We start from the raw sequence: 125,096 nt of genomic DNA on the forward strand, positions 1-125,096 counted from the left end.
TTTTATCCTGGATAAACCTCTGCTTGCAAAAATCATTGAACAAATTCACATTGTTTTCAAACCCCTGTTGAACTTTTAACTGCTCTGCCTCAGTGTTAGAGTATTAATTACACTGTTCATTATCACCATTTATTTATTCCATAAATAATATTTTTTATATTTTATGATTTTTTTATAGTTCTGTCAATTTTGAAATTGATTTGGTATGACTAGAAGATTATGGGTTCAGAGGTTTGTCTAGAATTCTGCCAGATAACTGCAATGTCCAGTAAATATAAATATTGCTATTTTATTACTTCATGTTAGTTCTATCATTATGGGACTTGAAGGATTTAATTCTGAAATATTATTATTCACACAGGCTGAGGCAAATTGTCTTCAATGACTGATCAAAATGGGAAGAAGGCAGAAATGCCATCTCCTCTGAATTAATTATGAACCACACAGCTCTTGCTATTATCTGTTTACACATTATTGGCCTTGTGATGTGCTGGTGAGAGATTTTCTTTCACTGTCTGGTCCAAACGTACATGAAGTCCAATTTCATTAAGAAGGCTGCTCGCCTGCCCTGTTGAAAGGGTCATTGTGTTAGTTATTACAGTGTTTTCTTTGTGCTGCCTTCCCCCAAATTCCAGTAACTATTTTGTAGAAAAGTTTGAAAGTGAACTTTTGATGCCTGTGAAAGCTGCTTCATTGACTTTATTGACTCCAGAGCCTGAAGTTCTTTATCCACAGAGATCTTTTAAAGGACACTAAAAAGTTTCAGCCAAAGCTTATAGAATTTGGTACTTATAGTATAGTTAAGTTTAATAGACCCAATGCTGTTCCCATAGAGACCTAAAGGAATTTCTCCATTGAATTAAGTGGTGGCAAAGCATCCCCTTTATTGGGTGGGAAAAGGACTGGACTGGAGAACTCCATTTGTTGTTCCCAGTTTTGTTTGTGTGCTCTCTCTTCTGCACAAAGAAATAGCAAAATTAAATTTTAGGTATTTTCAGTGAAATTTAAAGTATTTTCATTGTGATTCATCTGCTTCAAGCTTGTGTTTGGGGGTAAAGGAGTATGTTGTTGTAGGGTGATAACCCACGGCAGGCAAAGGCAGAGCTCTCACTCACTGCTGGTGCCTTTCCCTGCAGTCTGGGATGTGATGAGAGTTTCAGTCTCCCACTCTCCTGCTTGGGAGAGGTCAGAGGTACAGCTGGTGGTGTCAGTGCATCTTTCTTGGGTTCTGTGCCACTATTCTTGAGGACACTTCATGTCAATTTGTGGAAACACCAACTTGTTAGTGCTGGAATTCCAATTCTTTGCTTAATACTCAAAGAAATCTCAGCTAGACTCATAATTAGGAAGAGTTTCCCCATGCTGGAAGTTTGGGATATTGCTCAAAGTGTTGTTCAAAGTCCCTGCTGCAGCCATGGCTTCAAGTGGGAGCTCAGCTGCAGGCACATGGCCAGATCCTGCAGCTCTGGGGTACAAACTTACAGGAAAAAATAAAATTGAGCCCTCAGATTGTACAATACGGTGCTAAAAAGTGGTTTTGGTTGAAGCTGTGTCATTAAATCCTTGGCTACTGAAGTCAGCAGATTTATGATTGATTTAGCCAGAGTGAGGGTCTTGTCTATAATGAAGTCCTTTCATTTTGTCTCACTGAGATTCCTCTTGTTCTTTCTTAGTGCCTTATGACACATTGACTCCATCCTTGCCTCAAACAAAGAGAAATTATACTATCATGATAGCCCTTTAAATATTTTCTATTTGAGGACCTACTGAAAAGGCTCCAGAGGCAAATTCTTGGTTTAGAAGTTGCTATTTATGTCTAGACACATCTGAATGTTGTTACTCTTTGAATGTCCTGGATTGCTTGCTCCTTTCTCTGTAGAGATGGATGAGTCAAGAGAGAGAATGCATTATTTTAAATTAACTTGAAATAAGCTTTAACCAGCTCGGGGTTCTACTTGTTGCAACTGGCTCCCTTGATAAAAATACATAACAGAATAAGTGACACCAGAAGGAAAATCCTTATTTATTGATGTTTTAAAGCAGAGCAGAAACAGGTTCTCAATACATGACATTGGATTCTGTTTGCATATTATGATTTGTATTATTATAGTGTCTCAGACTCCTGGATATGGCAGGGAGCCCACATGGGCTCTACAGAAACAAATCCAGTGCCTTGTCTTTGCTCAGCACAGGTGTGAGGCAGGTGATGACAGGGAATAGTCAGGTACAGAAGGGAAGAAAATAACAAAACCACAATTAGTGCCAAGAGAACTACTGGTCTCTTTTTGCTAACCAATTATCAAACATCATAAAAAATCAATAGTTAAGCTTGGCAATTTATATATTTCATTAAAAATATGCACACCTGAAGTAGAAAGCCAGATTGTCCTCAGTGTGTGTATTTCAGCTCCACAAGCAGGTTACACAATACAATCCTCACCGACCAGCTGATCTCCACCTCTGTTTTTCTGCAGTTCTGCATTTTTAAAAGTCTTGTAAAGCACCACAAGTTAAATTGCTGCTTGTTTCTGTTCCTTCCTGCAAACTGCATTTGCTTACCAAGCAGGTGAGAGTTATGAGGGTCAGCATGAAGAGCAGCCTGGCTCTCCAGCTGTCCTGGTGCACATCCATCTGAAAAAGGATGGACTCACAGCTCTGAAATTACACCTTCCTTGCTGTTTTTTAGGTGTTTATCTCACAGCATCCCTGGGTGGGTTATATTAACAAGTACACAGTTCTCTAGGATTTTTATTTCATGAGAAACAGTTGTTCTGGGTCAATCACAAGACTTCTTGTTTCTGAATTTGGTACAGGCAGGGCAGGACTCACTAAAATATTAGGAGGTAAAATGTTCAGTGTGTACAGGTACAGACACAGAACAGAACCATGGAATCATTGAGGTTGGAAAACACCTTTTAAATCATTGAGTCAAAGTGTTAAAATCTCCATATCTGCCCTGGACCTCAGGGGTGGAGCTGCACAGACACTGAGGGTCTGTCCTGGCTCTGGCATCCGCACTCAGCTCAAATGGGAGCTTGGGCAGCATCTCCAGCAACATTTCATCCTTAAACCCAGCAAGATAGAGGCCAGATGTATGCAGGAGAAGTGAAACTCTGGGTTTACATCACTTGAAAGACCACAAAATGTCATTAAATCTCTGCATATTAATTTATCCAGCTAAATTGTCTCACTGCTGACTGCATGCTGGGTTACATTCATTTTCAAAGGATGAAGCAAATATTTCAAATGAATGATCAAAAGAATATTTTCCTCTTTTTGCATTCTGAGTATGGAGTCTATGAAACATTTATTCAGGAAATGAAGAATTAGGGCCTGACAGATATCTCTAGTGTCACAGAGCAAGCAGGTTATCTGGAGATTTCTAGTGCAAACAATCCTGCACTTTGATGAATACACGAGTAATTGCCATTACAAGGGGTTGAAAGCAATATTAGATTGAAGTTACAGTCATTTCAGCAATTATAAATAAAGTCTCAAAATTAAGTCGATTAAAATGAGAAATAGCTTTTTTCATCTGTGCATCTCTTAAGCAAAAAATAACAGAGAATTGTGGTTTAGAGTGTAAATAATAATATTTTTGTTGAGCAGGGGGCTGGATGTAAGGGAAATAGATTGATGCCTGGTGTCTTAGGGAATTCTGCAGGAGGATCTGTGAAATGCTGCAGTCCTACATGGTCACAGCTTGTTTGTCCTTGATTTTGTGTCTGACATTCGTCTGGGATTCTCACACTTTATTTTCACTCAGTGTTGTCGTCAAAATGATGCAGACCTTCTCTGTTAACTTGAGTGTTTAGGAGCTCTGAGACCTTAAATTGTAATTACTTTGCTTCAAATGTCAGGTTCTTCAACATCATATCACTGCTGGTGATAGAAACCTAAGCAGCTTAGGTGATATAAACCTAAGGAGCTTAAATGGCTTCAGGATGCCATTTAATGTATGGGGAATCTCCCTGCCCAGGGAACCTGATAGGGGACATCTGAGTCACGGTGACAGCCTCAACAAGCAGGCAGGAGGGTGTGATGAGCTCAGAGGAGGTGAGCTGATGACGGTTTGCTATTTATAGATGCACAAAGAGGCTCGGAGACAGGAGCTCCAGGCAGGGCCACTCTGCGCTCGCTACGTAAACGATTCCTCGTCAGAGCTGCGAGCAAAACACAATTTGTAGCTGGCAGAGTCTCGGGGTGCCCTCCTTGTATGAGCACATGGGCATGCCACAGCAGCAGCAGCTTTTGATGAGAGCCTGAAATGCGCACGTTTTAGCAATTCACTGCTGAATTTCATCTCTCTGTTCCTTGGTGTGTTTTGGTTTTTACAGGGAAGGAATGAAATGATGCTGTGTATCCTCTACACTAAAAGCAGCCTCCTCTCATTATTTTAAGCTGAAGGAGTGCCAATTTAGATCAGATATAAAGAAGGGTTTTTTTACAATGATGGTGGTAAAATACTAGCACAGATTGCCTGGAGAGGTGATGGGTCCAGTGAAACACTTAAGGCCAGGCTGGACAGGGCTCTGAGCAACCAACACCATGGCATTGATGTCCCTGCTCATTGCAGGGGGTTGGACTGGAAGACCTTGAACAGGTCTTTTCCAACTCAAACTGTTCTGTGATTATGATAGGATAATATTCAGGAATTAATTATTCCAGTTTATTTACTGGAAGACTCTTCTCAGCCAGTTCTGGAAACTAGAGTTGTAGCACTTAAATCCAGTAACCTTCTCTTCAAAAAAACACTGATGATTACAAAAACCAGTTGTAGCTAGCATCCCCATCACCTTCAATCAAAACCAAAGAGATTGTGTTTGTTTCAGTCACTTGGTAAAAAGGTGCAATGGTTTAGTGATTTCCTTAAAAAAAATAAGGGCAGAAAGAGCAGACTGAGCTCAGAGTTCCAGCTAGAAGCCTCACAATCATTGCTTGGAGACCATGAGCAGTAGCTGTGGCACTTTCCTAGACCATTTGTGTCCTAGGTAGGGCTAAAGAGTAGTTTGGGCCATTTTCAAGCCACGGTTTGGCCATGCCCCTCTGCACCAGGGAGGGATGGCTTTAATACTAAAGGTGACAGCGACCCTGTCCCAGCTACTCCCGGTTCCAGAGAGGAGTCCAGCACCTTCTGTGCAGCCAGGGAGACACCCCCTTTTTACTTGAGAAAGGAAAACATTCAATTAGGTGAAGCTGTAAACCAACAGACACGATAATCTTACAAGCAGGTTGGAAGTTTTGTCATAAGTTATTTTCTCAATACTCATAGAATCATAAAATAATTTGGTTTGGCAGGGCTCTTACAGATTATCTCATTGTGATCCCCCTGCCATGGGCAGGGACACCTTCCTCTATCCCAGGTTGGTCCAGCCCTATCCAGCCTGGCTTTGAACATTTCCAGGGATGGGACAGCCACAGTTTCTCTGGGCAACCTGTGCCAGGGCCCCACCACCCTCACAGGGAAGAATTTCTTCCTAACATCAAGCCTAAATCTCTCCTCTTTTGGTTTAAAACCATTCCCTCTTGTTCCATCACTGTCTGCCAGTATAAAAATCCCTTTCCCTCCTTTTTATAAGCTCCTTTAGGTACTGGGAGGTGCTGTAAGGTCTCCCTGGAGCCTTCTCTTCTCCAGGCTGAACAACCCCAATTCTCTCAACCTGTTCTCACAGGAGAGGTGCTCCAGCCCTCGGAGCCTCTCCATGGCCCTCCTTTGGAGCTGCTCTAATAAGATCTTTCCTGCCTTTCTGCTGCAAGAAAAAAATAAGATCTTTTGTGCCCCCACCCCACCCCTGCATGCCTGAATGCAGCTCTGCTTCTGCTGTGGCTCAGACCCATCCCAGCCCAGGATCAATGTCATGGCTGTTTCCCAGATGCTGAGCCCAGAGCCTGCACACTGTTAAACCCCATGAGATGAGCTGGGAGGGAGCTCATCAGAGGGAGCTCATCAGAGGGAGCTCATCACCTCGGATCAGGCGACACTGAAGCCCCTGTCACAAGCTTAGAAAGGTCAGCCCCATATTTACAAAAGCCCATCAGAGCTGAATTGTGCCCTGATTGGGATTATACTGGAAGGAAGACCTGGCTGTGCTGATGTTGACATGATTTCCTGAGAAAGTGAAATTGAGGCATTTATTTCTGATGGTTTTGCACAGCGCAGAGCTCTCAGCCTGATTTGTATTCAGCTGCTGCATATTAAGACTGGTCATTGCTCTTGTAAATGGTAGATAGGAAGAATTGCTATACAGAGAAATATTTCCTCTGTTTTAGGGTAGATTTTAGCTATAGCCCTTCAAGTCCTGATAACCAAAGCCAGAGTGATGTGTCTGGCATTCTCTGCCCTGCACTCCCAGTTATTTATTCTGTGATGTGCAGGAAGGAAGGAGACGTGTGCAATCTCCATTCTTGTTACCAGGAATTGTGCACTTAATTCTCTGTGCATTGTACTGAAAATGAACTAGTAAGATGTGTTCTGCATCAGCAAAAAGGCTCCCTTATTCAGCTGGAATGAGAACATGCACACTTTAACTCGGGAGTAAAGAAAATCGCTGTAAACGATTTCTTTAAACAGAATCTGTTGGGTTTTGCCTTCAATTTTTGCTGAGAGCGAAGATTCTGCAGAGTTTTTTTCTCCTTTTTCCTACCCAATTGCTAACCTTGCTGTTGCATGTGTTTTTGCTGCTTCTAGCACTTTTCATTCTGATGGCAGTTTTTCATCTCCTCACTAGCTTATGGCTAAAACAGTCCTGGTAACAGGAATTCCAGTTACTCACTCTCCAGAATAATTATTTCCATTTGTTCCCGCTCTGGTCCTGGGGCAAAGGGCTTCCTCGTGTCTTGCCTTCACGGATCTGTCCTCCCAATTCCTCTGCTCTGTACAAATGTCTTTTCTGCAGGTGTTAACACCAGGTGACAGCACATCCCTGAGATGTATTTTAAGTCATTCCTAGCTAATATGTGATCTGTACATATTAGGACTTATTACTAGGACTGGAATTTCCCAGCTGGCTACTCAATTAATAAAAATGCATCAGCATCCACATGCATAATTATGGAAATGTGTGTAATTCTGTGACTTATTCAGTCTGAAAACTTTGCAGAATGCTTCACAGACGGGCTGTGAAGTACCACTAATCACAGCACAAACTCCAGACACACACAGGGAATGGAGTGGGTTTTCCTCACACTGTTACTCAACAAGTCCCTAAAATAACCAGGGAAACACATTCAAATCAGGATCTCCTCACCCACTGTTCTTTGTGTTAGCTACTACCTAGATCCAAGGTGTTGTTTCTGTAGCAAAAGTTAGAACAGAAAATTGCAACTCAGAGATTTTTACTGAAGCAAAGTCATTGGTGCAGTGTGGTTGTTTAACAGTTCAGACCCACAGCTTTATATGGTGCCTAGAGCTTTGAAAATTACATGTCTTGATGAATCTGGAGCATCTTAAGCTGATAGATATCAATTAATGAAAGAATCACTAAAATTAGAGGGAAAAGTATCTTCTTACCTGCTCCCTCCAACTAACAGCTGAGCACTGCTCTGTACAATCTTTTCCCCATCAAGGTGTGTAGGGTGAAGGTAAAACCACTGCAGTTCTGTAAAGGCAGATGTTGGGGTACAGCATGAGCACCTCCACACCAACCAAACATGCACCAGGGAAAGGACCAACGTTGGGAGCACAGGACAAGGCACTGCAGAGGGAATTCTGGCAGAGAATCCCTCTGGGGACAGAAAATCCCTTTGGGGACAGAGCCCCCTGTGCTGGCACTCACTGAGTGTCCTCAGCCTCACAGCTCAGAGATCACCTGCAGGACAAAGCCACCTGCTACACCTCATCTCTAAATTTCAATCAAAACAAATTAATATCAATTTTTCCTGGTTTGGTTGGGCCCACATTTGACTAACCTATAATCAGCCACTTTATATGGAAATCAGTGTCAGTGCAGTCCTGCTCCAGTCGGGCTGTATCAGTTTATGGATTCACATTAAGTTCTGCAGCAATACAACTTTCTTCTGCAGCAAAGCCCTCAGAGAGTCATCAGCTTCCTGTAGCATCAAGGCATGGAAATATGAAGTGAAGGCTTAGGACATTTCAGCTGTATCAAAGTTATGAATTCTGCCTGAATTCATGAGGCTGCTGTATTATTTAATGCCTCGCTGTATAAAGACTCAGAGCTTTGTTTCAAAATTTATGTTGTCTGCTTCAGGTCTGAGCTTAAAGAGTTTTGAGAGGAGCAGCCCAGTGTCACTTACTGCAATGATCTACTGGAGGGAGCTGAGGTTGCTGACCTGGGTGAAAAGCAGAGCAAATCTGGGCTCTGGCAGCAGTGGAAAAGCCCCAGCAGAAAGGAGTAAAAGCAGATGTGTATTTAAGGGCTGTGAAGAGGGGATCTGTCTGGTGATGGGAGGAGTGGTTACAAACACATTGAGGGCAGGAATCATGAAGCAGCCCATGCCCACGGAGGCCAGGAGGCAAATGACAAAATTAAAGCAGAAACCAAGTGATGATGTGGGTTCTGAAGGGCTCAGAATCGCCTGGAGACATTTAATATGCCACTTAAATCTGTGTGCACGCTCAGCCTGTGAGTGAGTAAATGCCTTGTGAGCCCGTCTGCCTTCCCCTGAGAGCCCTGAGCACAGCGAGCTGGCTCGGGCTTTATTCCTCAAGGGTTAAACTAGAAACTGAAGTACCCTTGACTCTGAGCTTAAGTGAGGCTGGTTTTGAGCATCCAGCAGTCTGGAATGTGGAGGCTCATTCCTGAGCAGTAATGCCTGTGCACAGAAACTGTGTCTGCAGAGACACACGGACAGCAGACACACGGACAGCAGACACACGGACAGCAGGACACACGGACAGCAGGACACACAGGCAGCAGGACACACGGACAGCAGGACACACAGGCAGCAGGGACACACGGACAGCAGGACACACTGACAGCAGGGACACACGGACAGCAGGACACACTGACAGCAGGGACACACGGACAGCAGGACACATGGACAGCAGGACACATGGACAGCAGGACACATGGACAGCAGGACACACAGGCAGCAGGGACACACTGACAGCAGGACACACTGACAGCAGGACACATGGACAGCAGGACACATGGACAGCAGGACACACAGGCAGCAGGACACGCTGACAGCAGGGACACACTGACAGCAGGACACACTGACAGCAGGGACACACGGACAGCAGGACACACGGACAGCACGGGCACACGGACAGCAAGGACACACTGACAGCAGGGACACACTGACAGCAGGACACATGGGCAGCAGGGACACACTGACAGCAGGGACACACTGACAGCAGGACACACTGACAGCAGGGACACACGGACAGCAGGACACACACAGCAGAGACAGACACACTGACAGCAGGACACACTGACAGCAGAGACACACTGACAGCAGTTCCCAGGTTGATGTTGGTCCTAAGCCTCCCAGTATTGATCAGAGGGGTTTCAAGGGTGCTAACCTGCATAAAAGCGGTCTTTAAATACTAAATAAAATAGCCATTTAGAGTTTCACCACTTTGAGGATCTTTTGCTTGCTGGGAGCAATGTCTTGGCACTCATGGACTGTAGAGCTGCTTGAGGAATGAACCACGATGGATAAGCTCTGACCCCAGCTCAGAGCTTCTAAATTTTACCCAAATCCCTTTGTTTCACACTGGCCAGGCTTTGCTGGCAATGGGCACAGGGACCAGAGCAGACACTTCACACTTTATGATAAGTAAGAAGAAGGTTGAAAGACTTCATCCTTTCTGAGAAGTAACCATGTGAAGTCAGAACATTCCAAGAGCAGAGGCCTCCTTTGGCTGTTTCCAGCTAATTAACATCATAAAAGTTAGTGCAAGCATTTTGGGCAGGAGATCTTCCTGGGATGTGGGGCTGGGACACTGACCCCTGCACACCCACCAGGAGCCAGGGCTGCCCACAGCCTCAGAGCTGGTTTTGTGTCTGGCCTCCATTAGACCCCAGTGCAGAGGTACCCAAAACTGCCTTTCAGGGTATATCCAGCAAAAGGATGGCTTCCCTTCACCCTCCAGGGTTTGCACACCTAGGCTGGAGAACAGCAGGCTGTGTGACCCTGTTCACCAACACATCCACACACAGGGCCAGATTTCTGTATTTTTGGCTGCCTTGTGGTGCTTTATTTGTCTTCAGTCTGGTGACTCTGTCCTGCAAAGGAAGTGTATTTAGGGAGGCACATCTATAGTTGCAGCCTTTTCATCATGTTCACTTTCCCCTGTAGAGAATATTTAACTGCTACTGCTGGAATGATTCTCCAGTGGTTCACTTACTAATTATTGAACACCCATTACAATTAAAGTACTCTCTTCTTTCAACCCTGGGGATAAATTTTAGAGTATTAAGATTTATTTTCTTTTTTTCAAAACCAGTGCAAAGCCGAATTTTCTGTGTTGCCCCTGGGTTTCACACTGCAAACTTGGTCAGTCAAGCATGCAAAAATCTGGTAAAATAAACCCTGGAGACCAGGTTTTAAATGTCCCTTTAACCATCCAGAATTCTCTTCTGCTGAAAGCAGTTGCCCAAACCCAGCACATAAGGTTTAATAATAATTAATTACTCTATGCCAGATAATGAAAAAAGTGGTGAGGACCGACTCCATGTACATGTACCAGTTGAAAGCATTAAATTTATTTTCTTCTGGTGCAAACCATCAGTAATCAAATTTCCATTACCCAGTGATGGGTGTGAATGGTCAAGAAAAATACTTAGTCAACAGAATTCCAATTAGAGATCTGTGAGTGTCCTGCTTTAAATATAGCAAAGTAAGGAAATATTTTCCCAGGAGGATGGTCCTCTGATGAGTAAGTGTGGTTCTGGGTATTTCACTGTAGCAAGTATTTGGCAGGAGCAAGACCAGTGAAACAAGCCTCTCTAAGTGCCTGAAGAGAGAAGGAGAAGTGGTTTCCTTTGTAAATGAATCAGTCCTGCTTTGAAATTGTTCTATAAAACATGGAGAAGCTTAAAAGTATGGTGAGACTGTCTCCCAGGCATGACTTTACATGCTGTATTTACAGCATGGTACTATTTATTCAATTTCTTCTGATTTGGAGGTACTGCTCCGATTTGGATGGTTGTTCGTGCCAGGTGAAGGATGCTATGAGAGGCTACAGAATATAATCATTGCTTGGAAAACATGAGCAGCCATCCTTGCAGCTGGGGAGGAGGCAGGGTTGGGTTTGGTCCCAAAGACGAGGGCGTCAGGAGAGGGGTGCGCTGACTTCACTGCAATCCTCACGCCTTTCACAGTCATGTAACTGGGGTTTGCCTCAAAACTCTGTCTTAGCTGCATCACACATGAGTTTGAGACATAATTAATATTAATAAAGCCCATTATGTAAAATTAGCCATAGCCAGGAGATTCTTTAAAAGGTGAAATGATAATAGTCATGATCGGAGTGTCTGTGTTGCTGGGAAACTGGGAGCTGTCCTGGGCTGCTCCTCAATATCTGCCTTTCATTGCAGATCTTTCCTCCCTACTTGTAGAAAATGGGGTTTTAAAGGAGAGAAACAACAATTTTCTTTCTACAAAGAAAATTCTTTCTCTGAGTTTTGGTATTTTTTGCAGTTGGGTCTCAGGTCTGGCAGCTAAAAGACATGTGGAGATTCCTTAGCAATGCTGCCCTGCAAGGAAAACCAGCAGCAGCACAGGTGGGCGTAGGGCATGATCCTTGTTTGTTTGGGAGTATTTCTGGGGGATCCTCATTACTCATTCCTCCATTTTGTCTTCAGAAATTGTGGGGCAGGTTCCCAATCAGGTGTTGTACCTGCAAATCCCTCAATTTCCCAGGACAGACCTTGGCCACTGACCTGCAAACATCTCCTTCAGCCACTCCAGTATCTGTAGATCTGCCACGAGCATTTAGGTGCAGCCTTCAAACAGAGCAGCTACACACTCTTGAAAAACCTGCAGCAAAACAACCTAAGCTTAAAAATAATCCCACAAGTGGAGCATTTAGCTAATCAGGAGTTCCAATTGTCTTGTGTTCCTGTGCACAAATCAGTTGTATTTCAGAGGCTGGAGCAGGGAGTCACCACTGGAGCCTGATTACAGATTTTAAGTGCTGCCTGATTAAATTAAACTTGGTGCTGTTTAAGGCTGATTTTGAGCAAATGGGAAAAATCAGAGATGCAATCCAGGCACTCTAAGCTGATCCAGATTTTGAGAGTGAAAAATTCAGGACTCAGACCTAGATCCAAGTTTCATCCTGAGGCCCCTGTCTTCAGAGTGGGCTGATTCAAAATCTTGCAAGGAAAGTCTCTGGGCTATTCCCCTGTAGTAAACTTATATTTGCTTAGGAATAAGTGATTTCATTCTTAAGGGCTCTGGAAGGCTCATGTCCTCAGTACTGAGTTCACCAGAACAAAATGCTAAACCACTGAGTGGTTTACGCAGACACAGAAATAGGCATCAGAAGGTATTTCATCAGTTCCTACAGTACAATCCAACCTTTGCAGGTTGGCACATGTATTCTCTTTCAGCCTTTTGATTAAATGCATAGTACCAAAACCATACGTATTTATAGCTTGCAGAATTAGATAAATTCTCCAGATGTGGCTTCCTTTTAGTTATGCTGAGATGAGTGGAGATCAAAGCCTTTGATCTGCAGCCTGACTGAAACCTGCTGCTGACACAAGTCTAGAAAATGATGCAGTGAGGGAAACTGGCCACTCTCAACTTGCCCCAGAAGCATCTCAAACAAAATGGATGGGATGAAACTTTGTGAAGGGTATTTCTATACACACCATTGAGTCTTTACTCCAGAAAGTACAAGGCAGTTTTCAATGAACCTTTTACTCTTAACAACACATTTAAATAGATTGATTTTCTGTTCCAGCTCAGAAATTATTTAAGACTTTTCAGTGCATGCATATCCTCTGTGACACACAGAACTGGCAGGAAATGTCATCATGAGCTAGTTTATAACCTCAATTAAGGCCATTTCCATTGCTCCAGATGTGTAAAGCAGACTTATAGCTGAGTTCCTGGTATAGGGAACTCCCTGATGCATCCTAGGCTCAGCACTGCCAGCTCCATGATATCTTCTTCATGACCCTTGGTAAAAATGATGAACAGCCAGGGAATTGCAAATTCAGGCTGAATTCTGACAACATGAGCACTCTGTACAAGTCTTACTGGTTAGGCAGATAGCACAGGCTGAAAACCCTTATCTGGCACCACAGGCTGGTCCAGCAGCCCCAGTGCAAAGTTCTGTGTGGCCACTCCTGCCTTCTCTATCTCTGCATCTTCCCAAGCCCCACAGCAAGGCCATGAACCCTCAGCTCTTTGGGTGATGCTGCCCAGAGAGTTCTGACTCCCATGGCCACTTTCATGAGCTGTTTGCTGTGAAAGAAGCTGATAACAAAACACAACACACAAACCAAACAAAAATAAAAATAAGCAAAATAAATAAAATATACAATATATTAAAAATATATAATATATAAATATACAAATATATATACTATATATAAAATATACAAAATAAACAAAATAACTAAAAACAAACAAAATAAAACCCAACCAACCAACTACAACCAAAAAAAAACCCACTCAAAAACCTTATATTCAAACTTCAGTAAAATCACAGAATGGACAGATGTTCATTGGAGAGAATACAGAAATGTACTACCCTAGAGAGAGCACAAGAAATGCAATTTATTTACTAAATCATAAATCCTTTATCAACATCAGAAGGAAGAACTATAATTTTAATATTACTGAAAATTATCATAAAATATTAGCTCAAATATATAAGGGAAAATTCAAAAGGTAGAAAACCAAATCAAAAAGGTAGAAAAACAAATGAAAAAGGTATAAAACCAAATGCAGTCAGGAAGAGACATCAGGGTCAACAAGTCCTTAAATCCATTAATAATGTGAGGAAAAGCAAATGAAAGGTTTGTCCTCCTGAGGGGTTTGGACTAAGTGATCCTTGGACCTTATTTTGGACCAAATAGACCTCAAGGTTCATTCCAACCCATTCTATGCTTCTATGAATTAATGCCTATTTTACAATATTCAGTACAAAGTAAATAGTGAATAAGAGTTTACTAAATTAATACTAAGGAAAAGAAAATTCAGCACAGATTAGGGTAAAATCAGGTTAAAGGATACTTAGATAAATTAGAGATTTTGAAATTGGCTGGGGCTGACTTAATCCTGCAGTCCTTGAAGAGCTGTAATCTCAGAACTATTAATGGTATCTCTGAATTCCTGGATGGGCTGGGGTGATAGCAGAGAACTGATGTATTGCCCATCTTTAAAAGGTGGGAGAGGTGAGAGAAAAAAGAACAGGAGAATTGTACAACAGCCAGCTTACCCTCAAAATCTGGAAAAATGCTGCAGCAAATAGACACATATCTGGAAAATAAGAAGATGAGCAACATCCAATACAGATTTGCCAAGCACGAGTCATGTCACAGTGCTCTAATTTAATTTTAAAGAATAAAAGGCCATGGGGATAGAAGAAAAAGAGGAAATATCAAATATATTGACTTCAGTAAGGTTTTTGACACACTGAGGGTGTTCTGCTTTTTGTCCCGTGCAGAATTTCTATTTCTTATATAATTTCTTTAAAAAATAATCTAGAGGAAAATTAAAATCTAATATTAACCAAATTAAAAGACTCTTTTAAGTTTAACAATTCAATATAATGCATAAAACAGAGGATAAAGCTTACAATTTGTGAAGGGTGCCAGGACATACTTCCCCCCACCTTTCAAGAACCCTTATGGGGGTTCACACCCCTCTTAGGTGATGAGATTTTGTGTCTGTGAAATGCACGAACACAAGGAAATGTGTGAGGAAGGAGATCTTCCCATTGCTGGCTCACCTGAGACAAGGACACCCTGTTTGCTCTTTTTTATGGTGTGGGTGTTTGGTTGTTGGTTTTTGTTGTTGTTATTGTTTGGGGGGAGGTTGTTTTGTTTGTGGGTTTTTTGTTTGTTTGCTCGCTTACTTGTTTTGGGGGTTTGTTTGTTTTTTTCTTCTTCTTTTTTTCTGTAAGTCTGCTGTTCTCTGTTACAACCTTACCTAATGGAGACCACTAGGGAAATAGGGAATGGAAAAGGGTGAGACTGTGGAGAATGAACAATGGTCTTGTTTTTGAAATAAGCACAGTGCAGTAGTGTAGGGGGAGCAGAGATGAGCACAGCAGAAAGTCAGCAGTGAGCAGAAAGATAAATGACAAGTGCAGAGCTCACAAGCCGAAATACGGCCCTCTGGAGCTGTGCAGAGTGAGTAATGGGCCCTTGCACAGGCACAATGTGTGGCCTGAGCCCTCCAGCCTCTCTGGGCTGCCCAGCCGAGCTGAAGGCAGGAGCAGGAGAGCTCTGTTGTGTCCTGCAGAGCCCAGGCATTGCCCTCAGCTGATATTCTGACACACTGTGCTCTCAGTGGGGCAGACTTTGCCCTCCAGCCTTTATGGGATGTCCTGCCGTCACGCCAGACCCAGCAGCCTGCAATCACCTTCTGCAATTTTATCTCTCTCTCTGTTTTTATGGCATCACCCTCCATCCCACTCCACCTGTGTGTCCTCATTGCTCTTGGCTTGCAGCTCTGGGGCACACAGCTGTCCCATCAGTACCTCTGTCTGTAATGAAAAGAGTTTACAGCCTCCAAAAGCCCCAAACCCATATGGTTCAACATCTGATTTGCTTCAAGTCACTTAAGTCACAAGTTAAAAGCCCTGCCTTGTGCACATGCCTGGGAGTCAGGGTGTGGATTTCTCCAGGGAAAGGTCTCCTGTCTGCCTTTAAAGGGAGCAGCTTTGCTTTGATGTATCCATAGGTGAGGATCTGGCCTTGTCTCACCGTGTGCTCCCTCCACAGAGCCCTGGGCTGCTGGGCATTATTACAGCTCATACAGAAAACCAGAAGCAGAACAGCACCCTGCTAACCCTGCCCAGGCTGGATTTACAGACACCTGAAGCCCAGTACAGATGCAGGTTTGGGTATTGTCACATGTAAAGTATAGACATTGTCGCATATTTGAAGGGAAGTGAATGTTCTCACAGCTCCAGGGTCAGGTGTGGGCACTGACAGACATTAATGACCTGGAGCAGCTGCTCCCTCTCAGCTGGGGCACCCTCACCCTGTGCCCAGGAGCCCATTTCAGCTCAGCCCAGGAGCCTCCACCTCTCCCTGGGCTGTGCCAGGGGGTGCTGGATCCAGCTCAGCCCCAGCCTGTGCTCCCTGTCCATCCCTGCCTCACCCCAGCCTGTGCTCCCTGTCCATCCCCTCCCTCACCCCAGCCTGTGCTGCCTGTCCATCCCTGCCTCAGCCCAGCCTGTGCTGCCTGTCCATCCCTGCCTCACCCCAGCCTGTGCTCCCTGTCCATCCCTGCCTCACCCCAGCCTGTGCTCCCTGTCCATCCCTGCCTCACCCCAGCCTGTGCTCCCTGTCCATCCCTGCCTCACCCCAGCCTGTGCTCCCTGTCCATCCCTGCCTCACCCCAGCCTGTGCTCCCTGTCCATCCCCTGCCTCACCCCAGCCTGTGCTCCCTGTCCATCCCTCCCTCACCCCAGCCTGTGCTCCCTGTCCATCCCCTGCCTCGCCCCAGCCTGTGCTCCCTGTCCATCCCCTGCCTCACCCCAGCCTGTGCTCCCTGTCCATCCCCTGCCTCACCCCAGCCTGTGCTGCCTGTCCATCCCCTCCCTCGCCCCAGCCTGTGCTCCCTGTCCATCCCTGCCTCGCCCCAGCCTGTGCTCCCTGTCCATCCTCTCCCTCACCCCAGCCTGTGCTCCCTGTCCATCCCCTGCCTCACCCCAGCCTGTGCTGCCTGTCCATCCCCTCCCTCACCCCAGCCTGTGCTCCCTGTCCATCCCTGCCTCACCCCAGCCTGTGCTCCCTGTCCATCCCCTGCCTCACCCCAGCCTGTGCTCCCTGTCCATCCCCTGCCTCAGCCCCAGCCTGTGCTCCCTGTCCATCCCTGCCTCGCCCCAGCCTGTGCTCCCTGTCCATCCTCTCCCTCACCCCAGCCTGTGCACCTCCTGCCGTGATGGACCTGCCTGGGAGCTGCTGGATGCTGTCTGACCTGGATCACCTTCCCTGGGTCTCACCTTGGCCTGTGGGTGTCCTTTGGGCTGCCCCATCTCCTGATGGTGTGGGCTCCTGGCTGTGACCCGTGGGGCTGCTCTACCCCTTGCTCAGGTACTGGGGGCTTTGCTGGGTGTGTTACCAGGCTGGGCTCCTGCCTTCCATCCCTACAAGCATTTTTAAACCTTAAATCTCTTTGTTTGAAGTTAAGTTTAATAAAATGACTCGTGGCAGAGGCTGAAGAACTCAGTAAAATATGAGCCTTCCCCAGGACTACAGGGCTGGTGCTGGGGAGATGATGCTGTCCAGGGCCACCTTCTAGCTGGTAAATGAAAGTTCTGGTTTTGGGTGTAGGTGGATTAGGCTTACTACTGCAGTGTGGGGTATGACAGGCCCTTTTTGGGGTGCAGGAGGGCAATGGGAAGTTCAAAGGGATGTGGAGTGTTCAGATGCACCCACAGACTCCAGCTGACACAGGCCCACCCCATGCTCCCAGAGCCCTGCACTCCTGAAGTATTATGAACTTAAAAAAAGAGAAAAATTATATTTATAGGCAATATGAATGGTTGAAAACACAGGTACTGTGTGTCTAGGTTGTCAGTGTGGAAGATGTTGCCTGATCCCCTGGCATCCCAGCCAAGACTGAAACCCAGGGATGTTGGTGTCACCAGGAAGGGCGGCAGGCAGTGACATCTGTGATGCACTCTTCAAATGTCTGACATTTTCCTAAAGAAGCCTACATGATATCAAAACAATGCATTTTATTCTGCTGCATACTGGAACTGATCAACCCAAATAACTGAGGGTTTATCCCAAACTGGGGCTGAATCTAAATTCTGACAGTTACTGCTGCCCACAGCTTGTTTTATACTTTGAACCATTTCTGCTGCCTTTGCTCCCTCCCAAGCAGAGGCTTTCCCTGTGAGCCCTGCAGACCTGCACAGCTGAGCACTGCTCCCATCTTTCTGCACCTGGTGCACATCCACTATTTTGCCTGGATTAATCACTGGCTGCAAGTTACAGTCTTCTGCATCCCAACATTGGCACTGAGCTCTGTCAGAGGGGGAAAAAACTCTTTTCTGATTATTAAATTGTCTGTCCAAAGTTGAAGAGTGTGTTGCAGCTGAAATGCTGATAAAAGCCCTAAATGTGGAGCTTGCTAATACAAAGCTCTAGCAGCAATTTAGCTGGTTATCAGGCAGTAAATAAGACTTACCTGCTATTCTTTGATCAACCTTTTTTCTGTTACGAACTGCGTGTGTTGACAAATTATGTCACCCAAAAGAAATCCAAGTCTTTGATGAAATAACAGGAAACATGCATGTGCTGGAAGGCTAAAAATTTAAATAAGGCTGCTTTAGGATTTTGGGTAGCAGTGGTGGATTTGCTTAAGGTGCATGAGGAAGGGCTGGGCTGGACATTGGGGGCCAGGAGAAGCTGGAGTGGCCTCAAAGTCACCCTGAGCCCAACACAGGCTTTGAGCAGTGTTTCCAGGACAGTGGAACTGCAGCTACCAGATGTGACTGATTCTCTTTGGGTTTGTAACAATCAACTGGCAGTTTCTGTGAATGGATGCCTCTTTGGAGGACGGGTGCCTCAAAGAGAGCTGTACTGTGCAGTACCCCACTGTGATAAGCAGCTCTTTAATGGTGAGATTTGGATCCAGGGCTCTGACACATGAAACATTATTATTATTAGAATGCTAACAGCGGTGCTTGAAGGGTCCAGTGGAGCTTAGACATGAGTCTTGGTCAAATTCCAGCTTTCTGAGCCATTTCCCAGAATATCAGACAGAACTGAGACCAATAGGTTTCCACGGCTGCCTCTTGAAAAACACGGCCAGAGAGCCAAGTGAAAGGAGATACCACAACAAGGGAGAAGTGTGAAGCTGGAAAGCACAGATTTGGCCCTGAATTCCCCCAGAGTCTGGAGGCTTTTAGATCCAAATTCCTCATTTGCTCCATCTCAGAGTGTGAGGCTGCCCCTTGCAAACTCCCTGCCTTGAACTCTTCCCAAGAGCAGGAGGGAGGCTGGGACTCTTCCTGAGGTCAGTTTTTTCTGCTGTAACTGAGCTCTGCAGTCAAAATCCCCAAAAGCTGGTTCCTCCCTGACTGCAGGCATGTGACTGAGCTCAGCTTCTGTCAAGTGTGAGAGGTCTCAGACTGTGCCATGCTGGGGTCCAGCTGGCTCAGCCTCTCCCTGTCTCAGAGGCTGCAGAGAGCATCCTGGAGCTGTGGTGGTGGGGTGTGCACAAAAATCTGTTCCCTGGAGTATTTTCTCCCCGTAGATATGCTAGTCTAATACTTAGGGGGACTGGCTAAAAACTTGATCTCTGGATATACAGACATATTTACCCACACAGGACGTGGGGCTCTCCTTGGTTGTTGCTGATTTATGAGCATAGGATTTCTTCCAGCAGATCCAACAGTGCACTTTATCACTTTTGAGTTCATCTCTTCACCTTAATGAACATTAATTGACCACTAGATCAGGTATTAGGAAGAAATTCTTCCCCATGAGGGTTGTAAGGTGCTGGAAGAGGTTTCCCAGGGAAGCTGTGGCTGCTCCATCCCTGGAAGTGTTCAAGGCCAGGCTGGAGCAACCTGGTCTTGAAGAAAGTGTGGCAGAGGGATTGGGATAAGATGGGCTCTAAGGTCCTTTCTAGCCTAACCATTCTATAATGATTAATTAAACAATATTACAGTTAAATTATCCTTTATGTAGTAATATATTCAAATTAATAAAAATTAAGCCCAGAGGAATTAAACAGGAATCTTTCACATATTTTTCCAGTGGCTCCAGCACTCATTGATCTGAGTCCTCATCCCCTTTTGCTGAACATTTCCCATGTGAATGGGAGCTACCCTGCCAGAGCAGCACTTCAAATTGACCTTGTCCAGCACATTTTAACCATGGCTGCTCTAGGAGTAAATTCATTTCTCCTTCCCCACTGGCTGGCACATGCAGGATGGTCAGGAAGACCCTGCAATTAACAGGGAGAGACTCACAATTCATCTTCATCCCTCTCACATGTGGTGCTCAATAAATGCATTTGATTGCAGCTTTGATGGAGCTGCTGGAGCTCCAGAGGGCTCATGAAATCAGTGTGTTCAGTCAATTTTTAACCTGCAGAAGCAACCAGTGAAAGGTGCAGATCCATTTGTTGGGAAAACAGCTGAATTGGAGAAATGAAACATCTCACCAGGAACAAATATTGTTTGACAAGGTCGGGGGTAGCAAAATACTTTTCACGGTGTTTTTCTGCCTGAGGCACCTCCCTTTTGCTGCCAGTGTAACATCCAGGAGGGGTGATGGGAACAGTGCTGAGATGGGGACAGCTTTCCCCTCTCCTTTGCCTCTCATCACAGCCACCAGCACAGCATGGGGAAAAATTCTCAATGGGAAGCTCCTTTGCTGCCTTTTTGCTAAATTAACCTGCACAGGGGTGATAGCCATGGAGGAAAAAGGGGATTAGCCTTTCTAAATCCCTCTGATCCTCAGTTCTGCACGATTCCTCTGGAGACATTTTTCCCTTGCAGTAAGTGCAGAGGCATCCATGGGCTCCTCCCAAAGGTCTGGGAAGGGTTACTGAGAAAAGCCAACCTACTGCAGCCCCTTAGGGGAAATACTGGGGGTTTCTAAGGTGGAGAGGCTGCTGACCACCCCTTGGGAGCGGAGGCACAACCAGGTGGAGCTGTGCCCCTGCCCGAGCCTGCTCGCTCCTGGGCTGTGCTGCACAGACTTGCCAGCTGTGGCTGCCCACAGAAACAGGCTCCATAACCTGAAGGGAGCTTTGTGATTCCAGACAAGCCTTGCTGCACCACCTGTGCTGGGGCAGGTCTTTCTCCTCCCCTCTCCTTAGAATTCACCCATTTGTTTTGTCTGCATCTGCTGGATCTGGCAGGAGAGTCTCTGTAAGCCCAAGGAGTAGGAGGTCACAGCTGTGCAGGAATCAAGGACCTTTTTAATTTAGGAAAGGGCCAGAACTGCCGTGGGAAGCCTGGGATGGATTTCTTCTAAAGCTTTTTTGTACTATTTGAGTGATGTGAAGAGGACTTGACATAACCTGACTCCATGAGAAAGCCAAGAGACCAGCCCAGCTGTGGTAAAATGTCTGTGGTCTCCAGATCTGCCCTAATTTGAACTTGAAAGTGAGCTCCAAAGCCCTGCTGCTCACTTTTGAAACTACAGCCTTCTCCTTGAGCAAGTGAAGTTCAAGCAGCTTGAAGGCTCTTAGATCCCCATCCCTGCAAAGAAGAAGCTCTGCCTTCCCACCACCCCTCTCTGCAGGGGAACATCAGTGCCCGTGGATGAAGCTCTGGGAGGATTTTTTTGAGCTTCCTGTAGTTATCTCAAACCTTCATCTCTCAAATGCAAAGGCTTTTATAGCCTTTGTATTCTATTAGTGTAACACTGAATGCCCTCGTTCTTCAGGTATTTATAGCAACTTCTGCAGCTCCCATAATAACTCTTGGTGGCTCAGCACCTCACAACATGATGTCTTGTTATCCCCATTTCACAGATGTGGAAATAGGGCACAGGGAAATTAAGTGATTTCTGCAGGATCTCCTGTAACCCACTGCAGTGCCTTGGCTGTGCCACCACCTTCAGCTGAGTCTCAGCTCAGGTAGGATATTGTGGGCTTCTGCTATTCTCTTCATTTAAGATTATATAAAGAGACATAAATGCTAATTCTAGAGCAATGCCCTGATTTTCAGCAGCTCTGAGGAACCTCAGATGTCTCTGGACTCAATGCAGACATCCAGGAACTCAGAAAATTAGGCTGAGCTTTACTTGCCTAAATACTAAAGTGGTGAACTTGCTGGTAGAGCAGGGGAAGAGCAGGAGGTGGAGGGTTTGGTGAATTCCTGCAGCTCCCCTTGGTCTCAATGAGGAACTGAGCTGAGGGGAGCCAGGGCCAGGCCCTGTGAAGCAGGGCAGGGGTGCAGGGCTGCCAGGAGCTGTGTGGGCATACAGGGGATCAGGGCATGGAGCAGCAAGGCTCTCGCCCTGGCCTGATGAGGGTCCCAAGCACACTGCTCTCCCTCCATGCCTCAGTCTCCCCACCCACACTTCATGCATGGTAATAGTTAACCACCACACTGAAGTGACAAACAGCTGGGTTATTTTCCAGCTTGGGTTTCAGGTCTTTGACTATGTGACAAGAGTGTGATGCAGGGGCTGGCCTATTTGGACACTTGATAAGCATGATGTTGTTTTGCAAGGCGATGCCACGTTATGGATTAAGTTCTTTGTTCCCTAACGATGGAGCAGCTTTGGAATGCTCTGTGCACGCAGGCAGTGAGGGATGACTGCTGGGCAAAGGGCTGGTGTTGGTACAGGAATCTTTCCCTAAGCTGATGGATAAACTGCTGCTGTGGGATGGTTTCATGCATCCAGAGATGTCTCTTCTTTTTCTGCACAGCAGACCATCACAAAGCTTGTGCATCACCAAAGTCCCTGCTTTGTTTGTGCCATCAGGAACAACTCTGGCTAATCACAGAATCACAGAATAGTTTGGGTGGGAGGGATCTTAAAGATCATCTAGTTCCACCCCCCTGCAGTGGGCAGGGAGACTTACACTAGACCAGGTGAAAGGTCTAAAGAATGGCACTGGACAGAGCTGGATCAGCAGGTGCTCACCATCAGTCCCCATCCTCAAAAAAACATCCAAAGCTGAACCTTCCATTTTTTTGAGGAGAGCTAGCCTTGTCCTGAGCCACACTGCTCTTGAGACTATGTGGGGAAATTCCAGGAAAATGGCTTCTCCCAATAAAAAACTGTATGAAGACAGCTGTTGGTAAGGTTTTCATTAACCTTGCTCTGGGAATGTCTATTATTTCCAGCCACAGTGTCTGGCACTGCTTGGTACTGAGCACACGTGGGACAAACCCCTCCTGCCCCAAAAGAGCAGCAGAGCAAAGCTGTGCCTGCTCTGGGGCCGTTTGCACGGACATCAAAGGTCTGCAAACCCCTCTGTGTCAGTGCCACACAGATGGAGTCCTGGAAAACTGGCAGGTACCAGCACAGGACATTTTTGGAAGGATTACATTTGGTGCAGCACAATAGTTCCTTTATAGCCAGGGCTTGATGTGCTGCTGGTTCACGATGGCAATTAGCTGGATTAAGTTGCACCAATCTAAACAAAGTATTAATGAGACAGTTCCAGTAAATGGAACAGGCAGCACTCGGCCTGCGCCAGCTGCAGGGGCACTGTCAGGCATTTGGGATGCAATGTTTGTGGCACTGGGGAGGACATTCACAGCCAAGCCATGAACATCCACCTGCTGTGGTGGCCTCTGCTGCTAAACAGAGCAGGATGGGGAGCAGCAGCACTGCTGGCATCCCAATCCCAGCAGGCAGGATGGATCCAGCCCCCAGACAGGCAATGACAAACACTTCATCCCGGGCTCAGAGGAAAAGGTGAAGCAGCAAGGCTAAAAGTAGGACATAAAATCAGATTACAGCTTTGCTGTGTTTGAATTGCATTGTTCAATTCCAGTTTCTGCTGCTCTAAGACTAGACATCAAATAGAATGTTAAAATTATTTGAAACCAAGCTACAAGTCTCAACATCAGAATGCCTATTATACTTATCTGTGACCTTCTCACCATTAAAACCACCATATTATCATTATTGTACATTTTCAGATTATTATTAGGCTTCTGAACTCTGCTGCAGCTTGATTTATAGAAACTGCTTAGTCACTGGCAGCAGTGCTGTGCTGGGAGAGGCAGAGATGCTCACTGGTGTTTCAGCACAGGCTCCTGCCAAGAAGCAGACACTGCCCTTGACAGATCATTGAGAGCTGGTGAGCATTTCCCTCTCATGTAAAACTCCTGGAATAGCTGCAAACCAAACCAACCTTCTTCCCTACCAACAGCAGGGGTGAAAAGACTCAAGGCTCAATTAAGGCATCCCCTCCAATTGTTTTGGTAGATTCATGTCACCCTTTGCATGGAAAACGACCTTCTGGTTTGCTGTGTGCCCTGCTGGGAGCACTGCTGTGGCCTTTGGGGAGGCAGAGCTCCTGTGAAATTGGGATTTAGGCTTTGGAAGGAGCAGTCTGATGGGACAGGAGCTGTCAGCAATGTGGAAAGGAGCCGGGCTGGGATGGGAGTGGGGGGCTCAGCAGGTCCAGGCACTGAGGAGCACATCCAAAATGAAATGTGGAGGAAGCACCTGCTGCTTCAGGACATTAATGATGTTTCTGTGACCCCATGCAGGGAGCAAATGCTCTGAGCAGAAGCTGCAGACAGGCCCTTACATGAAGGGTGTTTTCCCTGGCTTGTACACGCACCAGGGCACAGTAAATGCTAATAACTCACAACCCTCTGAACAAACCAAATTACAAACCTGTTTCTTTTATTTACTTGCTGAGTAGTGACTATGCTGAGCTCTTTATAAAGTGTAGACAAAATCAGAGCCCTCAGCCCTGTATGCCCTGAACAGGTAGGGAGTGATGTGCACCACTGCTTCAGTCAAACTTGCATCATCCCCAGGGCTGGTGCTCCAGAGCCCTCTGAAACCTGCAACTGAATTGAGCTGAAAATAAAACAATGGGTATCAAACACTTCCATCCTGATTTGAGGAAATGTTTCAGCAGCATTAATGAACTGTGCCTGTTTGCAACATGCTGGTATCCTGGAGATTCAAATCCAGCACTTCAAAGAACACACATTGGTTAAGTAGCTTACTCTTTAGTTTTATTCATGCTGGAGTAAACCACTGCCAGATATTTTCAGGGAGCTAGCAGGAGAGAAACAATGGCTCTATTTGGCAGAGTCCAGTGGATGAAAAATATAAAAGTATAGAGTCCTAAACTGCTGAAAATAGTGAAAAATAATGGATTGGTTCTTCTCTCCTCACTCAATACCTTCATTCTTTTTGACATTTATTTTTTTATTGCCTTTTCTCCTCTAATGCACTGTGGTGACTCATGTGAAAGGTCTGTGATAATGTTCCATGGCTGTGAAGTCACCAGATAACCACCACTCCTGCTCAGGCCCTGCACACATGTATGTTTAGAATATAGCCAGAAATGGGCTGACATTGATAGAACAGGGTAAAATAAGAGGTGGAAAGAGCATTTAAAAGCAGGTGCTGAGGAGTCCCACGCCTAGAAGACAATGATTTCTATATCTGTTGGAAATCAGAAAGGGCATGCAATAATCTGATACACAGAGATATTTCATGGGATAGCTGGTGCCACAGCAGCTCACTTTCTCCTGTTCAAATAATTGCACTTGCTCACAGACACAATGCTTGAGTCAATATTTTCAGGAACTTTGCAGCTCAGGTCCAGACAATATCTGGCACTTTTTGCTGTCTCAAAGAGCAAACCCCATTCCATGTAGATCCTGCAGATGTCCTGGGATGAGGCTCTGGAGAAGGGACCCACTGCTTGGTTCAGCCTTGGATTTGGTGCTCAGGAGGGAGGTGCCACCTCCCTTGAAGTCTCTGTGCCCAGTTCTGAGTTTTCCAGCTGGTTCAGATGCCTGGGTGTTGCTGTAAAAAGCAGAGAGCCTGTTCCCAGGAACTGAACTTTGCTCTCTTAGCAGGGACATCCGAGGGCCATGTTCCAAGTAGAGACATCATGGCTTTGCCTAATAATAAACCTATTGACTTAGAGCATTTGGGGGCATGCATTCAATAAATTTGTGTTTTACTGAACATAATGTCAGCCAAGTCCCTTCTAGCCAAAGGCCATCTCTTCTGAAGCAATCAGGGCCTTAAATGCAGCAAAATAGAAAATTTATAACTAAAAATGGAGTGAGGAGTGCTGGCTTGACAATATTGCACAGGCCTGCCCCAGTCTGCATTCAGTTCTCAGCTATTCTCTGCCTGCAGTCCAATAGTAAAGTCATATTTATTTTCTTGGCTCTGCTGTGTTAATGAAAAAGCCACTTAACAAAACAAATAGAAGGAAGGACATTTGCAACCAATTATGGTATTGCTGATCAGTCACATAGTGCTGGAAATTACACACTGAAGTACAGCCCAGGCAGCTGATCAATGACCTGGTAGCTTGGCACCGGTGCACGCCATCAACTTAATAAATCAATGTAATTCCAGTCCCTGTGCCAGCATATATATGTGGAGTCAATATGACATCAATATTATATAATGATGGTTAAAACTAATTGCCCAAACACTGAGGTTGAGGTCTCTTATCTGCTGTGCAACCCCACCAGAGCTGCTCCAGCGGGCAGGGTGGAATCTGGCTGTTCCTTAAACATACCCCTGGGCATCACTGAAAATCATGGGTTTAAGGCTTTTTTTTTTTTTTTTTTCTGGAAACCACAAGGGAAGTCAGCACTCCAGCATGTCATTCAGGGCTGCCCAAGCTGCCAGCCAGCCCTCAGCCTCTGGGAGGACGTGGTGTGCACGCCGGGGCCTGGCACGCGCGGCAGGAACGGGCTTCTCCTTGGTGGCAGATGCACATCTTGGCTGCTTTATGCATGGCTTCCTCTTCTTAATTAGCTCTGACATTTTAGCTGTTGGAATATGGGTTTGGTTTAGGAGCTAAGGCTGAAAACTCTGGGAGTTTTCTGTTGGAAATGAAGTTTGGTTTAAGTGCAGGGAATCTGGGATGCTTCTAACTGAGTTTGAGCTTTGTGGGCCAGGGAGCTACAGGAGCTTCTGAGAGTGCTGGGGTCACTTCCTCCCACACCTGTACCCCCAGCTCCAGGGCTCTCTGCTCTTGTCGTTCACTCTTGTCACAGGAGCTACATAGTTTGTATGTATAAGAAACCTGCAATTTATAGTAACTATTTAGAAACAGCTTTTTTTAAGGGTACCTGGACGCTGAAGACATCATAATAGGATTTTTGTAAGTGCCAATCCTCTCCAGCCAAGTGATTCACTCATTTTCCCACCTCCAATGATTTATACACAATATTTTACCTGGAACCATAGCAACATCCATTCTGGCACATACACCAAGCCTCTTACCTGGCCATGGCTTCAGCTCTTCTGGGAACACACCTGGCCCTGTGTTATGTGGGACCTGCTGTTTGTCCCATGTCATGACAACAGGAAAAGGGACATTTGGGCAGTACACACCCACCTGGACACAGTAACTCTGGTTGTGTCCTCACACCTCAGCTGCATTTCTCAGATTCATCATGTCCTGGAGCCACTGGAAAGGTATGTGAGACATTTCTACCTCATTCCTCTGTGCTTAATTCTTATTAATTCAAGTGTTTTACTATATGAAGGATATTTTAACTGTAATATTGATTAATCAGTCATCAATGAATCATGATAAAATGGTTTGGGTTGGCAGAGACCTTAAAGTACATCTTGTTCCAACCCCTGCCATGGGCAGGGACACCTTCCTCTATCCCAGGTTGCTCCAAGCCCCATCCAACCTGGCTTTGAACCCTTCCAGGGATGGGGCAGCCACAGCTTCTCTGAGCAACCTCTGAGGCCTCAGTGCCAGGGCCTCACTACTATCACAGAGAAGAACTTCTTGCAATAACCAACCTCTGTCAGTTTGAATCCATTTCCCCTCATCCTGACACTCCAGGCCCTTGTCTGGTCACTCTGATCTCCTGTCCCCCTCTGCTCTGTGCCAGTGCCAGCTGCAGCTCAGTGGTGGCTCCCAGTTCTGCTGCACCTTTCCCCCAGGGAATGCTCTGTTATCAGCACATGTTCATATTCTGGGAGCCTGTACAGGAACTGAGCCATGGCTCTGCAAGGTGCTCTGAAAAGTGGAGGGGAAAAGGCAATCCCTGCCCTGAGTGTCTTCTGTTCTGTTCTGCAGGCACTTGGAGCCAAGGGGATACACAGCTCATGCACACACACAAAATATATGTGTGTATATATATACACACACACATATATGTATATGTGTGTATATATATATATATATATATATATATATATATATATATGTCAATGACCTTTCTTTGGTACCATAATTTGATTTGCCTAATGCTTAGCTGAGAGCAGAGACAGGGAGCAAGGAAAGGAAAGGAGGAAAGAAAACCCTGATTCACGTTGCCCAACCACAGCTGAAGCCAGGTTTGGCTGGGATTTTGGCAGAAGTGAGCTGTGAGGATAGTTCTGAAGGAGGAGAAAGGAGTGGCTGCTCAGATTTTATCAGGATGGTTTTCCCAGGCTTAAAAGAAAGCTGGGCAGAATGTGAGTGTGAGCTTTGGGAAGGAGCTGACAGCAGCATTACAGAGCCTGGTGGGGCAAAGGTTGTGGGCTGGCCATATGTGGGTAGGTGGTTGGTTCAGCCAGGTAAGAGGAGATGTGCAAAGGTAACAGGAATAAAGACTAGAAGGCAAGAAGCTCGTAAATTATGTAACTGAAGGGCTGGTATGGCTGTGGAGTGAATTGGGTAGCTGCTAAAGCTGAAGTGTGTAATAACTGATGGAAGAAGAGTGAGGTATGGAGGAGATTATTTTAAAAAATAAAGTTTCAGATATGATAAAAAGAGCGAATTTCAGACACAGTTCCAAGAAATCCAGCCTGGTATCACTTCAGTGAGAAGGAAATGGAGAAAAGAAGGAGGATGGCAGAAAACAATTCCTGACTGACTGGGGGGTGGAAAACACTGTCTGGGCTGCTCTATAGAGCTCTTGCAGTCTTTTTGAGTTATTTGGGTATTTCCCCAATTTATCTTTTGATTTATGGATTTTTTTTAATATCGTAGCTGATTCTGGTAACTCACCCAGAGTCACAAAACATTGCTGACTGTGGGTGTGCCCAGGCTGGTTCTTCCTCATGGGACACCAGCTCCACACCAGCTTGGTTTCTTTTGATATTTCCAGAAGTTCATAGCAGAAAAATACTCTGAGAAAATTTTGTCTTGTGGTGGTTTATGCTTTATAACTCTGGCCATCACTCAAATAAAAAATGGCAGCGGTCTGTGGAAAAAAAGAAAAATAATTGAAAAATTGATTCTTACTTATGTTTTTCCAAACCACCAGAGCAGTTTACCATTTCTGGGAAAAGATGCAATCAGGCACCATTTCCCTTAATGTCAGAATGCAGAATAATGCTCAGATGAATTTTTCAAAGAAGGCACTTTTATATTTGTGCTGTCAAATGGAGAAGCTGATTATCAGCTTTTTCTTTCTCTTACCTTAAATATTTACATCTAGAAATGTTAAGTGAATTTGTTTTCCTTCCTTAGTGTGCTTGGTTTTGGCAAAAAAAATGGGATTTTACATTGATTTTTCTGGTTTGTTTGTGTTGGAGTATAAAACCAGAATGTAGAGCAGCTGGAATTGGTTTGGGGGATTTGTCAGTTACACTTGGAGGGCACCATATCTCAGTATGGAACAATGGGTGTGAAATTCTGGATCCAGCAGCATCAGCAGCAATACTTCCTTCAGTTTTCATTACCTTTATTAGATAAGAATAACAGAATAACTTGTACTCTTTCAAGGTTTCTCCAAAATAAGTGACTTCTTTGTGATCATCTCCAAACTGGAAGCTGCCTGACTCTGTTTGAGCTCCCAGCCACAGCAGCAACACCTGTGTTGGTGTGTGGAGACCCCTTCATCACAGCCTGGGCTCAGGGTTTGCACAGGAGACCCCAAACCCCTCCTGCAGGTGGGGTGGGATGGGATGGGATGGGATGGGATGGGATGGGATGGGATGGGATGGGATGGGATGGGATGGGATGGGATGGGATGGGATGGGATGGGATGGGATGGGATGGGATGGGATGGGATGGGATGGGATGGGATGGGGTGGGATGGGATGGGATGCGATGGGATGCGATGGAGGAGCAGGGATGCTCCTGATCCCTGGCAGGAGATGTGGATCACACCTGGGCCGTGCTGAGGAGAGAGCAGCTCTGTGTGCTCCAGCATCATCAGCTCCTGAGAGCTCTCCTGAGGCTCCTGTGCAGCCAGGAGCTCTCTGAGGCTGCCAGGAGCCTCTGGACCTGCCCCCACATGCTGTGACAGACATTTCCTCTCCACAGATGGTGATGAGAAAGGTGAAGTGATGCATCCCAGGCTCTGTCCCCACCAAAAGATGCAGCTCCCGAGGCTCCAATTTGACCAGTGGACCCACAGCTCTGCAGGAGCACTGTCTGCTGACACACACAGCCCCAGAGGAGCCCTGTGCCTGTCCCTGTGTGTGGCACACACACGTGGGCATCTCCAGCAGCCTGAATTCCAGCTCCTGCCTCTGCCATCCCGGTGACAGCAGCACATTTGCATCTGGAGCCTCTGGGTGAGTAATCCCTGCCTCTGCAGCAGCAAATCCTGCAAACTCCCTGTGGCAAACCTGCTGCTGCTCTGGGCAGGGAGGATGCACTTTACTCCCAAAGCAGAGGATGAAAGACTCTGTGGCAAGGGCTCCTCTTTGAACGGGCTGAGCCCAATGCTCTGCACTGTTTATTATCAGAATCACTGATCTCCAGAGCATTAATGCCCCTGCCTGCACACACTGCAGCCTGGCTGCCTTCTGCTGAGCATCTCAGCCTTACTTCAGCAATGCTGCTGCTAACTGCAATGAAACACTGGATTGAAGGGATTCACCTGTTTCAGCCACTTGTCAGGATGGTGCACAGTGACAGGAATGGCCTGAAATGGCTGCATTTGCCCAATTCCTGAGCTACAGGTGTGCAGCCAGGCAGACCTGTGCCTGTCAGCACAGACCTGTCTAAAAATTAACCAGATTTGCACCTTCCCTATCTGTCTGCAGATAAGAGTGTTACCCCAGAGACAGGCAGGGGATATTGCTGATAGACTGAACCTGGGTGCTGGGGAACTCCTGACTTTGACCTTGGCACTTCTATCACTGGAGCAAAATTCTGCATGCTTCTGTTTGCTTACATGGAGATAAGGATGCTGGTCTCTGGATTAAAAGTGTCATTAAGGAGGCACATTATGATTATAATTATTATTTTACAAGCTGGCAGGGCTGCTGCTGAGGTTCTTCAAGGAGTGTGTGCCTTTGCAAAAAGCTGGAAGAAGCTGCACAGGAGGATTTTCTCATACATAAGCTGAGGAAAAGGATTATCTGTGAAACAGCTAACAGTTTTTATTTACTGTGAAAATCTGAGTCTCACTCTCAATTTCCCATCAAGATAAAATGCAGGCATTTGGTTAAAATGGTAACTTAATGCTCCAGAGGTTTAATTACCACCACTCTATAATCAAAATCAACACAGAGTGCAAGCTGTAGCTCCCAACTCCTACAAGAAATGCAGCTTCCCACAAAGCAGTCAATAAAAAGAAGATATATAGCATGTGCTTGGATTTTGTGGTCCTTCCCACAGCTGAACTTGCAAATCTGTTATTGCTAATGGTTTTCTTTCAAACCTCAGGTTCTCCCTTAGCTTTTATCAAGATCCAGAGCTCCTTATTTCTATATTTTAACTTTCTCTGGGTATAATATCTATATACAAGGTAATGAATTAAGGGGATTTGCAGTGCTGGAAGCTAAATTTCAATATTTTTTTCCTGTACCAACAGAAAGCACTGAACTAATCTCCATAGTGGTTATTATTGAAACTTTATAAAGGCCTTGGTTGGAAAAAGTGTCATGAAAGCAGGGATGTCTTCTGGGCTGAGGCTGGTGTGATCCCTGGCATGGATCTCCATGGATCAAATGATCCATCCTCCTCCACTGCAGTTCCTGGTGCTTTTCTTTAAGGACTTCACAACTTCTGGGTCACAGGACCAGCTTGGGTCTTGCTTAGGACAGATTTCCCTCTGCAAGTTGAGATTTCTTTTCTCCAGCACATTTTCTGAATGGGGCTGTGGTGCTGTGCCAAGTGATGATCCCTGTGAAAATTGCACATGCTCTGTATTTTTCTGTTTCCTTGCAGGTCAGGTTCCTTGTGAGCAAAGCTTTTGCCTGTCCTGCCAGGCAGAGGGCAAGGTGTCCAGCACAGGTGCTGTTAACAAGGCAATCCTCTGCCCTCTGCCAGGGGCTGAGCCCTGGATTTACATCCTGGGATGCTCCCAGATGCTCCACTAGCAAGCACAGAAGTTGCTCTCCAAAAAAAAATTTTCTATGATTTCTGCCCTCTAAGCAAGGGTTAATTTTCCTCCTCATCAGCCCCCCATAAAAATCAGCACATTTTGTGACCTGCTCCTACCGACTTGTGGGAATAAGAGATACCCTATTAGCAATCCCTGTCCAAACAGTGCTGCACTGGTTAGTGCCAGCACTTTCCATCCAGCACTAGTATTTGTTTTTCCATGCTCTTAATCTTAGAAATTGAATTGAGTCTGATAAAAGTGACTTCCTGAATATTGCATAACAGTTTACGTCTGTCAGGAGCGAAGACAAACAGACCTGACCTTGAACTGGAAAAGTTTCCTCCCAGCAGGTAAAGGCTTCCAAAAGTCTGAGCAGGGGCTCCTTGTCTCCCCACTGTCCTGGGGCAGCAGTGAGGCTTCCCTGGCAGCCATTCCCTCCATAAAAAAGCTCAGTAAAATGCTGTGGATCCTCCTCTGGGACCTGAGAATCCCCCGGAAAGAGCCGCAGCAGGAAGGCAGCTCCGTGTTCTTGCTCCGAAAAGGAGGCAGAGGAGAAATCCTGTCCATATCTGGCAGGGTTTGGCCTCCAGGGATTAATTAAAGGCTTTTTCAGTTTTTCTTTCAAACCTCACAACATTCATCCCCGCCTCACTGAATAGGGAAAAGGGAGAGGCATTTTCTCTGGTGAAGCACCAGCCTGTTTCAATTTTCAGTTTTACATGGCAGTAATGTGCTTTTCCTAAGGGAATACCACAGGAAGGGCAAACTTTGGCTTCTCACCATTGGAGCATTACGTCATTAAAACGAGCTGGAAATCTGAGCAGCGGGCAAAACAAATTCCCTAAACTCAATAATTCCCCCTTTCCTTGGTGCTCCTGTCCCTCTGCCCTGCCCACGGCAAGGCAGGTGGAGGTGTTGAGATGGGGACCAGTGAATGAGGAGTGGGTGATGATGCCACAGGAGCAGGGAGGTGTCCTGCAGCTTCTGAGCTGCTGGCACTGCCAGGGCTGGGACCAACAGAGCTCTGGGGAAGCCAAATCCTTTTTTCTTTGACTCAGGCTTTTGGTGGTGGCTGCAGTGGGAGGAGAAGGTGGCTCTCAGGACTCCCTGTGAAACATTTGGGGTCTTATGGACAGCTTTCCCACTGCCAGAAAAGTGCAGGGTTTGGGAGACTCTGGGTTTTGGGCAGCATCCTGAGGAAGCAGCACAGCTCCCAGCTCAGCCCACCCTGAGTGTGTGTGTGCCCTGCAGGGTTTGTTTGCTGACCCCATTACCTATTCCAGTTTGGTTTTCAGCTGCTTAGGCTTGATTATTTTAAACCCCTCTATCTGATTATCAGCAGCCCAGCCAGGCCAGATATGGGGATTCTGGGGGATCCCCAGCAGTGTCACAGAAGGATCATTTGCCTCATTCATGCTTCTGAGGGCACTGGGCAGCTGAGAGGGCAGGGGCAAGAGCCACAGGGATATTCCAAACAGGGAAGGCAGATCCCCATGAAGCCCCTGTGCCACAGCCTGAGGAATCCCAAACTGTGCTGCAGGATGCAGGACCTTGCTGAATCCCAAACTGTGCTGCAGCATGCAGGACCTTGCTGAATCCCAAACTCTGCTGCAGGATGCAGGACCTTGCTGCCATGGACATGTGGGAGTTCCTGTCACTGTGCCCAGCACCCCCAGGAGATCTCAGCGCTGGGCACCACAGCACACACCAACCCACACTGGCACCACAGGATGCTTCTGGAAGCAGAGCAGCCCAGGGACACGCTGGCATGGCAGAGCGCAGCAGACTGGTACCCAAACCGGGCATCCCCGTGCAACCTTTCCAGAGCTGCCTTGCTCCTGCTTTTCAGCTTCCTATTGTTGTCCTAGAGCTGTTTTTTCCTCCTCCTCCCCCCAGCAGGATGAAGAAGCCTCCAGCTGGCCTAGGAGGCTTATCAGCTCTGTCTGGCTGGGTGTTAACAGTTTATTTGCATAAGTACCTGTCCCCGTCATATGCCGCCTGCCTTTGTGACTCACTGGAGCTGTTTATTTTTCCTCCAGCAGCGAGGCTCGGGCTGCTGCTCCCTGAGGTATGCCAGGGCAGATGCCACCACCCCAGGGCATGTGGGATGCCTGGCACGCTTGGGGCAGGAGCTCACCCTCGCTGCCTCACCCGCTCCTCCTGCCCTGCGGGACCAGCTTGGAAATTAAATGTAAAATTGGTCGGGTCCTGATTTCTCCTGGCTGTCAAGATAAAATTAAACTGAACCCCCCCCCCATTTCACACCTCAGCAGCTGTCCCTGGCTGGGGAGAGCAAGGCTTCACCTGGGACCACAGTCTCACCTTGAAGGGAAGGTGATGGCAGCTGCCTCCTCCCTGCTGACAGCACTCATTGGAAGGGACCCACACAGATCATCCAGTCAACTCCTGGCCCTGCACGGACAATCCCAGAAATCCCACCATGTGCCTGAGGGTGTCGTCCTAAAGGAATCTGGACATTGTCCAAATGCTCCTCAGCTCTGTCAGGCTTGGTGCTGTGACCATTCCCTGGGGAGCCTGTTCCTGTTCTCAACCTTCCCCCAGGGGAACAACCTTTTCCTGATATCTTTATTTTAAGGAGCTGAGACCATTAAAGCATTTTCTGACCCCAGGTCTCAGCTCCAAAGGCAGAGGCAGTGTAACCTGCCAGACAAACCCTTGGGGCTGTGCTAAAGCGAGCACTGTGGAGCTCTGCTCCAAGTGTTGGTGCTGACCTGACCGCGGAGTCACCTCCTCAGCCAGGAGCCAAGCGATCTTGTTTCTGCTCATTAGCTCTGAAAGGTTTTTCCATCCATAATAAGAAAGTCATTAATGTTAAACTTCCACTGCCAGGTAGGATTGATTTGAAGATTACAAGCACTATAAAGGGGGGATGCATTGCAAATACAATGTGTTAAAGTCCTGGCGTGCAGGAATTGTTGCTTCAATGGTTGCCTGTCATCTGTGGAGCTCACCAAAGCCCATCTATAGAGCTCAGGCAGATGTGGGGCTTCTCAGCAGCCTGGAAGAGGTAGCAATGAGTGGCTACTTTCAAAGGGAAAAGGTAAATTCAAATCAGTAGCATCCTCTGCAGAAGGGCTGTAATCCTGTCCCAGGAGATGACAGAATTGGTGATTTAACAAGTCTCCATGCTCTTCTTCCTATGATATGTTATTAATATGGTGCAAAGCCCAGATGTCCTCAGTGTTTACAGATGGGAAATGCTCAATATGAGACCCCCCTCTCAAAGGATCTACCACGACTGACTTATCTTCTCCTGAACGTGGCCCAGACACCTGGGTGCTGTTGTGTGGTGTGTTCTGCTGATGTGTTCTGCTTCCCCTCCATGGCTGATGTGTCAGTGGATCAGCTGTCCCTCCCTCCATCCATCCATCCATCCATCCATCCATCCATCCATCCATCCATCCATCCATCCATCCATCCATCCATCCATCCATCCACTCTTGGATGTAAAAGTTATTTCAGACATATATCATTCATCATATAAAATGCTTTTGACAATGAGCAGTGCGGGTGTGCGTTGCTCCTCTGACTGGGAGATTGGATGGATGGATGGATGGATGGATGGATGGATGGATGGATGGATGGATGGATGGATGGATGGATGGATGATGGATGGATGGATGGATGGATGGATGGATGATGGATGGATGGATGGATGGATGGATGGATGGATGGATGGATGGATGGATGGATGGATGGATGGATGGATGGATGGAGGGATGGATGGATGGATGGATGGATGGATGGATGGATGGATGGATGGATGGATGGATGGAGGAACTTGGTGAGCAGAAAGAGGGATTTGGCTCCGCTCAGCACATCCAGCCTCAGCTCTGCTTGTGTGATGTTACAGGGCAGACCAAAGTGTGTGAGGAAGAAGTGAGCATGGCAAGGCAGGTAACCAGTAATTTCCTACGAGTATGATCATGGAAGAAGATCAGTGGATTCAGTTTGTCCAAAGAAAAATGCAGAGAGAGAAAAGAGAGAGAGAAAGAAGCAAGCAATACCCCATGTGAACCATTCAAAAAGTGGTTAAAGGAGCAGAACCACAGAAAGATAAATTCATGAAGCCAGGAGAGTGCTGCAGGAATCTCATTATAAATATCATGTTCAGTTGTAGATCAAGAGATCCTCGACTTTCAATCTTTATCTCTTCTCCTCAAATGCATTAGCAGCTGATTTGTCCTTCTGGCTACTCTCAGGTCTTTCTGAGATGTTGTTTCCCATTCCATGTGCTTCCCTCATCCAGGCTGGGTTTGCTGCATGGGAACACTGATGGAGTGTCCATGTCAGCCCCCCTATGGTTAAAACTAACCCTGTAAGCAAAGCTTCATAATTTTATTTATGACTTTTGGATGAGATAATGGTTTTCCACTTTGAAAAGAAAGCTCACTACTTCAACATTTATTTTCTATAAATGCCATGGCATTTATATTGCAACAGGAGACTATTCAGTGACATTATCTGATAAATATCTTGTTATACAGCTGCAATTTACAATGCATATATTTTTAACGGTGCTTCTAAGCTAAATTAAATGCTTCTAAAACATGGTACTTAAGAAAAATAAATGTCTGTTCTAGCAATTTTGTTTTTCAGGGTGCACTATTTTTTTAAAACCAGATACCATCTTCATCCTGTCAGGCAGTAAATTATGCACTTGCACTTTCATAAACTCTCCCCTTGGGAACTTAGTCAATGAAATGGAAATGTCTTTTTCACACCCTCCAACTCCAGAGAAATACAGGGAAATAGCCAACTTGGTTATAAACTGAATGTCTAGAGGGAATCCATATGAAATGTGGATTAATGCAGTCCTGATGCATGTATTGTTTAGCATATGTACCATTCACTCAAATGGTGCATTGAGTTGTGACTGGGATCATTAATGTCTCCTTTTTTTTCTGAATTGGGAGAGTAATTGCATGTTCCATGGTGGGATGTGCAGGTACAAAGACTCTCCCTGGCACTGGACTGTGAGCCTCCCTCCCAAGCCAGGACACTGCAGGAGGAGGAAGGCTCTGCTGGCCTGCTCAGGGAGTGAAGCACAACAGCATTTACACCTCAGCTGGTCTTTCCTGTGTTGAGGGGTGGGATTGGGCAGGACAGGGGCTTGCAATGGCATGTCCTGCCTTGTGGGACAGTTTTCACAAGGGAGAGCAGAGCTACTGAGGCAGCTGAATTTGCTGTTCCTTGTACATCCCTTCTAAGTGAATTATTAAAATCTACTTCTGTTTTCACCATCCATCACCCAGAACCACAGAGTTTTGCCTGTAGCAGTCAAATATCCTCACATGAAGCCCTGTGTGGTCCAAGGAGTTGTGTTATCCCCTCACCACATCATGCATAGAAAGTGTGAGAAGCAGCAAAAAGGCAGCAAAGGAAAGGAAGGCAGGAAGGGATTTGCAGGGAACTCTGCTGAGATGCCCAAGGACCCCTCAGAAGCAGGAGGAGCTACAGCAGCTCTCCTGAGCCAGGAAGGGCACTGAAGCTGTTCACCTGACCACTGATGGTCCTCATTTTCCCTTTGAGAGCCCTCTAAAAGCCCCAGCTCATCCACTCTGGGGAATGCAGGAAATGTGAGGTGTATTAGATGCATTCAGCAATAGCAGCAAACTTAGAGAAAACAGGAAAATCAACAGCAACAACAACAAGAAGAAAGGAATCTTGAAATTTGGCAGGAAAAAATGCAGTGCAAACCCCACAAGAGCGTGAGTATCTTTGCACAAAGCCACTTATGGATGCATTCCTTAAAGGTAATCCCTTCAGACACTGTGAGGCTGCCATTTCTTTGAAAGATATTAAAGCAGCTGTTGCTAGAACACAGAGAATTACTGAGCTATCTGTCAAGGGATGGACATTTGTAATGCTATATCATCTACTTTTTTTTTTTTAATTTACAGTTTGTTTTCATACCAAATTTCCAGCTAGTGAAGGTAATTGAGACTGCAAACAAAATCTCACTATCCACTGATCTGCCAAATCAAATTTTTTCTCCTGTAAGTATAGTGTATTTCCTTAGCTTCAGAGAGGAAAAGAATTATGCAGAATGAATGAGAAAGAAAAGGGGTTAGTTTGGAAAAGGATTAGTTTATATAATGACCATAGCAGCCATCTCTCTGTTGATCTGTCATAGTTCATTCCCAAAGATGTGAATTATTATCATTGTCATTTAGAACAGAGCTTGTCATTTTCCTTCTGCTGCATCTGCTTACCACTGTCCAAATTAACACAGATTTTAATAAAAACCAAATATCTTGACTATAGCTGGGATATTGGATGGCCCCATCTGGGACATGGATGCAGCAAGATTCTTTATCATCTTTGTGTTGCCCTCCTGGAATGACTGTGCACTGCCCTGGTCCTCCAAAGGAATTAAAGTAGCCATGAGGTGTTTTGATGACTCTTGGCTACCAGAGGCCCCAAAAGAGGGCATCTAAGGCAGTGAATTAGTAGCTGTGCGTCTCCTGTGCTGTTTTCAAGCTGTGTGGTGTTCCTGAGGGGTCTCCAGGAGCTCTCTGTCCCTGGAGCATCTCCCTGCTCCATGATGTCCTCCCTAACCCAGCACTGGGGCTGGGTGGGTGTCACAGCAGGAATGAGCTGAGCTCCCCTCGTGGCCTTTTCCCTAGCCAATGTCAGAAAACAGAATAGTTCTAAAGATCTTCAAAATGACATATGATTTTTGCTCTCTTTGGGGACTACATGCATTCCCATGGACCAGTCCCATCCACCTGGTTCTCCTGGGCTATGGCAATCACATTTGATGCCAACATGGCAACTGGGCTTTCCTCCTTCTCTCTCCTGTCTGCACTGAGATTTTCACTGGTCTCAACTCTTACTGAGAGGTGTATTTCAATCAAAGTCTTGAAGAGTAACTATTTCATATGCTTGTTCTCCTGAAGTTGCTTTAACAATTTTGTAGCTCTAAGGTGAGCTAATTCACCCCTAAAATTCAGGTACTCACACCTCATCACTCCAGCAGGATGCTCCTCCAAGGTGGGAAAGCAGCCCTGAGGTGACAGCTCTGCAGCATTTTGGGGGACTCGGGGTAAGTGATGGGATAACTCTCCAGAACTCACAGAAAACTCACAGAGAGTCTGTCCTTCACTTCAAAACATCTGTTAATTCTACTTGTGTGCTCATCATCGAAAGGCTGCCTATATTTTTCCTTTCAGGTTTGTGAAAATAAGCACCGGTGAATGAAGATGAAAGAGAAATGTTGCTGGTTTCTTCCCTGGAGATCGTATTTCTTACTTGTTGCATAACTGCTTATTTTAGCATCAATCAGCCAAGCCTTTGTTGTGCAGACAATTCTGTCCTTTTAAAGGATTTGTGCAGTATTGTTTCTTCCAAAATGCTTTTTTTTTGTTGTTTTTATTATTAGATTTATTTCCTCTCTTAGCAAATGCCAGCTGACAACACCCTGCAACACCCTGTCAGAGCTCTTCATAAGTGTTACATAAATGTCATACTATGTAAACTGAGTGTTGTATGTAACATACACATGACCTTTCTGGAGAACCATCCATCAGGTGCTGCGTGTGCCACGTTTATGCATTTGTACACAAACTGTGTTTAAGTGTGCATATATGGTAGCCAAAAATCTCTTAATGAGAGTACTCAAAAAGTAGAAATGTCTGAACTTTGTCGGTGCAACTTCATCTACACCCTTTTGCTGAAGCAGAACAAGACTTCAGTTGCACGTGCAGATACTCTTTTCCCTCTGCATGGCTGTGTGCAGTGAGATGGTCAGTGAGGGGCTCAGCAATGCCTATTGTTTAGCACATGAGCCCAGGCAGAGCACATTATCCAGAGCATTATTCACATGTCTGACCACTTTTGGATTTCACAGCAATAGAAAATGCAGCTCCAATACTTCTCCGTGCAGTTTTCAAAGCAGAGCAAGGTGCTCAAGTTCTGGATGGTAAAAATCTACTGAGGTTGTAACCAGGCATGCTGTGGACCTGCCTTGTCCTGCCATGACCTTGTGCAGAGATGTACCCCAGAAATCCTGGAGAAATGGCCCAGAGGGTGGTAAGGCTGTAGCATGCAGCACAGGAGGAGAGCAGGGACCTGCAGGTTCCTCAAAAGACAGAATTATTAATTTCCTCATGGCTTTTTCTACAGCACTTTCCACTAGACTGCCTCAGTGCTTCAGCACCTTCATTAATCCTCCCCAAACACTCATTCTGAAGATGGGTCAGAGTGACACATGGATGGATTAAGGTCAGTTTTGACTAATTCAGGGTACTCCATCTGAAAAGCATAACGTCTGCGTTTTCAGAGCATTTAACATGATACAGCACTTCATACATGCAAGCACAGCACCCACTGCTTCCAGCTGCACAAAGATGGATGTCAGCAATTCAGGCTAAAGGCTTCCAGCCACGCACCACAGTGTGGGCAACACAGCCATCAGCAGCCAAAAGTTTGGGTTAATGACTTGGAGTGTTACACAGCCTGTGGCAAGGGCATGGAAGGAATCTTTGGGAGAGTTTTATCCTTTTGTCACAGTCTGCCTGTGTCCTGCAGCCCTTGCATCATCATCAAAGACTCCCTGGGCAGTCTTTAGTGATGCAGGTAAGATGAGAACATGGCCACAATTTGTTTCCTTTTTGGCTTACAGAGCAGATCCGTGCTGCACAGGTGTCACAGAGAAATCAGATTGTGACAGTGTAACTAAGAACTGCATTAGAGTATGTGTGCACAAGAAAATCTCCAGAAATTGGTATGGAATGCCTCACTTTGGACACCTCTCATGTCCCAGCCAGGTAACACAGTGACCATCACAATATCCCTTAAGGCAGACTGTGCTGTAGGTGAGGTGGGATCTGCAGGTGAAGTCCTGTCAGGGGCTGTGCTCATGAATCCCACTGCTCTTGTAATCCAAGGAAATGCTTTTTAGTCAGTAGCTGGTGTTTCCTGCTCCCTGGGGGGCTGCTGAGAGAGCTCCGAGCACCTGAAGCAGCAGGTGCCCCAAGAGCAGCATTTTGAGAGATTTCAGCTGCCAGAACTGAGCATGTTTATTGCTGTGTGGTGAACTGCTCTTCAAAACCCAGTAACACAACTAATTTGGGTGGATTTATCTAAAAGACCATAAAAGGCTGCTCCGTGCCAAATTTCAAGACCTTATTTCCAGTGTTAGTCCTAAGATCCACAGCAAGCTCAAGAATGACCAAAGTGATGCTCTTCCCCTACTCCGCTTTCATCCTTGGAAGCGCCAAAGGACTTGGAACCTTTGGAAAACACCCAACACAGACTGCCAAGGCAGAAAGTTACAGCCTAATTCATTCAAGTTTGGTAATTTATAACAAGCCACAACAGGGATGTAAGTTGGGGAGCATCTGGCTATTGTAGCTCTGGTTCCTAATGGTTTATAATTGGTAAATCACAGTTTTAGGGCTGACCAGCTTAATGAATCGAAAGAGATGATGGCAGATTGTCACTGAAAGAGGGTCTTTAACTCGAATTTTAATCTTCTACAGCATTGGTTTAAAACAGTACAAGCCAACTTCTGTAGGGCCCCTGGGAGTTGGGGCAGATATATGCTCTACATCCAATTATTATTACTATTATTTTAATTTAAGAAGCCGTTTCTATCCCGAAAGCACTGCTGTCGTTGTTTTTAATCCTGTGCAAAACAGCTGGCAACAGGCAGCCCTGAGCCACCCAGAGCCCGGAGCGCTCGCGTGGGGCGCGCACGGCAGGGTCACCCCGCGCGGAGCCGCCGCGCCGCTCCGCACCTCTGCGCGGAAACTCTGCCAAGTTTTCTGGGCGGAACACGCACACGCACACACAGCACGGCCCGGGGGGGCTCCTGTGCTGCGGCGCATCCCCAGCCCCGCCGCTCCTCGCCCCTCCGGAGCGGCCGCGGTGCCGGCGCGGAGCCTCCGCGTCCCCCCCCCCCCCGCCCCCCGCGGTTCCCACGCCCCGCGGCCGCGGAACTTCGCTGCGCGGGTGCGGGAGGGAGGCGGCAGCTCCGCGCCGCGGCCCCCGCCCGCCCCGCGATGGGCAAGAGCCGTCTTTTTGACGCAGGAGAAATGGCAAATTTTAAGTACGTCATTAATATGGCGCCAAAACCCTTCTTTTTTTTTTTTTTTTTTTTTTTTTAAGTATAAGCTTATTTTTTATTTATTTATTTATTTTTTCAAAGGTTGGCGAAGCCGCCCCGTGTACGCGTGTGCACAGCGCGCAGAGGGGGAGCGGGCGGGCGCGGGGGGTGGGGGGGGGGCGGAGAGCGTGAGTGTGTGCGGGTGTGAGTGTGAGTGCGTGTGCAGGGCCGGGCTGCGGGGCGCCGGGGCTGCGGGCGAGCGGCGCTGGGGCTCCGGGCAGCGCCATGGGGCCCCGGCGGCCGGCGGGGGGGTGACGCGGGGCGGGCGGCGGCGGCGGCGGCGCGGCCCGCGATGGGACCCGCGCTGCCCGCACCTGGCCCTGCCGCGGCGCCCGGGGAGGGGAAAAGGCGAAGAAATTGAAGATTTGGGGCGGCCGAGGCGGGGGGGGGGGTGGGTGGGGGGGTGGAAGCACCGCCACCATTATCCGTCCCCGCTCCGAAAGTCGCTTCCCCGCCTCCCTGCCGGAGCCGGAGCCCGGGCGGCGGCGGGGCGCGGAGCGCCGGAGGAAGTGCGGGGTGAAAAAGAAAGAGAAACAGGCGGGCAGGGCTCGCCCCGGCCGCGGCGGAGCGGCCATCTCGGCTGGGAGCGGGACCGCATCCATGGAGTTACCGGGCGGGCGCTCCTAAGGAGGGCCCGGGCGGCGCGGCCCTGGCAATGACACCGGATTGAGCCGCCGAGGGGGCTCTCCCGGCCGGGGACTGCGGGAGCATCCCCCGCCCCCGCCTCCTCCCGCCTGTCACCCCAGAGACCGGCGCAACTCCGGGCGGACACTCCTGGCCAAGGTAAAGGCTCGGCGGGGTGGCGGCGGGAGCGGGCTGGCTTTGCAGCGGATGGTTATTTTGCAGCTCCCCCTGCTTTTGCTGTATATATGTCCTTTTTTTTTTTTTATTATTTATTTTTTTCCCCTCCCTCCCCCGGCTGCCGGGCGGGGGATGTGCAGCATTCCCGGGGCGGATGGCGCACGGTGGGCACTCTCCTTTGGAAGTGCGGGAGGGAGGGAGGCGGCGGGGACGTAAACAAGAACTTTTCAAGGCTCGGTTCGCCGCTTCGCCCCTTTATTCCCCGAATTAATGACTGCGGCAGCGGCCCCGCGCCCTGCCCTGCCCGCCGGGGGAGCGGGGGACGCCCCGCGGGGCCGGGGCGGGCGGCGGGGGCTCGGCGGGCGCAGCGCGGGGCGGGCGGCGCGCTCGGAGCGCAGGGGCCGCGGGCGCGGAGCGCTGCGCGGGGCCGGGATGGCGGTGCCCGGGGGCGTGGCGGCTGCCGGCTCCCGCCTGCCCTCCCCTTCCTCCCCCCTTCCCTCCCCACCGCGGGGCTTTCCCCGCCGCCTTCCCCCGCCGCACCGCGCCGCGCCGCGGGGTCCCGGGGCTGCCGGGCGCGGACGCTCCGCCGCTTTCCCCCCATGGCATCACCCGCGCTCGGAATCATCCCGCGTCCCCCCGCGCCGTTGTCCCCCCGGGCCGCCCCTCCTTCTCTCCCCGGCCACCTGCCCCCTCCTCGCCGGGCTCCCTGCTGCACCCTCCGTGCCCCCGCCGTGCTCCTGCCCCTTCCCCACCTGCCGAGCCGCTCCCAGCCGGGATGCGGGGCTGGGAGCGCCCCCCCGGCTGCCCCGCGCCCGGGGTGGGAGCGGCGAGCTGGAAGTTGGGAAGCGCTGGAAAGGCGGGAGGCTGCTGGATTGTCAACCTCGATCGCAATTAGGGGGAAATAAATTTCTCTCTCTGTCTCTCCATACCTATACGTTTTGAGCGCTTTTTGAGTGGGAAGAGAAGGATGGCATGGCATTCGCAGGGAGAATTCTCAGTGCCTTTCTCAGCCCTCACAGTGAAAATTGTTTTGAAGGGCTGAAGCCAGGACCCTCCGACCGCTTGGACAGTTCTATGAGGAGGTTTTGCTTGGGGGGAAAAAAAACCAATTATCTGATCTCAGCCTTCTCCCCAGGGGTACGGAGCCCAGCTTTTAGGAATGGTGTTTGACCTTTAAGCACTTATTGGCTACTGGGGTTAAAATAAGCTTGAGATAGGAGTAAAAATAGCTTGCAGAAAGGTTAAATCGAAGGTTAAATTTGTTTTTCTTAAGAAAATTGAGGCTGATGTTCAAAAATGTAGGCTTGGAGCAGAGGATGGAGGGTACACGTTAGGGGGTCTGTAGGCAAGGAGATGCAATTCCTTTAAAGTATTGATGGCTGCTGATAGGGCTTGACACCCAAGTTCTGAAAGTTGGTGGGTGAGTGGTCCTTCAGACCAGCTCTGGTCTTTACCTTTCTGTGGGTTTTCATGATTCACAAAGGTTGCAGTGTCTGTAGCTCCTGTTGATTTCCTCTGAGTTCTTGATGCTCAAGAGATCTGCAGGATGGGGCAGCTGGCTGTGGGCATGGAGCTTTGCTGGTGTCCCTTCTCATGCCCTGTGTCACTGCCTGCACCTTCCCCAGGAAGGCAGGGGTGGCCCCAGTGCCCTCAGTAACCTTTCTGATCACCTATGCTCTGTCTGGGCTTGATAAAGAAAAAATAGATAATTATAAGGTAACAAGTCAGAAGAGGCAAGCAAAGTTATAAACGTGAGTAGTAAAGGAAAAAAAGCCCCTTGTAGGTGTGGAGAAAGGCAAAGCACAGGAAGTAAACGAGCGCTTGTTTTGTTTTAAATTGAAATGAGATTAGATTTTGCCCTGGGGAGCCAAGACAGCAGCGCTGGTATGGAGGAGAGGAGGGATGGCTTGCTCCTCACCTGGGGACCTGAGCTTTTGCTGGAAAGCTGGGGCTGGCAGCAGCCTGTGGAGGAGGCGAGGGACAGACGAGCCCCAGCAGGCAGAGGCAGGCTCTGCTGCCCAGAAAATGGTTGTTGTAGGTACCAGGATCCTGCTCCTCAGCATTTGCACTTCTCAGGGTTACCAGGGAGGTCAGGAAATGCTCCTCCCAGATGGAGGGGCTGAGCACCACGGTTTGCTGCGGGTCTTGTTGGCCCCGCTGCCGTGCATCCTTAGGTCCAAAAGTTTGTCCCGTTACTATGAAATTGGGGCTGTGCCAATTTGGGGGATGCTGCTGCTCTCTCGGAGCCTCCCGTAGCAGCGCTTGGCTCCGGAATTTGCTCATGGGAAAAGGCAATGGGACGAGGACAACCCTCCCACGGCGTACCGGCTGGGATGTTCCAGCCCTCCACCCTTTTTATTGCACTTTCTAACAACTGGCTGGAGTTCCTAGACAGAGGATAAAAAGCACATTAGGGCAGAGGGGGAGCGCTGGGGGGATGCTCGGGAGCAGCCCCAGGCTCGGTGCCAGCCGCGGGCACAGGTGGCTCCGGGACGGGGTCCCCGAGCGGGGTCGGTGGCCGGAGCCGTGTGCGTGCCGCTGGGGGCACTATGTTCTGTTTGTGTTCCTATTTCTGGGCTGGAAGAACAAACAGGGAAGTGGTTTTTCTGCAGTCTCATTGCAGCTCACAAACAGAGCACATCATTGAGCCGGTGTTGCTCTCAGCGTCAGAGGTGACGGCGCATCGGGACCGAGCGCGGCGCATCCCTCACTCAACCTGCGGGAGCTGGGAGGAGGTGATGACCAAACCCTTTCCTTTTTTTTTTTTTTTTTTTTTTTTTTTGCTGCAACTTATGCAGGTTTCTGTGCCTGTTCCCTGTGGAAGTGGAGGGCACAGGCATGTATGAATTTCTCTGTTTGCTTGCCACAATTCAGAATGGTTCGTTCTTGGAAGCAGTGGAAGCAGCCTCTGCACAGGGTGCTGGGATGCCGCTAAGAAATCTCCAGATCGCACGTGGAGTTGATGTGCAGAAGAGTTTGCAGGGAGCTGGGGAACATCAGGGGGCTCTCCAGAGCACAGGGCTGCTGGAGGGGTCTGCAGAGGAAGATTTCTGTGCTAGCTGGGGGCTGGATGAGGCATTTCGGTTCAGTGTGGATGGGAGCGGGTGCCTGTCCCTGGCAGCGTGCCCAGCTCAGCTCAGGATCTGGGCACAGGCATCTCTGTGTGCCAGCAGTAGTTGCCTTCACCTCTCCCAGGTTGCATGGGCTGGGCAAAATTACATTCCCAAGAGCTCCTCTCCAGCCTTCCCCTGCTGTGAGGCAGGACCAGCCAGCCTGAGGCCATCATCTCCATTTTAACACCAATCCTGGTGCTAATTTGTCCAAGGACATAGTGATTTACATTTGTTTGGGCTGATGGAGGGCCATCATCTTCCTTGGTCTAGCATTTATCTGCCTTTCTCAGCTTTGAACAAAGGCAATGCTAAACATGTGTTGGTTTGCAAGCAGTTCAGTTTTTGGTTTCCAGGCATTAGCCAGGGCTATGCCTGTGGATTTGAGTTGCAGACACTTCAGGGGGATGTTCATTTGTTTATAAAAGAAACCCACATCTGTTTCTGTTTGAATTTTTTAAGCAAGCCTACATAGAAACCTTTCACTTGGTTTCTGGCTCTGTAAAAACTAGATTTTGGGCCAAGTTTGACCTAACAGTGACCTTTTCAAAGTATTACAAATTTTTTTGGTATTTGTTTATGACTTTATTAATGATGCCATGTGGGGAATGGGTCAGTTAAAGGTGAAATTAACTTCTAATGTAAACAAAAGATTAATTTTGGAGCAGAGATGGTATTTTGCTGGGACTTAAGTTGTTCAGTAGTTCACCAGCTGAATTGCTTCTGAGAGCTTTTGGGAGCCGGAGCTCCAGCCCTGGGAGGGATGTGGGCAGTGAGCCCTCCCCACCCCCAGCCACGATGCCAAAAGGGTGGTGGGAGCTCAGCCACCGTCAGACTTTATAACTCTGGGATACAGATGGGGAAATGGCCCAATTACCCCTCTACAGTAAATTCCTCTCTTTAGTGCCATGTGGTTTACTACTGTTTGGCTGCTCGAGATGAGTCCCTCAGAAACAGCATCTTAGCACAGCCTGGAATGTAACCATTTTCTGAAATAGCCTGGTTTTGGCCAAAACTTTTGTTCCTTTCAGGCACACAGTACTTTGTGTGCCATCCCCTGCCCAGCCTTTCAGTGCTGGTGTTCAGAGATGTCTGTACTTTGCTCAAGCCAGAATTTCATTCACAAATTTAATGCAGTTTGGTTTGGAGGATGCTGTCTTGCATCCTGCCAAACAGTGGCAAAGTGATTTACTGAAGTACAGATGCTATTTTTACCTGCAATGTGAACCACTTCTGTATGTGAATATCAATTCATCTTGTTACCTAGTGTTAATTCTGTAGGCAGCTCTAGGGCAGAAGCAGAATGCAGGGACAAGTCCAGTGAGAGGGATGATCAGTGCATCTCCTCACACATACCAGCCCAAACCAGTGCCAGCCTCCTGCTACCTGAGCATTGATTGCAAACCTTTTTCCCTCCTTGGAAGGAGAGTGATGTCAGTGATGCTGCCTTGCTGTAAAAGCAAAGATGGGAAACCTGGGAAATCTCACTGGCTATCAGTGGCATTCCTTTGCTTCTCCTCAGGTGGTTTTTTCCCCCTCTTCTTGGCTTTGGCTTATTTAATCTCTGTGATTAGGAACTCCAGAATCAATACAACCATTGCACTGTCTTTGTGCTCCAAAAAGTGTGTTTGTCACTTCAGACCAGTAGGAACCAGTTTCAAAGGTTGAGGTAGGATTTTCACTAAAAGTAAGTAAGCTGCAGTTGGAGCTATCTTCAATTTAATTTCCCCCAAGCAAAATCTAATGGCTATTTGGAACAAGGCTGGTTTAATAACATCTGTTTCCCCTTGAATCACCAGGGGAAAAGTATTGATATTGCTATATTCTTAGGGAGTGTTTTAAGTCACATTTTGACAGGGCAATGCCTTACCACAACACTGATAGTTAAAATGTTCAGGATATTTTGTAGTATTTTCCTTTATAATGCTGTGATACCACATATATTGTAAAATACACCTATTACAAGGTTTTTATATGTTTATGTGGAACATTTCCTGATGTTTGGGGGCAAATGTCATGCTCTAGCTTGCTGTCCCACCCTGTGTGCTGCTTGTACCTGTTGCAACCAAACCACACAAACCCAGTGTTTCATTATCATTCCCAGTTACCATTTGTGGAAGCAATAGTGGGTGTGACATATGAACACATTCAGATTCTTCAAAAATCTCAGAAACTACTGGGAAGTTTTCAATGGGGTTAAGACTGATTTCTGTGCATGTATTTTGGCTTCTATCCTGTTGGATAGTTGTCTGGTCCACAGGTAGCCCTTTCCATCCAGAGCTGCCCAAGCCCTGTATTGATCAGCCACCAGTTACAATGGTAAAATTTGGATTTTCAAAAGTTAAAATACCTTTCTTCCTTTTTTTTCTTTTTCCCTGAAGCACCTACTTTGAGTTCTGAGTGCTTGGTTCCCAAGGGGTGAGTTCAGGACAACCTGCTGATTTCAGGCACTCCTGTGGCTTGTTCAGAGTCTCAAAGCAAATCAGCTGAGCTTGAAGCCGCTCTCCTCATCAGTGCAGTGGTAGCTGCTGCTGTGATTTCAGCTCTGGGAGGATGGAGAAGTCAGGGCAGCTGAGCAGGAGGCACTTGCCCACCCCTGGGAGCTCCAGGAGGGCAGTGATGGGAGGGAGGTGCTTCCTGTGTGACAGATACTCCCGAGCTCTTAGAAGAAATAGCTGGTGGCTGAATGGGAAGATGAGTCAGAGGGTAAAACCCCAGGCTTGTGGTACCCAGGGGTTCTCTTCAGCTCTGGGATGCTCGTACTTCCCCCTGCAGACATACCGAGAGTGTGCAGTTTCCATTCTCCTGTCTTCACACTCTGCAGCTGGGACAGGTGGTTCCCAGGACATCTCTTCCCCCATCCAACAGCACCATGGTCCCTCGAGGACATCCTCCAGTCCCGTTGGAGCTCTTGCAGAGGAAGAGACATTTGGGTGCAAATCCTGCACAGACACATTTCTATGCAAAGCTGAGTGATCCACATGCACCCACCGTAACTACTGGGAGCGGGAAAAGCTGGTAGAAAGACAATTAACGTTTTTTTAAAAATCCATGAGAATTGTTTTCTTGCATTTTTTTCAGCCTCTGGGTAGTTGTGTGTCCTGAGGGTAAGGACTGACTGGTGCTGGGGTAGGAGGGGGTGCAGATACTCGTATAGCAGTGCTTTGGTGTTGAGATGAGTTTTCTGGACATGAAGTGTAACGTTCAATTTCTTTTGTTCCAGATGGAAGAAAAACGACGCAAGTACTCCATCAGCAGTGATAACTCGGACACCACTGACAGTAAGACCTTTCATTCAAAGCTTTGAACAAGACTCACCTCCAGCAGTCAAAATGCTTGAATAATTACTGTACAAAGAGTGGAGGAAACTGCATTTACTGGGAAGTCTCTGCACAGTGAATAGTGTGCAGGGCTGGGTTTGTCAGAAATGCAGCAACAAGCTGATACCAATTTATTTAAACACTTGGCTGTGGCTCCTCTTAACTGATGAGAGTGTCTCCCTCGTGTGAGGAGTCTGGGCGAGGAGAGCTGCTGATTGCAGATCTGCTAACCAAGCAGCAAACACCCTTTGTAGATGAGTTGTCCTTTCCTGTGAGCAGCCTGAGACTAGTTTGCTCTTGATTCGGGTTGTACCAGGGGAAAGGGAAGTTTTTCCTGGAGTCAGAGTAAAACTGGAGCAGTTTGCATTGTTCCCTCCTTGAAAACTGGAGAGTGATGTGGGAAAAGGGATAAGGCTCAAGCCAGCAAAACCTGCAAGCCCACGCTTGCTTTTCAACATCTACCTCACTTCATCCTCATTCAGGAAGGCACAGAAGCATGTGTTCAACAATAAACATGTGCAAATGTGCTGAATTTTGTCTATAAATAGAGCACTCTCCTCTCCCACCTATTCCAGGGTTTCGCCTGCTGCACACATAGCGCACTGCCTCGGTGTTCAGTACCCTCAAGGCACCAGCCTAATCCCTTGTCTGGACTCTGGAGTTTCTTACTAGTGGCTCTTGGTTTCTTACAAATGTCACAGTAATTTCATCTGGGCCGTGCTGGGAATTTGCTCTCCACACTTTACAGGATCTGGCTGCTGGATATCCGAGAACGAAAGGCACTTTAGTAAAGACACTAAACTTCTGGGCTTTTTCCTAACAGGATGATGGAGAGATTACAGGGGGTTATGGAAAGGCTGATCTTGCTGGGTTTGGCTGCTGTTCCCACAGCTTCAGCCAAAAAAATTGTCAGTGTGAGTGGAGTTAGCACCACAACTGCCGACGGGAACCTGCTGTTCTGCTGCCAGCAGGGACCCCCGTCCTGCTGGAGCCCAGGGGGCCTGGGGCTGAGCTGTGCCTACAGAACGTGTTTCAGGCTCTGTCAACACCCTTGCTTCTCGTAAAATGAAACATCTCTATCTCAGAAAGGAGTTTGTTTTGGAAGCCATGCTCCAAACTTCCCGTCTCCTAATCCCCAGATGCTCAAAGGCTTATGGAGCCGAGCTGTGCTCGCTGCCTTCCGTGCCTTTCAGGGGTAAGGCATCCTTAATCATGGTATTAAACAACATGGCCTTATCTCTATGGGGCTTGGATATTTATGCTCCAGGTGATATCTAAGCTTTTGACAAATGCTCTCCTGCAGGATGGCTGTAAACAGAGTGGTGACCTTCTTTCTCATGCCTCTGCCAGCAAAGGGTAGTTGTGGTGTGTTATCCAAGCCTGTATAGCTGTAGCATCACATTGTAGCTTCAGAAGAGGGGGCAAGGTGGAAATCAGTGGCTGATCTCGCCATGAAAGCTGTGGAGCTGCTGCTGCTGCACTCCTTGGAGCAGCTTGCTGAGGAAAGCAGTGTGTCCCTGGGGCTGCAGCATAGGGGTGTCTGCTCTGGGCTTTGTCCACACAGTCCTGTTGTGCTCTGAAGTGTTAGAAAGAATTTCATTTGTATGGAACCCTCTTTAATAACAGCTGGCCTGCAACTTGAAAAAACAAGCTGTGTTTTGGGAACAGGTGATGCCCCCACGTTTGGCCTTCATTTTCTGAAGTCCAAGTGCAGTGCAAGTAAAGAATACAGGTTGGGCTGGTGCCTCTTCCCCTGTCAGGAAAAGTAGGCATGTGAAATTTACCTGGGCTCAGCTGCCTGAGCTGGAGGAAGAACAGTTTCCCACTGCAGTGGTACCACAGCCTGACCCCTGAGTCAGCTCAGCTCCTGGCTCCAGCCTGTTTGGATGTTGCTTATGTGCACAGTGCTGTTTCCTCCTGTTTAGCCCTCCAAGAATAAAAAAAAATCCGTGTTAAATAGGCCTATTGGTAGTTATTTTGTTGCAACCTCACAGAAACATTTTTATATACTGTAATATGGAGGGGTCCTCCTGTACAGAAGACTGAACTGTCATCATTATTATACAGAAATTTCAGTAATCAGTTTGTTATTTATTATTAACAAATACGGCCTTACATTTAAGTGATAATGACACAAATGGATTGGAAATAAAGATCAGTAGTGTATGGTTCCAGCATGTATGGTTTCAGGCTTTAGCTACCCTTCTTTTTGGAGTGGTGATGATACTGCACCAAAAAAAAAATGTCATGTCAAGGTGTTATTCCATCTTAGTGCTGACCCAGAGTGTTGGCTGGGGCTGGAGCAGGGGGCTGGTGAGGTAAGGAAGGGCTTTGACTCGTTCCCAAATAACCTGTCTCTGTTGCCTTGTTGCAGGTCACACCACATCCACCTCCAGATGCTCCAAAATTCCGAATACCAAATCCCCCTGGTCGCGGCAGAAGGAGAAGAAGCCCTCTGAGGTACGTGGGCTTTTAGGCTTTCCCCAAAGGAGAGGTTTCCCATGGGACTGCACTTGCCAGCTGTGACAGCCAGTGTGGCCATGGCTTCTGTGGGCAGTGGGTGCCAGGACAGGATATCCCCAAGAAAGCAGAGCCTCGACTCCCAACAGCTGTGTCAGCCCAGCTCTCCTGGGGGGGAGCTGATGGGGACACACAGTGAGCATCTCTGCTGAAGGCTGTGGGTCCTTGTGCCCCTCCATCCCTATTGAGGCAAGTAAAAACAAGTTAAGTTGGGTGGGGCTGGGAGTCCTACAGTACTGGGATGTCTGCACACCAAGATTCCCTGGTTTGGGTGCCCCTCTGGGTGCCCTTTTATTGATGGCACAGGTCACAGCTCTGATGGCAGGGGAGGGTGATGTGGAGACTCCTCCCATGAGCAAGTGGGAGGCGTGGAGAGCTGTGAAGTGAGAGCACAGCTGAGTTGCAGGTTGTGCTGTGTTGGTTTCCCCTGTCACAGGGCTCGAGGACATCAAGCTGAGGCCATCAGTCTGACCTTGCTGCAGGGTTCCCCTGGCAGGGGTGGGCAGTGCTGCCACTCTGGGGACACTGCCCAGCTTCACCTGCTGGCTCTAGTGCAGGGCCTGGGCCTTGGGTGGGAGGAGCTGTTTGTCCCCAGGACTGTTGGGAGGGGTGGTGCTGTGTCCTGTTTTTCCTTCTGTGCCTCGGATACATTTCCACTAGCCATGGAAACTATACCAGGCATGAGCTGCTGTTGTAGCAACCGCAGTGTTTGGCAGTGGTCATCTTCATTTCAGCAGCAGCGTGAGCAAAGCCAGAGGGACATTGTTCTCACATTCCCTTCCCTCTGCACTGGGGTCTGGAGTCAAACAGTGCTAAGTTTAGCAGCAGATGAAGCTGGCATGGCTCATGTGAACTCTCCATTTCACCTCTCCTGACGCTGTGGCCTGGTGAGCACAAACCTCTGCAACATCCTCCTTTTGCATCAAGCTGAGTAGAGATTTTGAGGTTTTCCTGTGGTCACTGCCTGAATTACAGCTGCACTTGGTTCTTACTGCTCTCAAAGGTTTACATTGAAATATCTGTGTTGGCAAAGGACACAGACTGAAAGAGTTGAAGTTATTTGTGCATTGGGTAAAGAGAGGGACTGGAAAGCTGTTACTGCCAGCTGAGTTAGTTGGAAATACTCCAGAGAGCAAGAACCAGGGGTGCAGGTGTCACTGACGGCTAACAAGGCTCTTGGAAAATTGAATATTAGCACTGGTAATGTTGAGTTTTGGTTGTAGATGTGTCTCTCAATGTGGTGTGGGGGAGATTTCTGTGAGCTGAATCCTCCTTTGGAAAGTGAAGCATTTGGGGCATTTCCTCCTCCTGTGGCATTTTTACCCCTCTCTGAAATAACTGCCCATCCCTGTGCCTGATGTGTCCATAAAGGCTTGGGTGAGCCCTCTAGGTGCTGTCAGGAGTCTCTGCCACAGAGATGCCTCATGTCAGATGTGAGAAGATGTGACTCATGTCACAGCAGTGTCACAGGTGCCACCCTGCTGCTGCCCAGTAAAATCCTTCTCCAAGAGTTGGGGCATCTTTCTGCCTCACTGGTGCAGACACATTTCTGTTATTAATATGAGTTAGTTTAATCATCCATGTAGGATTTTACCTGGCTGCTACTGAATATAAGTCCAAGATTCCAAGTGAAAATGCTTCTGGATTGGATGAAGTGTGGTAAGAGCTGGATCCAAGCTGCTGCTCTACAACAGCTAGAGTGAAAACTAGATATTAATCCATGGCACCTGGGGAGACATCAGATGCCTGCAGAGGGCTCCTCCCTCTGCTTACTGCTCCATTATCCCCCCGGAGGGTTCTCAGTGAAATGTAGCTGTGGAACAGATAAACTGGAGCAAAATCTGAACAGGTCCCAGCTTAGCAGCAGTTGGGACAGAAACTGAATCTCTGTGGCTTATGTGAACTGAGAGTCTAGGGGAATTTGGGGAGGCCATGTGTGATTACTCAGGCTGGAGTTTGGCCAGGATGCTCAAGCTGACAAACCATCTTCTACTAAAGCATGGTGGGCACACAGGCAGATGGAGCAGTGCAGATCTCAGCTGTGCTCCCTGCTTGCTGCTGTCTGGGTCTGCTGGAAATCAGCACCAGTGAAACTCAGGGCTCAGGACATTGTTGGAGGTGGATAGAGTGTCACCCCAAGACTTGCAGCTGTGCAGGGAGATGGTTTGGAGATCACTCCTGTATGAATTTCCTCTCCAGCAGCATCTTCTAAACTTTTCCATGAGTGACCCAACTTCTGCTCTTCCTGTGAGCGCCCATGAATGTGTCTGGTCCAGGCACTGTGGGGTTTGGCACATCCTCCCAGGAGCACTGGGGGATTTCAGGCACAGACTGTGACCTGCATCATGTCCTGTTGGAGCAAGTGCTGGGAGCTGTAAAACACAAACTACACTGCTATCAAACTACTTCACATGAAAGAGTGAATCACCTTTTCTTTTGTCCATCCTGCTGAGGATGGATGTTGATCTCATCATCACTGACAGATGGAAACCACAGGAGAATAACAGGGAGAGCAGGATGAATGCATTAGCAGGTATTGAACCCCCGGCCATTTTGGGTCTGGACACATCTTTTCAAACCACAGCTCGAACTCCAGCTTTACACATTGTAGCTTTATCAAGAGCTGCAGTGGGTGCAGGCGTGTCCTGAGGGATGGCCATGCTGGAGGATGGGCTGGGCAGATGGCAAATGGCCACCAACCTGTCCTGCCCTTCTCCAAGTCATGTCCCCTTTCTCTGGGAGCAGGCATTCCTCCTGACAGCCCGGGCAGGAGATAAAAAAATGGAAAGCATTAGTGTTACATAGTTATTAGTCAGGTCAGGGGGTGATGTTTATTATGAAAGACTCTGTGAGAAGGGATTAACTATACACATTAAAAACCATCGGATACAAGGCATCTGGAAAAACAAGCTTCTTAACATGGAAAAGTACTGAGCTGTTTGTAAACATCCGCAAAGGGGCCATTGCCAGGGAGGGTGATTATATTTATCTGTGCCTGTCACGGGGCTCTGCCCGGGCTCTTTCCTGACTGTCCCAGGCACCAGCCGCTGTTTCCTTGGCTCTGTCCCTCGCAGAGGTGACAGCTGTCCTTCCCTGCCCCTTGCCTGGGCAGCAGAGCCTTCAAGGCTCAGAGCTGGTGCTGATGGTGCCCTGGGCATGGCTCTGCTGCACTGCTCTGCCTGGAGGCAGGGATGAACGTGGGCAGCTGCCAACAGCTTCTTGCATCTGCACTGATAGCAGTACCAATCTGGTGATTTTAATTAATCTCATTAGTGCTCGTTTGTCTCTTAACTTGTCTGCAAATGGGGCGTGCTGGCTGGTCCCCATCTCCCCGGGTCCCTGCAAGGAGCTGCTGGTCATGCTCCCCACCCTGGCAGCTGGAAGGAGGGGATGCTCGCTCAGGTAATCCCTGCCGTGGATCTGGATCTGCAGCAGGGAGTAGCACATGCCTGAAGCACGGATTTCTGCTTCTGTTGGTGGCACATCAGTGCAATCCTGCCCCCGGCTGTAGAGCTGCTGGGGATGTGAGCACGAGCCTCACATCCCTGGTTTGACTGCAGTCCTCAAGGCTCTCTCCTGTTCCTGACAGGGAACAGTTGTCAGTGTCTAAGGAGAGAATCTAAGAACAAGGCAAGTGTGTAATGATAGTCTGTGGTTCTCTCTGCCAGCTCCCAGCCATCAGCAGCCCAGGGACTCCCTCGGATGCTGCCTCTGAGTCACTGCCTTAGCTGCTGTGTTAGTCATTACCTCCAGAGCTGTTTGAGATCCACAGCGCTCACCTGCACTGCTGGAATATATTTGGGAGGCACAAAAGCCTGCTATTTTGTGCAGAACACCTGCCTGCCAGCCCTGCAGCCGTCCTTTCTCAGCTGAAGAGCCCTGAGCAGTCTGGGCTGTGCTGTGCAGGTGCTGCTCATCCCACCGGACATCCCCACTGCCCTTCTCCCTCGCTCCAGACCTTCAGGAGGAGAGGGGACTGCAGCTGCAGGCAGGGCTCAGGATGAAGGGGAAACCACAAATTTATACAATTTACTTTATTTTCTGCTTGCCTTGTTTAGATATTACTTCTGTGTTTTGAAAGGCGCCTTTTTATATCTCTTTACAAGGATTTAACTCCTTTCCCTTCTAAAATGTAATTCTTACTGCATTGGATCATGATTTTTTTCCTCCTGCATTAGGTATATAATGACCCAGTGCAATGTGAATTTAGTTCCTGTGCTCTTCTGTGCTTGGAGAAGAGCTTTAATGGATGTGGCCAAGCAAGACTGGACATGCTTTTATGGGGCTGGATGGGGAGAAAATCCCTCTCTGTTGAAAGGTTTGACTGCAGTTTGGCTTTGTCAGTTTTCCCTTGCCAGCATGGGGATAACAGATTAAAACCATTGTCTTCTGAATGCTGAGAAGGGCTGGACAAAAATGCTTCTTGTTCCTATTTTGAGTTCTGTTGTTCATTGAATCTTTAACATCCAGCATTTCAAGAGGAAACAAGACTAGATGAAGAGATAGGAGGCTGGCTCCCCAATTGGACATGGGAGTTCAGGATTTCTTCCCCCACAGGCAGATGGTATCTCCTTGCAAACACACTCCTGGCACTGCCACATTTCAAAACCTTGCTACCGACTATCAACTCTCTGCTCATACTGGAAAGGGCTGGGAAAATGGGATAGAGCAGCAGGGATGTAGGACTGGGAGATCCAGAGGGCAGTGGGGTGGGGCAGCCAGGGCTGCACCCACAGAGGTGCCATCTTGAGCTGATATCAAGACAGTTTGTACAACCAAAACCTATTCTCAGGGCTCCCATTGTTCCCGTTGTTTTCTCTTTCTCTAAAAATCCTTGTGACTCATGAGCTATAACAAACAATTTTATGCTTGAGAGAGTGAAGGGCTAAGAGAGCTGGCTGGCAATGAGGAGGGAGTCCTGTGCATGAGGCAGCTGGAGACTTCCCTGGTCCCAGTGTGCATGGAGGAAGGTGGTTGTGGCTGGGGCTATGCAGGACTGCCAGGACTGCAGTCAGGGAGGGGAAAAAGAGTGTTGGGCCAAAGCCTGAAGAAAACTTGATATGTCAGTGTCAGGAAGCAGCCCCACACCTGCCTGCAGTGACCTGCTGCTGCCCCTGCTTGGAGCAGTGCTCACAGCACCCACCCACCACCCCTGCTTGCTGTGGAGGGTCATCACTGTGCGACACACGTGGCTGCTGTGGGTGTGAGGGCATCAGGGAGGATTACAGCTCTGCTGGGTGATGGAGGGAGTGAATTCAAAGGTGAGATCTCGGATGCAGGCTGTGACCATCCCTTCTCACCTCTCCTGCCCACCCTCACCCTAGTGAGCTCTGTGTTTTCTGCACACACTACATTTTGGGCTTCTCTTCTCTTACATTGTGTACCACTGCTTTGGAAAGAGTTCTTTTCACTAAAACTTTTTAGGGACAGAGATGTTATTGTGTATTAAAAAAATGGCATCCCCTCCTGGCATTTGAAGGAGGAGGCACTGAGCTTATTTATTCCTGTGCCCCAGGAGCGAGGTCTGAAAGCTCCAGAGTGAGCCGGGTGCAGATGCAGGGGAAGATGTGTAACAGAACTGCTGCCAGCTCAGGAAGCCTGGTGTGCAGGGACCCAGCCTGCTGGAGCCCATCTGTGTTGGGCTGAGCTCTCTGCTCCCTCTGGGGCTGGTTTCTCCTGGGCTGGCTTGCAGCAGGCGCCGGGAGCTGAGCGCCTGTGCCAGGGATGCTGGGGCCGTGCTGGGGATGCCGGGGCTGTGCCAGGGCCATGCTGGGGATGTCAGGGCCATGCTGGGGATGCTGGGGCTGTGCTTGGGTTGCTGGGGCCATGCCAGGGATGCTGGGGCCGTGCTGGGGATGCTGGGGCCATGCCAGGGATGCTGGGGCCGTGCTGGGAATGCTGGGGCCGTGCTGGGAATGCTGGGGCCGTGCTGGGGGTGCCGGGGCTGTGCCAGGGATGCTGGGGCCTGGCCAGGGGTGCCAGGGCCATGCCGGGGCCATGCCAGGGATGCTGGGGCCGTGCTTGGGTTGCCGGGGCCATGCTGGGGGTGCCAGGGCTGTGCCAGAGATGCCTGGGCCGTGCTGGGGATGCCGGGGCCGTGCCAGGGGCTGTGCCAGGAGTGCCGGGGCCGTGCCGGGGATGCCAGGGCCGTGCCAGGGGCTGTGCCAGGAGTGCCGGGGCCGTGCCGGGGATGCCAGGGCTGTGCCAGGGCCGTGCCAGATCCAGCACAGCAGTCCCAGGCTGGCTGCTGCTTTCGAGCTAATTAAAGCCAGGGCTAGACGAGTGTTTCTTCTCATTTCGATGGAAAGCCCAAAACAGATCTGGCTCTGGCTCTCACCCAGGAGCTGGTTTGGTACAAGAGGGAACTCATTACTGCAGGATCAGAGTTTGGTGGTTTTGGGTCTGTTTGGGGCAGAGGGGAGATTTGGCAGGCTCAGAGCCACAGTGCAGTCACTGGGAAAGCCAAGTCCTTGACAGAGCACATGGAGTGGGAACTGAATGGCAGGGAGATTGCTGGCCACTTCATTAAGAGGGGTTTGTGAGTGAATCACAGAGCCTAGAAATTGATGTGAGAGTTGCATGGAAAGGTGGTGGAGAGACTCCCAGAGGGGCTGGGTGGTGATGGGGCAGAGGCAGAGAAGGAGGAGAATGCTGGAAAGCAGCACAGCTTGGGAGTCCTCAGCTAAGGGAGGGATGGGGAGCAGCATTTCTGATGCCTCATGGCATGTCCATCATCCTTCCTGTTGTGGTGAGGCACTGTGTGCCTTGGCATCTCCCAGGGGTACGTGTTTTTCTCTGAGGTTGTCCGGTTGTTGGACAAATTGATGCTGGTCCATGGAGAGCTCCCAGAGATGCCTCACAGGTGTCACAGGGAGAGGCTGCAGGGCTGTGTCCAGTGGGAGAAGCAGCAGATCCTCACCAAGGTGGAGCAGCCTTTGTAACAGGTGCCAGGGGCTCAAGGAGGAGCCAAATCCAACCCTTGCCTTGCAGGTTTCTGCCATACCTGCAGGAGCATCCCTCCAGTGCCAGGCTGGATCCCAGTGACACGTTGGGATGTGAACATCAGAGGATGTCACAATGGATTAGCTCAGGGTTTGGTTGGTTTTTTGAGTTTTTTTTTTTTTTTGAGATACAAAAGGAACACAGCTTTTTGCTTTAAAATAGCAAATTACAGAAATTACAAAAGTACTGATGTATTGTTGGGGAACACTCAATGACTTCTCATGTTACTGGACTGCCAGGACTGGCCCTACTGGTGGTGTGTCAGTCCAACACCACATACAGGTGGGCAGCAACGATGGGGAGGTCCTAGGGGTACTCCAGATTTGCCTGGCCTGTGGGATACAAGGGAGATTAAAGTTTTTCCCATGTTCCTTTCTTTGCCTGGAGTCTGAGGCTGCACAACCACACCGACCTGGTGTGGACTCCATGTCCATTTCTTTTGGAAATATGAAGGAAAAAATATCTTGGGATTTTGAAATTTCACATTCTTTTTAACTGTGTTTAAAGCTGACAGTAACAGGGGGAGAGGCTGGCCCTGGGCACTGGTGTGATGCATCCTGAGCATCACTAAACCTCCATGAGGTTCCTGAGCAAGCAGAGGTAATAAAGGAACATCTTGGTTTGGCCTTTCCCATTGCTGGCAGATCGATAGGCAATAACTGAGATCCCATTCAGGGCTGAAAGGGGAGGACAGAGCCTGGCCAGGGCTGTGGTGGTGGAGGGGGGAGCGGGTGCAGGGCAGCAGACAATCTGTCAGCTCCCACGGCCGGGGAGAAACAGTAAACACTCCTATTGAGGGAAAATTGCTTGTTTTCTGGTACCCAACTTTCTCTTCATCGCCAGGTCCTCGGTTCATCAGTGCCCAATTTATCCTTTATTTGGTTTTCATAAATAATTCAGAAGAGTTTGAGTAGAATAATTGAGTCTTTTCCCAACCCTAATCCCAGACAATTCAAAACAAAAAGACATTTAGATTACAATTTGAGCGTATTAGCTGTTGGGAGATTTCCAGACAACTGATCTGCTTTCCTTTACAATTTCTGTGCTGTTCTATCATTTCTAAAGTGTTCTGCTTTGATAGTTAATAATTTGAGCATATCCAGTTCTTCATGAAAAGACAGAGGCGTCGCTGTGATAAAGTGCGGGCGCGCGTGCTGCCGTCGGATGGGTGAGCTTATCTGTTTTCCAAGAAGGACTAAATAAATGAAGTAGTGAGATTGCAAATCCAGCCTGCAATGTGCCTTATCTTCAGGGAAATAGATACAATCGTGCTTATTTGGCTTAAAATTAAAACTAAGCTTCTGTTGTGGTGCGAGCTGAAAGGCCAGAAGGGATGGATTTGGGGAAGACTTAATGCAGGAAACCACAGGGTTGGGATCTGCACCAGGCAGAGGGAGGAATTATACCAAGGGCTGGTCCCATTGCTGTGCAGGCTCCTCCATCTCCCTCCTTATCAGTGGGAGGAGGGTGATGGGCCAGGATTTTGGCACTGTTCCATGGATGCCCTGGTGTTACCCAAAGAGACAGGGCTTGTCTCCTCACTGCTGGTGCTGACCTAGCAAAAGAAAATGGTGATTTTTGCTTGGGGTAAGGGTCTGGGAAGGCCACAGCTGTTGTGGGTGCCTGGAGGCCTCAGGGCAGGGTAATGATGTGGCTGGACCCTCCCAGTGGCTGGTTGTCCTGCAAAGGGCAGTCCCACTCCCAGTCCCACTCCCAGTGTTCTGCACTGCTCTGAGCTGGCTGCCAGGTCTGGGCGCTGAGGTGGAAGCAGGAGCATGCTGCCATCCTGCCCTGCACTGCCCTGAGCAGCTTCCTGCCACAATTGGGTGTGTTTGCCTGCATGAAAGGATGCAATGCTCCTGTATCCCAGAGCATCAAAGGAGGTGTCCTCAGGAGGCACCTGAGCTGGCATTGAGGGAGGAGGGTACTCACATGTCAGCAGGATCCAGTTCAGATTGTTCAGAAAAGCTTTTGGGTGCCCTGAATGTTTGGAACCATTCCTGCTTGCCTTTGCCCAGAAGTCCCTAGGGCATGTGTGTTCAAAACAGTGTTTTCTATAACAATATTGTGCTGTTGCCAGGTGAAGGTTAGACTGAATATTAGTAAAAATTTTTCACTAAAGGGTGGTTAAAGCACTGCCACGGGCTGCCCAGGGCAGTGGTGGAATCCCCATCCCTGGAGGGAATTAAAGACAAGTGGATGTGGCTCTTGGGGACGTGGTTTAGTGCTGAGCTTGGCACTGCTGGGTTGAGAGTTGGGCTTGATGATCTTGTAGGGTTGGACTCGATGATCTTGTAGGGTTGGGCTTGATGATCTTGTAGGGTTGGACTCAATGATCTTGTAGGGTTGGACTCGATGATCTTGTAGGGTTGGACTCGATGATCTTGTAGGGTTGGACTCGATGATCTTGTAGGGCTTTTCCAGCTTTAATGAGTCTGTGCTTCAGGGATTGTGTGGTGCTGGTGGCCAGAGCAGGGGTGGCACTGACCCCATCACAGCCCTGTGTGGTTCAGGCGCAGGGAAGCATCTCATCCACCCAAGCCAAGAGCTCTGAGGTGTGAGGGATCCCTCAGGGCTGTGTTGTCCTCGTTGGAGCTGGGCGCTGAAACTGGGTTAAGGAGATGTTGTTGACTCAGGCTGGACCTGTCAGGCCTGTCAAAAGCAGGGTGTATTTCTACCCTTTGTTTTAGAAAACACTCTACAGTGGGATTCCTGCACTTGTTTGGATACACAGACCCACGCTGCTGAAGGGACTATGATATCTCACATATCCCTTCTCATGTTTAATTAATGCCTCTCTTAATATTTTTTTAATTTCCCACACTGGCAGTGTGTTAAAAGGTTACTGTGGTGTTTGTAACCCACAGAGGCTTAAAGGACCCTGATCTTTCCCAAACTGAGCTGACTGTAATATAGGCTGTTAATTATGTTTGTGGAAGGGTGTGCCAAGACTGGGTCTGACCAAGTCAAATCAGGTTTATATGGACATAGTTAAAAATGTCTCCAAGCAGCTGCATCAGGAGGAGAGTACCAGTGAAATTCAGAGGTCCCAACATAGCAAAGGTTGTTTATATATTGTATTAACTTTAATTGGGTTAGCAGCTGAGGCTCTGAGGATTAAACAAACTGACCTAAATACTGGTCTCAGTGGTCTTACTTAATGTCTAGTTTCCTGCATTTCAGTTGATTTGGGTTCCCAAATTCTCTCCAAAGTGTGTTATCTTTGTGTCAAAAAATGTAGAACTATCCTGTATTATTTCTTGTGATTCTGACAAAGCAATTCTCATTTGGAGAGCAGGCTGTGAAGAGATTAAATAATATCCAAAGAAAACACCTGATCCACCCCAGCCTTGTGGAAGGAATGCAGAAGTAGCAGGGAGGGAGTGAGATGGTGTCCAGGCAAGATTGCTGGCACTGGCAGTTATTATTCCAGCTAATAGCAGATGGTAGAGAGGAGAAATCATCCATTTTCATTTACAATTTATTTTTGTGCTGCAAGAGGCAGGATTGCTCGAGTCATTGCTGTCAGGCAGCCCTCTGGAAGGAAAACCTTACTTACCGTGAGGGATATTTTTAGAATGAGTTTTTCATCCCTGTGTATTGGGAGAAGATGCTGCAGGGCCACAAGTGAGATGGAGAATGAGCCCATTCACTGACTGAAGGACTGGAGGATTTTCCTGCAGGAGGGGACCAGTGTTGATCTCACAAGGGGTTTATTGAGTCAGGAAGAATCTGTGTGGATATGTAAGCAGCACCTAGATCACATTTTAGCTGGATAATTTCTGTCTTAAGCTTTTGTCTGTCCCTGTTCAGGACAATGAGGTGATGTGATGGAGACATGAGGGTGCTTGGGGCAGTGAAGTGACCTGAAGGGGACACAAAGGTGCTTAGGATGGTGAAGTGATGTGAGGAGGATATGAAGGTGCTTGGGATAAAGTGGCTCTGTGTTTCCCACACCTTCATTCAAGACAAGAACATTTTCTTGTGGCCTGTGAAGCCAAATGTGAACCCCAGTTGCTGTACGTCCCTTAGCATTTGGAGTAGATTTGTGTGGTCGTGCTGAAACCATCAATCCCCTAAGATAAAGCAGCCTGTTTCTTCAGTTTAAAACTAATTTTTGGTCTGCATCTTGTCCAGGCTCACACCCTGTGGCTGGATTTCCTGACTGCCCAGTATGGGGAACCTTGAAGGGGTTGCAGCTGCAGGGCTTGGGCTCTTGGCACTGCGTGGCTGGAGGGGAGTCCCTGCCCGTTGCCGTGTTCTCCTGCCCAAAACTGGCCCTGCAGGGGCTTAATTTGACACCCTGAAGCCACTCAGTTGGTGATGCAGACACCCTGTGCTGTGCCTTGGGGGCAGTTTCCCTGGACACCCTCCCTGGACCCTGCACTCAGGATGGTTTGTTCCCCTGCAGGTGTTCAGGACGGATCTGATAACAGCCATGAAGATCCCTGACTCCTTCCAGCTGAGCCCTGACGAGTACTACGTGCTGGCTGATCCCTGGAGGCAGGAGTGGGAGAAGGGTGTCCAGGTGCCAGCAAGTGCTGAGGCCATCCCTGAGCCTGTGGTCAGGTAAGTGAGCAGGGTCTCCTCCATCTGGTTCTGTCCACAGGGAACCTGGTCCTGATTGGGAATCTCTCCTTTCTGTGGGGTTCCCTCTGCCTTGGTGGGGTGCTCACCATCTGGGAGAGCACTTAGAGGTGATGCTCAGGATCCTGGGCTTGCACAGCGATGCTCCCACCACATCCTGAGATGTCCCTCTCATATGTGTGGCTTTTTTTGGGCAGTGGCCAGCTGGGACAGCTCCTTGTTTGCTCTTGGTCAGGAAATTTTAAAAAAAGACCTTGTAAAATCAAAGGAATAATAAAAAAATAACAACAGAAACCCATGCAGAATGCCAGCCTGTGCCTGGCTGCTTGATGCCTCTCTGCCTAGGAGCACGTGGTTGTACCACTGGTATTTCACGGCAGGGGAGCAGGAGTTGGCCCTTAAATTAAAAACTTCCCTCTTTACCATGTTTGTGCAGATTGGAGACGTGCTGGGCATGCTGAGATTCAGGGCTTGGGAAAAGGAGCCCAGCAAACACAGAAGCATCTCCCAAGACCTTGTGGAGACGACGTCTGTCAGCAGAGATCGGGGGCTCATTAGCTATTTTAAAATAGGGAACTGAGGTTTAAAATAGACACTCAAACAGCTGTTCAGGCGAGAAGGAAACATGGGGGAGCTGCTACTCCCTGTGACGTGTGTGGGGATTATCCCAGGGCAGTGGCCAGAGCTGTGGGGGCAAGGTTGGTGCTGCCGCTGGGGGGAATGGAAAAGGCCGGGAAGGGACCCCAGAACTCGCAGGGTTGGACCTGAAAAGTTGCAGGATCAGACCCAAAACTCCCCACAGGGTTTAGAGGAGCTTTGCATCTCTGGTGCGTTCCCTTTGTGACGTGTGACACCGTGTGTGCATCCTGCAGAAACACTGGTGCAGCGTGGTGCCAGGGCGATGCTGGGGCTGCCCACAGGAGCGGGGTGGCTGCTGGGGGATGTGTTCTGCCAAGGGATTTGGGCACAGAGCAAAGGCTGGTGGAGGCTCTGCTTGTCCCACAGCAACAGCAGCTGCTGCTGCTGCAGCTGCCGACCCCGCTTCTGAAATAAACTTTTGTGTACGCTCCCCTTCCTCCCCCGGGGAAAACAGAGAAAGAAATGAAACTTTAATGAGTCTGAACACATCAAAAGGGAAGTTGTAAAGGGGGCTGTTGAGTTGATTTAATCCTTGGGAAAAAAAAAAAAAAAAAAAAAAAAAAAGCAACCAAAAAAAAAGAGAAGGGAAGGAAAAAAAAGCCTGTGTGTGAAATATCTTTTTTTAGTTGTCTTTGATAGCTAACCGCAGTCTGGCCTCGCCAGTGCTCTGCTTCCCAGCTGAGGGCTCGTGCCGGGGCTATTTCCAGCTGAAAAGTGATAGCTTGGCACTGCCTGGGCTGGCAGTGCCCATGTAGAGCTGGGAGTGCTGCTTCCCAGCAGTGGGGTTTGGCATCCCAGACCTCACAGCCAGAGGCTCCTGGGGTGCAGGACAGGCTGGAGATGCACCTCTCTTCTTGGCTCCCAGCCCTTGGATTTGGGGGTGCTGGAGCAGCTGTGCTGCATGTTTTCATGAGTGGATATTCCTAGGGTGACACCTGGAACAGGTCACTCCTTCCCAGGTCCCCATCCCACCCTGTCCTGCTCTGGCACCCCCAGCACCATGATGGTGGTGGTGGTGTCCCCCTGTTTCTGGAGGGGACATCCTGGTGCTGCCCACTCACCCTGAGTGTGAAGTTTCATTTCCAGTGTCAGTTTCTCTTCCAGTGTTATCCTCTGAAGAATTTCCTAATTCTTGGGATTATTTTACTTGTTTGATTATTCTAATTGGCACTTTTCCATAATCCTTGATGAATTGCCTCCTGAAATAGTTCCAGCTCTTTCTTCAGTACCTCAACACTGTTTTTAGTTCAAGCCTTGCTCTACAAAGCATTTGTTTTATTTTTAAAGCAACAGATATTAGGAAGAAATTCTGCCCTGTGAGGGTGGTGAGGTGCTGGCACAGGTTGCCCAGAGAAGCTGTGGCTGCATCTCTGGAAGAATGTCCAGGCTAGACAGGGCTTTGAGCAGCCTGCTCTAGTGGAAGGTGTCCCTTCCCATGGCAGGGTATTGGAACTAGATGACCCCTTTAAAGTCCTTTGTAAATCTGTAATTCTGAAATTTGACCCATTCTCTATGACCTCTCAGGTGGTGATTGCTGACTCCATCACTCCTAGCTAACCCCAGGTCCCCTCTAGTTTGTGTCACACGCTGCTCATCCCAGGCTGCTCCTGGGCTGCTTGGAGATTGTGCTGCTTGCCCACAGCTTCAGCTTCCTCTTCTTTCTTCTGCTGTTGCTCTGTCTTACACTGTGTCTCAATTGCCTGAACCATCTCTCTCTGCTGGCTGGGCAGCAAGCATGGCCTGGAGGGCTTTGTCCTCGGATAGACTCCTGTTTGGGATATTTTGCCTTCCCCAGTGTGATGGGAGGGAAATGAAGAGCTCATTTTACAGCAGTGTTAATGGTTGCACCTGGTTTGTAGCCATGATGCACTCCCAGGGGGACAGGCAGTGACACTGCCAGATTTTTTTTAATCAGGACAGAATGCACGCCAGAAGGCACAGCAGAGATGGTGTGTTCTGCTGAGCGGCCCTGCCTCCCAGAGCATCCCTGCCCTCAAGCTTTTCCCACTTGGGCCACTGATGTGAGAATGGGAGGTGGAAAGGGCAGTGTTGGGCTGCCAGGGACAGAGCAGACTGCAGTAATTTTGCTATCTCCAGGGTTAGACAACTCCTTCTTGCATCTTGCCCTGTTTTGGAGAAATGTCAAATGTTTTTTCACAAGAGATGACTCTATTTCGTCTGCCTTAAGAGAGCAGCCTTAAAATGCCTTACAACTCCATCTACCTCCCCTGTTTAACTGCTTTAATTCACCCCAGTGTCCCTCCCAGGAGCAGCCACCTTGCTGGTCCTGCCTGAGCTGCTGCTTTTGCCCCCACCCCGTGGCTGCTGCCCCATGGCCTCGGCATCACTTTCCTCCTTTACTTCCAAATTTTCCTTTTTCCCTACTGAAAAAATTTTGTCTAAACCGAACATCTTCTCTGTGTTAGCTGTGGTCAATCCAAATTCCTTTAATCTGCTGAAAAAAGTCCCAGCATTGATGTTTTTTGTGCACTGGCAATGTGGAGCCCAGTGGCTGCTGCTCTTCCTCGCTGTCAGCGCTCTGCTTTCCCCATCTCAGAGGTGTGACAGAGCATCCTGCCCTTAGGGGGGGATGCCTGTGCTAATCCAGTCCTGATGCTGTCACTTCTGACAGCCACTTCCATGTGAAACTCCTAGGGGGAGGTGGGGAGGCTGGAGAGAAGAAGCTAGAGCCCCTGGAGCTGGTGAGCAGACAAACATTGTCTGCAAAATAATAGCCAGCCCATGGTGCTGCTGCTCAGGAGCTGGATCCTGGGCTGAGCCATGGGCAGCCAGCAGATTGTGCTGTGGGGTGGGAACTGCTTCCTGCTCTGGAGATGGAGCTCATTGTCTGGAAGGTGCCATGAGTTGGAGCAGAGATGGAGCAGAGATGGAGCTCGTTGTCCCAAAGGTGCTGTGAGTTGGAGCAGAGATGGAGCTCATTGTCCCAGAGGTGTCATGAGATGGAGCAGAGATGGAGCTCATTGTCCCAAAGGTGTCATGAGATGGAGCAGAGATGGAGCAGAGATGGAGCTCGTTGTCCCAAAGGTGCTGTGAGTTGGAACAGAGATGGAGCAGAAATGGAGCAGAGATAGAGCTCGTTGTCCCAAAGCTGCCATGAGTTGGAGCAGAGATGGAGCTCTCTGTCCGAAAGGTGCCCTGCACTCAGCCACTGCTGCTCTTTTTATCTCCCTCCTGGCTGCTTGGAAACCAGCTCTAGGTTTTGTGCCTCCAAAGCTGAAAATGAGATTTTTAAAACACTTTGTTTTCCTGGAGCTGTAAAATGTCAAAAGCTGGGGTAGAGGCAGAAGGCAAGAGCTGTATTTTAAGGAATGCTTTCCTCAGAAAGCATCTGTCTCCAAATGCCTCCACTGAGAGCCACCTTAAACTCCAGGGTCCTTTCTAGGTTAGCACAAATTGCAGTGCAGTTGTGAGGAAAGCAGGGGAGGAAGAGGTGCAGCATATCTTGGCTTGTTGTCTCAGGAGGATGCTGCTGGCAGCCACCTGGATGCCAGGGTCATCAGAGGCAGCACAGGAGATCAGCTGCTTCCTCTCCACAATTACTTCTGGCTCACGGCTATTCAAAAGGGTTTTATTTGAACCTGAGAATTTTATTGGCCTGAGAATTGCCCAGAGCTTGAAGGGCTCCTGTGTGGAGATAAAAGGCACTTGCAGTCAGATGGGAGCTATCAGAGCAGTGAGCAGCCAGGGCAGCTTTCCCTTGCAGCAGGCAGGCAGGCTGCCATCCCCTGCCCTGTGTCACCCACCTGCAGTGTGGGTGGTGGTGGCACTGCATCCCCCTGGTGCTGTGTTCCACCTCTGCTAGAGACCATAGTGGAAGGATCTCCACTGGCTTTTTTGGAGCAGAGCTGAGCCTTACAGCCCCTTTGTGAACTCTGCAGTTATTTTACACTTGTGTAAACAGAGGCACAGAGATTTCCAGCGTGAGGAGATCCAGATGCAAGGTCCCATTCTGCTATGGGATGCAGTTGGGTGTTGGAGGCAAAGTTGGATCATCTCAGTGCAGCCTCAGGATTAAATAAGGTAAAATAAGGGCAAGAGTTATCAGCAGTTTGGGAGCAGCAGGGCTTTGGGTACCTCTCCTGTTGTAAATGGGAAGATGGGAAAAAGTCAGATGAGTTTTATATTCCCAGAGTCACACCATAACAAACCCCAAGGGACTTTGCTGGTTGATAGGTGCTCGTAGGAGGCTGTGAAGCCATTTTTGAGCAGTGGATGTGCCAGGGACCTGGGTTTGTCCCTTCCTGCTGGTGGCAATGCGTGTTGAGTTTGCATAGCAGAGCATCACTTCCTAGAGCAGCAGCACCTACGTGGGATTTTATGCACCTGTGCAGGTTTTATTTCCTCCTTTATTTAATGATTTAATGTTCTTGGCATGTGGCTCCTTCCCCAGGCTGACAGGGATGCAAGCAGGATCTCAAGGTGGCTCTTGGATCTCGCATTAAGCCACATTAGTATGTGCTGTAGATTCTGTTTCCTGTGAATTTGCACACAGCGGGAGGACGAGCAGGAAGGCTGCTTCTTGCTGGCAGCCTTCCCAGATATTCTTGGCATTGCAGATCTATACTTGCATCGTCGCTGTGGCCCTGTTTTAACAGAAAACAGAAAGTGCTGTGCTCACAGGAAGGCACAGCCCCGGCGAGTGCCGGCGATGGCGGCACCGGCACAATCCGTCTGCCGTGCACCACGGCCCCGTCCCTGTCCTGTCCTCCCTCAGTCCCCTCTGCCCTTCTCTGATGGCCACACACAGGTCAGGCTGTGCTCAGGGAGCACATCCAGGTGGTGCAGGGCTCTCTGGGCTGGGTGGTGTGGCACTGCCCACTCAGGTTCATCTCCTCCAGGCTGTTCTTTACTGGACTCCCATCAGGAGGTGCCCCCACGTCTCCAGGAGCTCCAGCCGCTCTTTCCAAGGGGTGCATTGCTGGCAGGTGGTGGTTGTGTGGTGCCAGTGTCCCTGGCAGAGCAGGCACACGGAGCAGGTCTGTCTGTGGGAAGCAGTGCTGGAGATGAGTGTGCTGAGGCGGGCAGAGGAGTGAACTGGTGCACCAGCAGTGGGTGTGGGACTGGGACACGTCCCTGCCCCCATCTTGCACTGAGAAGACACCTCAGCTCCTCCTCACAGGGCTGGGTGCTGCACCCACAACACCCAGCAAAGGGAGAGGGCCCCTGCAGGAGCAGTCTGTGCTGCATGTGGAGCGTGGCAGCCCGAGGAAAGGCGGCCAGGCTGGCCTGGCACCAGGGTGGCACGGTGCAGATGTCCCAGCCATGCCTGGACGTCACCTCCCCGTGTCCCCTGGGAGTGCTGGCTGGCAGCCAGGCTGTATCCTGCAGCCTGGGGAGGGCTCCCCGAGGCTGCCTGCTCAGTGTGTACTCCATGAACCAGCACACTTTGTTCTCAGTGCTCACATTGGACTTCCTCTCCTCGGTCGGCGACGCAGGCTGGCTGTTGACTCATCAGCTGCTTCCCTTGGGCTTTGCTGCAGAAGGGGCAGGCAGGATTCTGCAGCAGTTTGAGGAGCTTTTGGAGCACAGCTTTTTTTTCTTTTAACATAATCCTTTTTTTTTTTTCCCTGTTTTTTTTTTTTTCCCTTCCCTCCAGCTCATCATGAAAAATGTGTGAGTTAGGAGCTTGCAGATGGCATGCTGGCGATTTTACAAAGGGCTATTTCTTGGGTTGGTTATCCCTGTTCTGTGGCTGCCTGCCCTTGAATGTGCCTGGGTTCTGGTATGCTCCAGAAATACATCTACACTTCCCTCAGAGACTGTGCTCTGATCAAAAGAAATTAAAATCCCAGTTGCCCTAGGCCTAAATGTTTTGATCACAAGCCCTGGGCTGTGTGTGGGGAGAGGAAGACTCCCTGCCTGCCCATTCCTGGGGACCCCCACAGTGACAGCTGGGCTGTGAGGATGGGCTGGCCAGTGGCACTGATCCAGGGCTGCAAAATAATCCCAGTGATGTAACATCAGTGAGTTTGGTCTCCAGCTCTGCCCCTGGCCAAGGGAGGTTTCCAGCCAGATCTGCTCAGGCGTCCCTTGTCCCCGCAGGCAGAGGGGAGGGATGGTCTGTGCGCAGGGTGGTCTGTCCTGCCGGGGCTTCAGGGACCTGGTTTGGGGTGGGATGAATCACACCAGGGCAGCAGAGGACGGGGCCATGCAGAGAGTGGTACTGGTGCTGAGGAGGGGCACTGGTGCTGAGAAGGGGCACTGGTGCTGCACAGGGTGGCACTGGTGCTGCACAGGGTGGCACTGGTGCTGCAGAAGGAGGCACCGGTGCTGCAGAGGGGGGCACTGGTGCTGCGCAGGTGGCACTGGTGCTGCACAGAATGGCACTGGTGCTGCAGAAGGGGCACTGGTGCTGAGAAGGGGCACTGGTGCTGCACAGGGTGGCACTGGTGCTGCACAGGGTAGCACTGGTGCTGCAGAGGAGGGCACTGGTGCTGCACAGATGGCACTGGTGCTGCATAAGGTGGCACTGGTGCTGCAGAATGGGGCACTGGTGCTGCACAGAATGGCACTGGTGCTGCACAGGTGGCACTGGTGCTGCACAGAATGGCATTGGTGCTGCGTAAGGTGGCACCGGTGCTGCAGAGGGGGACACTGGTGCTGCAGAAAGGGAATTGGTGCTGCAGAAGGGGCATTGGTGCTGCACAGGGTGACATTGGTGCCGCAGAAGGGGGCACTGGTGCTGCAGGAGGTTGTTGGCTCGTGCCCAGTGCCTGTGAGTGCTTTGCAAAGGAGTGAGTGTGATTTACTCTGCCTGTTACTTGTCATCATTTCAGGTTTACTCTCTGCTTGACAAGTTCTTGTGTGGGCTTTCAGCAAGTCCTCACCTTTATTAGTTTGCTATGGGAAATGTGCTAATCCAGCCTGTTCTTACCTCGTTCTGAGCCACTTGGACTTTTATTTTGAATGTTTGCTAATTTTCCCAGTGGATGCCTGTGGTTTATACTGGATCAAGCACACAGAAAGTCAAGTGTACTTCAGCAGCAAATGTATAGAACGAGTGAGCTGGATTTCCTGCTGCTCTGTAACAAGGTTTGCAGCTCTTGGGACCCACTCTGGTTTGGTAGAGCCTTGGGAGCCTCCACAGCTCACTGCATTGCCTCTGCTCTCCATCCAGAACCGTGGATTTATTGTGTAGCCAGGCAAACCCCAGCAGCTCTGACTGCTGGGCTTGCAACCACAGCCCTAATGAAATCACCTCCCAGTGATTTGGGGCACCTTGGGTCCCCTCTGAACAATGCAAGCAGCTATTGCATTTAAGTGCTCTCCAGAGTGATGGGAGGAGAGGGACAGCCCAGCAGCAGGAGCAGCTGCTCAGTTCTTGGTGCTGCTGTGGGTAATCTTGTAGAATTTAGGTGGGGTGTTGCTGGAAAGTGAGCTGCACTGTGTTCCTAACATCTTGGGGAGGTGGAGGGGAGCTGCAGGTGGTTTCTCTCAGTGCACTTGAAGAAGATCTGGAAAATCTGATCTAGTTGAAGGTGTCCCTGCTCATGGCATGGGGTTTGGATTAGAGAACCTTTAAAACTCTCTGCCAGTTCAAACCAGTCTGGGGTTTCATGAGGTGCACCCAGAGCTGCAGGGGATGGTGGAAGAGGCAGATGGATCCCTCCCTGTTCTCTGGGATGGGCTCTGAGCTGCTTGGAGTGTCAGAGCTGTTCTCATGTGCTTCAGGGTTCAGTGTCAGTTCAGTGATCCAGAACACATTAAGAGAGTCTGGGTGCTGCCTTTTCAAATTCCTCAAAGCTTTGCTTGCACTGGGCTGGGTTTCTCTAAGGAGACCCATGAGCAGACACTGCTGCTGGATGGGAGTTGTTGTCATCTTGTGCTCGTGTCTGTGTTTTGAGCTCTGCCACACTCAGCCCTGTGAGTAACAGTGTCAGGGGGTTTGTGCAGTTCTTGGTCTGCTGTGGCTCCTGCTCAGACCCTGGCAGGTGCAGAGCTGCCTCCATTGCTCATGTCTTCTGTTTCTGGTCTCCATTAGTAGGTGGATACAAAGGCAAGTGGAGCTGTTTGCATTACTGAAGTAATTATGGAAACATTATCTGGCTGGGATAATTAATTCCAGATGCTTTAATGTTAGTAGCTTGACTTAAGTTACATAAAGAAGCAACTTTTTTTTTTTTTTTGTCTTTTTATATCCAGAAAACACACACTCAAGTGTCCCTGGCTTCTCCAGTAGCAATTCCAAGACCTCTGTTGCTGAAATGGGAATGAGCAGGACGCTGGCAGCCTGCAGGCTGGGTCTGGAGGAGGTTGCTGTGTGACCCTGAAGGGCCATGGGGGGGTCAGGGATGCTCTTGGAAAGGGGGAGAGCAGCACCTGTGGGTGCTGGGGCTGCTCTGCCCTGCTTGCCTGCAGGGAGCTGTGTGAGCATCCCCTGCAGCTGCCCTGGCACTGGAGGCTGCTCTGTTTGCTGTGTTCTGCTGGGTGTCAGAGCCAGGAGAGCAGCACAGGCTGTGTCACCTCCCAGCAGCAGGGAGGGACAGTCCCCCTGCTGCCTTCGACACTGTTAGAGCTGAATGGCACAGAGAGAAAAGGGGGAAAGGAATCTGGAGAAGATCTTTGCACAGCATCAGAAATTATGTGTGCATTTTGCTCTCAGCCCAGACATTGCTTTTGTCTGGTCTGCCAGAAAAACATCTGTGTTTTGTTGTTGCAATCAGCCCACCAGCAAAGCACTGCCCAGCCATTGCTGTGTCTCTGCAGCCCTGGTTTTCCTCTCTCAGAAGCTGTGGAGATGAACCCTCTGGTGCTCTCCTCTGCCTTGGGAAAGCAGACACTGCTCTGCACCTGAATCCTTCTGTACCAGGTCCCCGCTGCCATCTACATCAAAATGATTCTCTGGGCACTGAATCAGAGTTGCAACTTAAATAATTCATTTGTTGAGCTAAATCTCGGTGAGATTTAGGCTGGAATATAAATGTGAGAAAGACAGGGACATCAACACTGGTCTTCCTCTAGTCTGCTGGGTATCGGGCTTTTTATGTGGTGATAAACAGCTCAAAAATGGAATTGGAAAAGCTGTCTGGGTTTCACAAGATGGCTGTTTAGTGCCTCCTGTTCACTTGTTTTCCTCTTTTTATCACATCAAAGAAGAGTGAATCACTTTCTCCTTAGAGGATTATGTTATTCCAGGGGCCTGGAAGGACCCACTGTGGTTAAAGGCTGTTACAGAAGGAGATTTCAGATGGGGAGGGAACAACTGAGCATTTTTCTTACTGCACCTGTTAATTGTAATTGGGAGCTTCAGCTGCATTTCTGTAAAACTTCCAGATCCTGCCTATGTAAATCCTAAACTGCCAGCAGCTGGGAGGGGCCACCTTACCCCATCCTTAACAGTTCTGCATGGAAATGGGAATGGGATTGTCGCAGGGGGATTTCCAAGCCCAAAGAGAGAGCCCTTGAACGATCCTGGGAAGGAATTTGGCTGTGCCCTGCAGAGCTGTGCTGTGCTGCTCAGGGATCAGATGCTCCCCATGGCTGGGGATGCTTTAATAATGAAAATTTCTGATGTTCACTGGGTAGCACCGAGTGTCAGAATTCAGCTGGGGAAGAGCAGCGGCAGCTGAAGGGGACACCCTGTCCTGGGCTGGGGACAGCGGGGTCCCTGGGACATGCTGGGGTCCGTGGGACATGCTGGGGTCCCTGAGGCATCCCGGGGTCCCCGAGGCATCCAGCAGGAGGGCTGGGAGTGCAGCCTGCCCAGCCAGCCAGCATTGCTGCACAGCACCCAGCATTACGTCACCTGGAGCTGCACTCACTGGCTGCTGGCACCAGGGCAGGAGCTGCTGCGAGCTGCATTAACCCTTCCTGAGCATCCTCTGTGCCACTCAGGCAGCACAAAGGGAGCTCAGCATCAGGCACCGGTGTCTGTGCAGTCAGGGGGTGCATTTTGGGCACGGCTGCTCCTGTTTCTGGATGCTCCTGGGGTTCAGCTGCTTTGTTCTCTCAGCACAGCAGCAAAAGGCAAATGGAGCTTCATGGCCGGACTGTGTGTGTCACTGCCTGTGTGGGTTTTTGGGACAGGCACTTAAAGGAAGGTTTGGGTTGTAGCAAAGGGCAGTGCCAGCCCAGGCACGCCCTGTGCCCATCAGGGCAGGGGGGACAGACTGCTGGTGGCACTGAGCTGTGTGCCCAAGCAGGGATGTGCATGGGAGGAGCTGATGTTAAGTTCCCTCCATCAGCCTTTTTTGCCAGGAATGTGCTTGTTGCAGCCCCTGCCATGAAGATAGCCTACAAATGGTGCAGAATGGGTGGCAGATGGGGCCATCCAGGTTTCCCTTCATCCATCAGCCATCACAGGCTTCCCTTCCCAGACCAGAGGTTCCCATTCCTGTGGCTGCTCTGTTGATGTATGTATGCATGATGAATTTGCATGGATTTTCAGAGGCTGTTGCCAAATCTTGAGGGGGTTTTGGCTCCAGCAGCCAATAAGGAAATACTGCAAATAGTTTATTTTCTGCACAGAGTGGTCCCAGTGGTGCCATCTCATTCTTCTCTTTGGGTTCTTGTTTGTTTTAAAATAAGAGGGTTTGGTGACAGTGCCCTGTTGAGATGCACTGTGTCCCCTCTCTCCCTCCCTCTCCAGGACCAGCTGCCCCTAGCATCCCTTCTCCATGCACAGGAGGATGTGTTGGCAGGCTCTGGGTACCTGTGGTTCCTCTGCAGGGTCCAGGGGCTCTGGTGTCAGGTTCCTTGTGCCAGCAGGGTGCTCATAGAGCTCTGAACTCTCTGTGCTGGTGACCAGGGTGCTCCAGATGTTCCCTGGGGTATCTTCAGCCAAGGAGGGAAGGGTGAAGTGCACAGGTACCTGTTAGCACCAAGCCCTGGGTGAGCCTAAAGACACTTTTGGGCTCATCCAGCTGCTCAGGCCAGCTTGCTTGCAGGTCTGAACCTCAGGCCAGTTAATGAAAACCTAAAATATATACTATCTATATATCTAAATATATATTATCTTCTTGGCCTTCCCTCTTGTCTTTGAGCCCAGTTTTGGGAGTGTAGTTTTTGGCTCATGGTTTTATAGCCTTTACTAGAAGCCATAAAAATACAAGAAGTAGGAGTAACATGGTCAGTAAATCTGGGAGTGGGAATGCTGAGGATCACAAACCCTTGTGTGTGGGTTGTGGCTCATTATTGTGGCCATCCACCACTATCTCCAGCCCTATCCTTCACCCAGGCACTTTTTCTAACTTAAATGCTTAAATTCTGCTCTGCTGTTGAGAGGCAACAGCATGTATAAAATCTGTTAGCTTAAGTTCAAAAGAAAGTGGGGCATCCAGTCCAAATGGCCTGCTAGATACTATTTTTAATAAACAGAAAGTGAAAATAATCCCTTTAAATTGCCCTTTTAAAGCTGTTGTGTGCCACAGGAGAATTCCCCATAAGCAGAGCAGTATGTAGGAGCAGTATCAGCACTGAGGGCTGCTGGCAGAGCTGTCTTTGCGCTGACTTTCTTAGGCTGACTTTATTTATGGACATTGGACAAGACTAATTTAGGCTGGAGTGGAGGTAAAGAAAAGATTACTGACTAATGTCTTCCTTGTAATAAAATTAAGTATTTTTACATGAGAAACACTATGCAGGATTAGTTATTTCTGATATATTAAAGGGAGCATATAGGAAAAAAAAGCCTTCTCCCTTCAGCCAAGTGAAGCATTCAGTTTACAGAGATGATTAACCATGGGAATTTGCTGAGTATATTTTATTACAGTGTAATCTTCTCCAGGGATAGATGTGATCCTCAAGAGTGTTGGGGTCCACTTACTCCTTTTCCTCAAGTGCCCTTGAGACCCACTTTCAGACTAATGGCCTCAGGTTTGTTGTGATTTTCAGGCTGATCCCAATTTTCAGCCCTTCGTTTAAAGGAGCCTTTGATGGATACAGGATTTTAAGAAAATGTTGTGTCACTGGATAAATAAAGGGGTAAATGCTCCTCCTGTGTAGCTGAGCTTCTGTGAATGGTCTGGCTCCTGGTGGAGGCTTTGCCCCTGTGATTCTTTGCCTTGATGGTGAATTTGGGTGGGTTGGTGGCTCCTGTGCAGACTCCTCATCACCCAGCCTGGGTATTTCTTTGTCCACCAAGCAAATTTGGGAACATGGTTTCCCAATGGATTAAGACTTGTCTGTGCACAAAAGGAGAGCCCTGATGACATCCCCAGCTCCTGGAGCCCAGCAGGAGATGGACAGACACTGCTGAGGGCGGCCTCTGGGCTTTGTTCCCTTTTTATTGCCATGTCTCCACTGCAGTGCTTGGACAGCACAAACACTTTTTGGGCTCCAGTTTCTTGAAGCTGCTGGAGGTGAGGAAGGTGCCCAGCTTGGTCTGTTCTCTGTATTGCTGTGAGGCAGGACATGGTCTTTCCCAAAGGATTGCTCTCTTGTCTCAAACTGTAGGATCTCTTCCTTCCAAAGCTCCTCCTGGCCTAAGGCACTGTCACTGCACTTACTCTTCTTTACATCTCGGCACCAGGAAGAACTTTGCAGGTGTGGTAGCACATGTCAGGAAGGAGTGGGTTGCTTTTTAGGAACCTGATGTTATCCACCAGAGCAGATGCAGGAATCAGTGGCAGGCTGTGCATCTCTGGGGCACTGGGATGCCCCATGTGAGCCTCAGCATCTGGCAGCCTCCAGCTCCCCTCGGGGTGGGAGCAGTGCTCATGGGAGCAGGCACAGGCTCTCCTGGGGTTTGCTGAACTGTTGGCAAGCCATAAAACCCTTGTGTGTTTAACTGAGTGCTGCAGATGAGTCAGGGAGTTGATCTGGACCAGGCTTCCAGCAGGTCTTCATAGGGTTATACAAGTTTTTCACTGTATAAAAAATAATTTAGCAGCTATTTCAGTTTCTTCATTTCTGACCTCCTCTGTTTGCTGGTATTTGAAATGGTGAGAAAATGGCATGAACATATCCCAGCATCCCCAAGCCTGAATTAACTCCAGGGGATCCCAGCCCTTGCTGCCAGACCAGCATGGGGTTATGGGGAGGAAACTTCAAAAGTAAAGTTTAGTGATCCTCTTAGGAAGATACTTTTCATATTAATGCTTATTCCTTGTAGGAAAGTGCTGAGAGCTGCAGCACCTGATCATCCCTCCCTGATCCCTGCACTCCCAGATGGGGAGAGGCACCTGCCATCCCTGCACTGGCATGTTTCAAACCTTTAACAGAGTGCTGGTCAGCTTGTTAGATGTTGGTATCTTCATTACCTTGATCTTCATCATCAGTGACGTGGTGAGAGGCAAAATGTCCCTCTACAAGTGCCAGTTCCCATTAAACCAAAGCAAACTGCATTTAATTACAGTGTCAGAAAGAGCTAGACACTGAGCACTGGTGGAGCTGCTACCATCAGTGAGCCCCTGAGCTCCCTGTGCTTTCTGCATCACCAGGGACTGTGCACAGCCAGGACCTGAGAGTCTGAACATGAGTCCAGGTTTGAGACTCTGAACATGAATCCAGGTTTGAGAGTCTGAACATAAATCCAGGTTTGAGAGTCTGAACATGAATCCAGGTTTGATAGTCTAAACATGAATCCAGGTCTGAGAGTCTAAACATGAATCCAGGTTTGAGAGTCTGAACATGAGTCCAGGTTTGAGACTCTGAACATAAATCCAGGTTTGAGAGTCTGAACATGAATCCAGGTTTGAGAGTCTGAACATGAATCCAGGTTTGATAGTCTAAACATGAATCCAGGTCTGAGAGTCTAAACATGAATCCAGGTTTGAGAGTCTGAACATGAATCCAGGTTTGAGAGTCTAAACATAAATCCAAGTCTGAGACTCTAAACATGAATCCAGGTTTGAGAGTCTAAATGAATCCAGGTTTGGGGATATTGGGAGCACTGGGGAGGGGGGTACATGACTCGAGGTGACTGTCACTTGTCTCCTGTCCCTGAGCATCAGGTTCAGCAAAACTTCTCCACGAGATTCCTGCAGAAAGGAGGTGGAGCTGTGTGCGCAGGTGGGAGTGGATGTGCCCAGGCTCAGGCAGGGGCTGGTCCCACACACCCCTCTTGGTGGGTAGTACTGGATGCACTGTGTGAGGTAACCCCAAGGGGTTGCTCCATGTAGGGGGACAGAATATAAGAAAATAAAGATAGTGTAGAAAGTAATCTCACCCGTAAGGAGTTCCTGCTGGGCCAATTACCAAAGATTAGGAACAGGCCTGACTTTAACAGGCCACAGCTGTACCCAAAGAGAAGAAGAGTGCTATAAAAGAGTGGGGTGGCTGGTTGGGCAGGGGTTGGAGTCAGTTGGCTGCTTTGTGGAGAAGAAAGAGTCAGTGCTCTGAGGAGCTACCCACAAGAAACACCAAGAAGGTTTGGAGCTTTTGTGATAAGGAGACAACAGCATGGAACCCCTGAGATGAGATGACAACAGCTCCAGTCACACCAGCATCCTCATCACACTGAGTGCATTTCAGTGATGTCAGTGCAGTGAATGACTTGTTCAGGGTACTCCTTTGATGTGTACACAGAGCATTAATCTTTGCAGGTTCATGCCAGGGTAAAAATAGCAGCTCTTTGCTCCTGCCATCCCGAGCATCCGCGGCTGGCTCGGTGTCAGAGCATCACCTGTTGCAGGGGCTTTGGGGTGAGCAGCTTGTGTAACTTGGCTTAGTGAGGGCTTATGGCCCTGACCTCGTGCTGCTCAGGCAGCTCTCCCCAACAGAAGCATTCATTGCAGGTGGAGGAGTGGTTTTCTCTCTCCTGTAACACAAGGCTGTGCCCAGCCTGGCTGCTCCCACACCCAGGTTCTGTCTCTGTGAGGGCTGACCCTGACTTGGGCTCATGAAAAGGAGAGGTTCAGTCTGATGTGAACCAATTGTACATTATACCAGCAGCTCTTGCTGCTATTTTTTTGTTAATAGCATCTTCCAGTGGCTAAAGGGGCTACAAGAAAGGCTGGACAGGGAGTTTTTAGATAGGTATGTAGTGATTAGACAGAGAGGAATAGCTTTGAGCTGACAGAGGGCAGATTTAGATTAGATGTTAGGAAGAAATTCTTCCCTGTGAGGGTGGTGAGGCCCTGGCACAGGTTGCCCAGAGAAGCTGTTGATTGCTCTATCCCTGGAAGTGTCCAAGGCCAGGATGGATGGGGCTTGGAGCAACCTGGGATGGTGGAAATTGTCCCTACCCATGGCAGGGAGGGGTGGAACTAGATGATCTTTAAGGTTCCCTCCAAACCCATCTATTGTGTGATTCTCTGATTTTAAGGGTTTGGGAGCTCCTTAGATGCCAGTCCTGAAGCTGTGGCTGGAGCATCCCTCTAATGTCTGCATTAGAGAAGTCAGTGAATCTCCAAGTGCTGTCCTGGATTACAGTGAGGTTGTTCTCAAATGTGGGGACTGAGCTGTCCTTCCATGTGGCTCTTTTTGATTCTTTACCTTAAATTTGGAGATTGGACATTGGGTCCATGTTTATTTTCAATTTACTGTGGGGCAAGTAAAGCAAAAGAGATAAGAAGAACCCATTTCTTGATGTTTTTCTCTCTGAGCCATAATGCTTCTCCTGCTGGTGGCTCTGGAAGTGCCTCCAGTGTTTGTGACCACAGAGGACAGCAATTAAACTGCATGTCTGGCTCTGTAGGAACTCCAGGTTCATTTTCCTGCCCTGCCACAGATTTCCTTCCCAACCTTGGCAAGGCAGGCAGGGTCTCATTCCCAAGGACAGCTGGGCTCAGGTGTCTCTCCCTGGCACATACAGACCTTGGAGCACCTGGTACCACAGCTCATCTGGTTCTGTGATGGACACCATGGCTCTGCCCCAGACACATCCCAGAGCACAAGGCACTCAATGCTCTGACATTAGCAGAACAGAAGGCAGATAAAAGTCTTGCAGGGACCAGCAGCCTTCCCAGCTGGCCCTGGTGCAAGAGCAGGGCTGGGTCCTCCAGCTCTGCATGGGGAGAAGCTGTGCTGCAGTGAGGTGTGTTTGGTTGCTGTTTCTTTGCAGCGTCTTTCTGGCTTGCTCTCTGTGCCAGGAGGTGGATTTCAGGGAGGAAATGTGAGCTGTGCAAATCCTGCAGCAAGCTCCAGCTCCCAGCCTCTCTGAGATGTGTCAGCTGGCACCACAGGCTGCTTCTCATTTCCAGCCTGTCCTCTGCCTGCATGTCATGAGGCGTGACACTGCTGACATGTGCATGGCAAGTCTCATGCATATTGCTGCAGAGCTGCCAGGGAAAGGCAGAATTGCTGACAGCCAGAGCCTGGTTCCTCTCTGTGCAGGGAGTTTGCAGCACACGAGGCAGCTCCTCTCCCCATCCCCGTGGTTGTGATTAGAGAGCACTCAGAACAAATCTCACGGGCCACCATGGGATGTTCCCCAGTGCCAAAGAGCTGCCCAGAGGATGTAGCACTGATTGTATGGCACAGTGGAGGTGTTCATGGAGCAGGTAATGCCTGGGGGGGTTTGCTGTCAGTGCTTGGAGCATCATCTCCACTGCACCTCATTTTTCTCATGTAAAGAGTAATTACTGAGGGTGAATGGGAGGGTGCTGTAGTTACTCTCTTGAGGCTATCTGTCAGTGCTTGGATTGACTTTAGGTGCAGTGGCTTTGTTTTCCTTCACAGAGTCAGGTGCCCAGTGTGCTCTCACCCTCCATGGCAAGAAACAGGATATTTTTCTGAGTTGTAGCTCTTTCTGAACCTCCCCTTCTTTTCTTCCAGGATCATCCCCCAGCTGGAGAGCTCACTCTCACAGGTTTCACCCAGCAGCCTGCCTGGCTCTGAGATCTCAGAGGCTACAAGGACTTACCTGCAGGGCATGAGCCGCTATGACCTGGACGAGCTCGATGCCTGCTGGTTGGAGCTTGTTAACATGGAGCTCAAGGAGATGGGTGAGTATTGCTGCCTTTGTTTTCTTTCTGCCCTGGCTGTCCCACAGTGGGCATTTTTGAGTAAACATGTGGAACTAAAAGCCTTGAAGAAGAACTGTCAGAAAGCCTGGTCCTGCTTGTTTCTTGTTCCAGGCATTCTCTAGATATCACAGCCTAACATTGCCTGCATCACTGCTGTTATATCACTGCACATTCTTCAAATCCTTTAGTGGATTTTAGTCAAGTGCAACTACCTGAGCTTGGAATTTGACCACTGGCACTAGCTTAGCATGGTCTGCTGGGCAGATTTGTTGGCACAGACCCCTGGGTGTGTGTAGCCCTGCCAGACTGTGGAGGGATTTTCCAGTCCTTGTTAGGGAAGCGTTGCTGTGGTGTGGCTGCTGCCCTGCAGGTAAGAGCAATACCTCAGTAAAGCATTCACCTTGAGAGGTCAGTGAGGGCTCAAGTGTGCCTGCATGAAGGGTTAGGCCTGGTGGCAGAGGCCTTTCAGGAGTGGGAGAAAGGATTTTACAGGTGCTTGAGCAGATGGGACAGTGCCCTGTGGAGCAGGAGGGTTCTCCCAGGCAGCTGATTGAGGGCTGCAGCAGGATTCAGGATGAGGTCAGGAAGATGCAGTTCAGTGAGCTTGCATGGAGCACAGACAAGCTCAGAAGTTGGCCATGACAGTGACTGATGTTGGTTTTGGAAGATCTGTCCTTCTTGTGTACTCATGGTTTACAATGAAATTTTGTTACCGTGACCTTGAGGGAGTTTTAGAAGCTGCTTTCACAGTTTGTGTGAATATCTGGTATAGGTATCCTGTATATTGGATTTCCCATAATCTCAACACTGTGGAGCCTGTAGAAGTCACAAGTCAGTTCTGCCCTCATTAGCTGCTCCTGTATCAGCAGCCCCAGCTCTGTCATTAGCACACACAGGTTCTGAGGCACTGGAGCTGCACTGAAGTCCTTGTGCTGAGCAGAGGGTGCTGCTGGATAGAGCCAAGTGCCTCAGTCCTGCTCAGGACTTTCAGAGGATCCATCCTTCCTAACTATGCACAGCTGCTGTTGCTGCATCAAGAAACCACCTTCAACCACACTGGGCATCATTCTGACCTCACTGTGCCTTCACTGTACCCCCTGCTACATTTCCCTCACCATCTCCACAGCTGCAGGGCCACCAGAATGTCTCTGGGCTCCAGAGAAGCATTGTCTCTATTTCCACTTCCTCTTGTATGTATTTTACAAGTCTCTAGAAATGAAGTGGGCAGAGATTTGGCTTCTCCAGCTCAGTTGGATTAAATTTGCCTTGCTTTATTATTTCTTCAGAGTATTCTGTTTCAAATGCGGTTTCCAGCTGTGGAGCTCCAGGGGTGATGGAAGGTGGAGACAGTTGGAAGGTCCTGCCCCAGGCCAGACAGGAGCTGGCTGTCCCCATGTCACCTTTGGGCTGGGAGGTGCCAACCCCACGAGTGCTGGGTTAGAGGGGCAGCTTCTCCAGCAGCTCTGCCTTGGGAGTGAGTTGAGTTTAGGAGGGGAGGTTTAGGCTGAGCTTTATCCCAGCCATAGCCCTGCTCTTGGTGTGGCTGGCACCTCAGCATCCCAGGGAATCCATCCCAGGTCAGGACACAGGCAGTGCTTTGTGCTGACCCCCAGTCATTCTGAGCAAGCTGCATTTTTTCCCCTCCATCTCACTGTTTATCAGCCAGTCACCTTTTCCAAGGAGTGTCCTTAGGAGATGTTTGTCCAGGCTGGATGAAACCACAGCGTCTGAGGAAGCCCTTGAGCCTTCCTGCCATCACCAGCTCTAGATGGTGATAGGACTGAGGTGATCCCAGCAGTGGTGGTGCAGAGAGCATCACTGCCCTTTCCTGTCCATTCCTGCTTCTCCAGCCCATTCCTGTCACTGAGGAGGCTCTGTCATTACTGGCTGAGCCTTAAATATGCTGGGGAGAGAGTAGCTTTGAAAACCAATGTTTGGCATGTGAAATCCACTGCAGATACAGCTTCAACCCAATAGATTCTGGTATCTTTCCCCCTTCCCCACTCCTCCCAAATTCTCTACTTGTGGTACATTTTTTCCAGTGACTTGGAAGAGATGTGGCTTTGATAATGCCCCATCCCTGCTGCTGTGGGGAGCTGGGGGTTTGGCAGGTGGGAAGCTGGATGGGAGTTGGTGCTCCTGGCTGCAGGGCCATGGTCACATCACCCTTGGGAGCTGTGCCTGCTGTGGAGCCTGGAGGTCATTGTGCTTCTTTGAGGGGATGCGTCTTCCTGCCCATGGAAGTGATGGGGTTTGGGTGCTCGTAGAGGAAAGCTGTGGCAAATCTGTTGCTGCTCAGCTCCTAGGCTGGGCCAGAGCAGGGCTTTGCTCCCTCTGCTTCCCAGATGGGAAAAGCCAGGATGGGATTTGGGTGCCCTTCAGCACCCAAGGCAGTCCATAAATAGCTCTTTCTCCCGGAAGCCCTTGACATTAATGACACTGTTAATGACTCCCTGAGATCTCCAAACCTGCTTTGCTAATCTCCAAGATCATTAACATGACTTAGCTAGAGAATGGCAGCCTGTCCTCCCATTCAGAGGAGCCAGGAGTTATCTGCCCGCCTTAATTTAGGAGGTAGGCAGAAGTTTAAATTCTTCATGGGTGTTTGGCTGAACTGTTGTCACTGGGCTGTGCAGGGGCACAGTATGTCATTCCCAAAATATTTAATGACAAAGAAGGATCCAGATCTCTGACTGGCTCCTGAGGATGTGTGGGGAGGAGAGCTGGAAAACACCTATGAGATCATCCAGCTCGCCTTTTGTGGCTCTACGTAGCACACAGCACATGCCTTTTCCAGTCCTTTTTAGGTCACCCCAGGGATGGAATTTTATCACCAAGATCAGATAAACCTCCAGATAGCTCCAGCTCTCTGCATTCTGCCTGCTGACTCCTCTCCCAATTAAGTGGAATTGCTCCAGAAAGCAAAGGTTTCACATGAAAAGCAAAAGTTTCAAACATGAAACAGCTTTAAATAGTTTTAAACCCCCTAGTAAGATGCCTCAGTAGCTGTTGCTGTACTCGATGGAAATGTGCTGTTTAAAGAACCTTTGTGTCCTAGAGATGAAGTCAGTATTTAGGCATGCCTAAGTGTTTTATTTGTTGCTGCTGCAATATGAGATTGTAAAAAAAGTGGATCTGAAGAAGACTGAATGGAGCCTGGAGCCAGATTAATGTCCATGCCACTTCAGGCAGCACAGGCCTGTCCTTTTAGACAGCAGCCATGCCATAAATCTTCATTTTTACATTAACATTTTATGCCGTGTTTTGTGATCTCTACTAAATCCAAAGCTATTGTAAGAGTGCAGCTAGAGAGACTTCAAAGAGCAAGGCTGAAAGATCCTTTTGCAGTGATGGACACTTCATAAACACACGGAAAATCCTCAAGAAATTGCTGAAATTGTTGTCAGAATCAATTTTGCTGAAGGCAGAGTCGACATTTCTAAGTATTCCCTTGACTTAATCCATATGGTGTATTCTGCTCACATATGCCCACCACAGCTTCTATCTTTGGAGCTGGAGGTGTTCCTGGTATTTTATGGCAGGAACATGCAAAGGTCACATGGATTGCTTTTGAAGCTCCGGGTGGAATTCAGTGCTTGCATGCTTGAGATGTGTCTGTGTGCTAATGAGCTGATCCCTCCCTGCTGGAGGTGAGATTGGTCGAGTAGATGTGAAGGAAGCTGCAGTCAGTGGGGTGCCCTGGGCACGATGTGCTCGGTGGAGCAGAGGGTGCTGTCACTCCTGCTCCTCACAGAGTGGCTCCTTCCCACCCTGCCATTCCTGGGTGTCACACTCTGAGGCTGCTCCCATCCCACTGCATCCTTCTGGGATTCTGGGAGCCCCTTTCTCCCCCTGAGGCAGGAGCTGGCACTCCCCAGGCACAGCCTGTTGGCAGCTGCTGCCCACCACCGTGTGTCCATGTCCCGCCGTGCAGGACACGCCAGGACAGAATTGTGGAATGGTTTGGTTTGGAAGGGACCTTAAAGCTCATCCCATTCCCACCCCCTGCAATGGGCAGGGACAGCTTCCACTGCCCCAGGTTGCTCCAAACCCCATCCAACCTGGCCTTGGACACTTCCAAGGGATGGGACAGTGACAGCTTCTCTGGGCACCCTGTGCCAGGGCCTCCCCACCCTCACAGGGAAGAATTTCTTCCTGATATCCAATCTAAACCTGCCCTCTGTCAGTTTGAAGCCATTCCCCTCTGTTAAAACATCACAAGCCTCTGGATCTGAGCTTATTTATCTCCTCAGAGATACAGATAATCAATACCACATGTAAATGACTGTATTAATAGTTTGTATGTGATGTATTAATGTATGGATTAGCAGGGTGGGAGATCAGTGGGACATTTTCCCTCCACGTTGTCAGCACAATCAGTTTTTACATCAAGTCCCTGTTGTGCTGTTTCCATAATTCCTGGCAGTAATTGCAGCAGTTTCCAGCAGCACTCCAGCTCTGCTGCTGATGGGGGTGAGGAGGCTTTCATCAGGAGTGCTCCAGGACAGCCCTGTCAGAGCCCAGCATCGCTGCAGCTTCCAAAGTGCCTTCTGAAACATTTTGTCATCATCTTAAATTTGAGCAATAATTGATGTCGGTGGGTGGCAGAAAGGGTGATAATTGGTTCCTGTAAATCTTTTAAGTGCATTAGCAGGCTGTGTTTGTAACAAAATGTCTGGAGGTTTCGCTGTGGATGCTCAGTTCACCGTTTGTGTGTTGGTCACGCTTTGCACGCGGGGTCTGTTTATAAATAACACTGATAAAAGATTGATGTACAGTTGCTGCATGGTCCAAGGGCTGTGTGGCTGCAGGTGGTGGGATGGAGGTGGCTCTGGGAGTCCCAGTGCTCTGCTGTGGTGCTCAGGGGGTTGGTTGGCTGCCATCCCCTGATGTCCCCGCAGGATGCCCAGGGGGCACTCAGCCCGGGGCAGGGTGGCTGGTGTCCCCACAAGAGCACACAGGTGGCTGGTGTCCCCACAGGTGACAAAGCAGACGGGTTTGAAGTGGCTTGCCCAGGGCGAGCTGGAGGGCCAGGGAGCTGGAAGGAGATTCCTGCAGTGTGTGGTCCCTGTACCATGTGTGAACACCCCAGCCCATCAGGGACCTGTCATTCTTTCACCTCAGGTTTGCAAAGATAGTCAGAGACAAGCCTACATCACCTCACAGTTGCTTTCCCTTTTTAATTATAATTTTAAAAAGCAGTAATTTTACTTCTTTTTAATATATAGAAATACATTTTATTATATATTAATATAATAAATATATTATATTTATTATATTAATATATATGTTATAATATAATTAAAGTATTAATTATACTTATATAATATATAAATATATGTGTGTATATCTATCTATCTATCTATCTATCTATCTATCTATCTATCTATCTATCTATCTATCTATCTATCTATCTATCTATCTTTCCTGAAAAGCAGACTCCCAGGTTTATAGTCTGTGAATCAGTGAATGGCACAGCCTGCACTCCTGATAGCTGTTTGTTCATGAGCTGTTTCTGTCTCCAGGTGTTCTTCACAGGGGGAAAGGATTTATTGTTTCAGTAAATTGATATTAATGGAGCACAGTTCAGTCAGAAATAGTCTCTATTTTGTGAAAGGTGGCTCTCCAGCTATTTTTTTCCTCCCCTCGCAGTGGGTTGGCTCCCACCATGACAAGGAGTAGCTGAGAATTCATTTAGCAGAAGAATATTGCTCCTTCATGCCACATAAATTACAATATTACAGGAATAATTGTAGGGAGGGCGGTGTTGTGTGGAGGAATTGCCTGGTGCTTCTCCCCAGCGTGGCTCTGTGGCTGCAGGGCCAGCCCAGTAACCCCAGTTCCTTTGGGACACAGGGTTAAAATTCCGTGTTTCAGGTGCTGTGTGGGCAGTTGGAAGGGCTGAGCTGTGCACTTGGGAGCTCCTGGGGTGATGGGGATGCTGAGGAGCTGCAGGGATCACTGCAGACCCTGACAGACACACAGAGATGACTTTATTGCTTGGAGCAAAGTTCTTTCATGTTTTCTTTTCATGAATCGGATCCGGAGACCTCCTGTAGTGCATCATTATCTGTCATTCTCCTCCATTTCTGAAGAAATCCCATTTTCTGGTGCTTCCCTTAGCTGGGAAGGTGCTGCCCTGCAGCATCCTGCCCTGTGCAAGCAGGGGACAGATTTCTCCTCTGAGATGCTGTGGGAGGCACATTCCCTGGATTACACCCTTCCCACTGTGGGGCAATACTGGGCTGTTCCGGGGAGGCTGGGTGGCCACATCAAAGCCCATCATGGTTAATGAGCTCAGTGTTAATGGGGAAAGGGTGTGGGTGGCCTCCTGGAAGGGGTGATGGCGCATTCTCCCCCTGTGTCAGTGTTTTGAGCTAAATAGCCAGGGATTATATTGGCACGGGATTGAAGCCTCACATCTGCCTGTGTCCCTCCAGACAAACTGTGAAGTTTATGACTATCGCTGCTGTCTTCTGTGGGGGCTCAGAATAACTATGTTTTCTTGCCTAAGACCTTGACACCACCAGATGTAAATACTGTTCTCTTGGTCATCAGGTAGAGTCTGCTGATGTGGGGATGGTCCCAAATGTGGACATCACTGGATTTGTTAACTCTAGCCAATATCAGTTGTCTGTCTTTGCTTTCCTTCTCTGGGGACCATAATAGTGTCACTTGTGCATGTGCACACAGGGAGTGTTTTGGTGGAGGATATTTTTGTTTGCTGTTTAGCTGGCCACGATCAATAAAGAGAGAGCTTTTGCAGCCAGAAAGATGACAATTTTATGAATGGAGTTCAGTAGCACAAACTTCATGCGATACAGAAGGAGATAAATGGAGCACAAATGGAAAAAGCACTTCACCCCCAGGCCCCATTGTTTAGTGTTGCACAAACGATTAATCGCTTCATCCCCATCAAGTGCAATTGTCAATTCAATGAGCTCCGAGGTGTTTGGGATGAGGCTTGGCAAACACATTCCTGATGTAATTACACCTAAATGGAGTGGGAGAGTGCCTCTGTGTGTGTGAGTGTGTGTGAGATCCATACTCCCATCTAGGGCTGCAATAGCTGCATGCTGGAACCCCACCAAGGCACTGCTCTCCCTCTGCCCTTCCTCTGGCAGGAATTTTGGGATCAGCATGGACTTTCTCCCCAGGGTTAGGCAGGTGCTGGTGGAAAATTCAGGAGGTGGTGCTTCTTTCCACTCGAGGTGAAGTGGAACGGTGGCAATGCCAGCATGATCCTGACCCTGGGCAAGGTTGAGTTCTTGATTCCTGTGGAAAACCCCCTCCCTTTCCTTCCTCATGCTGCCTGCAGCTGCCAGCTCTCTGCCTGCCCTCTCCCATTAGCACAGGGCAGCTCTGGAGAGTGTATGGGGAAAAGCACTGGGAGCACCTTGATGATCGTTTTGCTTTGCAGAAGAGCAGAGCCTGAAATGTTGGGAGGAATGGAGTAACTCCAGACTGGCACTCTGGTGCCCAGGCTCATAGTCCTAGATGGGGAGTTTAAACCCTGACCAAGAGGAGGATATTCTTGCTGGACTGGTTTAATATTCACATAAAGTCACATTGAGCAAGTGCACCTCGGGTGGTGTGTTTGTAAAGGGACTCCAATAAGGCAAAAATAATGCTCTGACTTTCTCTGTAGCATGCAGACAATGACAGGACAAGGGGGAATGGCTTTGAGTTAAAAGTGGATTGATTTAGATTAGATATTGGAAATAAATTTTTCCCTGTGAGCGTTGAGAGGCTCTGGCACAGGTTACCCAGAGAAGCTGTGGCTGGAAGTGTTCAAGGGAACACTTGGAGCAGCGTGGTCTCGTGGAATTTGTCCCTGCCCATGGAGGGGAGGCTGGAACAGGAAGATCTTTAAGGTCCCTTCCAAGCTCAACCCTTCCACGTTTCCATGACATCCAACCGGAGCGGTGCCAAGAGCAGGATGGAGGCTCCATCCCAGCCCTGGTGCTCAGAACTCGCTGTGCTGGTGCAGGATGCTCCACATTGCTGAGCTGCAGAGCCCCAGGCAGCCTGTGCCAGCCTGGGGCTCAGATCCCACACCCATAGCGGGGCTGCTGCGGGATCCAGCAGGTATCAGCAGGTTCCTTGGCACGCTGCAGCACAGCAGCCCCAGCTCCTGCAAGGGCTGAGATAGGGAGCAGTGTTGTCTGTCTTAGATGGTATCTCAGACTCCACATAGACGTGTAAAATGCCAGGCTGGATGTTTGCAGGGACTTGTCAAGCCAAGGGAAACCGTGCCAGTGAAGCATTGGGGAAGAGCTTAAAAAGGCAGACAATGGTGTGTGTGCTTGCCGAGCTCGCCTACGTGGTGCTTTCCCCCTTGACAGAGTTTTTTCGGTTGATCAGTGGCTATGGGGGGAAAGATGCAGCCTCTGACAGCCCCATCCAGCTTGAGGTGCTGGTTCCCCTGCAACCCATCCCTTGGGGCCTTGGAGCAGCCCAGAGTTCAGCCCAGGACAGGGGCATCACACTGTGGCTTGAGAGATGACCAGGATGCCAAAATTTTCACTGAACACTTCATTAGTAACTGGTCCTTATGGATTCTTCCTCGGGCCCTTTTTCCCCATCTCTGCTTATAAATGAAGTATTTTCTTCCATTGCTTTGCAGCAAGGAGGGTGGACAGCAGTTTGGGTCAGGCTTCTTCACTGTCTGGCCAGTTGTGGATATTTCACACTAATGAACTACAAAGTCTGATGATTTTGTATTGCATCCTGCTGGTGCTTCTGTTGTCCCCATCCCTTCTCTGATGACATAGAGCTGATTGGGACACAGGGTGTGATGGGGGCTTAATTCTGCCTCTAACCCTTCATGGAGAACCTCACCCCTGCTCCTGACAGATTTTCTTCCTTGCGTAGAGTGACCTCACATTGCATTTGTGGCACCAGGATCTTTGTGTGCAGGTGGGAGGCAGCACTTCTGGGGCAAGCCCTCTGTGTGGCACCATTTTGGGTGGTGTAGACAGGGCAGCAGCATGTCCTGTCTAAAGGCAGCTGGATGTCTCTCTCCTAGAGGCTGCTGCTCTAAAAAACCTCTGCTGGTTATTGACCTCACACTCCTGGTTGTCTCTGTGGAGAAAGCTCTGGTAAAGCATCTCTACCACCTCTCTCCATTAAAGGTCCTGGTGAGGGGGGAATAAAAGACCCACCTGGGTCTGACCTCCTGATTTCACTAAACCCAAACACAAAAATACCCCCCTCATTTATGCTCAGTTTCTGCCTTTGGCTTCAGTTTTATATTTCTGTTTAATTGGCCTTAAAATGGTCAATTTTCAGTTTTAACAATTAAAGCACTGACTTTGTGTTGCCAAAGCTTGTCTGAGCCCTCTCTGCAAAAAGCATCTTTGCACAACTTGTCTCCTTGAACATTTAAACTGTCAGCCCCAATTATCCGCATTGCTTCAGCTGAATGGGTTTCCCTCCTCTCAGCCAGCAGCAATATTTTGTTACTGTCTATGAAATACAAACTGCATCCTGAGGTAGGAGCAGCCTTTTCACCCTGGCTGTGGATTTGCTCTTGAGTTTCCATCTGAAATGCTCAGCCCCTGGTCAAACGCTGCCTGAAGGTGGATGGGCGCCTGTACTGGAGCTGCTTTGGTGGCTCTGCCTTCACTCTCTGCCTTCACTCTCTGCCTTGTGCCTTGCAGAAAAGCCTGAGCTGGACGAGCCCACCCTGGAGCGAGTGCTGGAGGAGCTGGAGACCATGTGCTATGAGAACATGAACATGGCCATCGAGACCGAGGAGGGCCTGGGCATCGAGTACGACGAGGACGTGGTGTGCGACGTGTGCCGCTCGCCCGAGGGGGAGGACGGCAACGAGATGGTGTTCTGTGACAAGTGCAATGTCTGTGTGCACCAGGTGAGCCCTGGGGGCAGGATGGCAATGTCTGTGTGCACCAGGTGAGCCCTGGGGCCAGGATGGCACAGAGATGGTGTTCTGTGACAAGTGCAGTGTCTGTGTGCACCAGGTGAGCCCTGGGGGCAGGATGGCACAGAGATGGTGCTCTGTGACAAGTGCAGTGTCTGTGTGCACCAGGTGAGCCCTGGGGGGAGCATGGCACTGAGATGGTGCTCTGTGACAAGTGCAGTGTCTGCGTGCACCAGGTGAGCCCTGGTGGATGGACAGCACTGAGATGGTGAGGATGGCACTGAAATGGTGTTCTGCATGCACCAGGTGTGCCCTGGGGTGGAGCAGGGTGGCAGCACGTGGCTCTGCTCATCACGCTCTGGTACCCTCTTGTTGGAACACAGGAAATTCCTCTGGCTGCCCTGGAGGGCTCAAGACCCTGCCCGGGGGGCTCAGAGACCTTGGCACAGAGCCCAAGACCCCCCCTGTGCCTTTGATTTAACCCTTGGAAAAAGCAATTACCAACCTTTATATGAAGAATTACAAGTCAAGAGAGTTTAAGTGGAATAATAGTTGATGATGAGGTGAAAAATAGATTTTTTTGGGATTTTTTTAGAATGGGGGTTCAGGAGGCAAGATGGAGGAATCTGGGCCTGTCCAGCCTTTCTCCTTCTTCTTGGCCTCCATCTTCTCCTGTGATGGTGGCACTTTTGGATGGGTTTAAGGTAGAAGCTCACTGTCTAACATAGGTGATAGGTATGGGGAAGTTATGGTAAATAATGTACACATAGTTTTTAGTATGAAATATAACACCACCCCAAGGGTGGCCAGTGTGCCTCAACCCAGCCTGCCAGACAGACCTGCAGTGGGTTGGAGAAAGAATGGCATCGATTTCTTAATAATATAAACAACCTTGAGAATGAGAACAGAAGAATTCTGACTCCTTCTTCGATGGCCAGGCTGGGAAAAGAGACTTTCTGATGTATCTTGGGATCCCCGTGACCAGCAGAAGCCCTGAGACCCTCCTCCTCTGGGTTCCTCCCATCCCTTCCCTTGGGCTGCTGCAGACACCTGGTAAACTTTCCTTGTGGATCCCAAGTGCAGCTCCAGAGGAGTGGGTTCAGCAGTGGGGTCTTGGATAGCTGGCAGACAGCAAATTTGCTTTTCTTATTTTCTTACCCCTATCTGGGAGTAAGAAAGTAGAAACTAACAGGAAGTTTTACCTTATCTCCTCTATCTTTGTACTTCCCAGCATTGCAATCTGAATTTGCTGAAACTTCTGAAAATGAAAGAGGTTGAAATTTTTACTGGCACAGTCCCCTGAAGGAGTGAGGGCTTGCAGTGGCTGTCACTGCTTCAGTCAAGGAGTAATGAACTCTCAGGGAATGAGAAGGGCAAAAGCACCTTGCAACCAAAACAGAAGGATCAGTTTCCACCACAAATAGTGGCTGAGGAAGCTGTGGGAAACCCCAGCCTTCATCAAGAAAGAGGAAAACCCAGGAACACCTTCACTATCTAGGTTGCTCCAAGTCCCATGGATTTAGGGCAGCCTGAGATTTGGGGCAACTTTCTTACCCCCAGCCATTTATAAGTGCCCACAGACACACTCAACCAGAGGATGAGGTGTCCCTTCCTCGTTATTCTCTGGTCTCTGGGATATTTTATTTTATATCTCTTGTCCTTTAATATGCTTATTCTTCTTTACACCACTTATGGAACCCCAGTGGGATCTTTAGCACATTCAGGTGACCAGCACTGTGTGCAAGGCTTGGCAGAGGGCTGGGTGGGATGTGGGTCTGCAGTCCTGTGCTCACCAGAGGGGTGGGCTTGCACAGGACCCCCAGCTTCCTCCTCCTCCCCCTCTGCTTTGTCTGGGGAGTGGTTGGACCTTCCAGCTCCACCAGTGCAGTCTCACATCGCAGGGTTTCTGTCCCAGCTTCCCCACTGTGTGAGCGTGGGATTTCATTTTATTTTGCTGCCTGGAGGAAAATAATTTTATTTTTAGAATTGAGTGCTAATGCTTCAGGCTCTTGCTGGAGGGAGTCTGTGGGCCTCCTGCTTTTGGGGAAACCTTGACAAGGGGAAGGCAGCCACGTGAGGGTCTCCTGGGTCTCTGTGGACCCAGGGAGGTTTTACTGGTTGTGCTTCAAGGGGAAGCTGTGTGGTGCTGGGATGGCAGCAGCAGCACCTGGGCTTCACCCTCTGTGTGAACAGTTTTGGGTTTTTTAGTTCTAAAGAGAGCCATTTGCTCATCTTTTGGGCAGCTTTTCCATCAGTGCTTCCTGGAGGTGGGAGAGCACTGGAGATATCTATAGTTGCGGGTGGTGGGTGTTTTGAATGGTTTCCATCAGTGAATCAGATTCCACAAAATACCAGAATGATTCAGGGTTGGGTTCGAGGTATTTTTTTGTCTTGGGTTCTTTTTTAACAAGCCCAGGTGGCAGTGTCAGGCTGTGAGCTGCATGAGCCACAGCAGGGACTCAGGAGCAGCTGTGGCACCGTGTGGGCTCCACTTGAAGCAGCAGCCCCAGTGCTGCAGAAGGGGACACAGCAGCCTGGGCTTCGAGGCTGGTGAAAGAAAAGAGGGATTTTCAGTTGTTTTCAGGGAGCAAAGTGCAGCCCTAAGCCCTGTGCCAGCCCATAAGCTGCCTGTGATTTAATCTCTGCCCCGATTTACACCCTAAGCCACGAAGTGCAGAGCCACAGTGCAGGGTGTTAGATGGCACCGTGGTTATCTAACCTGAACCATGCCTTTGCCAGCACCACGTCCAAAACCTGCTGGGAATGATGCTTTCCTGTGGGCATATGGGTGCTGGTGCCATGGGCTTCACCAGAGCCCTGCCTTGTCCTCCTGCACCCCACTGGGAAGGGCTCAGGGCACACAGTGTGGCTTATGGTACCTGGTGATATCTTTGTACTCCCTTCCTCTGCATAGCACAGGCCATGAGGCTTGCTATTAATTAATTCCTATGAAGTGAAGCTTTTGGAAAGCACGTGCAGTTGTCCTTTTAAAATTGTCAGCGAGGTGGAGCCGTGCCCCCCACTGCTAAATCACAGTTCATTGCTCTCCCAGTGACAACATCACACTTGTGTTTAGCATGGGAATGAGCCACCTCCAGTTTCCAGCCACCATGCCATGGGCCTGTCATCACTGAATTCCCTTTCCCTGGTGTGGCGCATGGCTGAGCCCACCCTCTGTTCCATGGACCACACCAAGCTTGTCTAGGGCTTGGCATCCTCCCTGGTTTTTTGACATCTCGTTCTCAGTGATGTTGCACCCCAAATAGATGCAGCAATAAAAATAGCTGTGCTGCTCCTGTTCAGCATTCCTCTGGCTTCATATTTCTGGAGCACCTTCTGCCTGCTGCTGGACTTGGGAGTGTGTATTTAGCTGATAATGCACCTTGTTTCTAGAGCTGCTCCTTGTCTGGGACAGAAGACCTGTATTTGCTTCTCGGGAGCAGGATTGCACCTTCAGCTACTCTAAAATCAGTGGAAATAAATAACCAAGATCCATGAGTCTGCTAGAGATGGTCATAATTCCTGCTTTCCCCTGGGTTTGGAGATGAGTCTGCCAGTTCATTCTGCTGCTAGTACATACCAGGCTGATTCCTGCCTGGTAATAAATCAGATTTTATAAAACTGTGTTCCAGAAATTATTTATCTATCAGATTTGGAGGCACTGTGAAACACAAAGTCTCTTTGAACCACATAGACTCACAGCAATAATATTCCTCTCTTAATTCCTTGTTATCCCAATAATCTGTTCACAAAATGGCTTTTTCCACTTGGAAACCACTATCAGTTTGTGATTTGGGGCAACCTCAAGTCATGTTGTAGTCTTCTGGGCCAGTAGAGACTGATGATGTACTTTTGCCAAGCTCACACATCTCCATGTGCCCCCTCTGTTCCTGTCCCCACCCACAGCACTGGTACTTGCTGTGACAGTGACCTTCAGCAGCAGGACAAAAAGCTGCTCTGCTCTTTTTGGGGGTAAACTTCAAGAAGTGGAGATGAGGAATGCCTGGGCTCAATTTACAGCTACCAGTGCTGGGGGTCCTTGTCAGCCCTGGCTGCTTGCCTTCTGCAGGGATGTCAGAGCAGCCAGATGTAGAATTAATTACATCCCCTCGCTTTAAATAGGGCCACAGCCCTGTGTTAGTGCCCAAGGCAGTGTCGCCCTCTGAAAACCCTTTAAGTGTGAGTTATCAGGACCTGCCAGTTAAAAACTGTCTAGTTTTAGCAGTAGCTGTTTAATACAGTCATAAATCATGGTGAAAGTGGGAAGTATTTATCATTATGTGATATAGCTTATCATTTGGCTCTTCCCCAAGCACTGAAGAGAAATATTTATGAAGCACTTTGGCTTCTTGGTGTCCTCCATTACCACAGCAGGTCAGGGAGCTCCAGGGAGCCCAAGTGCTTCAGTTCTCACTGTCTTGGCTGGAGACTTGTCTGTGCCCCCTTTAGATATGTCATCCTTAAGATTTATTATCCTTTTTGGTTCCTCCCATCTCATTTACATTCATTACTATTGACTTCCCCTTTTTGCCTTTCCTTATTTATTTTTGCTTCCCCTTTGGGCTGTGCTGGGTCTCTAACCAGTGTGGTCAACTTTCTCAATCATGGGCTTGTGGCTTTTCAGCCCTCAGTGACCTCAGAAGATTTCTGTGCACAGCATTTCTGACTTTTCCCAGTCATCATGGGTCAGGAACAGGCAGGACATAGGCAGATGTCTGTGGTGGGGGCTCTGCCCACCCCCAGCCTGGAGCCAGGTTGTGCTTGGCATGGTGCACAGCACATTTTTATACTTAGCTTTTGATTAACACCCAGGACACACTGATCCAGCAGGAGCATCCATGTGGAAACAGGGAAGGTGGTAAGGAAGAACTTCAGCTCCCTGTCTGCTGTTTGTTGGGATGCAGCAGGAGAAAGGTGGGAGGGAGGAGGTTTGGGAGGATGTTCATCCTGGGCTGCCGGATTAACCCTGTCCCTCCTGTCCCCACAGGCGTGCTATGGCATCCTGAAGGTGCCCATTGGCAGCTGGCTGTGCAGGACCTGTGCCCTCGGTGTCCAGCCCAAGTGTCTGCTGTGCCCCAAGAGGGGCGGAGCGCTGAAGCCCACCCGCAGCGGGACGAAATGGGTCCACGTTAGCTGTGCCTTATGGATACCTGAAGTAAGGGCTTTGCCAGTCTCCTCCTGGCACCTGGGTGGGCTCAGGGAGCTCTCAGGTCTTGGCCCAGGGGCTTCTTTAGCTGTGTAAATAACAAATGTGTAAATTACAAATGCGGTTTGGCTGTGCCGGAGTCACAACACAGGGCACAGGGCAGTTATCATGTGTTTAATTAGCAGCCAAGGAGCTGCTAATTAAAGGAGGGCAGAGAATTGGGCTGCAAGGCCACAGAGGGAGGGGCATACCTTTGAGCAGAGTAAAGCTAATTTCATGTGCCCATCTGAGATACACCTCAGATGAGGAATTCTGGCAGAGGAAAAGGCAACATAAATTTTTCTTTCTTTGTCATCCAGATTTGTTTCTGGTTTTGGGGGGTTTGGGTTTTTTCCAAATTACAGCTGACCCCGAAGAATAAGAAATATAATCCATCCCTCATTCAGACTGCCACAGACACCCCCTTGTAGGAGATTTTGGACCATATCCAGTATTTACAACTTGTGTTCTGTCTTGTGGCCAGGTTAGCATTGGATGTCCTGAAAAAATGGAACCCATTACGAAGATCTCACATATCCCAGCAAGCAGGTGGGCTTTGTCCTGCAGCCTCTGCAAGGAGTGCACTGGGACATGCATCCAGGTATGTAACTTGGCACAGGAGAAGCTCAGAGCTCTGGGGTTGTACCTGTGTTACAGTCAAGACACTGGAGAGTCTTGAGATGCTGAAGGACAAGGTCTGAATGACTCTTATTTCTGTTCTGAGTAAACCTAATGACAAGAGCCTGTCAGGCATCATCAGATGTTGTTTGCAATCATTTAATGCACTGAGTGCTAGAAACCTAGATTAACTTTATTTGCATAACACAGTGGTGTTGCTGTAGTGACACTAATTACTGGGACTGCAAATGACCTTGATTTAGATCAGAAACCTCCAGGAGAAGGGCTTTGTGAGGCTGCCAGGAAAGTGAGATGCTCATGGGATTCATAACACAAGTATTTCACAAACCTCAGGGGGTCAGCCTTTCAGTTGTGGGGATATCAGGGTGCACCAGGGTTGGATACTCCTCACTGACCTCCTGGCTGGGCAAATAAAGTACTTACATGTGTTACATTTCCACATTTTCTGATGTGCCACAACTAAACAAACCACTGCAGATACCTGATTGCCTGCCTTGTCCACAACAGGGGAAGCAGAAATTCAGTTTTCAGATGGAAAGCAGGGTTCTCCAGGCTTTTCTATTGCAGAAGTGGGACATAGCCTCCCAGACCATGATCTCTATTCTTGGGGAGCAGAGCAGGAGCTCCCATCCATGGTGCAGCACTCTTGGTGTGAGGGCATTTGGGGAGCCCTGCTGAACCCTATGATTGCCTCTCCTTCCCCCTGCTTGCCCAGTGGGATGTCTTGGTGGTCCCAGAGAGCAGCCATTAAGCTTTGAAAAATTGAGAGAAGTGTAGGGATGTGTCCTGACCCCAAGGTATCAGCTCTGGTACCTCAGCAGGAGCTTCAGGTGGAAGTCAGTGTTTGCAGCAGTGACCATGGACCAGGAGCTGCTGGCTGGTGGCAGAAGGACAGCAGATATAGGAGCCCTGCAGTGCTGAGCTGTGTTTGTGCTGTCATCTTGGCTTTAATACCTTAAAGGCAGCTATTTAAAAGTAATCCCCGTAGTTTGAAATGAAATCTCACAATACTTCTTTAAATCTGTCGCATTGACTCATTTTTTTTTGATGGCTCTGGGTGCTTATTCACCCTGCCAGATGGAGATACTGTGTCAGAATGGCAACTGCTTTCAAAGAACAGAGGGGCAGGGAAGGAAGCAAACAGGCTTGGCAGCATCAAAAAGAATTCAGTGTCTCTCAGGCTTCATCCTCTTAGTGCTGTCGTGACATGGGAGCTGTGAGATCCTGAGAGCTGAATGGATTTGCATTAAAGGTCACCTGAGACAGAACAGGAGCCTTGCTGCCTCATGTGCTGGCAGCTCATGGTTTGTAAGTTTTCATGAGATTGCCACTGGGGCATTTGCCAAGGCCACCCTGCCGTGTGCAGGATGGTTTTGCTTCAAGGAAAAGGGGGAGAAGTGACAAAAAAGCAGGCAGTGCCTTTATGTAAGGATTTATGGGGTAAATTAACACCCCTAGGTAAATAAATACGCTCTGTACTCATCCATGGTACAGAGCTCTGTTTTGAAAGCTTATGTTTATGGAGCATATTTTGTGGAGCATATTTTATGGAGCATATTTTTGCTAGTGCCTGTTTATACAGGTGGGATCTACCCTTGTCAGCATTTTGGGTTTGTGACCCGGCTCTGAAAGGAGGATGTTGTTTTCTGCAAAAGCATTTTTTGGGTGGGTGTTTGTTCCTGGCAGCAGCAGTCAGGTGCTGCAGGTGGGCCGGTCTGTGGAAAGATGGAAGCTGCTTCCAGGAGAGGCTTTTCCAGGTGGCCAAGAGGGTTTTGTGAAGGTGAAGTCTGGGAGGCAGGCTGGAGGAGTAGAAGACTGTCATCCAAGCAGGGCATCTCAGAGGCAGCACTGCAGCTTGAGAAAACACCCACCTCAGCCACATTTGCAGAGACAAACAGGACAAGCCTTTGTGAGGACCTCTGTGTGTGGAGGTGTTTTCCCCCATCCAAATTTGACCATCAAAAGGAAAAGAAACTCAGAGGAGCCTGAGAAAGGGCTCCCTGCTGCTGTCCATGCCTGTGCCCTTGCTGCTGCATGTGACTCAGCCCCTGCTCTCTGGTACAGAGCTGTGAGCCCAGTGCAGCTCAGTGTGATTGTGACTGAGCCTAAAGAACTGGCTGCTGTGCAGGGATGCAGCTCTGGAGACACCCCTTGCCTGAGTCCTGCTCAGGGGAAGTCATTACTTCATGGTGGTTCTTGTGGTCAGACATCAGGAGATGCCAGAGAGCTCAGAATGCAGGAGGAATTTTCTTCTTTGCATTTCTGAGATGGAAAAGAGAGTGCCAGGAGCCAGGCTCTGGTGCAGCCTGAGTCCTGACCATGCTTTTTTGGGACTCCTCCTTGCTTGTCAGAGTGACTGGAGGAGCTCACCGAGGCAGCACAGAATGCCAGGGCTCTCTTGGTTGTTGGCAAGCTTCTCCAAAGAAGTCATCATCTTCCAACTTTCTTTTTGCTGTCACTTTTTGGAGAAAAAGCCCTTGGAAATGTCCTTCATCACTCCCCCGTTCATCATCACTTCTCTGCCCACTGCCACCCCCTCCCATTAGGCAAGCAGTGCCCCTGGTGCTCATCCCCTGGGACAACTGGTGGTTCCCAAAGCTGTCTTGTGCCTGTAGTCCTGGAAAGGCAGCACGTGGCACCAGGGATAAGAGCAGGGTGTGCTGCCCCAGCCCCATCCACCCTCTGCCCCTCATCCCCCAAGGAGTCTGAGGCTGAAATTGCCATTTTTAGCTGAGAAGCTCTGCCAGGCTCCAGACCATCTGTGGTCACGAAAAATCACATGGTGGATTTTTAAGGATGCAGAAGTGTTGTGTCTGATGGCTTGGCCAGTGTTCAGCACCGGTAATTAATTTTTCCTTCCTGAGCTCCCCTCGCAGGTCTGTTGGAGGAGCTGCTTCCTTCCCCTCAGCCCCAAACTGCAGCAGAGCACCGCTGCAAGCTGCTGAACTTCTGTTTGAGTGACCTTGGCAACTCAAATCATCTCTATTTCTTCCCAGTAAGAATGATTTTAGGACTAATTAGGAGCCCGTGTTAAATCTCTGGGGCAGTTTTTACCCTCTCTCTCTCTCTCTCAGAATTTTGTTTGGAAATGGATTTGCCTGGATAAGCAAAATGTGCTGGAGTGCTTGAATGAAAGGTGCTGTAAGATAATGAAGCACAATCAATAATGAAGCAGGGACTGCTCCAGTGTTTGAGCCTGGTTCATTCTGTGTGGCAGATCCCTCCCTCCTGCCACACATGGCTCCGTTCCAGCGCCATTCTGGGGTGGATCAATATGTTTTTATTGTTAGTTTATCCAGGGTCCCTCAGTGGCTGTAGCCAACCAGGTATCTTTCTTTGTTGCCCTGTCAGCTGAACTGCCTAATTATTTTCTGTTTGCATTTTGGGCACAGTTTCTGACAAGTGCTGCTTGCCATCTGTTGGAGTAGAGAGATCCAGGATGAGTGTCACTGGATTTGCTTTATTCCTAAGGTGGAGTGGTGGTCATTGCTGGTAGCAGGACACTGTCCTGGCAGAAGACATGGGCGTGTTGTTAATGCTGTTTTTAGCACCGATGGCAGAAACAGAAGGGAAGGGACAGCACTGTGTGTGCTTTAAAAGCCAGCATGTGATATACTGACTGCCCTGAGTAAATCTGGAAGCTGCAAGTCAGGCTGGGCTCCCTCTGTCCCTCCTTCGCTGCCAAAAATAAATACTTGGGAGCAGAGCTGGTGCTTCAGCTGCGTGTGGCTGTGACAGGGCTTGTCCCAGGGGAAGGGCAGGGTGGCAGGGCAGGCACCTTGTGCCCACTGTGGTGGTGAGTGCCCTGGGCTGGCGCAGGGAGCATCTGTGGGTCCCTCACAGTGCCAGGCTCCAAGCGAGTGCCAGCAGCACAGCTGAAGGAGTTGATTTTGCAAGTTACCAGATATTTTTGTGAGCAATTTCCGACTGAAATTAGGACCAAATGGCCATTTTTAAGCAGGATGAGCGTGGTGTTGGAGTTCATAATCCGCTTGTTTGTGGTGCCTGTGGGAGTTGGTGCCCAGCATTGCTGCCCAGAGCCATGCTGGTACAGCCAGAGCTGCATCCAGCTCTTCCCACTGCTCTCTGAGGCTTTGGAGCAGGGCCTGGAGAGCTCTGGAAGTGAAGGATTTGGACAATGCTTGCCTAAGCTTTTCTTGGTCCTGGCGGCTTCTTGAGCGCCAGCAGACTCATAAAAAAAGTCAAAGGAAAATATCTAAAATCAGCAACGTCAAAAGTTCGGCCCCCGGGTGCCTGAGCAGGATTCAGGGCTGATGGATGGGGTGATGATAAAAAGCTGTAAAATTTCTGTTCCTCAACTACTACCAGAATATATTTTTGAGATTTAAGGTGCAGCAGAGCCCCAGTAAAACTAAATGGTTTGTCATCAACATTCAGGAAATTTCACATGCCTCCACCTGGTCCTTCAGGCCACAAGTTCCTCTTCATCCCCCACAAGAACAATTCTTCTATTAACCCAAAGTAGTGCCTACAGTAATAGCCCACTTAAAAGGTCTAATTATTGCAGTTTAACTGGTCATTAGCAGCTGGAATAGACTGATTTCTTATGGATTATGGTTGAAATAATTACCTGACACTCTGAGCCATTAAAAACAGTTAATGAGTGGAGGGGGGAAAGGTGCTGACTGGGACATGGCACAGCACTGGCTGGTGGGAGTTCCTCTGTGGGACACCAGGCTAAGATTTGTGTCCTGTGGGATCCAAAGTAATTTTAGCCTGAGGTAAGTTCAGAAGATCATTAAAAAAATCGATCTGATGCAAGTTTGACAACATTGTAGCCAATGTGCAAGTTCTAAAGCACTCGTTTTCTGATGTTTTGCTCCAGTTACATTTTTCTTTCTTTTTTAAATGGAGCAAGTTAGAGGCTGTGTAGTTTCCTGAGGAGGAAAGCATTTAGGAGCACTGGCTGCTCCTTAGATCCCATGTTCACTCCTAAACCTTGCCATGTTCTGTATGCCTCCAGTAAAAATGGCATGCTGGCTTTAGATGTGGTAACAGAGTGGGAGTAGCTTGAGGGTGAAATACAGGTGAGCATTTCTCCATCAGGACAAATCCACTGACAGTCCTGGAGCATCCCATTGGCACAAGCTGTTCTTTGGCTTTTGACATGTCTTGTTAGAAAAACCATTGGAAGCTTCTGGTTGTGGTAGGTGAGGGATGAGCAGGGCCCCTTACAGAGGTGGATTAAAGAAGGTTAGGTGGGAAAATGCCACCTCTTGAACCCTGAGGTTCTTCTGCTTGTGCTTGTGGTGTTGGGCTCCTGGGTCTGTGTGACCGGGGCAATACCGGCGTTCCTCCATCAGGAATTCCTGTTGTGGAGCATCCATCACTCCATGGCAGGTGTCACCCTGGTGCTGCCCCTGGGTTTGTGGCGTGCCCGTGTCACCTGGTGTGTTGGTGGGTGTCCCCTCATTGCTGTCCCTGAGCCCTGTCCCTCTGCCGCAGTGCTCCATGCCCGCCTGTGTCACCGCATTCCACGTCACCTGCGCCTTCGACCACAACCTGGACATGAGGACCATCCTTGCAGACAACGACGAGGTGAAGTTCAAGTCCTTCTGCCTTGAGCACAGCACCGGTGCCACCAAGTTGCCCGAGGAGGCGCGGACAGAGCCCGACCAAGCCCAGCTGGACTTGGAGAAGGTCACGCTGCGGAAGCAGAAGCTCCAGCAGCTGGAGGAGGACTTCTATGAGCTCGTGAAGCCTTCAGAGGTGGCAGAGAACCTTGACTTGAGTGAATCACTGGTGGACTTTGTCTACCAGTACTGGAAGCTGAAGAGGAAAGCAAACTCCAACAAGCCGCTGCTGACACCAAAAACGGATGAAGTGGACAACTTGGCTCAGCAGGAGCAGGATGTTCTCTACCGACGCTTAAAGCTCTTCATGCACCTCAGGCAAGACCTGGAGAGGGTGAGTACAGCTTCTCCTTCAGTGCTGTGCCCCTGTGCCCATCAGGGCTGCTGGCACCCACAGGCAGCACAATCCCTGCTCCCCCGACTCAGTTTGACTCCCCTCACAGTTTTGTTCTTCCATCTTCATTCAAAAACTTAGCAGTGCTCGGTGTGTGCACATCATCACTGCCAAAACACTGACAATGATGGAATAAATTAGTGTTGGGCTCATCTGGGGGTTCAAAAGAACAAATGTCTGCAGTTAGAGGTGCCTTGGCAGGCTGGGTGGGTGGGAGGCAGATGATGCTGCAGCTTGTGTCCACTATACCTGAATAGTTTCATAAAATTATCCTGTGTTGTCCCTCAGGTGCTTTGCAGCAGCAGGGCTTGGGAACACATCATTATTTACTTACATTAAACATCAAAGATGAGTGAAAGCAGAGTGAGGGCAGGGCCAGTGGGACTGGGCATGGCTGCCCTGCTGCAGCCAAAAGTGGGTCATCTCCTCAGGGAGCAGAGGCAGAGCCAGGCCAGAGGATGCCGGCAGAGGATGCAGCACCTGCAGCTCCCAGTGGTGCAGGACAGCCTGGAATCCTCCCAGCCAGAGCAGAGGAGGCAGCAGCCTCCACAGCAGCTTTTTGGGTGAGAGGGAGCATCGGTGGAGCAGCAGTGCCCCAGTGGTGCCAGAGCTCCCTGGGCTGGGCTGGCTGCCACCCCGTGCAGCTGCCTCTGGATTTGGCTGTCACGGCTGCACGAGGGCAGGAGCAGGGATGGGGCAGAGGCTGGAGAGGAGGAGCAGCTGGAAGGTGAGAAGCAGCAAGGGGAAGAGGCACAGGGGAAGAAGCAGCACACACAGAACCTGGGGTGAGCTGGCAGAGAGGGGACAGGTGCAGTGGAGCTGCTGGGAGGCACACGGGTGTAGCACACTGCAGCAGTGGCACAGGGACAGGGACATGCCTGGCATGCACAGCCCAGGCTCCTTCACTTCCTTTGCTTAGTACCCAAGCCCTGCTGGTCCCCTCTCTCTGCTCCTGCCAGAGGGGTGAATCCACTGCCCTTGCCCAGGTCCCTGTTAGACCCCTCACTCACAGCTTAGGGAGCCTCTAGGAGCAAGGAAGGCAGGAGAACAGCATTGTTCTGACCTGGTGGATATGGTGCTGTGGTTTCCTGAGCTGAGGGTGCAGTAGGTGACATGCCCTTCCCTGGGAGGTGAAGGTGGTGGGGATGCTGGCCCTGCATGTCCCTGAGCCCTCCCTTCACTCTGCTGTGGGTCTGCAGCATGACTGACCCTGTGGGGAGAAGGGCAGTGTGGGTGGGCACTGTGTCCGTGTCCAGGTGGGGGTTCAGCTTTGGGCCAGCCTGCCCTGGTGCCCTGCTGCACCCACTCCCGTGTGGATCCTGGAGCCAGAGAGCTTCTTCTGTGTGGAAATAGTTGGATTTGAACCTGTTGGTCTATTTTCTGTGATTCTGTGGGCTTTCATCCCTGTGGTCATCATTGCCATTCCTTTGCCAGTCTGCTCCCCCTTTGTTCCTGCCTTTGCTTACCACATTTCCATCTCTGTGTTGTGCTGGGCTGGTGCCACCATTAGTGGGTCTCCAGCAACAGGCTGCATCTGCCTGATGCAAGGGTGACAAGTTCAACTCACTTTTCCCCCTCATCTGCTCTATACTGTAAATCTGAACCAGGCTGCTTTGCCTCTTGCTGCTCCCTTTTGTTGCCAGCTTGGCTGTTCCAGCTGCACTGAACCACTGTGCATGCCTGGGTACCATGCTTTGCTCACGGCAGCTTCTCTTTGATTTCTTTGTGTCAAAACGACGTGTTTTACCAGATTTCTCGTGTTCCAGAGATGCCTCCAGGCTTTGTGGGGTGTGCCCATCAGCATTCAGCCTCTGCTTAGCAACTCCCTGCCAGGTTTCACTGCCTGTGCCTGGAAGAGCTGTTTGTTTGTTCTGCTTCCAAGAGTGGAACAATAAACACCAGCCAGATCAAAGTCCAGTGCTCAGATGGGTGATAGGGCTTTAAATCCAATTGTGGGCAAAGCATCCCAGGTATCTGATCCTGCACCTGGCAGGTCACTGCCACCCTGGCTCACTTGCAGATAGTCAGGAATCACATCAAACTGGGATCAGAGAGGAGCAGCCTGGAAGGCTCTGAAGGCTTTCAGAGGGTGTCTACAGGATGTCATGTTGGATTTTAGCAATTTCAGCAATTAATCTGGCAGAAGTGATTCTGGGGCTGGTCATGGTGTAGGGGTGCAGGAGTTGGGGAGGCAAAAGCAGAGAGCAGATGACTTGGGGACAGCCATAGTGATGGTGGTTCTCTCTGTCATTTCTTAATCCCTGACATTTCTGTACTTCACAGTGTTAGCAAATTAAAGCTATTACCTGGGAATCCTAATACAGCCCCCCCATTTTATTTTTGGCTTTTTTTAACCCTCTTTGCCTTTTTTAAAAAAGCTTTTTCCAAGGACTGGATGTTTAAATTAACTTTAACAAAAAGCTGTGGTTTCCAGGCTTTCACACCAGCATCTAAACTTGGCTTGGGGAAGCAGCACTGGGTGGTGTTGAGCTGTGTAAGTGTGGGTAAATACCAGCAGTCTCTAAGCAAAGCTAAAGTAATGTTTTCTTCCAGGAATATCAAATCATAGGGAAGAGATATGGCCAAACTCTTGGAGAGTCAGGTTGCCAGAAGCAGTTGTTTTCTTTATAAAGAAATAGTTTGATGTTTTCTCCAATCCAGAAAGAAAAAAAGAGAACATAGTAAAATATGCTATAGAACTCCCTGCCTTGTATTTACAGCTAGGGGATTCAACAACAACAACAACAAAAAAAGAGCAGCTTCTTCTCCTTTTTTCTTAAACATTCCCAAATTGTCCTTAAGTGAGGCAGGGGTTGCCTGCAGTTGTCCTGCTGCCCTCACAGCCTGTGGTGGCAGATACAAGGTAAGAGTGGGACGATGTCCTGGCTTGCTGTGTCATTGTGAGAGGCTCCTGGCCACACTGGGACAGTCCCCCAAGCCTGGAAATACTCTCTGCAGAGAAGGGTGTGGGCATGAGGAGGGGAGGAATCGAAGACATCAGGGTCACACGTGGGTGTGGACATACCCATGTGCACGTTCCTCTGTTCAGGCCACCTCCCCCTTACCTTATTACAGGCAGCATCAAAAAGCTGAGTAAATGCTGTCAAATCCTGTTAGCTGCCATTAGCATTTTATGCTCTGCAGCTGAAAGCCTCTGCTTGCTCCAAAAGCCTTGATGTCCATTGTGGCAGCAGTGCCAGAGCCTGGCTCTCCAGCCACCCTTACGTGGGGCTGGCAAAGGCAGGCATGAAACTCATCAAGTGCCAGGAGTTATCAGCAATAATTCTGTCATCTCGTGCTGCTGGGGGTGTTTATCAGCAGCAGGGTTTAGCTGCTGCTGCTGCAGGGCTCACGTGAGCTGTTATATTTTGTGCTTTGCTGTTTGTGTTCAGAGCTTCAGATAATCACAGAATGGGTTGGGTGGCACCTTAAAAGATCATCTTATTCCAGCCTCACTGCCATGGTTAATGAAAGTTCTTGAGCTGGGACAGAATGCACCGGTGATTTGCAGGTAGCTGTGGAGCAAGTGTAAATATCCATACAGAGGGGCCAGGTTTGAGGCAGGGAGCTGCTGCAGCTGCTGACCTGGGGCAGCATCACCAGGGAATTTTGCTGTGTTTTCTGTGCTTTTCCCTGGGATCTGCTTTAGGGCAGTCCTGTGAACCTCTGCCATCCCCATCCCAGCTCAGTCCCTCCCCTGCACTGGCTGTGGGAGGAGGGTTTGTCCCTCTTGCAAAAGGTGCAGTTTGTGTATGAGAACTGGGGGCACTGAGCTGCTTCATCGAATCTGGCATTTTTTGTGCAGTGGCCGTGTCAGGTGTGAACAGGAATGTGCATGGTGCAGCTGCTGGGCCAGGGGCTCAGCACAGTGCTCAGGTGTTGGTGCTGGCCCTGTCCATGCCTGTGTTAAATGCTCCTTCTGCAGCACCTTCCTCATCTTCCTCATCTTCCTTCCCAGCCTCCCCTGCCCACCGTGGGCTCCTGGCTGATCCCAGGACAGAGCTGTTTGGGCTTGGAACGATTCACTGCATGGCTCTTCCCAGATGTACCACACAGTCTGGGTCCAGAGCCTGCTCTGCCAGCCCTGGCTCACCCAAAGGGCCATGGCAGGAGGGCAGCAGAGATGATGGTGAGGTGAAAAGGATGGAATCCCAGGGAGTGGGGATTTCCCTGGGTAGCAGGAGCAGCAACACAGCTTGAGGAGACCTGCTGTGACCCTGCCTAAACCAGACACTGTTTCTTGTGTTTCTGTAGGTTAGAAATCTCTGTTACATGGTGACAAGACGGGAGAAAATGAAACACACCATTTGTAAACTGCAGGAGCAGATCTTCCATCTCCAGATGAAGCTGATTGAGAAAGATCTTTACCCAGGTCAGTACCACAAAACTCACTCTCACAGATGCTTCCCACTGAAGCCAAATTGTGTGCCAGGGAAGCCAGAGCTGCCCCCTCCCCTGATGTGTTATTTTGGCATGGCTCATATATTGACTCAGAAGCACTCAATAAAGCCAGACTGGAGTGCTGGAGCTGTTTGCCTTCACAGATCCCTCTTGATCCTCCCCTTCCCAGAAATCACTCAGGACCAAGCATTTGCTTAGGTGGGGTGCTGAGACAGTATTTGGTGACTTTTTGTGATCTGGGGCTGCTTGGGAGGAGGTGGCACATCCTGGGCACAGGGCTGCTCTGCAGCAGGCACAGGCTGGAGCCCTGCCTCAGGCTCTTTGCAGATGCCTGTGAGCATTCTGTCAGGAATCAAGGGTTAAGCTGCTGGTGGGGAGCCTGTTGCTCCAGGAGACCAGCTCCTTTAGCTCTGGTCAGCTGCAGCTCCCTGCTTCACATACCCTTAGTGGAGATCATGCTGCTGGCTGCAAAGCCTCTGCCAACTTTTATTAAGGAGCTGAAATAAAGCTGGTTTCCTTTTGTCCTACTTTTTTTTTCCTTTTGCACAAGCAGTGGCGGAGCCCAGAGCTCCTGCTCCCTCCTCCTTCTCCTCCTGTGCCTCCTGTGGCAGGGCAGAGCAGCCCCTGTGGCTGCAGAAGAGTTTTTCCAGCAGCAGCATCTGGTGCTTTGGCAGCCGCTTCCGACGGTTGTTGTGTTTGTGGCTTTGGAGTTGTGTTTGAAGCCATCACATGGTTGGGGTTTCTTCAGGAACTGTCTGGGCTGAGCTTTCCTTGACAAAAGTCTCCTTTGACTGAAGTTTTGGAGGCTGAGGAACATGTGTGCTGAGATGTCTGTGAGTCGGGCCCATGCAGATTGCTGCTGATAGCCAAGGCCAGGCAGCGGTGGGGCACAGGAGGGCTGGGGGGCCCCAGGGTGTGCTCTGGGCTGATGTGGGCCCTGCAAATCCCAGTCCCTGGCGTGCTCTGAGTTGCTCTGCCTGTCCTCACTGGACCAGAGGTACAACTCAGCAGCCTGAACACACACAAATGGTGTTTGCACTACTGGGGACCCCACATTGCACATCCATTCCCTGGCACCCAGAGTGTTATGTGCACTTTATTCCTGAGCTGGACCCCCTCCTCATTATCCCAGCCAGCAGCATCCCTGCCATGTGCTGTCACTGCCAGCTTCTGTGGGTTTTGGAGGCATCACAGGGGACTTCAGGATGCTCTTTAAACCCGGCCTAGCATTCACAGTTCTCAGAAGGAGACAGGCACAGAGTAGTTTGCCAGGACAGATTTTTAAGCTCACCTCTCTTGCAGACAAGGTGTTAGATAGCTGGAAATGCCCTTGGGGACCTGTGTTCCCCAAAATGCCTTGGGGTTCATGTCCAAACCTCTCTGATGCAGCAGTGGGATGGGAGCCAGCAGTTCCTCCCAGGGACAGTGGGGGTAGGTGAGCTGGGAGCCTCACCAGTGGGGTGCAGATGCCAGCCAATGATGGGGAGCTGTGTTGAGGCTCTGCTGATGGTGTTTTGGGGCTGTCTGCATTGCCCATTGGTGCTGTGGAATTGCCCTTCCCCAAAATGTTATGGATGTACTTGAGAACAGCATGGCTGCTGTGCCCATGGTGTTTGCTCTGCCTGAAGGTGAGTGATCAGAGACAAGCCCACAGTGGGAGGGTGGCTTGGATGGGAATTGCTGTGCAGGGATCACATTGTGCTGCAGATGCCCTTCCCTCCTGCCCTGTCTGGCTGGTGTTTGCACTTTTCCACTGTGAACCAACCGAGCTGAGCTGCTTGTCTCCCCTGGGATGGACTTACTGCTTGAGCCTGAGCAGGGACTGACTGCTTCCTCAGGGACCCAGCTCCCCTGAGTCCCTGCTGCCAGGGAAACAGCCCAGCTCCAGGAATTTGGTCCTGGCATCTCCAGGTGGTTTGGGCATCTGGGTCCTTCCCATGCCAGGGGGACATTAGGCACCCTTCAGCATCAGTCTGTAGAGTGTCCTGAGCTCAGGAGGAGTTCCCCTGCCAAGACCACACCAGGAGCTGCAGATACTCAGCGTCCAGTGGAACCAAAGCGTTGGATAACTCACTGCTGCCTTTTCCAGCATTACAAAGCACTCACTGATTTGGAAGGGGGGAATGGTTCTGTTAGCATCCTCCCCCACAGCTCCTGACCAGGATGCTCCCCCTCCATACCTGGGCTTCCTGGGAGAAAGGAAGATGTCTCCATTATTTCACCAGGATGAGGCCAGTTTTTAGCTGCTGTACAGTAGCCATCCACTGAGATCTGTTGGGGTTGTTCCAAAGATGGTTTTGGCACAAAGGTTTTTTTGGACCGGCTCCCACACAAAACTCAGAACAGGAGGGGTTTATTTTTCCCGCTGTCAAATGATCATTTAAGCAGGAGATTCTTAATAAAATCAGTGAGAACTTCCCGTGTAAAATGAACCTTCCTCTCTTCCCTGTATTTTTCTTGCACTGAGTGGAAAGTAAACACTGTCTGGCTTTGAAACACGGCTACTATTTTGACAGGTTCCTCTTCAAAAAGTGCTGCTCGGGTTTCTCTTTAGCCCCGTTGTGCTGTCTAAACAAAGTTAGATTTTGATTTTGTAAGCGAAGTGAAAAATGTGTCTGCCTTCCTCCCATTACTTGGCAGGAACGTAGCAAATACCAAATTTGCTTTTGCATTTCTTCCTTTCTTTTTGTAAGTCCTTTTGTCAGGAGGGGTTCCTGGCTAGCAACTCCAGGACTGTAAATCCTCTGTTAATTCAGACTCAGGCAGGTGCAATGCAAATTCCCTCCCCTGCCCACCCAGTACATTTCCACTGCTGCTGCAGGGGGAGAGCTGAGGTTATTCCCTCTGACCCCTCCACCCCATGGCCTCTTTGCTGAGGGTTTGTTGCTGGCTCACACAATAAACTGATTTCTTCTTTAAGATCATTGTTTAGCCAATGGCTAAACTCTGAAAAACTGGCCAGACTGAAAAACTGCCTGTCTTGCCTCCATTTCCACGAGCCACCCACATTTTGGTTTAAAGGCAATATCCTTCCTTCTCTGAAAACTAACAGAAGTTTCAGCATGGACTTCTGGGGGAGAATGGCCTAAAAGAGAGTAAGTAAAAACTGCTGAAAGTATTTTACTTGGCGATACAAGTTGTACTTTTATAGGGTATTTGTCCTGTTTACCCAAGAGGAATAAATCCAGCAGATGTTCAAAGCCATTTAGGAAATGCTAATTCTTAGCTGAATGTCTTTATAGCTAAGAGTTAGATCCCTACCTTTCCATAGGCAGTCCTGGCCATCTTTCCTACCTATATGACTTTGGGGTTTTTTCACTCCTGCACAGTTTTGCCAAAAGGTCAGATCAAGGTTGGCTCTAAAACTGCTGGTACCTTTGCTCTGTCAGTCTGGCTGTGCAGCAAATCCCCTCTGGAGATGCTCTTGTTGGTGATGGGTGACACAGCACCAGGTTTGTAGGTCACTATGTCTCCTGCAAGGTGTCTGAGCAGGATTTGGGGTTACTCCCTAGTGGGTCCTCACCCCATAGTCCTGCTCCAGGTCTGTGGCTGTAGAACCTCCAGCAAATCACCTGCCTTCAGTGGGGCTGCTCTTGTGGCCACTCCTCTCCAAGGCTAAAATCTCATGTTTTTTTATAACCTACAGGATTAAGATTTTCTTAAAATGTAGAGACCTTATCCTACAGCTGGCCAGAGAGTGGCCCTTGCTCTCCCTTTGGCTTGGAGGTGTTTGCAGGTCTCCACTGCAGGGGTTGCCCAGGGGAACTCGCTCACCGCAGCATCCCTGATGCCTCGTCTCACACGGCGTTTTCCTTTTTTCCTAAAAAATGCCAGAACAAACTGGGAAGAAGACAAAGGGTAAGAAAAGTGACCCAAGAAGGAAAGGAAGAGATGGTAGAAAAAATAGTCCTGAGAAGACAGAGAAAAGGAAATCGGTCAACGAAACTGTTTTGGGCCAACTGGGTAAGTCTGATTTTATGGCGCAGAGCTGACCCGCGGTGCTGGAGGCTCCCTCTTTTGGGGAGCAGAGTTGAGAGTCCCAGCCCCTGATCCCTCCTGCATGTAACACCGTGGAGTTACACTTTCCATCTCACTTTTGTGGGAATCAGCCTGAATTATCCAGGTCCTGCTAGAGAGACTGGTTCAGAAACATGCTCACTGGCAGGGCAGGGGATTTAAAATTCCCCCCTGTAGCTCCAGGGCTGGGGGAATGTGTCACAAAACCTGTGATATGCTGCTGGAGCGGGATTTCACTTTCAGGTGATAAAATCAGACTTACCCACCCCATGGTAGGGCTGCTGCCCTGTGCTTTCTGTGCTGTGCAGTGATGGTGAGTGCAGCACGTGGGCTGTGAGGTGTTCTGTACCATCCATGGCATGTATGGCCATGCTGGTTGTGCCAGTGGTGCAGGAACATCCAGGAGTCAGGCATAAAGCTCATCCATCTCTTGAATTTGCTCAAGGGTGAGGAACCTGGCCCTGCACATGCTTCAGCCACCTCCAGCAGGTCCCCATCACCTAAAAGGTTGTTTTGGACAAGGTCTTTGACAACTGCATATGGTTTTTATGTGGAATTGGGCTGTTGCTTGACTTCCTCTGGAGCTGCCACCTCCACCAGCAGAGGCAGGAGGTGATGAGTTCATGTGTGCCTGGCTGCCAGGGCACAGGGGAGCACTGGTCCTTTGAGACTCTCAGGCAGTCTGGAGATGCTGTAAAACCCTCCAGTGGGTACAGAGCATTTCTGTGGGAGGTCTGGTGGTCTGGACCTCCCTGCCTTGCTCTGCTTTGCACATTGCTCACCTGACTATGCTGCTTTCTGGTCATCTCAGAGCTGTTGGAAATGGGGCTTTTGCACTCATTCTGTCTCTGCTCTTGTTTGCTAAAGTAGTTTTGGATTTACTGGGGCAAATTCCAGCAAACAATGGAGGCTGGAGAATCTCAGAGGAAAACTGCATGGCTATGAGCTTAGGAAACCAGGCAACTTGACCTAAAGCTTCACCAAGGTCTTGTTACCTCCTCCATTTTGTGAAGGGTTTGAAGCATCCCTTGGGGCTGCTGTCATCAGAGCAGGGCTGGGGAAGGTGAGCTGGGCAGTGCTCTTGCCCACAAAACTTGGGCTGTTTGGTGTTTGGGTATCACACAACACTCAAAGTTCATCCTTGCTCCTGCTTCACCTTTCCTGCCTTGGGCTGCTGTCAGGGTGGGTGCTGTCTTCTCCAAAAAGGCTGTGGTGAGTTGCAGGAGGTGCAGGGTCACAGCCTGTGTTGCTGCTCACAGGTGAGGGTGATGTAAGGCTGACACTGCGACCAGCAAACCTTGTGGGCATGAGTCACCCTGCCCAGGCCACCGCTCTTTCCGTTTCTGTTGCTGGACTGTCTGTTTCAAAGGAAAGCTCTTCCTGAAATCCAAAATCAAACCTCATTTTTCCTCCATCCATAAAACCACCTCAGATGTTGAATCCGTGGGTTTCTGTTTCAGAGACTAAAACTGCCTGTGCCTGTGTAGGTGTGCACCTTTCCCATTACTAATTGGACCCAATTAGCCCAGCCCACAGTGCTCACTCTTGCTCTCAATGATCATTATCAGGAAGCTTTTTAGCTTTTTCCATTCCAGCCTTCATCTCTGCTCCTCTTCTTCAGTTTCCATGCCTTCTGAGATGTTCTCAGACCTGCAGAGCAGGTGGTCCCATCACAGCAGTGGTCCCATCACCACACTGGCTGATTAGCTCTGGGGGTGGCCTTGCAGCAGCTGCTTCCTGGGGAACCTGTCATTCCCCTGTCCTGCTCTGTCACCATATTTTTTAACTTATGCTTGAATTGTTTGTCGTCCACCTTTTCATGAGAATGTTTCCACCTGTGCTGGGATGTGCCATTCCTTGTCATCTTCACTGAAGGAAGAAGCTTGGTTTGTGTTCAGGGAGGTTTGTGGAGAGTTGGATGTGAGGGACTGCTCGGGCTGTTGTGCTGTGACCCCAGTGAACCCCAAGTTCAGCACTAGTAATAGAGTAGCCCCTGCTCTGTGTCTGGTGGGTTGCATTGTAGTTGATCTTCCAAGGGTTTCTCCAGTGCCAGGGAGTTTTGGTGGTGTGGGTGATGGTGATAGAGGGCAACATGGCTGTTCCTGTTCCTGGCTTCTGAGGCAATCTTCCGCTCTTGTTTTCCCCAGGCTTGTCAACCTCCTTCCCCATCGACGGGACCTTCTTCAACAGCTGGTTGGCACAGTCAGTGCAGATCACTGCGGAGAACATGGCGATGAGCGAGTGGTCACTCAACAACGCCCACCACGAGGCCAGCACCCCCGGCCTCTCCGAGGAGCTCCTCCAGGACGAGGAGACCTTGCTGAGCTTCATGATGGACCATTCCCTCAGGTCCCCGTTCAGGCAGAGCGAGACCACAAAGAAAGTGAAAAGCAGAACGAGAACGAACACTAAGAAAAAGCTGCCGAGGAGCAGCCCCTGTGCAGTGAGCGGGGGCCACCCGGAGGGCTCAGAGCCCTGGACTAACAACGCCAGCAACTTGGAGGATCCCACCAAGCCCTTCTCTCTGGATTCCAGACCCAGCAAGTCGGAAAAAGGGGCGGCAAAGCTCCCCACCGACCGCAAAGGGACGGGCGAGGCCAAAAAGGTGGCCAGGAAGGGCTCTCTCCAGAAAGCCAGCGAGCCTCACCCCCCTGCTGGGACGCGGGGCTGCGCCAGCAAGGAGGAGGAGGAGGAGGAGGAGACGCCGCGCTGCGCTCAGCCGGAGCCCAGCCCCGCGGCCAAAGTGCCTGACTCCATAGGTAGCCCCAAAACCATCGTGCGGTTCAAATTACCAAAGGAGAGCCGGGGGGCGCGGCGGGCGCAGCCCCCCAAGGCCGAGGGCGCTGGCGGAGCTGCCCTGCGGCGCTTCGAGGCCGACACGGACGGATACTTCTCCGACGCCGAGATGAGCGACTCGGACGGGGAGTCCCGCGGCGGCCGGGCGCAGCGGGGCCAGCTGGAGGCGGCCGGCGAGGACATCGTCAGGATGAGCATCCTGGCCTCCTAATTCCTCCGACTGCGCCGGCTCCGTGAGGCCTCAACCCAGTTCCAACTGCCATGTCCAATTTCTGCCTGGTGTCGCGGCGAGGGGGGTTTTTAATATGTGTATATAGTTGGAAATTCGGCACTGTTGTCTTTCTCTTCTCGAAACGCCTGAGATACAGCTTCAGCTTCACCGACATCGACGACTGTGACAGCAGTGGTCCCTCCCCGGCTCCCTGCCAGACCCCACTGCCTGGGAACGTGAGCCGGCACCCGGCAGGACCGACGTCGAGGGCGCTGAGAGGGCGGAGGGTGCCGGTATACCCGTGCTTTCTGCAGGGATGGCAGTTCAGTTAATGGGCATTATTTAATGAGGGGCAGATTTCTGCCTGGGACGGTTGCCCTCAGAGCAGAGAGCGATAGAGGGTCCGGCAGTGGCCAGCTGTGGGAGGGGAAATTCCCACCTGTGTGTGCGGAGAGAAGGAAGCGAAATAAGCGATTCTAAAATAAATAATGACTAAAGCACAAAAAGCTTGTTGGAGGAAAACGCTTGGGGTGGAAGAGAGCAATGTTACATTTCTATTTTTAGGGAAAAAACCTCTTGGTCGTTATTTTTCCCCTCACCTTTCCATCTGGTTGGGATCCGTCCAGGGGCCAGGATGCAAACGTCCTCCCCGTCCATGCCCCCAGTGAGGTTCTTAGAAACATTGAAGGGATTTACTCAGGTGAATGGATGAGCAAGTGGAGAATGGAAATGTGGGGCTGGATGGAGGAGGAAAGCATCCTTTAAAACCACCATGGGGAGTCAGGGTTGGTGTAACCTGGGAGGCTGAGCAATTTTTTTGCCCATGCTTCCCTCCAGTGCTGCTGTGGTCCCACCATGCCAGGGCAGCACATTTGAAATCCCCCTTGCAAACCAAAACCATGGCCCCAAGGCCAAATGTGCCGTCACTGAGGGGAAATTATGTTGCCACCACCATTATGTTTTCCTTCTAAATGCTACAATGGAAATGGTGAATTTATTCCTCTCCATCCTTTGTTTTGTTTTGGTTTTTTTTTTTTTAACCTTAAATCCTGGTTACAAGCTGTTGACTCGTTGTGGGGGGGTGATTCACAGAAGCTGACATTATAAATATTACAATAATTTAATGCATAAAATGTCCCCAGTAAGCCTTAAATGTTGTTTAAAAGCCCATGTTACCTATAAGTCAGGCGAATTTCCATGTTTGCACTTAATTGCACCATTACTTCGGTTTTGGCTTCAAAGGTCACAGTTAAGTCATGCTACGTGTTTTATTGGAGTGACCCCAGTGTGAGCTCAGGGAACAAAAAAAAAAAAAAAGGAATTCACTGAAACTTTTGTTGTTGTTGTTTTTTAAAAATAAAAAATGTTTAAAAAAAAAACTAAAAAAAAAAAAACAAAACCAACCCAAACCTGGGACACTTCTGCAACCGGTTAAAACCCATCACTAAACAAAAAAACCTTGCAATTGTCAAACCAATCAGTCAAAGAATTTTGTGGATGCCAAAGAAATATTTTGACAGTCAAGCAGCACAGCCAGAAACCGGAAACTTGTCATTATGAAAAAAATAAATTGGAAGTTATTTAGCAACCAAGGACTAAAGACACACTCATACCACACTGCTGCGGCGTTAGGTTCCAAGCTTGCTCCGAGGGATGCTGCTGCTCCGAGACCGCATCCTGCCATTTTGGTTTCCGATGCTTTTTGCTCATTTCACTGTGAGCTTTCTTTTTGAAACTCTGAGACTATTTCGATTGGTGTTTTAGAGTAGATCATCATCTTTATCAGCCTTCCAAAGTCCTTATTATTGATCAAATTGCAGCAAAGATCAGCGATGACAGCCCAGCTGATCCCAGACACGGCGACCGGTGGGGGCTGCGGGTGGGATGCCCAGCCCTGCCTGAGCCCAGCACTCACCTGGCTGAGACTGACCGTGCCTGGGAAGGAATCTTCCTCAGATGGGAGAAATGTGACACAAGTTATTAGTGGGGGAAAAAACAAAAGAAAACAAAAAAACAGCAAAATACCAACAAAACAGGAACTACCTTTGTTATAAATTAGCATAATCCATTGAGGTTGGAAATGAAAATCTGCTCATTAATTAAGGCTCAGTATGTTCAGATAATGTTAAATACAGTAAATAGGACTTAGTTTATCTTATCAGGCTTGCTAGCTTTAGCTCCAGTATCCTAGTATACGAGTCATAACAATAATCAATATGCTGCCTTTTAATGAATCTTGCTTCCGTGTGCTTCACTCAATTATGGTTAAAAAAAAGCAATCCACAAATTTCACTGTACACAGTTCCATTCATCAGCTTCTGCACTACTTGTCTTCTCAGTACAGGAAAGCAAAAATGGGGAAACTTTAAAGAACAACCAACCTGGCACCTCCAACATTGGGCAATAGCACAGTTTGAAACACTTCCAAAATATCAGGCATCATGTTTTGCCATCGGGAGATGGGGGAAAAGCTAAGCAAGCTGGTGGGGCACAGGGAGAAGAATGGGATGGCAGGAATAGAGAGGAGGAAAAGGGCTCTGGTGAGCTTTGGGGCTGAGCAAGGGCTGGACCATGGCAGGATGGCTGCAGCCACCCCAGAGCATCCCCTGCCTGGAGCGTCCTGGGAGCAGGGGAGTCTGGTGTTCTGGAGAGAAAATGCACAAGGAAAATATTTTTGATGTTAATGTAAATGTATTTTGAAATGAATAGAAAGAGAAGAAAAAAAGGTTTATTTTAGTACAGAAATGTTATCTTTTAAGATGTATAAACTGCAGGAACTGACATTTGCACTGTAAGAGCACCTGTTTCCTTGGAGAAGCAGCCGCTGTTGAGATGAGGATGCAGAAAGCATCATTCCCTGATGGAGCACAGCCCCTCACCAGCCCCAGCCCTGATGGCTGAGGGAGTTTCCCCAGGGCAGCTCCCATTCCACACTCCCATTTTCCCCACACCCATCTTTTGATTTTTTTTTTAATTTTTCTTTTTTTTTTTCTTTTTTCATTTGCACCTATGTTATGGGGTTAGGATGCCTGCTGTCCCATGGAGCTCACCCCAAGGTTGGATGCAGAATGGAGCCAGGATGGAAGATGCTGCAGGAAGATGCTGCTACAGGGCAGGGCATGAGGTTTGGTTGTTCTTTAAGGAAATCCCCTGCAGTTTGCACCATTCCACATGCAAACCAACCCACTTCACATCAGTTACAGGAAACGATATGAATGTCACAGGAGGAGAAACCCTTCTGTTTTCTTTGTTTCAAAGAACGTGATGTGCCATTTGTTAATACAAAAGAGAAATATTGAAAATATATTGAAAAGAGCAATTTTAAATTATTTTTGGCTTATGTTGCAATATTTATTTTCTTGTATTAGAAATTCCTTTGTAGAGAAAAAATGTATTTTTCATTAATGCAAAAACCTATTTCTCCTTTTTGTACATTTTCCATGTTAGTTAATCCTTAAAGCAATATAATGTTATCAAACTCGTTCTGTGTGAGACTGTATTATGCATGCTATTTGTGTTGCCTTGGAATAGCTCTGTCTGCCATTATTTTCATCCTGTTTAGATACAGTGTATGCTTTAATACACATTGGGACCATGGCCCATTGCTTATGAAAAGAAACCCCTTTGCATTCCTCAATGTGTTGGCTAATGCAGTCAATAAAGCAGTGTTTTCTGTGTACCTCGTGTTGGTGTAGTGAGCATGGTCACACAGAGCAGGCTCATGCCAGGGATGCAGTGATGCTGGTCCAGCCCTGCTGATGCAGCCACTCTGCCTGTGAGTAGCACATTTTTGAACTTTCATTGCATTTCCATTGCCAAATCTTAGCCAGCTCTTGGGGAAACACAGCTGGAGATGTTTCTAACAGCTGGAAGGGCAAGCCCAAGCAAGAGGATGTTCACAAAGTTCCCCATGCCTGAAAGTTTCTGTAATTCAAGGTAGCTCCCTTTTTAGTGGAGATTTAAGTCTTGTTTTGCAGACTTGGAGCCAAGCCCACAGAGGAAGTCCTGCTGTGAGACAGGATGCTCAGAGGAACAGCTTCTTGCACCAGGAGCTGCTTTAACAGGCAGGGAAACACTGCTAGATCTGCTATTCATGGGAGCAAAAGCAAGCTGTGAAATCCAAAATACTCCAGTGATGTGTTCCTGTTTGTGAGACACTCCTTGCATCCTGCTGGTGCCAACCAGCAGCCAATACAGTGAGTGGCATCTCTGCCCATGGGAGGAGATGGGAACTAAAGCTTTAAAAACTTGAATAGGATCCACATCTTGTGAATGCTTGGCTGGTTTGGAGGCCACAGGCAAGGGTGCTGCCTTGTTTCAGCAAATATTCAAGTCATTAAGGAATGGCTCTTCCACCATTTTTGGCCTTTACTGGCACATTTTTCTTCTGTAAAATTGCCCAAGTGCCCAAGCTGCTGAAGGAAAAGGAGCTATTTAGCAGACATACTTCGTTCAGTTTTTTTGTTAAGTGATTAATCAGGTAGGTCATGGTGCACAGTGAAGTCAGAGCAAAACTCATCTGAGATGGGTTTTCTGGGGGGTGGAGCAACTACCATGGCCTCAAATTTAGCACTTCAATGAAAAGGAAAAGGGTTGGTTTATTGCTAAGAATAAGGATTTTGTTACTGGGCTGTGTTCTTGCTCACAGCTCTCCAAGCACCCTAGAGATAAACTTCAGTCCCCAGAGCCCCTCAGTGCAGGTGTGATGCCCACAGCGATGTGCATGAAACTGTCAAAAAGCCAGTTCAAGAGTTGCCTTCTCTAGCAAGTTTTTCACCTGTTCAAGGCAGGGAGATATTCTGGAGTTCCATTCCATAGAGCAGGGAGCAAGGCCAGCCTGACTGTTATTGTTTAACTTGAATCAGCAACCCCTTTCCCAGCCCCAAAATGTCCAAGGGGATGATGCCAAGCCCAGATGGATCTCAGAGATCTGGTTCTGGGGAACATGAGGCATCATCTTTACAAACTGGCAAGGATTTTGTCTCCAAAATATTTAAGGCTCATGGAAGAGAGAGCTGGCGAAATTCCTGGGAAGATGCATCCCTGCCTGCTGGCACCTGCATTAGACCAGAGATGGCTGGGATGGTCCAGCTGGATGTATCATGGAAATGGGCATGGGGAATGAACAGAAGTGCCTGCAAGCAAAGGAAGAGAATTTTGGGCTGCTGAAAAGACCACATCACCTCTGTATGTCGCCTCCTCTCCCAGAGACCCCATTTCACAGGAGATAAAATAATCAAGCTGACCAACACACCAAGAACAGCCCAGCAGCTCATGTCTGACACCTTGCTGTTTAGACAGACACCTGCTAAACCCCAAGCTGCCTTCTGAAGGAGTGAGGAGAAGTTCCATGAGGCCAGGAGCCCAGCCCTGAGTGCCAAACCCAGGCAGCAACCCCAGTGCCCCTGACCATCACCAGAGGAGAGCCACCAGCCACAAAGGGCACTGCTGACAGGGCAGGGACAGGCAGACCTGGGGCACTGGGGCTCCACCAGCAGCACCACACCATCCTACAGCCCAGCCTGAGAAATTATTCCTCAATAAAGTCACAAAAAGTTGTTATTAAATTTGTCTTTGTAGGCAGAGCACATAGGGCTATGGTACTCACTCAGGGCTTGCCTATAGTATCTTCAGCACAGATAGTGCTGAATGCCTTGGTTTGGAGTGAGTAGCCAAAGATTCATTTCAATTTAATTGCAAAATAAATGTTAGGCTTGTCCTTATATGTTTAGCATACAGATTGCAAGTGCCACCATAAATACTAATGGGTCAAATACCCCCCGGTGTCAGTAAATCATCAGCCACGGATGTGCAAGGGAATTAATTTTCCTTCAGCTTATCCTGAAAGAATTGCAGTAAGACCTTGTTTTATTGTGTTTGATTAAGTGCTGGTGGTATAACATAATTTCCCCTACCCATTAAAAGCGCTGGTGCTGTACTTCTGCATAAATGCCTCTAATGTGATGAGACCATATTTAATATTTACTCTTCCAAAGTTAATACATTTAGGAGAGACATTTTGTGCACTAAAAATAGTTCCTTGGTCTTGGATTTCCATGTAGGGCTGTGAAATGATGTGTCTGCTGTGATTGCAACAGATGAATAAGAAAAAAAATCCCTAAAAAAATAAACAAACCTATGACTAACCCACAAAACAAGGGAAAAATCCCGCTGCAGCCAGGCTGGACCCTGCCTGATCCAGAGGGTTTCACAAGCACTGACTCTGCTCTCTTGCCCATCCCAAACTCTATTTGACAAACTCATTCCCTGTTTGTTTAACGCACAAGTGAAAACTAGACTTGTGGAGGGTCTAACTAGGCATTTTTCATGGAGAGTTTAAACAGAAACGTTTTCCCAAGGTAACTTACCTTGGGATGAGTTGGGACTGGTGCTGGTTGCTGGTTCTTTCTCCTGAGATGGCCAAATGTGCTGGGATCCATCATGATGTCATGGTGGGGAGGTGCCCAGCCCCCAGGGAAGGTTTGGGGGCACAGGGTGGGCTCACGGCTCTGCCCTTACCCATCCCTCATCCATGAGAGGGTGCTGTGGGCACAGATCCTGGACCTTGTCTGCATTGGGTATAAATCATGCAAACAGCAGAGTTTAGAGGGGAATTAGGTGGTAAGAGGGATGCAGCTCCCTTCCAGAATCGGAAGTCAGGTGCTGGTGGTGCTGTTAGTGCTGTGGGTGCCCTGAGAAATGAGCCCTGGGGAGTCTGAGCTCTGCTGCTGTGTGCAGTGCTGGGGTGGAGTTTCCCAAAGTGGGATTTTGGCGTTTCCCAAAGTGCTGGGATGGTGTTTCCCAGCTAAACCCACTCTGCTGAGTGTCAGATGCAGTGTTTTTCCTCAGGAGTAGCTGCTGTACATTCAGATGTAATAAAGATTAAAGTAATTGACTGCCTCTGCTTACATTTTAAGTGGTACTTTATAATGCTGACACTGAGCACGAGGAGAAAATGCAGAGGTTAAAATGCTGCTGTTCCACCTGGTCATTAGCAGCCCTGCAATGAGCTCCAAATGGTCAGATCAATGAAATGGAGTTTTTGCAGGGGAAAAAACGGCAGGTCAAGAAAGCAAAATAACACATCTGCAGCCATAACTCCTGGGAAAATTATTCCCAAGAGAGAGCTGCTGAGGACACCAGCCATCCATGTGGGAATGGACCTGCCACGTGCTCTGCTCCATCCAAACATCTCCCTGTGCAGGCTGGAGTGCTGTAGCCTGCAAGAGAGAAAATTCCCTGCAGACAGCAAGGTACCAAAGCCCCTTCCAAGAATGCTCAGCTATAAATAGGTGTTTGTTGTGTGGGATACCACAAATAACACTGACACTCCACAGAGCGACTGTCAGGCAGGGGATGAATTCCTGCCCTTAATAAGAAAGCAGGATAAATAAAGCATTTCTAAAAGAGGGAAATTGGCAATTTTTGCAGCTCCAGCTTTAAAATGAGAAAGTTTGGGGGATAAAGCCCAGCAGCAGGGATGCCAGCCCTTGTGCCCTGCATTCCCAAAGCCAGCTGGAGCCAGGTGCCATGCTGGGGGACACAGGAGCCCTCGACACACGCACACAGAGACCAGCACACAGACCTGGCATGCTCCAGCCCTCCTGAAGGGCTGTTCTGGAGAGCCATGAGCAATGAGCTGGTTCCAGTCAGGTTTTTTAACCACCCCACAGGGAGCAGCTCTGGAGCAGCACGGGCCAAGCAGCATCGCTGTGTGGCCAGAGGCGGGCTGGGGACACATCCCTGTGCCACGAGCATCACCTGCTCAGCACCAGCTCTCTCCTAGCAGCAAAAGCACCCATGGCTGAGATTTCAGGCTGAGTCACAAGGATGCCAGGGCACAGCCAGCCACAAGGCACATTTATTGGCACTGCAAGAGCAAGATGTCTGCTGAGCCGTGAGGACTGAGGTCACTGCTCTGATCTGAAGCCTGCGAGCATCTCCCCAGTCCTTTGTGTGTGCTGCACAACAGCTCCAAAACCAGCTCATACCAACACACCAGGAGGGAGGAGGAGTGTAAATAAAGGAGCATAAATAGCTGAGCTCCAGGAGCACAGGCTGGGAGTGGCAAGGGCATGGCATGGCACTGGCACAACCAAAGTGTGCCTCCTCCACTCCATCAACAGCCACAGCTCCCACCCAGCATCCCACCAGCCCCTGACAGGCATCTGCAGTGTTTTCCATCCCAAGCATTAGAGGATGTTCAGGGATGGTGAAGTTACAGCCACACCTGGCACCAAGGGAGATGTCACTGCTGCCCCTGGCTCACAGCTGCCTGTTGGAAAATGTGCCCCGAGAGTTGAAACTCACTGTAACTCTCTGCTTCCTAATGGGGTAACACAGGATGCCATTACTGGCTTCTGAGACTGCTCACTGGCTTTTTTTTATTGTTTCATAAAGTCTTTGTCTTAGTCAAGGGTTTTCACCTGTTGATAATTAAGTGGACAAGAGCTGCTTCAGCAAACAGAATTATCTTACACTATGGCAGGTGGCAGCACTCTCTGATAGCCCGAGGAATCACACTGGGGCCCTCACAGAAATCTCATTTCAGCTGATTTTCCAGTCTGAGGGTGGTGTTTGCTGGCTGCTGGAGAGCTGCGATGCTGGGGGCTGGCAGAAGTGAAATTCTCATGCATACACAAACTCATTTTGCCTTTTGGTTCCTGTAATGTATCAGTGAAAGCAATTTGTTGGAAATGAGGGGATCAGGGGAAAGGTTTGTGGACCTGGAGGGCTGTACTGATGGGGTGAATAAGCAAGGAATTGTCTCATTGCTGAATGACTGGAAAGAATGAGGAGTCTGCAGCAGCAACTGAAGCACCTTCCAGGCTAAACCCAGCTGGAATGAGCCTCTGCAGCCCTCAGAAGGAAAGCAGCAGGAGCAGGGGCTCTGCTGACAAAATATCCCATCCCCTTCTCTTCATTTGGTGCCTCTTTGTCTTTCCCAGGGAGGCTGTGTGGGGCTGTGTCCCCCTGTAGGACCTGACACTCGGAGCAGGGCTGTCCCCCCGAGGGTGCTCCTCTGATCTGGTACAAGTGGAAAGCCAGCCACAGGCAGCAATTTAATCTACATTTTGCTCTTAGAGTTTGACTCAGACTAAAATTCAGAGCCCAGAACTCTTGGGGTGGGGGAACAAGTGACACCTGAAACACCAAAAGCCGAGGGCAGTGGGCAGGATGACACTGGTTCACTGCCTGCACTGTCAGACCTCTGCTCCAAGCCTGGACCCCATGGGTGCTGCAGCCCCTTTTGGGATGCTCTTAGCCCCCCTCTGAGCAAGGGGACTGACAGATCCTCCACAGATAAATTTGCTTCAGACAGGCTTTTCCCCAGCCCACTCCAACTCTCCCAGAGCAGTCCCTGGAGCAGGGAGCAGAGGTGACCCAGTGACACAGGGCTGGGCATGAAGGAACAGCTTTTGTGGCAGGAATTGCTCCTTTCTGCAGGAATAGGAGGCCCCAGCAAGGCCACTGCCAAGCCCCTGATGATGAACACCCCACTTGTGCCTGCTCCAGCCTGGACACTGCTGACTCTGGGCAGGCATCCCAGTGCTGGGGAAAGCATTTCTGGGAGTGCAGTGCCACTGGGCTGGTTTGCATTGCCACGTGGATCACACCGAGTGCCTGCAGAGCAACTTCGTCCCCTGGGATGTCCTAGGAGCAGCTGAGGAAATTGTCCTGCTGCCTGCAGTGGCACTTGCTGTGCCTGTGGAGGGACAGCTCTGCTATGGCTCCCTACTTTGGCTCTGTTACTGAGCTCCACATGAACCACCGGAGCAGCAAACAGTGCAGCAAAGCCACAGGAGAAGGGTGGAGAGTCTGAAATCGTGGCTCTTGTCAGGTACAAACACTGCCTGGCTGTACAGCAGCTACTTCTCATGTGGTTAATGCAAAGAGATGGTGAAAATAACTAAGAGCAGCATTTGCCGTAGTGATGGAGCAGAATCCACCTGACAGAGACAGAGCCAGGTTTCAGCTGCCCAAAGCTGCTGCATCCCCAGCCCAGAGTCAAAAAGCACTTGGAGATCTCTTCTGGGTAAGGCATGGACTGTTTGAGCCAGAGGGGAATGGCTGAACTTCTCCTGGAATTAACTGCAGGCCCCTGGTGTGTGAGAGCAGCAGGACAGGAGGAGGCTGGGAATGACAGACCAGTGCCCAGCCTGAGCAGGACTTCCACTGAGTGTGACACTTTAATGTCAATGTCCCCCACTCACTGCAGCCCCTCTCTGGGCTTTCCCAAGGCAGATGTGAACCCCAACATGAAATGCCTTCAAAACACAAACAAGGCCTGACACTTGTCCTAACATTTCCTAACCTACTCTTGATAAGAGAAGAACAAGCAAACCAGGCTGGCTGGCACCAGAAACCACCAAGGAGCAAATCTGTGCTGGAGCTGTGGGGTTAAAGAGCTGCTCCTTAGTCAGCTCCCACCCACGGGCACAGAAGCTACTCAGGAATTACAGCTGAGCAACCCACCATCCACACTTTCCTGAAATTACACAGGTTTTTAGTCTTATAAAAGTATATTACAGGCACATCTATAATGAATATATTGAGATATCTATATATGAAAATCTATAAGGGTAAATACCTATAGATAGCTAGCTCTATAAATAGAGTTTTTCATCTGCGGATAGTCAAGATATCTTGAATATCTGTAAATTAAAAATTATATTCCTAGAATTTAAGGCTGAAAAATCCAATTCCACATGGGAAGAGAGAGAAGAGTTTACTTGTGTGCTGAGCTGTACTCAATGATACTTGTGGGTCTCCTCCAACTCAGAATATTCTCTGACCCTGTGTGATTCTGTGTGGCACCAGCCACCACCCAGGCTCAGTCTTGGGGTACTCAGAGCACAGAGGGTTCCCTGCAGCCCCTGGCAGGTGCTCAGCCTGGATAGGATCCATCCTCTGAACTTTGTCTCCAAGGAAATTTGACATTGCCAGCTACCAGGG

The 125,096-nt window shown here is 49.1% G+C and overlaps 1 protein-coding gene and 3 long non-coding RNA genes across 6 annotated transcripts; 2 read left to right on the top strand and 2 right to left on the bottom strand.

Moving 5' to 3' along the window:
• The first annotated feature begins 28,988 nt into the window (after nucleotides 1-28,988).
• LOC134424706 (uncharacterized) lies at nucleotides 28,989-31,514 on the top strand. Its single transcript, XR_010029477.1, has 3 exons — nucleotides 28,989-29,651; nucleotides 30,028-30,281; nucleotides 30,966-31,514. It is a non-coding gene; the product is annotated as an uncharacterized LOC134424706 (long non-coding RNA).
• An 11,076-nt stretch (nucleotides 31,515-42,590) lies between these two features.
• Nucleotides 42,591-117,819, top strand: JADE2 (jade family PHD finger 2). Of its 3 annotated transcripts, XM_063168689.1 has the most exons (13): nucleotides 42,593-42,956; nucleotides 45,587-45,709; nucleotides 49,308-49,365; nucleotides 51,779-51,864; nucleotides 63,338-63,495; nucleotides 80,830-80,999; nucleotides 90,683-90,894; nucleotides 95,891-96,058; nucleotides 96,573-96,689; nucleotides 102,194-102,655; nucleotides 106,970-107,087; nucleotides 110,951-111,079; nucleotides 113,281-117,819. In XM_063168689.1, the coding sequence occupies exons 3-13, from the start codon at nucleotides 49,308-49,310 to the stop codon at nucleotides 114,138-114,140; spliced, it is 2,538 nt and encodes an 845-aa protein (XP_063024759.1). In that variant the 5' UTR covers nucleotides 42,593-42,956; nucleotides 45,587-45,709; the 3' UTR covers nucleotides 114,141-117,819. The 3 variants fall into 3 exon arrangements, with proteins under 3 accessions (XP_063024760.1, XP_063024759.1, XP_063024758.1); XM_063168688.1 differs by lacking the exon at nucleotides 45,587-45,709; XM_063168690.1 differs by lacking the exons at nucleotides 45,587-45,709; nucleotides 110,951-111,079 and having other exon boundaries at nucleotides 42,591-42,956.
• LOC134424710 (uncharacterized) lies at nucleotides 107,583-113,282 on the bottom strand. The gene is made up of 2 exons (XR_010029479.1): nucleotides 111,396-113,282; nucleotides 107,583-110,956 (listed from the first exon to the last, which is right to left on the bottom strand). It is a non-coding gene; the product is annotated as an uncharacterized LOC134424710 (long non-coding RNA).
• Nucleotides 115,630-120,936, bottom strand: LOC134424708 (uncharacterized). The gene is made up of 2 exons (XR_010029478.1): nucleotides 120,509-120,936; nucleotides 115,630-119,275 (listed from the first exon to the last, which is right to left on the bottom strand). It is a non-coding gene; the product is annotated as an uncharacterized LOC134424708 (long non-coding RNA).
• Nucleotides 120,937-125,096: the final 4,160 nt, after the last annotated feature.

Source organism: Melospiza melodia, chromosome 14 (genome assembly GCF_035770615.1).
Source record: "Melospiza melodia melodia isolate bMelMel2 chromosome 14, bMelMel2.pri, whole genome shotgun sequence".
In the NCBI taxonomy this organism is placed as follows: domain Eukaryota; kingdom Metazoa; phylum Chordata; class Aves; order Passeriformes; family Passerellidae; genus Melospiza; species Melospiza melodia.

Coding starts and splice junctions, on each gene's coding strand:
- JADE2 (XM_063168689.1), top strand. CDS start 49,308: ATGGAAGAAAAACGACGCAAGTACTCCATCAGCAGTGATAACTCGGAC. Junction 51,865..63,337: donor AGGAGAAGAAGCCCTCTGAG/GTACGTGGGCTT, acceptor GTTCCCCTGCAG/GTGTTCAGGACGGATCTGAT. Junction 63,496..80,829: donor ATCCCTGAGCCTGTGGTCAG/GTAAGTGAGCAG, acceptor CTTTTCTTCCAG/GATCATCCCCCAGCTGGAGA.